The sequence below is a fragment of the Oryctolagus cuniculus genome, chromosome 11 (assembly GCF_051225735.1).
Source record: "Oryctolagus cuniculus isolate XC-2025 breed Fujian yellow rabbit chromosome 11, ASM5122573v1, whole genome shotgun sequence".
Lineage (NCBI taxonomy): Eukaryota > Metazoa > Chordata > Mammalia > Lagomorpha > Leporidae > Oryctolagus > Oryctolagus cuniculus.
This window is the reverse complement of record NC_142877.1, coordinates 11,093,792-11,218,707: the sequence shown is the minus strand read 5'-3', so window position 1 is coordinate 11,218,707 and position 124,916 is coordinate 11,093,792. Positions and strand designations below refer to the sequence as shown.

The window sequence follows — 124,916 nt, the reverse complement described above, 5'->3', positions numbered from 1 at the left end:
GTCCCTGAGGGTTCATCCAGCTCAGCACTTTGGGGGCCGGCAGCCTCATAGCTGCACAGAGCCGTGCCATGGCTCAGGAATGCGCGGCCTCCACCAGCCCTGGGGTTGAACCTGGGACCTGTCCCTGACCGTCCCCCAGGGACAGCCTGTGGTGGTGGGAGGGCGGGGCGTCCCGCGTGCTGCACATCCCTGGCATTCTCCCGCTAAACTTGGCTCTGAACGAGATGATCTCATCCCTGCTCTGGGGAGAAGGGGCGGGCCGGCTTGGGGGGAGCTCGCCGGCAGCCTTGGATAGAATCCGTGACTACCCCACTTCCCTCCGGGAGCCCACCAGGGCCCAGCACCCCCCCACCCCAGACACAATGCGAAAGTTTGAAAACCCAGGTCTTGGGGAAGAGTCGGCGGCCCTGGCTCCCCGGAGGCCCCGGCACCTCTCCAGGTATCTCCCGCCAGCCACGCACCTGCGCCACTAATATCTCCCAGATTCTCACATCAAACCCAGTCCCCGCAGCGGGGGGCCCGAGTTCTGCGGCTGACTGGAGTCCTTTAAATGCCCATACATTAATCTCCAAAGTCGAGCTCCTAATCAACTTTTACAAAGCTTGTCACCGCACCATCTGCTTGGCGCTGTCACTACTGCATTACATAAGAGGAAAGGCGCGTCTCCAGAACGCGGCTACATTTAGTAATTGGATCGCCGGGGCGGATGGCACTGTGATTCAGAAATGCCACGGGGCCCCCTCCGGGGCGCGGCGGCCTCCCCAGATTCCACGGGTCCCGGCAGGGAACGGGGCCTGGGGTGGCTTCTCCCCTCTGCCTCGCGCTGCCGGCACCCCGGCTGCCCGTCTGACCTTCGGGGCGTTCATTCGCTCACCGGGAGCCTGGCGTGCGGCGGGGCCTTCGTGGGCATGCGCTATCTCGTATGCGGCCGCGGGTTAAGCCGCCCCTTGCAATGCTGCCTTCCCATATCAGACCCAGAGGGAGTCCCGGCTCCTCTGCTTCCAACCCGGCTCGCTGCTAACGCATGTGGGGGGCAACGAATAATGGCTCAAATGCTTGGGGCCCTGCCACCCACGTGGGAGACCCAGACGGAGTTCCTGGCTCCTGGCGTGGCCTGGCCCAGCCCTGGCTGTGCAGGGCACGTGAGGAATGAACCAGCGGGTGGACACTCTCCCTGCTTTCCAAGTAGATGCGAATAAATAATAAAAGGACGAAGCTGTGACTGACGCCTGGCAGGTGCCAGATATGCGTTCATTGGCCTCCTCTCCCCTTCTGTTCAGGTCAAGTTTTTAGGAAGTGCCCACGCTGTGGGGAGAGGTGGCCTCACGCCCCTAAAACCCGCGCCTTTGCACAGGGCCCCGTGCTCCGGGCCCAGCACTGGTTCTGCTGGCGCTGGCCTGCAGTGAACAGGTGTCTGAGCAGCAGCCCCGGGCTTGCGTCTCGCACTGGGGCCGGCAGTCATGCAGCTGGTCCCACCGAGAGGTCTCGAACGGGGCTACACTTTACTTGACTGCTTGCTGTTGAGAATGATGATCAATGTTTTGTTTTATTTTATTTTTTTTTTAGATTTATTTATTTTATTTGAAAGGAAAAGTTTCAGAGAGAGAGAGAGAGAGGTCTTCCATCCGCTGGTTCACTCCCCAAATGACTGCAACAGCCAGAGCTGCGCTGATCCGAAGCCAGGAGCCAGGAGCTTCTCTGGGTCTCCCACGTGGGTGCAGGGGCCCAAGGACTTGGGCCATCTTCTACTGCTTTCCCAGGCCACAGCAGAGAGCTGGATCGGAAGTGGAGCAGCCAGGAATCGAACTGGCGCCCATATGGGATGCCGGTGCTGCAGGCGGCAGCTTTCCTTGCTACACCACAGCACCGGCCCCCACTATCAATGTTTTAACAAGAGGAGAGAGAGGTCATTTGAGAGCCTAGCTTATTTTGGAAAATGAACACGTATTGCCACTGTGTGACCCGTGCTGTCACCGCATGACCCGTGCTGTCACAATGGGCCAGAGCCGGTCCCTCGACGCAGGGCACTTCCGCCACTGTCCCCAGCACCCCTGGGCTGTTCACCCACACGGCCTCCAGCATGGAGACACTGATAGTAACAGCGGCCTCTCCCTGAGGGTGGTGAGGCTTAACCTAGGTTACAGACGGGACGCATCTAGAACACGTCGTATCCTTGCTGCTCTTCGGCCGTCTCCTGGGGCAGAGGCTCAGATGTCAAGTCTGAGAGCTGTCCCTCCAGGGGCTGGAAGCTGACCTGTGAGGTCACCTCCTGCCTTCTCAAGCATCATCCTTGCCATCGCTCACTTTCTCTCCCTCCACCTGCCATCGCTCACTTTCTGTCTCTTAAATAAGCCGAGCCACCCCTGCCACAGGGCCTTTGCACACGCTACACTTGCACATACCCTGCACGGCTTTCTTTTCATTCTGACCTAAGCTCAAATGTTACCTCCTCAGAGAGGCCTTCCCTGGCCATCCCTGGACAGCCCCTGTCCTGTTCCCCTCATCGGACATCCTCACTTGTATGATTTCCTTCCCAGAATTTGTTTTCTGTCTCCCAGAGCGCCTGGTTGGCTTGGTCACTGCGTAGCCCCAGCACCTAGACGGTTGCCTGGCACACGGACAGTGGTTGATAATCGTTCGTTGAAGGTGGGGAGGTGGGGGGAGGAGAGAGCTCATTCCCTCCTCGTGACCAAGAGGCCTGAGTCACAGAGACGGGAAGGGACTGGTGATGGTCACACGGCCAGGAAAGGCCGGAGGGGAGGTGGGGACCCGGCGCACGGGTTCCAGGCCTCCTGTGACCCTCGTGGCTAGACGTTTGGGCCTGTAGGTCACCCACCAGCCAGAAGCAGTCCAGCCTGGACGCAGGCCCGGGAGCAGCTTCTGAGGGTGGGAGGAGTGAGGCAGCCAGGCAAGATAGTTTACAGGGGCTGGCGGCCGTCACCACGGCAACCGGGCAGCCTACGGCTTCCTGCGTCACCAGGGACACGGGTCTGTGCCTGGCTGGGATGCACTGAGGACAACGCGCGGGGGGGGGGGAGGGGGGCACACTGGCGGGAGGGGCCCCCAAACACGCAGTGCTGGCAGGGCGGGAGCTCTCGGTGAAAGTTGCTTAAGGGCTGTGCAGGCCTGGCCTGGAGATGCTGCCTGTGTGTGCATGCGTGTGCGTGTGTGTGCGTGTGTGTGCATGCGTGTGCGTGCGTGTGCATGCGTGTGCGTGCGTGTGCGTGCGTGTGTGTGCGTGTGCGTGCGTGTGTGTGCGTGTGCGTGCGTGCGTGTGCGTGTGCGTGCCTGTGTGTGCGTGTGCATGCGTGTGTGTATTCTGGGCCAGGCAGAGGCAGTCTGCCTGGGTTTGAACTCTGCCTTTGCTGCTTCTGTGCTGGGCCGTGCTGGCCAAGTGGCTTGGGCTCTCCGCGCCTTCAATCCTGCCTATGTACCCTGGGAACGGGCGATCCTACCTAGCGGTGGTGTGATGGCGAGGGGATGAGATGACACTTGGCTGCCGTGGTGATGTAGTGGGCTGAGCCGCTGCTTGTCTCATAGACCAGCATCCCGGGTCGGAGCACTGGTTCAAGCCCCGGCTGCTCCACTTCCTATCCAGCTTCCTGCTAATGCGCCTGGGAAAGCAGCAGCAGGTGGCCTGAGTGCTGGGGCCCTGCCATCATGGGGTTGTGGGCTCCTTCCTTTGGCCAGACTTGGCTGTCGTGGCCAATCAGAGAGTGAACCAGCAGATGGACTCTCTCTCTCTCTCTCTCTCTCTCTCTCTCTCTTTTCCTTTCAAATGGATAAATAAATCTTTTTAAAAAATGAAATGATGCTCTCGTGGCTTACCTTGGGTTGTTTCTTAGCTTTTTTTTTTTTTTTTTTTTTTTGACAGGCAGAGTGGACAGTGGGAGAGAGAGACAGAGAGAAAGGTCTTCCTTTGCCATTGGTTCACCCTCCAATGGCCGCCGTTGCCGGCGCACTGCGCTGATCCGATGGCAGGAGCCAGGTGCTTCTCCTGGTCTCCCATGGGGTACAGGGCCCAAGCACTTGGGCCATCCTCCACTGCACTCCCTGGCCACAGCAGAGAGCTGGCCTGGAAGAGGGGCAACCGGGACAGAATCCGGCGCCCCGACCGGGACTAGAACCCGGTGTGCCGGCGCCGCAAGGCAGAGGATTAGCCTAGTGAGCCGCAGCGCCAGCTTGTTTCTTAGCTCTTGAAGTCAACTTACGAGTGATGCGAGGTTCCACCGTGCTGGGGGAGTGAGAAGCTTGTTCTTAGTCAGTCTCAGGAATTCACACATCCTGGTTTTTTCATTCATTCAATGAACATTTACTGAGCACCTGCTATGTGCCGGGCACTGTTCGAGACCCGGGGGACACAGCAGTGAACAAAGCAGAGGTGGATCCCTGCCGAGACAGGCACTGAATGTGAGGAAAGAGCCGGGGGATACCCACGGTGGGGGAGGGTGCTGGACCGTGGAAAGTGGGGAGGGGTCAGTGTGTTGGGAGGGCGGCCCTGAATACGTGAAATCTGAGCACAACCTGGAGGAGGTGGATGAGGGAGTTCAAGGTCACTGGAGGTACCAGCACTGCATGCAGAGGGAATAGCATCAAGGGCAAAGGCCTCGAGGCAGGAATTTCAGCACATATGTGATGAAATCATAGTTATCTCTCTCTCCTCTCTCTCTCTCCCTTTCTCTAAGATTTATTTATTTATTATTTGAAAGCCAGAGTTACAGAGAGGCAGAGGCAGGGAGAGAGGTCTTCCATCCGCTGGTTCACTCCCTAGATGGCCGCAATGGCTGGAGCTGCACCGATCCGGAGCCAGGAGCCAGGAGCTTCTTCCAGGTCTCCCACGCGGGTGCAGGGGCCCAAGATGTGGGCCATCTTCCACTGCTTTCCCAGGCCACAGCAGAGGGCTGGATCGGAAGCGGAGCAGCCAGGACTTGGACCAGTGCCCATATGGGATGCCGTCTTTACCTGCTATGCTACAGCACTGCCTCCCCACCCCTTTAAATATTTTTATCTATTTGAAGGCAGGAGAGAGAGAGAGATCAGTCTTATATCTGCTGGTTCATTCCCCACAACAGCTAAGGCTGGAGCGGGCTGAAGCCAGGAGCTCAGAGCCCAATCTGGGTCTCCCACGAGGGAGGCGGGGCCTCAGGCCGAGCTGAAATCTACTGCCTCCCAGGCTGTGCGCTGGCAGGGAGCTGAAACTGAAGCTGAATGGGGCCGGCGCTGCGGCTCACTAGGCTGATCCTCCACCTGCGGCGCCAGCACACGGGGTTCTAGTCCTGGTCGGGGCGCCGGATTTTGTCCTGGTTGCCCCTCTTCCAGGCCAGCTCTCTGCTGTGGCCAGGGAGTGCAGTGGAGGATGGCCCAAGTGCTTGGACCAGGGGAAGCACCTGGCTCCTGCCATCAGATCAGCGTGGTGCGCCGGCCGCGGCGGCCATTGGAGGGTGAACCAACAGCAAAGGAAGACCTTTCTCTCTGTCTCTCTCTCACTGTCCACTCTGCCTGTCAAAAAAAAAAAAAAAAAAAAAAAAAAAAGAGAGAGAGGGGAAAAAAAAGAGAGAGAGAAAAGAGAAGCTGAATGGGATGGGGGGGGGTCCCAGGCAGCATCTCACCCGCCGTGCCCAGTGCCCGCCCCGACAGCTGTGTCTCTTGGCATGTCTGCCTGTGCGATGTGTGGCACACACCTTGGGGGCTATGGGCAGTCACGTGTCTCCATGTGGGCGGCCATGAGCGTGTGCGTGTGTGTGTGTGTGTGTGTGGCCCCAGCACGGCACCTGCACACGGACCAGTGTAGTGGGACCTCCTGCGGTTGTGCTGGGGGAGGGGGCGCTGTCCCTATTCATAAGGAGGCGTGTCTGTAGCAAACGCCCCTACACGTGCACGTGCACATGTGGCTGGGAGCGAGGGGCCAGTCGGCATATACAGATGTCTTATTTAAAACGCTGACGCTTTCTTCATCACAGATCGAAATCTATTTCGTTAAAATCTCGCGTCTCTTGATTGTGCAGGAGGCGAGTGCCCCCCCTGCCCCGGCCCCGGCCCTGGCCCCGGCGAGAACAGTGAACCGGGGAAGGCCTGGTGGTGCCTCAGAAGCCCTTCCCCTGGGGCTCCTGCCGGCTTCGTGCTCATCAGCACCCGCCTGGAACCCGACCCGATTTGAGCACATCTTGTCCCTTTAAGGCAAGACTCGCGGGATGCTGACTGCGTGCCACGGACACTGCATGCGGGACTACCTTTTGCCCTTCACGGCCAGCTCTGCGGGTGGCCACCAGGTCATCGGAGTGGTGTTCACTGCGGACCTACTGTGTGCAGGCCCAGCATCGGGTGTCTGCTGGCCTCGAGCCCGTTCCCTATGCTGCCCCTAGTTGCACCCCAGTTTTCCTAAGGGCACCTACTCGCCCTGTCACCGTCTAGCTGGTCCAGACTCCTCTGATTCCTGGACCCTCGCCCAGGCTCCAGGGGTGGACAGGCGGCCCAGGCGGCCCAATGTGCACAGGCCAGTGTGCGGCGTTAGCGGTGTGTTGTGGGGTGAGCGTGCGACCAGGTTGGTCCCTGGCCGCCCTGTCGGGAAAAAGAGCTGCAGTAAGATGAGGTAGACCTGGGGTTCCTAGTGAGGGCTGCTCCCTGCCCCGAGAGAGAGAGAGAGAGAGAGAGAGAGAGAGAGAGAGAGAGAGGCTGAGTTCTATTGCAGCTTTAGACCCTCCTGGATCTGGCCGTATCCGATGTCAGTTAACTTAAGTTCTGTGAGCTTACGATGCATTTCATAAAGATTCATTTATTTTATTTGAAAGGCAGAGCAGCGGAGAGACAGAAAGCGATCTTCCATCTGCTGGTTCACTCTCCAAATGGCTGCAATGGCCAGGGCTGGGCCAGGCTGAAGCCAGGAGCCAGGAACTCCATCCCAGTCTCCCACGTGGGTGCAGGGGCCCATGCACTTGAGCTGTCCTCCACTGCCTTCCCAGGCGCATTAGCAGGGAGCTGGATGGGAAGTGGAGCGGCCAGGACTTGAACTGCTGCTTGGATGCGGGCTGTCGGAGTTGCGGGAGGTGGCTGCGCTCCGGCCCCCCTTGTAGACCCCTTTGAGGGGGCGGTTGAAGACCAGAGCTTGGCATCTTGGTACTCGATCTCCTTTCCTTCGAGAAGAATCCAGAGAGAAGGCACCGTGGTTACAAAGGAGTCAGTCCTCGTCCCAGCTCACGGGGCAGGGCAGCCGCTGGGGCTTGGACTCGAAGCCCCGAGCCTTGCCGCTGGCACACGTCGCCTGGGCTCTGGACAAGAGGCCGTGGGGATCACAGTGAAACAGCCCGAGGCCCTCGTGACCACTCCTTTGCTGTGCGGCCTTGATCGACTCATTTTCCCACGTGGAACCTAATGAGAGAAGCAGTGGTGGCCGCTCCACCGCGTGGGGGTGCGGGTTAGGCGCGCATTCTAGAAGCGAGGCGCGCAGAGCTGTGGTTATCTCAGCTCTTTCTGTGGGGGAAGGAGGGGGTCTGGGATGCCCCCCCCCCCACCTTGCTTCCTGCCTCCCTGCTGGTCCCAGGCCCCCAGCCGGCCTGGCGGCCCCCTTAGGCATCTCCCGCCAGCCACACCAAGCTGGGTCGCTTCCCCAGGGAAGCAGGCACTTGAGGGAAGTTGCTTCCCCAGTTTCTCTTTTAATTTTCATTACACAAACTTCACATTTCCTGGAATAGAGACCATGAGCGTCTGGACTCACTTGGAAATTGAGTCAGCGCAAGGCCTCATTGATACTAACGCGGCCGTGAGCCCGACTCGAGGGGAGCCTGAGACAAGGATGGATGGCCATGGCGCCCAACCCGGGCTTCTCCGGCGGAGCTGGATGCTGCCCGGCGAGCAGGCACCTCACCATCTGGGCTGGGATTTTTCTTATGCGGGGGTGGCAGGGGGGCTCCTGGGTGCAAGGACGACGCAGCTCTTAGGCTTAACCCCGCAACCGCTGCTCACTGCTCCCAGGATGAGCTCCGGGCTGGTCACTCGGCTTGACCAGGTGCTGTGGGATGGGCCCCGCTGACCACCACTCTCACCCCTCTCCAGCCATGCTGGCCTCCTGAGCGCACTCCTGCCTCAGGGCCTTTGCACTTGCTGTGCCCTCTGATGCGAATGCAGATCTCCCAGCTCGCTCCATGGGCAGCTCCTGCCTGTCAATCAGGTCTTGTTCCATAGTTACCACCTCAAGGAGGCCCTCCCTGATTGCCCATCTGAAGTAACACTCTCCAGTTCCTGTGTGTCCACTTCCTTTTCTCCATAGCACTGAGCAGTAGCTTATGTGTCCTTTCCAAAATATTGCTTTTATATTCTTTTTTAAAGATTTATTTATTTGAAAGTCAGAGTTACATAGAGAGAGAACGACAGGCAGAGAGAGAGAGAGAGAGAGAGAGAGAGAGAGACAGGTAGAGAGAGAGAGAGAGGTCCTCCATTTGCTGGTTCATACCCTAGACGGCCGCAATGGCCAGAGCTGGGCTGATCTGAAGCCAGGAGCCAAGAGCTTCTTCTGAGTCTCCCATGTGGGTGCAGGGCCCAAGGACTTGGGCCATCTTCTACTGCTTTCCCAGGCCATAGCAGAGAGCTGGATCGGAAGTGGAGCAGCTGGGACTTGAACCAGTGCCCATATGGGATGCTGGCACTACAGGTGGCGGCTTTACCCGCTATACCACTGCGTCGGCGCCAGCTTATATATATTCAATATTTTTATTTGAACTGGAGGGAAGGAGGGAAAAAGACACAGAGTATTCCCAGCCACCGGTTTACTTCTCAAATGCCTGCAGCAGCCAGGGCTGGGCCGGGCCGAAGCCGGGAGCCAGGAGCTGCCTCTGGGCCTCCCACGTGGGTGGCAGGGACTCCAGTACTTGAGCCGTCACTGCTGTCCTAGGTGTCTGTAGAAGCAGGAGCCGGGCATGGGGACTGAACCCAGGCCTTCCAGGATGGGGTGTGGCGGTCTTACCTGGTGCCCACGCTCTCTGTTGACTTATTTGCCTGCTTATTTGTTGGGCATCTCCCCCAGGAGAGCACACAGGCCACACCCTTTGCCTCTCGGGGATCTGGTCCAGAGAAGATGCTCATGAAATATCCCGGGCTCTGTGCTGGCTGCTTGGAACACAGGGAGGAAAAAGTCAAGACCGTTGCCTGCACGGAGCTCACAGCCTGGCTCTGCGAGGGCCGAGCCGCAGTAACTAACATTTGTTGGGTGTGACAAGGATTGGGCGGGAGGCTCCACACACACGGGATCCTAACTGCGGCCCTCAGAACCAGCTGTTCGTGATGATGCTCAGAGAGGTGACATAACTTCCCCAAGGCCACACAGCTGGGAAATACAGGCTTCAGGATTTGAACCTGGGTAATTCCCCGCCTCACCCCCACCCTGCCCTGCTTCTGCTGGGTGCAGCAGCTCAGGGAGTCCAGGAAGTGAGAGCCTGGGGCCGTGAGGGTGTGGGAGAGCACCTGCCCTAGCCGTGATGGGGGGAGGGATGAGCAAGCCTTCTAGAAGCTGTGTGCCTTTGGTTGTGCCCAGAGTTGGCTTTTGCCTTACACTGAGGCTTAGGCATTTGTAGAGCTCCACTGCTCCGACGCTTCCATCTGAGCCGGGCAGGTGCGCGGCGCAGGCCGCCGGCTCCTAGGGCTGCAGGGACCAGCTCTGGAACTCGGGCCGGGCTGGAGTGTTTAAGAGCTCCTGGCTTTGGGGCTGGCGCTGTGGCGTAACGAGTTAAAATGCCGCCTGTGAAGCCAGCAACCCATATGGGAACCAGGTTTGAGTCCCCGCCGCTCCACTTCCGATCCAGCTCCCTGCTAATGCGCCTGGGAAAGCAGCAGAAGACGGCCCAAGTGTGTGTGCCCCTGCACCCACGTGGGAGACCTGGAGGAAGCTCCTGGCTCCTGGCTTCAGCTTGGCCCAGCTCCAGCCACTGTGGCCATTTGGGGAGTGAACCAGCGGATAGGAGACCTCTCTCTCTCTCTCTCTCTCTCTGCCTCTCCTTCTCTTTCTGTGTAACTCTGCCTTTCAAATAAATAAATAAATCTTTTTTGAAAACCAAAAGAGCTCCTGGCTTCACATCACATCTCCTCCCCTTGCTTGAGTCCAAGGGTCCCACAAGCCAGGGACAGGGCCACCCACGTGGGCGGGTCCCAGGTGGCCAGGGGGTCCTGCCCCTCTCCTTGCCTGCCTCCCTGCCACGGGAGACCCAGGCCCCTGAGCCCGTGCTCGCAAGGGGCCTCAGGTCCCTGGAAGTCAGGTTGTTCTTTCCGCATTCCTGGTTGTGGACTGGGCTCCGCACCACGTTCCTGTTCTCTTTGCCTCAGCATGGTGGGACGTTGCGCTTACCTTCCCTGCCCTGCACCCTGGGAAACTGAGGCCGGGAGGGGCGGGGCCTCCCCACCTCCTGGCCAGGGAGGCTCTGCCCCCACCAGGCCTGGCTTCTTCACCTGCCCGCTGAAGTGCACATGGGTGGGAATCCTGGGCCCCCACCCAACCCTCCCCTCCCATTTTCTCCTCCTCTGTGGGAGCCCCTCCACGTGAGCTGAGCTGTGTGGCTCTTTGAGAAGTGACAGCGTGTCTGCCTCGAGGAAGGTCGCTGCAGCCCGCTGGGCCACTCGGCAGCGCTCGGTGAACCGAGCCAGCCACAAAACCCAGACACGGAGGCCCCGCCTGCCTGCCAGAGGAACCCGACACTCAAGTCCCCGCAGAGCATCCCATGGTGAGCGCCGCCTCCGCGGGCCGCCCACACGGGGGCGCTGTCGGGGCAGGGCCTCAGAGGACCTGGGCCGGGCTGACGTCATCACGGCCAAGGGCTTAGAGACCCTGACCCAGAAGGCTCGGGCTAGGCCGCTGGACCAGGCGTTATTTGTGCCTGTCTCCTCGGGTCTCTCGGACAGCCTTGCAAGATGGCTGGCCTCCCTCAGCGTGATGAGCCAGGAGGAAGACAGAAGCCCGGGTTTTCACCGTTCTGAAAGAAAACGCAAAATCTACCATCCTAACCATTCTCAAGCCCCTGGTCCCGTGACCTTGTCGGGCAGCCATCACCCCACCCAGCTCCAGAACGTTCCATCACCCCCAACCTAACCTCCATCTCCATCAACCGCTGACTCCCTGCCCCTTCCCGCTCCGTGCCTGGCAACCCCCATCCTGCTTCCTGCCCCTAGGATCTTGGGTGCCCCCTGCAGGTGGGATCTCACAGTGTCTGGGTTGTTGTAATGCATGCCTGCTGTGGTTTCAAGCCCCCGGGCTGGGAGCTCTGGGTTGTCAGCGACCACGGAAAACTCAGGGCCTCATCTGGAAAGCCAGGCTGAGGAGTGCCCAGGACGGTGATCCCCTGGGCTGTTTCCCGTGGTCGTGGCTGAGAATTAATTAGCAAATAAATGCCTTGAGGTGCTGGAGCGGTTTCTGGCACACAGTAAATGCTCAATAAATGTTACCCAGTGCGACTTCCTGTTCTCTGGGATTTCTGGCACTGTGAGGTGCTCGGTGGGACGCAGGGAGCCCCACGATGGGACAGCACTAGCGCCAGGCTGCGGTAGGAGCAGTGAGAATGGCAGCAATGACATCGAGAGCTGCCGTAATTGAGCACTTACTGAATGCCTGCTTCTGGGCTAAGCACTTTGTATCCTGCCAGCCACTTGAAATAGATGCTATCGTTCCCCCATCTTACAGCTTAAAACACCAAAGACCAGAGAGAGAAACGGCTTGCTGTCGGTCACACAGCAAGGAAGCGGTGCAGCCGCGATTTGAACTTCAGATGCCAACGTTTCTGCTCTGAACCACTGGGCTGGGCGCCATCCTGAGCGCCCGCCTCCCCAAGCCGTTCTTTGTTGGCAGCTCCCGGCGTCCTAGCCCAGGGCTGATCATGCCCCGTGGGACAAGGGACACGCTGGTTCTGTCACCTCCCCCGCATGGACCATCAGACTCCTTTCCAGGCAGGACACTGGGGAGTAGGTTCTCACAGAAGTTTGCTTTTTATGATTCCGTAGCCAGGGCTGGTGCACATGCGCACAGAACACCTGCCAGGCCCCACGTCCCTAGAGCGCCTCCCCGGAGGCCGTTAATGAGCCCCAAGCCTTTGCAGGCCGACACTTCCAGACATGCTGCCAGCTGGCTTTGCACAAACATTTCTCCTAATATTTGCTGTGGGGCCGCGTGCCATGGGAGCAGCAAGTCCCCGCGCAGGCCATGAGCTCAGGACGTGGGCATCGGCGCACCTGCTGCTCGGCACGGCTGCACAGCCACTGACAACATGGTCTTTTTTGAGCTCGGGTCTCATGTGCATTCTCGAGTGGGGGCCAGGAGCGCAGAGCGCAGCACGAAGGTGCTTGCGGACGCCTGCCCCGAGGCAGGGCCTCAGTGGGGCCAGCCTCTCCCACGCTCTCGATTCTTAAGTGTTTTTGAGTTGTCTGAAGAGGTGTATTTTGTGTCATGACCTAGAGGTCACACACACACACACGTGTGCAGGCACACGCACAGATCTGTAATGAAAGGTTCATCACGGGACTGTTCTTGCCTTTGTGTGAGCAGTGCACCCTGACCTGTCTCCTGTTTAAAAAGCGTGAGTCATGACCCAAGAGATCGATTTCAAAATCTCCTGACGCACAAGTTCACCATCTGCTTCTACGACTTGGGTGAGACCAAACTCTATCTTTTTTTTTTTTTAAAGACTTATTTATTTATTTGAAAGGCCAAGCAAGAGAGAGAGAGAGAGAGAGGAGAGAGGAAGAGAGAGAGAGAGGAAGAGAGAGAATTTTTCCTCTCCCTCCCTGGTTCATTCCCTAAAGAATGTCCCATGGCTGGGACAGGCTTAAGCCAGGAATCAGGAACTCCATCTGGGTCTCCCACGTAGGTACAGGGGTCCAAGCACCTGGGCCATCCTCTGCTGCTTTCCCAGGTGCATTAGCAGGGAGCTGGATGGGAAGCGGAGCAGCCGGGACTGGAACCGGCGCGCTGATACGGGATGCTGGGGTCACAGGCAGCAGCTTAACCTGCTGTGCCGCAAACTCTGTCTCTGTGTCACTGAGCTCAGCTGAGCTACAGCCCAAACCCAGCGGTATTAGCATTTCCGGTGACATTGTCACTAAAAAAAAGCCCCGCGGAATATTTTGTATCTCACGATGCCTGTTGCAGATGTCATGGAGTAGCAGGTACACGCGGCGCCACGCCAAGCCTGTGCCCGCGTCTGACGCACCGCTAGATCTGCCTATTTACGTAGCACTGTGCCGCAGAACCGCCTCTCAAAGGTGTCCTCTGTAAGTCTGTGCTCTCTATTGCGTGCACGTCAAAGTGTTATTCTGAGAAGGAGTCTGTGGGCTTCTTGGGGGCTTCCCAGGGGACCCAGGGCACCCGAAGCTTAAGAACCCCGGGGCGAGTGTGTGGCCTAGCGGTGGACACTGGCTTTGAAACCAGCTAAGCTCCCGGCTCCGCTCCCGGCTCCAGCTTCCGGCTGCTGCAGGCCCTGGGAGGCAGCAGGTGGTGGCTCAGGGAACTGAGTTCTTGCACCCACATGGGAGATCTGAACGCAGGTCCTGGGTCCTGGCTTTGGCCTGGCCCAGGCCTGGCTATTGTGGGCATGGGCATTTGCCCAGTGGATGGGAGCTCCCCTCCCCAAATAAATAAACAAAAAATTTAAAAATGAGATCCCTTGCCACAGGGACACCCCCCACGCAGCTTACAGAACACTGTCTCAAGCTGGCAGCACCCGGAGGGCAGAGCTGGGGGGTCTGTAGCCCCAGAGGTGCCCTGTGCCAGCATGGAGGTCAAGTTCAAGGCTGGTGTGTGCATGGCAGCCTCTGCGCCAGACCTCGACCGGAATCGGTTCTTTTCCTCTTTGCACCGACCCTTGCGGGGTGGGTGCAGTTTCTGGCCCTGGTTCTCTCCTCTTTGCCCTGCCCCGTTTCCTTTCTTAGCGCTGGAAGCTCCCCTCTTTTGGTCTGTTTATGGGCAGGGACCGCCACGAGGATGCTTCCCTTGAAGCAGGGATTTGCTCTGCTCAGTGCTGTGTCCCCAGAATATCAAAATTTGCAAGATTTAAGGGGGTGCCAAAAACTCAGTCATCGGGAGGAAGAATATTTTACTGCACTATTTTAAAAAATAAAACCTAATGCCAAAAATCCCACGATGAACAAGATCTCAGGATTTCAAAGCAAGACGGGATCCAAACCAGAGCTTGGACAACCCGCCCCCGAGGGGCTTTAACAAACCTCACCGTGGTTTCCGGGCATCGGCCTCGGAGACGAGAGCGTTTCCTGAGGCCAGCAGGCAGGGAGGCAGCAGAGGAAGCCCCCAAGCCCTGCAGCCGCAGCCGAGGAACATTGGTGTCACGTGGTGGGAGTTAAGCTCCCAGCTGTGCCCCTTGCGGGCCAGCTGACCTCGTTCAAGCCATCTCAGCCTCTGGCTTCAGCTCCTGCAGCTGCAAACTGCCGGCGACACTGATGTCCTCTGAGCTGGGTTTCCTGACACTGAGAAGGAAGTACTGGGCGAAGCACCTCCTGGCAGGCAGAGATCGGAGATTGGAGATCGGAGATCGGAGATCGCCGGCCCGACCACACTCCCCGCCTGGCAGGCACCTGGTGTGTGCGTGTGTGTGGTGGTCTGAAGCCCCTTGTCTGGGTGTGGGTGAGTGAGTGAGGTTTCCTGCCTTATGATGTTACCCCCGTGAGGGCTGGGGCTCAGCCCAGTTCACCTAGGTATCCCAGCACCAGGCAGAGCAGGTGCCTATGCGGGCGACCCTTGTCGGAACGCTGGTTCTGGAGTCTGGGTTGCTCTGCTTCTGATCCAGCTTCCTGCCAATCCGGCTTAATGCTAATGCCGTCCAGAGAAGGCAGCGGAAGATGGCCCAGGTGCTTGGGCCCCTGCCACCCACGTGTGAGACCCGGATGGAGCTCCTGGCTCCTGGCTTCAGCCAGAGCCCTGGTTGTTGTGGCCACTTGGGGGAGTAAACCAGTGGATAGAAGATTCTCTCTCTCTCTCTCTCTCTCTCTCTCTCTCTCTCCTGCTCTGCCTTTCAAATAAGTAAATAAATAGCTTAAAAAATATGAATGGCAGACAGGGCATGAATGGGAATGATAAGGAAAAAGAAGACAGAAAGAGAAGGTCTTATTTATCTCAGAGTTGCAGTGCTCACCTGAGCTGGCGAGTGTGTTCGTGGAGTGAACAGGCGCCTGCACACGACCGGAGGGCTCTGGGAGGCAGCAGTGGAGCACTCTGTTGTGTGCATCCCTCAAAGTTTCCCGGGTGGCCTTCTGCCTCATGGGGTCGTAAAACAAATGCTCGGTGAACCTGGCGAAGGGGCTCTGGCCCTGGCTCAGCTGCAAACACGCAGGGCCATTGGCAAGTCCTGTGAACCCGGATCTCAGTGTGTGAATCTGTGTAATGGGACCAGCACTGCTCTCAGGGCACTTGTGAGTAACAGATATGCACAGAGGGGATCCTAGGATGCCAACCCCAAATGCTGTCAGCCTCCCGTGTCGATTCCACCGTGGCAGGAAGTGGGAAAGACGAGGATCACACAGGAGGTTTGCACGAAGGGATTTCCACCGAGCAGCCGGCTCGCCAAACGCCCCTCCCCCTGCTGGCGCTACTAAATGTACACGGCAAATAGCCAGTCACCTCAAAGGCAGGTGCCTTTGGTGTGAGAGCTTTCAAAATTACTGAAAGCTTGCAAGCCCTTCACCCAGGAACTTGATTTCTGAGGCTACGACTTAAAGGAAGCCCACGCCCGTGAAGTCCACACAAACAGATCCTGGTTATTTCTTTAACTTCCGACAGATGGTTATCGAGCACCTGTGTGCCTGCTTGCACACTTCTCCATCCTGGAGACACAGCAGTGAGCAGGACAGAGAGAAATCCGTGCACGAGTGGAATTTATGTTCTGTTGGAGGGAAGTAAACAACAAACAAATAAATCTATAGAATGCAGTGGGTTGGGAGTGACGAGCGTTCCGGAGAAAAGTAAAGCAGAGGTGGGGGCTGGTGCGGGAGTGTGTGGTTGCCCCTGGGAGCCTGGCTGTCAGAGACAGGGGTGAGGAGAAGGTGATGAGGGAGGGAGTGAGCCCTGGGGCTGGCCCAAGGATGCGGTCTGACAGGAGGAGGAGCCACCGTGGAGGCCCTGGGGTGGCTGTGTGCTGTGGGTGCAGGAAAGCTGATAGGGGCCAGGGCGACTGGAGGTAAGTGAGGGAGGGGCAAGGTGAGCGAGGGCAGCAGGGGTCCCTCACCCCTACACTGTGAGATCGGGAGGAGGAGGGGCGTCTTTGGGTGAGGGCAGGGAGACAGAGGCCGGTGGTGTACAGCCTTGCACACCACGCCAAGGACTCTGGGTTTTAGTCAACACGGGACGGGAAGTTCATGGCCAGGTGACATGATCAGACCGATAGCTTGACAGGGCCCCTCTGGCCCCTGTGCAGGGAGGAGCCCAAAGGAGAGGCTGCTGCAATAATGCGGCCACAGACAATGGAGGCGTGGCCTGAGTGCTGGCTGTGTGAGAGACGCAGATTCCAGGTCCGTTCTGAAGGCAGAGACTGGAGGAACCCGACAGGCCATTCTGTACCTCGGAAGCAACCTTGGAGCTTGGCAGTGGGAGACCTGCAATTAGCATGGAAAACAGGCCCTGCCACGGGCTTACAAAGGAACGAGGTGGCTCTCGGTACCCACGTCCAGGTGCGTGAGGAAAGCAAGGTGCACAGCACTGTCCACCGTGTGTTTACCAAACAAAGCAACACAGGCACACACATGCACACACATGCACTTCCACATGTTTGTGTGTGTGTCTGCAAAAATTACCTCTGTGTGTGGCGCTGCAGCACAGGGGCTTAAGCCACCACTTGCAATGCCGAATGGTATCCCAGGTCGCAGTACAGGTTCTCACCCCGGCTGCTCTGCTTCTGATCCTGCTCCCTGTTGACCTGCCTGGGAGGCAGCAGATGATGGCCCAAGTGCATCCCTGCCACCCACATGGGGGACCTGGAGGGAAATCCTGGCTCCTGGTTTCGTCCTGGCCATTTGGGCAGTGAACAAGAAGATGGAAAGTCTCTCTCTCTCTCCCTCTCTCTCCCTTTGTATGTTGCTCTTTCAAACCAACTCTAATCAACTACACTCCCTGATGGCACAGGGGCACTGGGGTCCAGAGGTGTGGGGGCAAATGCCACTTTTCTTGCACCTTGTGGATTTTGTGCCTCTTCCAGTGGTTCTCGACTGCAGGTGATCTTGCTCCCTAGGGGACATCTTGCCCTGAATGGAGACCCCTTTGGTTGTGGTGCCTGGGGGGAGGTGCTACTGGCATGGTGAACAGAGGCTGGGGTGCCGCTCAAACCTCACACAAGGCAAGGTGGCCCCCCAAGAGTGACCCGGATCTAAAATGGCAGGAGCGCTGAGGATGGAGAAGCACGCAGCTACCAAAAATCATGATGAGAGTCTTGTTTTCTCAGCTTTTTTTTTTCTTTTATTCTGAGCTGATATATTTCGGGGACTTGAAACATCCTGCGTACGCAGTACACGCAGTTACTTTTTTGACAGCGTTATTTGGCAAAATGAAATGCCAGCAAGGCGTCTGCACTTCCGCCATCGGAATCGGAAATGTTACTGGGCTATGGAATTCTGAAGTCCAGAAAGTAAGCTTTGCACTAAATAAAAGTTCCAAGGTAGCTGTCCTGGGGATGGCATTTGCTGACATCCCATAATGGTCCTGGGGCCAGCTGGGATGCCCACATCCCATAACAGAGAGCCCGGGCTTGAGCCCCGGCCCTGCTTTTGTTTCCAACTTCGTGTTGAAATTCCATCCTCTGGTTCACTCCTCAAATGCCTGTGACAGCCTGGAGCTCCATCCGGGTCTCCCATGTGGATGACAGGGACCCAAATACTTGAGTCATCGTCGCTGCTACCCGGAATGCACATCGGAAGCAGAGTAGGGACTGGAACCCTGGCACTTGAACCTGACATGGGATGTGGGTGTCCCAAGCAGCGTGTAGACCGCTGTGCCAAACACTCGCCCTGGTTTCTGCTTTCTGAGACAAGGTCACACGCGCACTGACGTTTCTTCCTTGCTCTCTCTTCAGCCTGTCACTCTGGGGGACAGGACAGTCAAGTCCGTGCTGGCAGGACAGTCAAGAGCTCTAAAGGGAGGTCACACGGTAAGCAAGTGAGGCTCAGCCAATGGCTGGCAAGGACCTGAGGCCATCCAGCCCCAGGCTTGCAGAGGGCTACAGCTGCTGTCTCCATGGCAACCTCATGGGAGGCCCCCCCCCCTCCATACCCCAGCCAGCACCACCCAGCGGAAGGTGATCCTGAGTTCTGGAGCCACAAGACAATGGGATAGTAAATGCTTCCATTTGGCTTTGCGTGACTTGTTCCCCAGTTCTGGAAACTTAGCCCTACTGGTCAAGGCAGAGATCCCGAGAGGGGGCCTGGCCTGCACTCTGTCCGCGGATGTGTTTCATCCGACTAGCACAGGACTAACAGACACTAGGAGCTAGCAGTTAAAAATTGGGACATTTCCATCTAAAACTTAGATTTCTGATTTTTCTTGAAAAGATGTGCATTGGTGGATCTGCCTGTCTACGGAGTGCCAACAGCTGGAGAGAAACAGTGTTCACCCCTTTAGACAGCACACGTGTTCTCCAGTTTGCCGCACTCACCACCACTCCCTTATCTCTCTTAGCTGGGTTGCCTCATTCATTTAGGCTACCCGCTCGGCCCCTGTAGGCATCTGAGTGTATACTCTCTGTTGCGAGATGTTTTTATGCAAGATGGAGACCGGGCATAGCTAACACGAGAGCCAAATGATCAGAGCTGGGGCTTTGAGCCAGCATGGGGTGGGTTACTGTTGGCTTGAATAGTGGGGTGATAGCCACATGGTCATGCCCTGCCTCTTCAGAGTAGAGAGAGAGAGAGAGAGAGAGAGAGAGAGAGAGGCAGCACCACCCCTCCAGCTCCACAGGCTCCCAGATTCGGCTTCTCTGAGAGATCTTTCCACCTCTGCCTCCCTGTGCCCTCCAGCAAATAAAACAAGTGCCACCAAGCGTGTTTGCTTCATACCTTTTATTGAACTCTGCAGACTTCATTAAGGGACTATTTACTTGGAAATTCTTGGACATTCGGACGTATTTTACAAGACAGGACAGCAGCTGGAGGTCATGGGGATCACAGTTTCATCTCACCACAGGCATAAAAAGACAGGGGTGTGTGGGTGTGGTTTCCCCGTGTGTGTGTGTGCATGTGTGAGTGTGTGCACGTGTGTGCAAGTGGGTGTGCACTCATTTTCACCTTTACAGGAAGGACCAGACACGGCAACCCACGCGAGATGAACGGGACCCATGGACGCGAGCCCGAGAGCACGGGGCTGAGGACATTGGTCGTTTATGGCTGCTGTGGTTGGTTTGGCTCCCATCAAAAGTGGGGTGATCAGATGGCTTAGCTGGCAGGAAAGCCCCCACCTCACATCACGGGTTCTCGGGACAATTGGAGGGGCTCCGCAGAGGGGCCCTGGGCCCGTGCTAACCCAGTGGCCTCTGGGGCTAGATGGGCCCTAAAGCTGGGAGCCAGGCTGGCTCAGGGAACATGGTTCCATCTCCAGACGTCGGCTGCCATGTCCCTGCCCCCAACAAGTTGCCACCCGAGAAAGGCCACTTTGCACCCCTGGCTCAGCCCATTGGGAAACCACTCGGATCTCTGTGTGAGCCATGGCCCCCATAGGCTTGGGGCCCAGCAGAGTCGAATGCACCTGCTGTCTTTAGCCCAGGTAGAATCAAAGAGCAGATGAGGAGGGGCCATTTTGGGGCTTCAATGGGTTGGGCCCACTTCTCCTTCCTTCCTGGCTGGGCAATGCCTCAAGCCAGGTAGGACTTGTTTAACTCCCTCTGCGCCCACACATCTGCCCAGCCACTCATTCACTCCGAGAGCAACGCTTCACACACTCGCTCACTCAGAAAAACATGGGTAGGATGACAGCCCCGTGACAAGGGCACGCACTGTGTGTTGGGGGGGGTGGGTAACCCTGAGTTCCCAGTGCAGAAGATGGGGCTCCCAGCCCTCGATCTTGAGTTGAACTCAAGCTAGGTCTGGAGCCTAGAGGCCAAGTGGCCCCGGGTCGTGGCTGCTGCCCTCCTCAGTCCCACATCCTCAAACATACCCGCCTCCTCTCTCATCTCAGAGTGTGTCCCAAACCCTGGTGAGCCCAGGAGACTGGGAGCAGGGCCAAGCGACAGCTGGAAGTTCTCAGGCATTTTCCTTGTGCGTCCCCCTGGTTTGACACCTGGTTTGCTCAGGAGTGCGGGTGAGCATCCTGAGGGCAGAGTGAGGAGTCCCCCCACCCCTCTTCTCTCTGCTCTGTCATTGCAGCCTTGTGTTGTTGTGACTTAAGCCGCTCCTGCAGGGCAGAGCCTCCGACTGGGTAGTGGTCTGTGTCTTATTTTGGGTTTGGAGGAAGCAGCTGCTCGGCCCATTTATCCAATGATACCATGCTGCCTCGTCTCCCGGAACCTAAGACCACCTGGTCTTGAGTTGGACCTGAGCTTGAAGTCCCACCTCCACGCCCCCATTCACACTCGAGTTCATGCCTGTGGGGCAGAGAGAATGAAGAAAACGCTCCTGTCAAATGCCGCTCTGGGAGGACGCGTGTTGAGACGGACCACGGAAGGCAGCCGCTGGCGCGGGGGAGTGTGGGCACCCTGTCTCGTTCTGCTGTCAGATTGCGTTATGGCTGCCTCTCTCTTTTGGCCCTTCTGGGTTGACTTCCCGGGTGGAGATTTTCCGAGTTCTAGAATGGTGTCTCCGGCTTTATTCGCCAGAGCCGGGGAGAGAGCCCTTTTGCTATTGTCTGGGCAGTTGTTTGCTAGGTGGCAGGGTGGCGGGCAGAAGTGGTTGTGTCTCTTGTCCAGGCAGCCTCAGGCTCATGAGGGCACAGAGTCTGGGCAGAAGGGCCAAAGCACCGAGAAACAGCCAGCCGGAGATGGGGACGTGGGGGTGGCTCCTTGGCTGGCCTGGGGAGGGGTGTAGCACAAGGCTCAGCCCAGTGTGGTGCCTGCTGGGCTACTGGGAGGGGTGGGATGCGTGAGTGATTGACAGGCCACGGAAACTGCCCCATGCAAGACGGGAAGGAAGCAGGGTCTCTTCTTTGGCATTGCCCCCAGCAGCTGTAAATAAATCCTACAATCTGAGTTTCTGCTGATGGTGTTCCAGGACTTTGCCTCAGTGGCTTGATTGAACTTGTGCCCAGAATGCACAAACCACCTCCACACACACACACACACACACGCACACGCACACACGCACGCACACGCCAAAGACACAAAGAGGATTGCCATATTGCTCAGTCCAGTTTCCACGTGATGCTAGGGCTCCCTTGCCAACATCCATTTTGCACATGGTCTGGCCTCCCTCTAAACTGTGACGTAAGGTCGCTCACCCCCAATGTGGCAGAGGGCTCCAGGGTCAGACAACCCCGCCTGTCAGAAGGGCTCCCTTAACTGGGGTTGGAGCTGACCGCCTGTTCCTCCCGTACAGGAGACGCGCAGGCGGCCCTGTGCTGCTGGCTGGCTCCCTGTCCGCTGAGCTCTCTCACTCCAGCCATCCGTTAGCTCTTTTCCTGACCTCTGCAGGGAGGGATGGGGAGTTAGGGCTAGAGGCGAGGAGGAGGGTGGGCTTTGTCACAGGAGCCCCTTCCAAGTTCCACTTCTTCCAGTTGGCATTTTGGGAAGTCTGGGAGAGATTCCAGGTCAAGACAGCATCAGGAACAGCGGCTGGAGATCCAAACCACCAACCTCTTTCCTGATGAGGACAGCCACGAACAAGGAGATTTGCTGAACTGGGCAGCACCACCGAGAGAAAATATTTTCCTTTATTGTTCTTGTGCAAACTTCACAAATAATCTTGTCTTATTTGGCTCTGGTTAAAAGCAATTGACCAGGAATTTTAGGGGTGGGAAAACTCTGATTAGGGTCATAGTTCAGACTAATAAACTTGGATCTGGGTTGATTTCTCCTTGGGGAGATGTGATGGAAATGGCCCACTGCACCTAGGGGTCCTGGTTTGGCCGAGCCCAGAGCCCGGTGCTGCCAGTGAGGCTGTGGGATGCCAGAAGCTAAATGAATGTCAGCTGGAGACCTCCTGGCTTTTCTCCATCTTCCTGTGTGCACTGACGGCCGGGGAATCACTTCCTGCCCAGACCCTGCTCAGAGAAATGACCTCTGCGCACGTGAGGCTGGAAACCGCCCCAGGGGAGCAGTGACAGGACAGCCCCCCAGATTCCTCAAGGTGTGGACAGGTGGAAGCTGGAAAAACACCACTGCCCTGGCTCTGAGGGGCCAGGTGGCCAGAGAGGGGAGGGACATCTCTTCTCAGGGTTTGGCTGCAAAGCTGCCTGGCCACTGTTTCTCAGTGAGGCTGGGAGAAACGGGGTGGAAAGAGTGACTGATTTTAATTAAAAAAAAAAAAAAAAAGAAAGAAAGGCGATGAGAGCAGAGGCCCAGCATGTTCCTCTGATGGTCACAAGGACCTGGATGTGTCCGGGACCTCCGATCCGACTGATGCTTCAGGGAACCCAGCACGGGACAGGGGACCTGCCCGGCCGAGGGGGACTTGGCTGTGGTCTGGACCTCAGAAACGCTAGCAGCTAGTCTGCTTGCATGAGATTGCTTGTTCCAAGATCTCTGGGGGGCGAGAAAACCCAGTCCCTCCAGATCCATGCTGGGGTGGGTGGGTGTGGGGGATGCCCGTGGCCAGCCCACGTCCCACTGTGAGAGCGAGGGCCCCCCACAGCCCTGCTGCCCCTGGCCTTACCCCTGCATTTGTGCCTTTGAGTCTTAAGAACAACAAATAGAACAGACACACGGACAGAATGAGGAGAGTGACAGCGACAACAGACTCGGGGCCTGGTGGCAGGAAATGCCTACACAGGAAGTCAGAATCCAGAGTTTTTCTCTACCCCCGGAAAGTCAGAATCCAATGGGAAAAACAGCTCAAAGGATGACAGAAAGAAATGGAAAAGACCAGAAAATACCAGCTAGGATACCGACCAAAGATAAAACGCCCAGGATATTATTCTGTGTTACAAAAGAAGAAATTAGACTCAATTGCCCTATTATAAATTTGCTAAAAATACATTTATATATCTTTTTTTTATCTGAACAGAAAAATAGACTACTCTGAGATGCATGGACATCCTAAGACGCAGTAGTGCATCCGATCCTTTTAGAGCCAGAAAACGTGGCCAAGGAAAACGCAGAGGTAAGTCTCATTTCTGGGTGTGGCCAGGGCTGGACTGGGGGGTCCTGGCTGAGCATGGTGAAAGCAGGTGGGCGCTGCCAGGTGAGCAGGCAGAGGCGAGCGAGGCCGGTGTGTGCTGGCAGCTTTCCGGCATCCTGCACGGGGCACCAGGGGCAGCCCCCTTTCTCAGCCAACTCCGTGGCCACAGAACAAGTCTTTTCCCAAAGAGACATGCCGGCAGGTTTCTCGCCACGCCCTCCTCTGGATTCAAGGCTGAGAAGCCTGGGGTTGGATTATTTGGGAGACTAATTGGCAGAGAAATCAGGAAAGGAGAGGGACTGAGACCTGGCTTTCGTGACCGCTGTCCATGGTGAATTTTAAATCTCCCCTTGTTCACAGACTAGACACCCCAGCCGAGACTGGAGCCCGAAGGAAATGTACAATAGTTACAAATATCAACAATACGTTACAGTTTTACAGAAGAGAATCCTGTTTTGTTTGTTTCTCCTTCGAAACATGGATGTTGTTAGGAGATAAGGGTGGAGAGAGGCTACAGTTACCAGCACGTGGAGGGGAGGTGGGGTCAGTTTGCAGGAGCTCGGGTCACCAGCAGTTGTCAGCCACAAGCTGAATGCGTTGGAAGGAAGTGGCCTTCTCTGGGTTTTGTGGTTTCTCTTTCTCTCCACGCTTCTAGAAAAAGGGGCTTCCTCGGAACCAGCGTTCCCTCCTCCTTCTTCCTTCCCTTCCAGTGTGCTTAAGATAGGATTCCTGAAGAAGGCACTGAGAAGTCTGCTGCACAAAGTTCCGTGGTTTTCCTGTACCCAAGGACGAAGAGGTGACTATGCGGTGTCCCCCAACGCCTGCCCGCCTCCTCGGGACTGAGACACACAGCTGCGCTGATCCCTAGCCCTTTCTGAGAGAGGCAGAAGCTGGAACCCAAGTTCAGCTGAGTTTCGCTGGATTCGCCAAAGGGACCTGGCCTCCAGCTGCCGCCAGCCCCAGCTGCGTTAATGTGGGTCCACTCGCTTCTTCCGGCTCTCCGTGGGTCCAGAGCGCGCGGGGATGGATCACCAAGTTCAAGTCGTCCTTGCGTCCACATCACTACTTTCCCCGTCCCTCTCAAGGCCTGTCTGTCGAGTTTGGCTTCTCAGTGGAGACCCGCGGGTGGATTTCTCAGTGCAGGTACACACAGGTACGCGTTGAGTGTACACCTGTTAAAAACAATTCTGAATCTGTTTGTTTTTGGCGGGTGGGGGCTGGGAAGACTTAAGACTCCCTATGGGAAGAGATCAGAGGGAAAATCTAGATTCCCACAATATATACACACACAGGTAAAGGGGGAAAAAAAAAGAAAGAAACCAAAGCAAACGGAACACTTTCTAAGCATAGTATATGCTGTATTTTAACGATTCTGTTTCTATAAGAACTCTATAGGACTCTGGTTAGGAAGCCTGGAAAGGTAGGTTCGCATGATACCTCTGAATTCCTCCTTCAAAAGTGACTCGGTACAATGCTGCATTCAGATCAAGGTATACGAGGAAGGTCCCACACGACACAAGGCAGAAAGGGCCTTTGGTTACAAGGAGAGTTGCACCGACTGGTTATCAGATTTTTTTTTAAAGAAATCATAATTTCTAATCTTTACACTTCACATCTGCTTCTATCAACAAATGAAATGCCTTGGTTTGAAGAAGGGGTACTCAGTTCCTTCTCGTGATATATGGCTATATTGAGACACGGTCACTTTCCTGATATGTAAAATAGACTCTATTATTAGTATTCATGTTACAGATAGCATCAGCTCTAAAAACATCTGAATCGGAAATCACAACTATTTACTTTTATCAAAAAGCATTTGTTTGTTTTCCCTGAAGTTTCACAGTTGTGCTGATGGTGGACATACACGGTGAGGAAAACAAAGAGACGAGTCGGATGCCGGCGGAGAGCCATCCCATGGTCGCTGCTCCTCCGGCGGCCCCCAGCCTGGACGCCGAGCTAGGCAGCGCCGCCGCTTCCTCTCCGTGGTGCGCCAGCCCACTCCCTGCCCCGAGCTAAGTCCCCCTTGTGGGGCTCTCTGGGTACTCTGCAGGTACTCGGCGAGAGTCAAGTTCTCCTTTTCCTTGATAACACAGCAAGTAACAGGGCTGCACCGTGCTCGGGGCAGCCACAGTCCCTGGAGGTGCTGAGAAGTGGTATGCACTGGTGATGTAATGACCTCACGTTGTCACACCCGTGACAGGTGGCCCAACCTCAGGCCATTGTGCGGGGGGCAGGCAGAACAGCTCCATGGTACTTGTGTACTAACAGGCGGATCATGCCCTGGTGCTAACAGGCTGGCCAGCAACAGATTCTCTGCAGAACAGGCAAACCAGTACCGCGTCTTTGCTCCACACCTGTCACTGAACCCGGCGACAGGCCGCTGCACAGCACTGTACTTGGGACATCACCAGTCAATGTTACAACAGGAGAGCAGCATTGTTCCAGCGTGCTACAGGCAGGCAGACCAGTACCAGGTTCTCTTCACTGACAGGCACCAACCCCATCGCCTTTGTCATCGGCAGTTCAACCCCATGTCGCCGTATGGAGGAATGGCCGACACCACCATGCCACGGGACTCAAAGCAGGCAGGACAATGCCAGGTCATCAAACTAGACAGGAAGACCAACACCAAGAAATACAGCAGAAGCACTCACAGTGCACACGATGCTTATTGCTTGTGTCTGTACTGGCTGCCGTGACGCTGCAGGGGCGAGGCCGGGGCTTGTAGCACACACAGTGACACTGAAAACACACCAAGGGCTGGTGGACAGGAAAGAACAGTAAAACACGCAATGCCCAAGTGCCGCTGCGTCTCGGACGGGTGACTCTGTGAGGAGCCCCACCCACGGGCCGAGGACCCCTGCCACCCCGTGAGAGCTAAGCGGAAGCTTCCCAGGGCCAGGGGAGGAGCCTGCAGACTGGCAGGGCAGACGGCGATACCAGCACTATCTCCCCGCCCGTGGCCGGCAACAGGCACGTAGCAACAACCCAACAACAGTCCCAACAAGCGGCCCACGGGAAATAGTGCTTATTTTAAAGTGCAAGATGTTGACACTGTCCCTGGTAGAATCTATTTTTGAAAAACATAAAGTGCTTTTTATTAACTTTTTTTTTAGCTTGAATACCACAGGAAACAAAAAAAATTTCTATTGTAGTAGGTGATGTACCTACCGCAGCAGGAAGTATTCAAAAGTCTGAACTGGGTATTTGAATTAGGGGTGGATTTTTTTTTCTTTCATTTTTGCAGGTTAAAAAAAAATCAGATTTTTATGCTGTTCTTCAGTAACACACAGTCTCTTTGAATAAGCTGTTTCTTTTGCATATTTGACACTTGCATATCTTTTGAGTCCACACTAGCGACGTCAGGAAGTGTTTTCCTGTCAGCATCCGAAAGCAACACTCCGAGTTCAACCTGTTGGCTGAGTGCCCGCCTTCTGATTCCTTCCCAGACCGCAGGAGGATGGCAGAATTGAGTACAGGTTGAGTACAGTGGTGCAACTCCCCCTAATGACATCTTGCAACGAGACCTCAGGCGCTATGGGGAGATGGAAGCCAGCGAGACAATTGAGTATCGGTTTTGCGCTGGGATGGTGGTTTATGGCGCAGATTTCCCCATGCCACAAGAGTTCCCTGGAGCCTTGTAACAGCAGGATCCATCCAGGAGCTCACAGACAGGTGTTCCCAGAGCTGGCTGGGCAAACCCGGTGCCGCAGTGGCCAACAACACCAACCCCAGCCCCTCGTTCCAGCGTTCTTCTCCGGCGGAAGCCAGGAGGGTGGGAACCTGATGAAAAGGCAGGAGAGAAGGCTGGGGAGTCGGTGGCCTTGGTCGCGAATGGTGGTGGTGGTGGCTGTGAGTTCCACGCATGTCGTCCCCCTTTGGGGGCAGTGGAGTTGTGTGACAAGGAGGTGCTACACCCCATGGCTTGGCCGACTTCATGCCCACGCACCTGCCACGGCTCTCAAGGTCCCAGCAGGTGTCTCGGGAGGCTCCTCTCTTCTCTCTGGGGGCTCTGCAGGGCTTTTCTGCGTCAGAGTTCAAGCAGAAAAGCTCTATGGCAGGTCAGAGGAACAGCCCCCCCCCTCTGGGCCGCGGCCACAGTCTCCCCTCCACGGCGGGTGGGAGGGGGCGTGGTTCAGATGCTCTGATCCCGAGTGCTCCCGTGAGCTCCTCCCCCTGGCAACACGCGGACGTCGGGGGAGATGTGGTTCCCGAGTTTGCACTTTTCCTGGCCGCTGAGGCTTTTTCCAGTCAACCCTTCCGTGGAGTAAATACAGTTCTGCCTCAAGAATTTCGGGGAGGTGGGTAAGGGGGCACTTTCAAAGTGGTTCTTTTCTGACCTCGCCCCGATGCTGCACTTGGGACTGGCGCCCCCGTGGAGGCTCTTGGGAGGGCTGGAGTCTACACTGTAGAGCAGCTGGCCCTCGTCATCTGTGTCGGCATCAATGTACTGGTGGACGCCTGCCTCGAAATTGAATGCTATTGCTGTGGGCTTCTCGGGCGACCGGGGGGGTGTCCTCGCACTCGCTGTGGTGTAGATGGAGGACTCTGGGCTCAGCACAGGCTTGTCCAAGAGTGTGGCGCACTCCAGGCCGGCGACAGCAGCCGCAGCACCCCCCCGGGTCCTCAGAGGGTCATGGTACATCCCCAGGACGGGGAGGAGTGGACCGGGCTCGCCGGCCATAAAGTTGACTTTGAGTGCTCGGAGCTTCAAGGGGTTGTTGGTCTTCATGGAACTCTTGGGGCTCTCGATGAAGAAACCGGAGCCGTGGCTGGCATCCGGGGTGGGGTTGGCCTCCACGAGCCGGCCCCCGCTGGCACCCAGGGCTCCCCGCCAGCCCAGCTCTGGGGCCGCGCCGCCCCCAGCCTTGGTGGGGAGGGAAGCCAAGGGGCTGTGGGAGAACCTGGTGGCTTCGGGGAAGTCCGTGGCACAGCTGATAAAGCTGTCAATGCTTGACATACTTCGCATGTCGATGACCCCCTCGGTGCGAGTGGGCAGAGGGGCCACGGGGCTTGGGATGCTCTCCATTTCCAGTTCTTCCTTCGGCTTGCTCTGTGCCGCTGCCTCCTTGGTGTTGAGGACGGGCTGCGACTGGGTCTTGGCCATCTTGTTGTACATGTCTTCCAGCTGCTGCACGTTCAGGTGCTGGGGACTCGACGAGGATCTGGCTTTCTCAGGGGAGCCCTGCTCCTTCGTCTCAAAGGACTTACTTGAGCTGGTTTCGGACAGGGTCCTCTTTGTCCACTTCCACTTGTTGGGAGACAAGTGGTTATCTTGTACTTTTTCCTTCTTCGCCAAATTCTCCCCGTTCTTCTCCACCACGATGTCCATCATCTCGACACTCCGGGCGAAAGCGTCCTTCATGTTCATGGATACGATGCTGCCATTCCTCTTGGCTCTCTCCAGAGCCTCTCTGCGCTTGATCGCTTTCTCCTGCCTCTTTTGCTCCTTGTAGAACTCGGAGAAGTTGTTGACGATGATGGGGATGGGAAGAGCAATCACCAGGACCCCGGCGATACAGCAGAGCCCCCCTACAATTTTCCCCAGGAGAGTCTTGGGGTAGATGTCTCCATACCCCACAGTCGTCATGGTGATGGTGGCCCACCAGAAAGAGGCCGGGATGCTTTTGAACTTGGTGTCGTCCTCATCCTTCTCGGCAAAGAAGACGAGGCTGGAGAAGATCATGATGCCCATGGCGAGGAAGAGGATGAGCAAGCCCAGCTCGTTGTAGCTCCTCCGCAGGGTGAAGCCCAGGGACTGGAGGCCGGTGGAGTGCCGCGCCAGCTTCAGGATGCGCAGGATGCGCATGATGCGGAAGATCTGGACCACGCGCCGCACGTTCTGGAACTGCAGCACGCTCTTGTTGGACTCGGTGAGGAAGATGGTGACGTAGTAGGGCAGGATGGCCAGCAGGTCGATGGCGTTGAGCGGGCCCTTGAAGAACTTCCACTTCTTGGGCGAGGAGAGGAAGCGCAGCAGGTACTCCATGGTGAACCACGCGATGCACACGGCCTCCACGTGGGCCAGCTGGGGGTTGTCCGTGGTCTGGCCGAACTCGTCGAGGCTCTGCAGCTCGGGCAGCGTGTTGAGGGACAGGGCGATGGTGGAGAGGACGATGAACATGATGGAGATGATGGCCAGGATCTGCGGGCAGAAAAGAGGGGCTCAGTTACTAACCGCCAACAGGACGGGCCCCCCGACACCCGGGGTCTGCAGGGACTCCTGGCGTTCAAGAGCACGTCTCGTAGTCAGTCAATGACCAAACGGTGAGCAGAAAAGGTAGTTTCTTCCAGTCTGTTGGTTGTGCCAATGAGAAAACTGAGGCCCAGAGAAACCAAGTTCAAGTTGCTCAACAAGCCCAGACACCGGCAGACTTTCTCTAGCAGGGGCCACATAGTGACTGGGTTTGGCTCTGGAGCCTGTGTATTCTCCGTTGCAACTATCCCACCCTGCAGCTGTAGCACAAACGTGGTTATGGATAACACATAAGAGAATGGGCATAGCTGTGTGTCAATAAAACTTTATTTACAAAAACAGTGGGCTGAATTTGACCTATAGACCATAGTCTGCCTCCTGCTGGAGAGCAGTGGTTCCTAATAGTTATGGGGTGCAGAACCGCTTTCATGACAATGTTCTGATGATGAGCTTATTTCATTCTGACATCGATCCCACTAAAGAATCAGCAATCTTAGCTCCACTGGACAGAGGAAGCTCTGACTTCCACTGCTACTAAGTGGCAGAGCCAGGATTTTAACGTAGGTCTACCTGACCCTTGAACATAGACTCTGAAGGATGTATTAAAAATCAGATGAGGGGCTGGCCTGTGGCACAGTAGGTTGATCCTCCACCTGTGGTGCTAGCATCCTATGTGGGTACCGGTTCCGGTCCTGGCTACTCCATTTCCAATCCAGCTCTCTGCTATGGTCTGGGAGAGCAGCAGAAGATGGCCCAGGTCCCTGGGCCCCTGCACCCGTGTGGGAGCCCTGTTAGAAGCTCCTGGCTCCTGGCTTTGGATCGGCTCAGCTCCGGCTGTTGCAGCCAATTGGGGAGTGAACCAGCGGAGGGAAGACCTTTCCTTCTCTCCCTCTCACTATATGTAACTCTACCTCTCAAATAAATAAATAAAATCTTTAAAAAAATCAGAGGCAAGCTAATGACCTTTTTCTAGAAAAATGCTCAGAAACGTAAGATTTTGCAGGTAGCTTCTGGGGAGGCAGACATCCTGGATCCACCTTACTAACTCCCGATGGGAACTATGAACTTTTGGGGGCCAAAGGCCTCGGCTTAGCCACCTCTGAGTCCCCTGGACCAAGAAGGGGGCTGGGTACAGAGTCAGGTGTTGATGGATGTCCGTTGACGTGAGTGGAATCCAGACAATCTGAAGACTTACACGGAAGGGCAAGCAGGTGTAATAAATCGCTCTGAGGGTCTCTCTTCCAAAACGCAAGCCCACTCACATTATTCTCTGTGTAATAAATCTCCAGACCCCTCAGGCCAAGAACCCAAACCTTAGAACCACGTCCCTGTTGGGTCGCCCAACACTCCTCCATTTTCAGAAAATTTCCCCTTTCCTACCTTGCCCCTGTCCCGCAGCATGGGCCTGGCTGCCGTGTGTGTTCCATGTGACCCCGGCTGGCACTGACTGGCCCGGGGGGCAGGAGCAGAAAACCCAGGATGAGCCCTGTTCTTTGGGAATTTGAGGCCAGGGATTCAGGGGGTGAGTGGATTATGGGAAGGTGAGCCCTGGAATTAAAGGGTCAGCAGAATCCAGGCTTGGACCGGCCCAGCCCTGAGCAAGTGTCCCCAGGTTGTAGGGGAGAGAAAAGCATTGAACAGAAGCTTCTAGAGAGAAGCTGGAGAATAAGGGAAGGAGGCAGGACCCTGGAGTCACGGGCAGCAGTGCAGAGCCTGGGCTGCTTGGGGTTCAAGCCCCAGCTCTGCCACTCTCTTACCTTGAGCAAAGCTATTTAATCTCCCTTGGCCTCAGTTTCCCCATCTGCAAGATGGGATGATAATAACAGGATCTATCTTAGAGAGCTGGCATGAAGACAAGACGTGTTGACACACGCGGAGCCTAGCACCACTGCAGCAGTACACAGTGGGCATCTAATAAATGCTGGCCATCATCACAACAAAAATCTCAGCCCTACACCGTCTCTTCAGCCCAGACCACTCAGCCTCCACGCACACGCACCCATGTGCCCAGTGCTGGGGGCGGGGCTGGTGCTGAGACTCAGCTCTGTCCCCCAGCACTAGCCTGGGGTGTGACACCTGAGAGGCACCGCTGTTTGGTGTCACTCCTTCATGGGTCTGTGTGTGGAAGGGCTGGCACCAAAATTCAGTGCTTGATTTGGCAAACCGGCATTGGCCGTCTCTCACGTGCGAGGCACTGGGGACAGCACAGACACAATGGGAGCCCCGGTGCCCTTCTGGGCCAACTCTCTGCTTCCTGGACCTCAGCCGCTCTTGACGTTTACGGTCATGGCCAATATGCCCAGGTTTTAAAAACAAACAGCTTGGAGCCGGCGCTGTGGCTCACTTGGTTAATCCTCTGCCTGCGGTGCCAGCATCCCATATGGGCACCAGTTCTAGTTCCAGCTGCTCCTCTTCCAGTCCAGCTCTCTGCTGTGGCCCGGGAAGGCAGTGGAGGATGGCCCGGGTGCATGGGAGACCAGGAAGAAGCACCTGGCTCCTGGCTTTGGATCGGCGTAGCTCCGGCCTAAGCGGGCATTTGTGGGGTGAACTAACGGAGGGAGGACCTTTCTGTCTCTCTCTTTCTCTGTCTAATTCTGTCAAACAAACAAACAAACAAACAAACAAAAAAAACCAGTTTTTAGGTCTTCACGTCTTGGTCTGCGTTCGCGGAGAAGGGAGGTTCTGTAACCACGTTCTAACGTGAGATCGCTGATTCGTACAAGAGACCTGGGTTAGACATCGCTGACGCACATAAGCAGAGGAACACCTGTGAGCTGCCGCTCACGGTCAGGGGCGGGGCAGGTAGCAAGGACACAGGGGCTTCCTGGGGGTCCTTCCCTCCCCACGGAGTCGCGCCAGGTAGAGTGTGCTCCTTGTACCTTTGCTTTTCTGTGTCATTTGCCACACGAATGTGTGTGTCCCCAAACCGATCACCACTGTCTCGACATCATGCTGGACGACCCTGGCTCTCAGATTCGGCTCTTCCGGATGGTAGAACTGCCCCCGCCCCCGCCCCCGCTCGCTTCTATTTTAGTCTTATCCTGGGAAATAATACGATGTATGGATGAAATAGTTACCAACATAAATGTGTGATTGTTGGAATAAAATGTCTTGGCAGCTCACTATTCGGAAAAATTTTTTAAAGATTTATTTATTTATTTGAAAGTCAGAGTTACATAGAGAAAGAAGGACAGGCGGAGAGAGAAAAAGAGAGAGAGAGAGAGAGAGAGAGAGAGAGAGATGTCTTCCATCTGCTGGTTCACTCCCCAAATGGCCACAATGGCCAGAACTGGCCGATCTGAAGTCAGGAGCCAGGAACTTCATCTGGGTCTCCCATACAGGCGCAGGGGCCCAAGGACCTGGGCCATCTTCTACTGCTTTCCCAGGCTGTAGCAGAGAGCTGGATCAGAAGTGGAGCAGCCGGGACTCGAACTGGTGCCCTTATGGGATGCTGCAGGCGGTGGCTTTACCAGCTACGCCACAGCGCTGGCCCTGGAAAATTTTCTTTCTAAAGGTTTTGCTCAAAGTCTTTTGACCTGTGTGGTTTGTTTTGTTTTGTTTCAATTAATTAATTATTTATCTTTCTTGTATTTGAAAGGCAGAGAGACAGATAAGGATGTTCTGTCCAAAAGCCCGCAATGGCCAGAACTGGGTCAGGGCAAAGCCAGCAGCCTGGAATTCAGTCCAGGTCTCCCTTGTGGGTGGCTTGAGTCTCCCAAGGCATGCATTGGTAGGAAGCTGGAAGGGGAAGTGGAGCCGGCACTTGAACTCGGCACTCCTGTGTGGGATGTGGGCATCCCGAGTGGCGTATTAGCCACTGCACAAAACACCCCCAGGAACTTCCACACTGGGTTAGGGGTGTGGGCGCTGGGCTTGGAATCTCAGCTCCGATCCTCAGTTTCTTTATTTGGGACATCAGGATACACCCATGCTTCTGCACTGGGGGTGGTTTTTTTTTTTTTTTTTTAAGATTTATTTATTTTGTTATTTGAAACACGGCATTACAGAGAGATAGGGAGATCTTCCATCTGCTGGTTCATTCCCCTGCTAGCCTTATGACTGGCTGAAGCCAGGAGCCTGGAACTCCATCCGGGTCTCCCGCACGGATGCAGGGGCCCGAGGACTTGGGTCACCTTCTGCTGCTTTCCCAGGCGCATTAGCAGGGAGCTGGATGGGAAGTGCAACAGCTGGGACTCAAACAGGCACTCATAAGGGATGCAGGCGGTGGGTTAATCCCCTGTGCCACAGCGCCAGCCCCCACCCCCACCCCGGGGAGGCAGTTCTGGCCACAGCAGACACCAGGCCATTTCTGCAGGACGGGGCCAGGCGTGCTGTTCAACATCCTCCAACCCCCCCGCCCCCCGAGAAAGACCATGGCCGAATGTCACCAGCACCGAGGCTGCGGGATTCTAGGATGTGCCAGTAGGCAGCCCCTCGCCGGTTAAGGTGGGGGAGCTGCGTAGCTGTGGGTCTCTGGCTGAGCCCCGTGGGTCTCAGGCTCCCGGCAGGAGGACGTCTGCGCCCCAGGGAGAAGACTCCCCGGGAGGAGTCTGTCTCTTTAAGAGCTGGGAGCTCCCGTTTCCCCCAGAGGCCGGCAGGGGAAGCCTGCTCCAGTTTCTAACCCCAGACAACTGCGGGGAAGGCCGCATAATTGATGTTCTGCCGACAGATGCATGAATTATGCACACAGCTATTGGACGGTCCTTGGGGCCTGTTATTCCAAGGCAGGCACCCCCTTTGTACCTGAGAGTGTGCCCTCCCCCTGCCGCCCCTCAGCCTGAGGGGACAAGTGGGGGAGCCCCTGCGGGTCCTGGGGGAGGTGTACCGGCTGCTGACGCTGGGTGGGAGGATACAGAGTGCCAGGCCTCCCTCTCGGTGGGCGGAACAACAGCATGGATGCTCCCCGCCCCGCCCCTCCCGGTCCCCTCTGCAAGACCGCTTTTTCTTCCAGACCCACGGAAGCCCTTGGGGTCAGGGCCGTATTTCCTGCCTGCAGAACTTGCAAGCGTGCCTCAGTGTCCCCGCCCGGAGGACTGCAGCGAGGCTTCAAGGACATCCTGGGCCCTAAGAGCAGTCGGGGGCACAGGAACCCTGGCCTTGCTTTGCTCGCACGACTCCACGGCATTGTGTTTATTTATAAGCTGGTTTTGGACTTGAACTTGAGCCCAGCGCTATTCGTCCCCAGCTGTGTGGCCTTGGACGAGTCGCTCCCCCGTTCTGAGCCTCCATCTCCGTATCTCTCGAATGGAGATGAAGGCAAGTGAGCCACCAACTGGATACTGTACTGCAGTGGCATGCAGCTGGCAGCGTCTGCCCACCCACAACCCCTGGGCTGCTGCGAGGCCGGCAGTGGTCTGCGGACCCCAGTGTCTGCCTAAGGCAGCAGGTGGCCTGTAAACAGCCCTTGGGCCTGGGTGGACTCTCTTGATCTGGTCTCTGGGATGAGCTCCAGATCCAAGCCATCACCCAGGAGTCCTCCCAGCCCCAGCTCAGGCCCTGACAGGGCCTCTGCTTTCCTGGGATCCGAGCCCAATTGGATTTAGGCAGGACTCCAGGAACCCGGGAAGTCGAGTCAGGAGCCAGGATCTGGGACTGGGAGTCTGTCCTCAAATTCCCTCCCTGGGAGTAGGCGCTGGGTCCTGGAGCCCACCTGTCTGCAGCAATGGTCAGGGGGTTCTGGTCCCCTGGAGAAGTGGGGGGCAGGTGGAGGAGCCCAGGGCGGTGTTCAGGAGCCGGCGCCCCCATCCTGGGGTCAGCAGTGGTTGTGGATCCCAGGGACACCCAGGACTGTTGCCACCACGGCTGCACATTGCCCTGCCTCTTGTCACTCCAGACGCTGGGGGAAGCTGAGAGCCGCACCTGGTGTTTAGGGCTTGCAAAGTGCTTCTCAGACCACGTGTGCGTGCACAGCAACAAGACAAGAGCAGCCACGGAGCGGAAGCCACCCCAGTGTCCATCAGCTGGCGGCTACACTCACAATCTGGTGTGTGCGTGCAGTGGGATGTCATTCACTCGGGACCGACCCGTGTCACGGCACGGGCGAGCCGCGAACACGCCGCACCCGGTGAAAGAAGCCAGACTCTCAAGGCCACCCATTATCTGATTCCATTTAGATGAAACATCTAGATAAACCGATCCGTGGAGACAGAAAGTAGCTTAGTGCTTGCCAGGGTGGGGATAGGGATTAGCAGTTAATGGCCATGAGGGATGTCATCGGGATCATGAAAAATGTTCTAGAACTGGTTTAGGATGATGGTTGCACAACGTAGTAAATCAACTAAAAACCTTTCAAATACGCTGGCGTTGAACGAACTCTATGGTATGTAGAAGCCTCAGTCAAGTTACGTGAGAGTTGCTTTCCACCAACAGCGCCCCAGTGTTCAGGTCACAGGGGAGCAGCAGGGCTCTGGGCAGGACACGGCTCTGCTGCGAACCCGGCCACGGCTCCCCACGCTCACAGAGGCTCCCGTGCCTTTGCATCTAGTTGGCCTGTGTGTACTGAGCGCGTACTAAGTGCTGTGCTGGTTCCGCGGCTGCAGCGTGAACAGGGAAGAGAATGTCCCGGCCTCTTAGAACGAGCAGGGAGAGCAGGCAAGAAGCATACAATCCAGGACAGGAGCAGGGTGATGTCGGGGGTGCCACGTGCTGTCTGTCCCCAGAAAAACAAGCCAGGGGCCAGCAGAACAGCCCTGGGGGTGTCCGTGTGAGGTGGGGTGGTCAGGGCAGGCCTCTCTCGGGAGGTGGCTGGCTGCTCACACTTACGGATGAGACTATCTGAATGGTCTAGCAGCAGGCAGAACATGTACAAAGGCCCTGTGGCAGGGATGAGCTTGGCATATCACACAACAGAAAAGAACTTACAGTTCCCAAGCTGCACCACCTGGCTGCTCACCCACCTTCACCCCACCTTCCTCTGCCCCTGACCACTGCTCCTGGCTGGTTTCTGCTCCCTGTTCAGGCCTCAGCTTAGGAGTCGCTTGCTCCAGGGGTCTCCTCTGACTGTGCGGTCTGGGTTGGGTCCGCCCATTCTCCGGGCTCCCACGGCTCTGCAGTGTCTCACATCACAGCACCAACCTCGCTGAGTTGGAATCGCTTCCTTGTCTCTGTCCCACAGGAGAAGGCCAGCTCCATGGGGGCCAGGGCTGGGTCTAGCTCGTTCTCCCTGGTGTTCCAGCGCCTAGTACAGCATGGGCACTCCCTATGTGGCTGGTGAATGCATGAGCTCAGAGAGGGGAGTGGGGTCCCCAGGGCTGTGGCTGCCCCGGGCTACTCTCAAGGACACAGGCATCACTCCCTGCACTCCTTTTATGGTGTTTCCGCTTCCCCCAGCTTTGCGGGGAGATGGGAGATGACAGCCGGGGAGTTTTAATTAGAAGGGTCACTGGCGCAGATCCGATTAAGGGGATTGGGAGCAGGCTGAGGGTTTGTCCGCCTCCCCTCCAGGCGGGGGTGGGGGGACACTGGTGGTGGGGTGTAGGTGAGAAATAGGAGGCAGGAGCCTGCAGGGGGCGCTCGTGGGCACAAAGGGACAGGAATCCCTTGCTCTTGGATAACAGAGGAAGGCAGAGTGTTTCAGATGAGAAGAAAATCGGCATGGAGGAGGAAAGGGGGGTGCGAGGGCGCTCCCGAGGGCCCCAACGATTATAACCCGGGATTCCCAGGGCCAAGAAATGTCCTGGTGTTTAGCTCGTTAATCAGGAGTTTGCCACGTAAACACCCACGTTTTGATATTCTCTTGGAAAATCAGATGCTGTCTCCACTCACTAGCATTCTCCAGGGCAGTGACAGGCCGCAGGCGGGCAGCGCGGGCTCCCCAGGCTGCAGAGCCCCATCCTCTTCCTTAACTGTCGGTCTCGGCGGGCAGCGGGGTTTGCCAACCCGGACCTGCCTGATGCCATCATGAGGCATCGGCCACTTGCCGACCTGCTACAAGGTGGGAGGACCTCCCTAGCCAAGCTGTGGGTCTCGCTGCACAAGATGGGGGTCTGACTCCCCACACCGCTCCCCACCCTTAGCCCCTGTGTCTGATCCACAGTCAAATCCTGCCAGTTCTCATTCACACGCATCTCTGCATCGGCTCCGTTCTCTCCACCTGCATCACCACCACCACCAATCCCCACGTCACCAGCAGCTCCCAATAGGGCCGCTGCTAACAGACGGCTTCCTGCTGGCCCCAGAGCCAGCTGGCCCACCACGGCAACTATGGCAAAGGTCACTAGAGAGACCCTAGAGCGACTCATCCCTTCCTACACCGCCGCGGTGCTCGGTGGGATGCAGGGCTAGCCATGATGAAGACTACGTTTCCCAGCTTCCCTTGCAGGTAGATGCGGCCGTGTGATTAAGTTTGGCCAGTGGAGGTCCTTTGCTGGCTGGGGTTGGGGTGGGAGCAGATGGGATGGGCGGAGCAGGAGATCTGAGATGGACGCTAACCCAGCCCTAGGCTGGCCATTGACAGAACACATTTGCTGAGCCCTGTCTTGTTCTGTGTATTCTGGGGTGTCACCATGGCAGCAGCTTAGGCCCCACACTGTCTGCGGCTGCGGCCTCACCTTCTTCTCCCTCGCTCTCTGCTTTCTTGTCTCAGACACATTGGCCTTTCTTTAGCCCCCACAGGTGCCAGCCGCCAGCATCCTTCGTGCCACAGGGCCTTTGCCCGTGCTGTTCCCTCTGCCTGGAGTGCTTTTCCCCTCTCTCTGCCTGGTTGATTCCAATTCACCCATCTTAGCTCGGCTCAAGCATCGCTTTTCCAGGAAGGCTGTCCCTCTCCTTCCCGACCAGCTCAACTGCCCAACCGCTGACTCCTGGTATCACAGCCTTCTCGTCACCGCACCGTGCAAGCTGCGATTCTGCTGGGGAGAAGCCAGGACAGTCTGCGAAGCAAGGTGGCCGGGCGGCTCCCAGAAGCCAGCCCTGGGGTGGCAGGATTGGGCCCGCCTCCGGCCCGAGTCGGCATGGCGGCTCTCAGAGTGGCCGTCCCTGACAAGAGCCAGAGCTCCGGTTCCTGGCCAAGGCCCATCGACAGAGAGGCGCTCGCGCGTGGCTCAACAGCAGGGCCCTGCCACTCCACAGCCGGGTCTCTTGAGACTCACAGGAGGGCCGGGGGCCCCGGGGGCGGTCAGGAGACCTGCTCTCTAGCTTGGGCTGGGCACCCTCAGGCAGGTGTGGCCACATCTCTGGTCATTCTCAGGCAACATCCACAGCAGGTGTGGATATTCCGAGTGTGACTCAGGAGCCTAGCACCTCTGCCATGTCCACGTGTGGGCTCCACGCACAGGCGGTCACTTGCTCTCAAATGCCTGCACCCGGGAGTCCTACAAATTGCTCCTCCCTCGACAGCCGGTCTCTGATCCACACCCGCCTCCCCCGCGGGGACACAGGTAGGGCTTTGAAACCCGGAAAATGTCTCACAACAGGCCAAGGCGACGCTCCCCAGCGTGGAGGCGGGCAGGACACAGTACACTGGGGTGCACGGAGCAATCACTGGCGTTTCTACCGTCTAATGCAAAAAGAAGACGATCAAGCAACCCTGGTGTTTGGTCCGCAGGTCAGGGCGGGCGCACTGTGCCCTGTGAGCATCAGACAGCCGGGGGGGACGTGGGGGAGCCCCGGGCAGCGGGGCTTGGGGGGAGCCGCCCTTCTTTGTGGACCGCGGCACTGCAGGGCTCCCGCTCTGCGTGGAGAGGAGACTTCCAGCGTTCCTGCGCGGGGCTCTCCCTCCTGGGCCCCTGCAGGAGCCCGCTTCCTCCAGGCAGTCAGGAGGAGCTGCGTGACTCATTCTGCCCGTGGGCTCTGGGTGGAGGCAACGTGGGTTCCCGCGGGGGGCGGCGTGGGCTCAGGGGGCTCTAGGGCTCCCAGTGGGGACGGCGTGGGCTCAAGGGGTTTGGGGGTTTGGGAGAAGCCTAGATGGGGGCAGCATGGGCTCGGTAGGGGGGGGGGCTCTGGATGGGGGCGGCGGCACCACTTTCAGAGACACACTGAAGAGTGGCTGGGAGTTCTGCAAAGTCAGCTTGGTTTGTTACTTAGCATCAGCGCGCGGATTCCCAGGTTTCCACCCGGCTGAGTCAGAGGACAGATTTTGGTTTCTAGGTTTAGGCTCCCCAGTCCTCCCGGACTAGGACAGTGGCTGACGGAGACCCAGCCGGGGCCCACCGGCCTGGAGGAGGCGGCAGCCAGGCGAGCGCAGGAGAGCATCGAGGCAGCGGCTGAACCTGACTCCTCCTGGCAGGACCGCCTCTGACAGCCACACCCAAGGTTAAGAGCAATGAAGCTGCCATCAGATCGACGCGAAGTTGGCCAAGAAAGACCGCAATGATCAGGAAGACTCTTGGTGATACGACTGCTATTCACCCTCTTTTACAATGAAGTTGACGTCTAACACAGGAAAGAGGAAGAATAAATGAAATTTAAAAGTGAATGTGGCGGGGCTGGCGCTGTGGTGTAGCAGGTGAGGACACAGCCTGCGGTGCCGGCATCCCATGTGGGCACTGGTTCGAGACCCGGCTGCTCCACTTCCGATCCCGCTCTCTGCTGTGGCCTGGGAAAGCAGTGGAGGATGACCCAAGTGCTTGGGCCCCTGCACCCACATGGGAGGCCTGGAAGAAGCTCCTAGCTTTGGATCAGCACAGCTCTGACCATTGCAGCCATCTGGGGAGTGAACCAGCAGATGGAAAACCTCTCTCTCTCTCTCTCTCTGCCTCTGCCTCTCTGTAACGCTGCCTTTCAAGTAAATAAATAAGTATTTAAAAAAAAAAAAGAAGAAAGAAAAAGCGAATGGGGTGCAGTGAGGTCGGGGATTAAGATGCTGGTTAAGGCCCTGCGCCCCACAGTGGAGGCCTGGGCTTGATTCCCGGCTCCCAGCTGCCTGCTAAAGCAACACCTGGGAGGCAGCAGTGGTGGCCCAGGTGATCAGGTCCCTGGCCTGCGGGGGGCCTGGGTTGTGTTCTTGCTGCAGATGTCAGCCCTGGCTGGGCCCTGAGTGTTGAATGCATCTGGGGAGTGAATTAGCGGATGTGAGCTCCAGTTTGTCTCCCCCCCGCCAAACATTCATTTATTTATTTGAAAGTCAGAGCAGAGTTACACACAGAGAGAAGGAGAGACAGAGAGAGAGAGAGACGTCTTGCATCCACTGGTTCACTCCCCAGTTGGCCACAACAGCTAGAGCCGTGCTGATCTAAAGCCAGGAGCCAGGGGCTTCCTCTGGGTCTCCCACGTGGGTGCAGGGGCCCAAGGACTTGGGCCATCTTCTACTGCTTTCCCAGGCCACAGCAGAGAGCTAGATCAGAAGTGGAGCAGCCGGGACTCAAACCGGCGCCCGTATGGGATCCTGGCACTGCAGGCGGTAGCTTTACCTGCTATGCCACAGCGCCGACCCCTCTAGTTTGTCTTTCTGTCCGCCCATCTCTCTCTCTCTTTCTCTCTATGTCTCAAATAAAAAATAGAAACAATACAAAGACTAATGAGCAGACCCAGCAGGAGGGAGGTGCTAGAATATGTTGGTTAAAAGCCTAGACCTGCATTTTAATTCCCGCGGCCCGGTTTTCCAGCTCTGATCCCTTGGACAAGTTTCTTAACTTCTCCGAGCCTCGGTTTGCTCGTCTGTGCAATGGGGATGGCCAGCGCCCCGACCTTGCTGGGTTGTCAGACGGGAATTCAGTTGAGACGGCGCACATGGAGCCACCACGCAGAAAGGGCTCGGGGGTGCCAGCTGTTTGTTTACCACGGGAGGAAGACTCCAGCTCACTAGGACAAGGCCTTTCTAGTGGAGGGAGCTGTCACAGTGAGCTACTAGCAGTAGTAGTATTCCCTGGAGGGAGGCCGATAGGAGGGTGGGAGCAACGAGACCCAGGTTCGAATCCTGCCCTGGATGTTTACACAAGAAACGTCATCTCTCTGGGCCTCAGTTTCTTCATCTTTAAAATGGGGATGGTACCACCGGCATGATCAGCCTCTTATAAAGGTTTACTTCATTCATTCATTCATCCAGTGATGTGCCCTGCTCTTTCGGGTCCTGGGGATACGGCAGTGAACAATCCAGGAAAACCCCAGTCTGTGCAAAGCTGTCCCAAGATCGGTCTTCTCGCCAGGCGCAGAGCGGAGCTTAGCCCAGGGACCCTGCGTCACAGAGAGCATGACTTACACATGGGACCGCTGCTGACCCATTTGACTGACATTAACACTGAGGCAGAAGGAAACTGGTTCTCGAGTTACCCAGAAATGGATTCGGATTAAGCTGTTCGGAAACCGGCTCCACTCCACAGATCCCGAGGGGCTCTTGGGCCCCCAGCCAGCACCACCTTCCCCCTGGTCGGGTCCCCGGGAGCCTCTGCTTTTCCCGCCAGAGGAGGGCAGGGAGGGGAGAGCCCAGTGCCTTCTCATCGCTGCTGCCTGGGCCTGGCCTGGGGAGACCGCCCCGGCCCACCCCCGCCCGCCCCCAGTTCGCTTTCTGACTTCTTTTAGGGCTCAGTAGACACATCGCCTCCCCAGCCAGGCTGCGCCAACTTTCCTAAGACTGAAATGACGGCCTCTCTGATGCGTACTCGGGACTTTGTTTGTCGCTGTCACAGCCGTCTTGTCACCCTCCTTGGAGCAGCTTCTGGCCGCACTCCGTGCGAGGCCCAGGCTCCGGGACCGCGGCTCTGCCCTGCCCACACCATCACTCTCCTCTGGCCGCACTGGCTGCCTTCATGGGGGCTTCAAAAAGTTCATGGGATTAAAAGATAAGTTTATCCTGGTGTAAGCAACTTTTGAAATCGTTGCGTAGTTTTTTCATAACAAGCATTTTCCATGAACTTCGTGAAGACCCTGGTGCCTGCTCCTCTATGTGCCAAACTCCCCCCTGCCCCAGGACCTTTGCCCTTACTGTTTCTCTGCCTGGAGCGTCCTCCTCCCAGATTTTCCTAGGAAAGGATCCTTCCTGTCCCTGATATCCCATCCTCAGGGCGCTGTCCCCGGCCACTTGATTCAAATTAGCTGTCTCCCCAGTCACATCCTTGCTATGCCATTTTACGTCCTTGGTGACTTGTCACAGCCTACAGTCATCTTGTCGATTCATTTCTCCACTTGCTTACTGTCTGCTTCCCCACTGATCTGGATTAGCACTGATGAGAGGGAGAACTGTATCCAAGGCTGGATCCCTACTGCCCAGCACAGAGACCAGGGTGGGGTTCAGACTCAATAAAACTGGTGCAGTAAATGAATGAACAGACAGATGGATGAATGGTGGGCTGGTTGGCCAGTGGGATAGATACATGGATGGATGGATGGATGGATGGGTGGATACATGGATGGATGGATGGAGACATGGATGTATGGGTGGATACATGGATGGATGGATGGATGGATGGATGGGAAGATGGAGACATGGATGGATGGGTAGGTGGTGGATGGATAGATGGATAGATAGATACATGGATGGATGGAGACCTGGATGGATGGATGGGTGGTGGATAGACAGCTGGATGTATGCACATATGGATTTAGAAGCCATGACACCTACCAGACCACCCAAATGCAATATGCTTATTGAGAATGCACCCTGTGCAAGGCCCTACAGGAAAAACAAGCTTGAATTAGCAGCTAAATGTCTGGAAATAATGCTACAATAATAGCAGCTAATATTTATTGATTTATCACTATGTCAGGCACTGTGCCAACTGCTTTACATAACCAACCTATTTATTGCTTCTATATTCCAACTACTTTGCAGTTCAGAAAGCTGAGGTACCAAGGAATGGAGGCTTCTTGCAGAGGAATTGTCTGGGCTTGGGCTCGGAGGCTGAGACGGCTCCTGCAGGACAGAAGGGAGGAGGTGATGTTCTGGGCCAAGGTGAGCGCCTGTGGTGGTGGGGAGGACTGTCGACCCTGTGGGGCCGGGCCAGGCACGCATGCAGAGAGAAGGCTGGCGAGAGTGGAAGCCACCATTTACTGAGTGCCTACTGTTTGCTAGCTCCCCAAGCACTGACTCACAGCCACCGCAGGAGGGGGCTTCTCTGAGCCCCTCCGTATTTCAGAGGATGAATCCAAGGCTTGGAGCAGCTGCATCATTCGCCCAGGCAGGGGTGGGAGACAACTGGCCCATGGGCCCTACAAGGCCGGCGAGATCCTCTGGTCTGGCCCTGCTTCGGCAACCTCAGGAGGGACTCAAAATTCGGCAAATGGGGGCCGGCGCTGTGGCGTAGCAGGTAAAGCTGCCGCCTGGAGTGCCAGCGTCCCATACAGGCGCCAGTTCAAGTCCTGGCTGCTCCACTTCCGATCCAGCTCTCTGCTGAGGCCTGGGAAAGCAGTAGAAGATGGCCCAAGGCCCCTGCACCCACGTGGGAGACCCAGAAGAAGCTCCTGGCTCCTGGCTTTGGATCAGCACAGCTCTAGCTGTTGTGGCCAATTGAGGAGTGAACCAGGGGATGGAAGACCTCTCTCTCTCTCTCTGCCTCTGCCTCTCTGTAACTGTGTCTTTCAAATAAATAAATCTTTAAGAAAAATATTTTTTAAAGATTTATTTATTTATTTGAAAATCAGAGTTACACAGAGAGATCACCCCACCTCTCCCATGTCTCGGGTCACACTGACCCTTGGTTCTAGGGAGTGAGAACGAGACCCAAGTTCACCCGGTAGGACACTGTCCCCCAGCCGTGCTGTTTGGTTCGGCATGTGGGCAATGGCTCAAGGAGCCAACTGGAGTTCATCCTGAGGCACTCAAGAAACCACTGGGAAAGGGATGCTCTTTCCTAGGGGCTGTCGTCAACTGGGGTATGAGCCTGTAGGGGCTGGAGGGCCCCCTCTGGGCTTCGGGACAGACTCTGCCCCAGAACGCCCACAGCGCTGACGCGGAGGGTCTGTGCCTGGAGCAGAGGCGGCTTCCCGACGGCTCTGCGTGGACACCTGAGCACAGCCGTTCCTGAAGCCAGCCGCTTTGGACTTTCCAGTGATGGGCCCTGCGAATGCCCCCTTGTTTTCACGAGGCCGGCCTGGGCTGGGGTTTGGAGCCTTGCAAAGAAGTGGCCAGGCTGCCGTCATCTTTAGTCTTACAGACGAGCCAGCTCAGGCACGGCGGAACAGAGACTTGCCTCACCTCCCACGGCCAGGAAGTGGCCGACTCCCACTGTGGAGCCGTAGGAAGGTGTCTGGCACATAGTAGGCCCTCCACAAATGCCAGTTCCCTTCATCCACAGACCAAGGAATGAGGAGAGAAGGACCGGACAAGAAATGCCAGCTGGCAGAACCCCTGCGAGCCCCAGGCTGCTGGTCAGATTCTGGATTCCTGCTGGAATCCTGCAAGCCTGACTCTCCCGGCCTGGGGCCCACCAGGGGGCCCAGGGGAGGGCCCAGCGTCCCAGCACTTCCTCGGGATCTGCGCTTAGTGGGAGCTTGCACAGGTGGTGCCCTCCGCAGCACCACAGATTCCGTGTTCACCGAATTTCTCAAGGCTCTGTCACAGAGATTACGAATGCGCCTGCAAACTCGGATGGGGGACAAAGTCGGCTTCCGGTCCTGGCGCTTGCCAGCGGGAGCCCCAGACAGTGGCTCGACCTCCCTGAGCCTTGGTCACCCCCACGTGAAATGGGCAGGGTTGGACGGGGATGTCAGACCCAGCAGGTGCAGGCTCGCACACAGAGTTCGGAGCCACTTCAGCTTTTGGGCAAGCAAATGAGTTCCTGACGGAAGGCGAACCCAGTGTGTCTGCCGGTGTTCTCCCTGAGCCTCAGTCTTCCCCTCTGTACATGGGGGCTAGGGCACGCCTCACAAACGGGGCAGGCTGCAGTGAGATCCGGCACAGGAAGAACGCACCCCCCCCCCACCGGCTCGGCTGCTGATGCCCGGGGAAGGGCGTGGGGTGCGACGGTGTGAGCCGCAGGGCTCCCTCCACCCACAGGCAGGGAGTGGAGCCCATGCCGGGAACCCACGGCCGACGTCTAGTTTCCCTGCAAATTCAGCCCGCAGTTTCTCCAGATACGCCGGGGCCGTGCTCCCGGGTGGCAACCCCGAGGCTTGCGCCTAGCCCGAGCGTGACGGAGGCGAGGCCCGTGTGGCCGCTGCAGGGATCTGGGCTCGGGAGCCCAGGAATAAATCATCGGCAGTGTGGCCAGCGATGAGGCAACAGATTAGACCATGACAGGCAAACAGCCGCTGGCTCTGGAGGCTGAGAACCAGGGACTTGGGGACGCAAACTCCACCGGCCTGACCCCTCGCCTGACCTCCCAGAGCCTGCTTCTCCTGGCCTGCAGCGACCTGTGTGGCTGCTCCCTCAGGGCCCCTGGCTGCGTTTTCTCCCCCTTCTCTCCTGCTTCTGGAGGGCTCTGTAGCCCCTGCCTAGTCTCCAGCAGCTGCCGTGCCAAGCTTCAATAAAACAGTTATGAGATTAAAAAAACAACAGGGAGGGGAGGAGTGACTGCTTCGGCACAAGTGGGAGGGCCTCTCTGGGGAGGAGATGTGGGCGTGGAGATCAAGGAACGCAAAAGAGCCAGGCATGTGAAGATGTGGGGAAGGGTGATCCAGGAAGCAGTGACAGCAGGTGCAAAGGTCCTGAGGCAGGGAATAGCTGGACATACAGGACCTGGAACCAGGGATGAGGGGGAAGAGCAGCCGACAGGAGTGAGGCAGGCCCCAGGAGACCTGATTTTTTTACTCTGAGAACCACAGAGGGCTTCATGGCAGCTGTAGTTGGCTGCAGGTTTTGGAACCTCTAGCTGCGTGTTGGAACAGCCTGTAGGGGTGGGGAGAGAGGCAGCAATCAAAGTGGGGAGGCCATGCGAGCGTCCAGGCAAGATACAGGGCTGTCGGGACAGAGAAGACGAGCTCACGCGTATCCTGGAGGCAAAACCAGCCACATCTCCGACGGCTGGGGCGTGTGTGGTGAGGGGCCCGAGAGGCAGGTTTTGTCCTGGGTGACTGATGGGGAGGAGACAGAGAGAGCCGTAAGGAGCACCAGGGACTGGGAGCCCTGGCTGCACGGTCTGGACAAGAGCCTGTACGCCAGGGGGAGCTACGGGAGGCCTATGAGAACATTCAGTCACTCAACAAACGTTTCTGGGGAGAGACAGTCTCCATGGTCTTCTCTCTCTCTCTCTCTCTCTCTCTTTTTCCCAAGTAGAAGGCTTCCCAGCAGCCAATTCCAGGGCTGGGCACCTCCTCCTGGGAGGAGGCTCGGGTTTCCTTCCCACCCGCTCCGTCCCCTGAGCAGGGAGCTGCAGGTGCATTTTCAAAGTGGGCACGAACTCAAGGATGTCCCCGAATGCAGGGCTCAGCTTTGCGCCTTCTCTATCCCCCCTGGCTTGACCCGTGCCTGGCACGTGACAGGGGCTCTGCCACTATGGAGGCACTGAATTTTAGAAAGCGATGCGCCCTGCTGTGCCGCTCTGAGGGACTGAGTGAGAGACCACAGCGCTCAAGGCCCGGCACACAGCAGACAAATGTGAGTAAATACGGCCGCACCGTCCTGTGGCTTCCCCAGGGGCAGGAGGGCCCGAGGAGCAGCAGGGAGAGAGGTGGCCTGGGACCCACCCTCCCGGGGCCTCGTCTCGGGCGTGGGCCGCGGCCGTGGCTATGGCGTCTGTATTAATCCTGGCTAAGCAGCAGAGGTTAATCCGGGGCCTGGCCGTCCTACCTGCTGGCTTTAGCCTGACCTTGGCTTGGACGATGCTCCCGTGTGGGCCAGGGCCGCTCAAGCTGAGACCCCCAGGAGCTGACCTCTGGAGCAGGGCGGGCAGCCTCCCCCCACCTCCCCACGCCAACCTGGAGGGTGCACTGCTGCCCCAGAGTCCTGATACGGCCAGAAGACATGGGCAGCCATTCATTTATTCACTCTGCAAACGCTGACGGGGCCCAAACCCCGTGCCAGATGCGGGAGCCGAGAGCTCGGCGCTGCCTTCTCTTGCAGCCTCAGCCGAACGGAGTGGGATTTCTGTCCCCTGCAACTGGCATCGGACCTGTCCTCTGCCTTCCCTCCGTCCCCAGCTAGCGTGACCATCACAGCAGCGTGACTGCTTCCACGAGGCTCTGTCTCCTCCCCGCACTTGCTACCGCGGCCATTACCGCCTCCGTGCCTGCTGCTGTCACCGCTATGCCTCCCCTTTCCACCCGTAAGCCTTTCCGCACTTCACCCCTCGCCAGCCTGCCTCGGTCCCTAATGAACCCCCCGTGGCCCCACGCCGCAGGCAAGCGGGTGCCCCGAGTGCCCTCGCAGTGGTGGGAAACGCGGAAGCCGCCTGTGAGCAGACTGGCCCCCTACTCGTCGGAGGGTTGAGGAAATGGTGCACCCAGGGACCTGAGACCTCGCAGGGAGCCCAGGCAGAGCAGAAGGGAGGGACTGCCCCGGACTTTGCTGTCCACCTGAACCCCCGGACAGCTGACTCAACCTCTGAGGCGCCCAGCCAGGCAGGGACCTCCTGCAGGGGAGGGGCCATCCCGCAGCGCCTGGCCTGGGGCTGGGTGCAGAGTAATTGTGGGCACTGCCTGGGGGCAGAGCTGGGCCTACTTCCCTCTCCGCTTCTACCTGGCCTTCCATCCGTCCATTTACCTATCATCTGTTCACTTCCTTCCTGTCTTCTTTCTATCCATCCACCCATCCACCTATGCATCCATCTGTCCACCCATCCACTTACACACCCATCTGTCCACCCACCCATCCACCTATCCACCCATCTGTTCACCCATCCATCCACTTACCCGCCATCTGTCCATCCACCAATCCACCTACCCACCCATCTGTCCCTCCATCCATTTTCCCACCATGACTCTGCCTGGTGTCCTCTTTCTAGCCATCACCTATCCACCCATCTCCTCACCCGTCCACTCAGCCATTTACCTAACATCTATCACCTCCCTTCCTTTTTTCCATCCATCCACCAATCTATGAATGCATCCATCCATCCACCTGTCCATCCATCCACCCACCCATCCACCCATCCATCCACCCATCCACCCACCCGTTTCCCTGCCTGGCTTCCTCCGCTCTATCCACTCATCCATCCACTCACCTTTCCACTCATCCATTTGTCTGACATCTGTCCATTACCCTTCTTCCTTCTTTCCATCCGTCCGCCATTCTCAGATTCATCCAGTGATCATCTATCCATGCATCCGTTCACTCAACTGTCTCCCCATCCGTCTGTCCGTCCGTCCATCCAACATCCCATCTTCCTACCCTCCTCTCCCCTTCCTTTCTTCTACCACACATCCATCCACTGACCTTTCCATCCACGCATTTCCTCCCTCCCTCCCTCCTTCCACCCATCCTCCCCCCCCATCCATCTCCTGTCTTCCCACCCCATCCCCTCTCCCTTCCTCTCCTGTGTTCAACTTTCTTCCATAGGCCCTTGTCAGCTGCCACGGATAAAGTGACCTTGGTGTGGCCTTTTCCTCGGTGGGAGCCCCAGCCCAGGGGCTGCTCGGGACCAGGATTCCTCCAGCCGGTTAACGTCTCCGCGGCCCTGCAAGGGACCCCAGCTCTCGACTGGGTGTGCCAAGCTCTTCCCAGCAATTCCTTTTCTTTGAGAGAGAGAGACAGAGAGAAAGGTCTTCCTTTGCCGTTGGTTCACCCTCCAATGGCCGCCGCAGCCAGCGCACCACGCTGATCAGAAGGCAGGAGCCAGGAGCCAGGTGCTTTTCCTGGTCTCCCCTGCGGGTGCAGGGCCCAAGCACTTGGGCCATCCTCCACTGCACTCCCTGGCCACAGCAGAGAGCTGGCCTGGAAGAGGGGCAACCGGGACAGAATCCGGTGCCCCGACCGGGACTAGAACCCGGGGTGCCGGTGCCACAAGGCGGAGGATTAGCCTAGTGAGCCGCGGCGCCGGCCAGCAATCCCTTTTCTTGCCCACATCTGATCCGCACCCTGAGAATTCACCTACAGCCCAGGCGGAGGCCTGGAGCTGTCTCCAACCCCTGCTGCTGGCCAAAGGGCTGCGCGGTTCTGTGATGACAGTAACAGTCCTGCTTGAGCACCTATTGTATACTAGCATAATGGGGGAAGTGACGGAAAAGATGACTCCTGTGGGGAGCAACTGGGAGCAACTCGGACTAGACTAAGTTACTGGAATTAAGACTTATTCTATGCATCTGCTCTCCCACAATATGGCGCTGAGAAGGGAAACAGCTTCTACACAGCTGCCTTCAGTTCAACCAATAAACTGTAGGACCTGCTCCTGATTGGAGGAGAGCAGCGTACTCGGCGTGTGGGTAGCAGAGTTGGGATTGGTGGAAGAGGACTATAAAGGAGGAGAGAGACAACATGCACCAGGAACATCTAAGGGGAACACCTGTGCAGCCCCCAAGAGAGCTGGCCGGCGGTGTGCCGCTCCCCCGAGGAAGTGGGGAATGTGGCTAGGGGGAACCGCCCTTCCACGGAGGTGGAAGGGATGGTAGCCAACCCGGGAAGGACCAGCAGCCAACCCGGGAAGGACCAGCAGCAAACCCGGGGAGGGCCGAGCAGACGAAAGAACAGCGCAGGGTCCTGTGTCGTTCCTCCACGAAGACGGGGAGCGACATAATGGTGCCGTGACTCGGATAGGAAACCTAGGCAGGGTCCTGTGTTGCTCCTCCGTGAAGAGGGGGAGCGACAACTCCTGCCTGGTACAACCTTTTGCTTTTGTCCATTCCCAGGCCACAGGCTGGAGGCAGCTCAGAGGGGAGTGACTAAGCGAGGGGGCTCGGCGGGTCTGCGGCAGAGCCTGGCCCGGATCTGTGGTCCCCTGACCTGGTGCCCATCCCTGACCTCACTCGGCTCCTGCCCTGGACTCCGGGTGGCAGTGAAGAACAGCTCCGGTCTCCGGGTTTTGGCTGCTGCTGGGCCTCCTCCCTAGCAAGTTTTCATTTTCCAGGCTCTGAGCGATTTGCAAGGAGCTTTCCAGATTAAATAAACAGAAAGCTCCGCTCTGTCAGCCAAGTTGGAGGCTGCGAATTCCTGCAGGACCTCGGTCTTGTCCCCCACCCTCCACCAGCGCCCCCCCACAATCCCAGGTTTCCTTTCAAAGCTCTTCCTTCCGGTTCTGTGCAGAGGGTGCCGTCTCCTCCCCACCAGGGCCAGCCTGCGGCCAGGCGGGAAGTGCCACTCCAGGAAGCCGTGCCAAGGCGGCCGCAGCCAGCTCCGTGAGCAAAGGCCTCATTTCCCAAATTGTCAGTAGAAACAACCCAGCGAAAACCTAGATTTTGGGGGTGAACCCTGCCAATTTCTTAATGCTGGCAACTAATTAAAATATGTGAATGCAGTTCAGTTCAAACAAGAGATGTTACCAGGTAGTCCTGCCTTCCCTCCCCACTGCCTCCTTGGGTCACCGACTCCCTCGCACCCGGAATTGCATGCCTTGAATACAACATCACAACAATGACAACGCAGTGGCGACAAAAGGAGCATCCATGCACCTGAGGTGATGCTGTTGTCCTGGCTTTATAAGTGAAAGAAACACGAGACTCAGAGAGGTTAAGGAACTGGCCCAAGGGCACACAGCTAAATGACAACCTAGATTTAACCCAAGCCTGTGTGACCTTGGGGGAGGGCAGGCATTTTGGAAGTGTGGGGGAGGGCAGGCATTTCTGGTTGTCATGGTGATGGGGTGGGAGGTGATCCTGGCTTTTAGCCGGGCAGCCAGGGATCAGGAACGTCCTGCAATGCACAAACGGTTCAGCGCCGTGAAGTCTTATCCTGTCCCCAGTGCCAAGAGTACTTCCGTTTTCTCTTTCCACACATCACAGCCATTATTGAGTACCGTGCTCTGAGGACACTTCCAAGGGTTCATGGGAAGTGCATGTCATGGAGAGTACTGCGCATGGATTTCACGGCGCTTTTTTTTTTCTTTTCATCTTATTTGTCCACCAATTTTCTGAAGTGCCCTCATAGTAATATCCCCATTTTACAGAGGGGAAAACTTGAGCCACTCAATGGCAGCGGGGCTGGGGCCAGAGTGAGAATATTTAAGGGTGCACAGTGTAAGAGGGCGTCAGAGAGCTCGGGAACCCGGATGTCTGGCACGCTCCTGGCTACTACGGGGCCAGGCCAGGCTGAAGCTGGGAGCCAGGGAGCCCGCTGGGTATCCCACATGGGCCACGTCAGGAACCAGGCCCCGGGGCCATTATCTGCTAAACCCATTGCTCAGGTGACAATATCGCAGGTGGAACCGCCCTGAGGAGCTACCACAGCACGGCGGGGTCTCTGCTGCTCTCCCGGGGGCTGCCTGGGAGCGGGGCTGCTGCTGCCCTGTGTGCCATGAGCCCAGGCGACGACCCGGATTCACAGCTCAAACTACGGTTTCTACAGAATGCATAGCGCTTTGTTTTTTAAAGTAGAGAAGACTTTATTCTAGGGGGGAACAGCGTGGGGAGAGGTAGAGAGAGTGGGGGTTGAGCCTGCCCAGACAGAGGGCAGGGGTTGAAAACTCGGCCTCATTCCCTGCACATCGCTAAAAATTGTTTATGTATTTTAACCTACTTGAAAGGCAGAGAGAGTGAGAAAGAGAGAGAGAGAGGTCTTCCATCTGCTGGTTCACTCCCCAAATGGCCACAACAGCTGGGCCAGGCTGAAGCCAGGAGCCAGGAACTCCATCCGGGTTCCCCAGGTGCGTGGCAGTGACCAAGTGCTTGGGCACCATCTGCTGCCTCCCAGACGCATTGGCAGAAAGCTGGGTTGGCAGCACGGAGTGGTTAAGATTCGAACCAGGTGCTCTGATATAGGGGCGGCCATCCCAAGTTCCGCCTGACCCCTGAGCCACAGTGGCCACCCCTGCATATTACTTTTGAACCACTGTAAAGTTGAAACATTACTAACTCAGACCCTCGCAAGTCTGGTTCTCTTGTAACATTTGAATTCAGTATTTTTTTTAAATCAAACTTAACGCCAAAATATCCATGATGAACAAAATATGTCATTTTTAAAGGAATTATTTATTTATTTGAAAGGCAGAGTTACAGACACACACACACACGCACATGCACACATACACAGAGCGCACGCGTGCGAGAGATCTCATGGAGTAAACCAACAAATGGCTGCGATGACCAGGCCTGGGCCAGGACAAAGCCAGCAGCCAGGGGTCAGGAGCTTCATCCATGTCTCCCACATGTGCAACAAGGGCCCAATCACTTGAGCCATCTTCCACTGCTTTCCCAGGCACATTAGCAGGGAACTGGATTGGAAGTGGAGCAGCTAAGACTTGAACCCGTGGCCATATGGGATCTGGCATTGCAGGCATTGGCTTAACCTGCTGTACCACAACACTGACCCAAAATGTTTAGTTTTAAAAATATAGCTTTGTCAATACTTCTTTTTTTAAAATTTTATTTATTTTACTTAAGAGACAGAAGAAATACAGACAGAAGACAGACAGAGTTATTCCGTCCACTGGTTCACTCCCCAAACGCCTGCAAGAGCTGAGGTTGGTCTGAGGCCAAAGCCAGGAGCTGGGAACTCATTCCAAGTCTCACGTTGGGTGGCAGGGACCCAACTACTTGAGCCACTGCCTCTGCCTCCCAGGGTGTGTGTTGTTAGCGAGAAGCTACACTTGGGTGATGAGCCAGAACCTGAACTCAGGAGTGCTCCCAGCAGCACCTTAACGGTTGAGCCGAACGCCCACTCCAGTATACATTTTTTTTTTTATTTTTTTTGACAGGCAGAGTGGACAGTGAGAGAGAGAGAGACAGAGAGAAAGGTCTTCCTTTGCCGTTGGTTCACCCTCCAATGGCCGCCGCGGCTGGTACGCTGCGGCCAGCGCACCGCGCTGATCCGATGGCAGGAGCCAGGAGCCAGGTGCTTTTCCTGGTCTCCCATGGGGTGCAGGGCCCAAGCACCTGGGCCATCCTCCACTGCACTCCCTGGCCACAGCAGAGGGCTGGCCTGGAAGAGGGGCAACCGGGACAGAATCCGGCGCCCCGACCGGGACTAGAACCCGGTGTGCCGGCGCCGCTAGGCGGAGGATTAGCCTAGTGAGCCGCGGCGCCGGCCTCCAGTATACATTTGAGTATAGATGGGATCAGGGAGCGTGCTGTGCTGAGCCACCTGGGGTCCAAGGGGAGAAGGCACAGCCAATGACACGGAGCTTGGCGTCGCGCACTCACGGCGTCTCCCACTTGCCTGGGTCGTCCCAGCCCTGCCGTGCAGAGTCTGGGTGTGACCCCAAGGCCAGTCTCTGCCTCATTAGCCTTGATGAGACCGGGGGGGGGGGGGGGGGGGGGGTGCTCCACCCCCAACTCACCAGGCCCCCAGATGCGATTGGTTCCATCACAGGCCCCAGAAAGCGGTGATGTGGGAAGCAGAAGGCAGGGGCGGGCCTTGCCTTAGCGCCAGCAAGCAGGTGGGCGGCTGCCCGATACCCACTTCCCTAATGAACGCTGTGTTTATGCGCTGCTGCTTCATCACACATACCCTCCAGGCGTCCTAGGAAACCTGGCCACAGGGCAGCAGGTAAACAGCTATTTTTACCCAGAGAAATGGAAAATGGCCCTGCGGCAGGGAGACGGCCACATGGGTGGGCTCTGGGCGCAGCAGGGCGGGGACGACCCCCAGCCCTGTCCCTGATCTCCCTGAGCCTCGGTGGAGTGCCCCCACAGGGAGGGTTAGAGGCACGCCCCGCCCCTTGCGGTTCCGCCCCCGGGAAATCTGCCAAAGAGGAAGGTTCCTCATCGCCTCTAGTTATCCATCGAACCACCTCCTCCCGCAAGATATGCTCCCGGTTGATCTCACCCTGGGCCCCAGTCACTGCTCTCCCACTCTCCCAACAAGCGCCTCCTCTCATGGTCTTGGAGCAGACGCCACCCGTCTCCATCTCACACCCGAGCTCGTCCCTGGGAGCCAGGACCCAGCCTCGTCTTGGGCTCTGTTTTCCCAGCGGACTTTCTGTAAGGCTTTGCACATAGTTGGTGCTCAGACAAATATTTGCTAGAAAATTGTTGGCACTGTGGCAGGGCGGGAAGCCATTTTTGCTTTTCAAAATGTTTTTATGGGTTTTGGTTTTGAAAAACAGAATTAAAGAACTTTGAGGAGGGGAAATTAACAGCAGAGAAGCAGGCAGTGGTTAAAAAGCTGCCAGTGGGTTAAAGCCCTGGGCTGAAGCACTGGCATCCCATATGGGTGCCAGTTCGAGTCCTGGCTGCTCCTTTTTTTTTTTTTCTTTCTTTTTTACAGGCAGAGTGGACAGTGTGAGAGAGACAGGGAGAAAGGTCTTCCTTTTACCATTGGTTCACCCTCCAATGGCCTGGAAGAGGGGCAACCGGGACAGAATCCGGTGCCTCGAACGGGACTAGAACCCGGGGTGCTGGCGCTGCAGGTGGAGATTAGCCTATTGAGCTGCAGCGCCAGCCCCCAGCTGCTCCTTTTCCAATCCAGCTCTCTGCTATGGCCTGGGAAAGCAGTAGAAGATGGCCCAAGTCCTTGGGACCCTACACCCATGAGGGAGGCCCGGAAGAAGCTCCTGGCTCCTGGGTTTGGATAGGCGCAGCTCCGGCCATTGCGGCTATCTGGGGAGCAAACCAGTGGATGGAAGACATCTCTCTTTGTCTCTACCTCTCTCTGTAACTCTGTCTTTCAAATAAATAAAATAAATCTTAAAAAGAAGAAGAAGAAGCTGCCAGCGACACCTGCGTCCCACACTGGAGTCCTTGGGTTCAAGTCAGCCGTGCTCCTGATCCGGCGTCTGGCTGACATGCACCCTGGGGGCAGCAGCTGCTGGTTCAAGTACCTGAGTTCCTGTTATCCATGTGATTGTCCTGAGCTGAGTTCCAGGCTCGGGGCTTCATCTTGGCCCAACCCTGGCTGTTGTGGGCATGTGGGAAGTAAGTAATGAAGATCAAGTTTAAAATGTTGAAAAGTTATTGATAGTTCTTTGCTCGAGGGCTCTTTCTTTTTTGTTGTTGCTACACAAGTTATCCATGGGCATTGTGGAAAAAAAAAAGAATATAAAGAATGAGGGGCCGGCGCTGTGGCATAGTGGGTAAAGCCACTGCCTGCAGTGCCAGCATCCCACATGGGCACCAGTTCAAGTCCCGGCTGCTCCACTTCTGATCCAGCTCTCTGCTGTGGCCTGGGAAAGCAGTAGAAGATGGCCCAAGTCCTTGGGCCCCTGCACCTGCGTGGGAGACCCAGAGGAAGCTCCTGGCTCCTGGCCTCAGATTGGTGTAGCTCCAGCCATTTTGGCCAATTGGGGAGTGAACCAGCAGATGGAAGACCTCTCTATCTCTCTCTCACTCTCACTCTCGCTCTCTCTCTCTGCCTCTCCTTCTCTCTCTCTGTGGCTCTGACTTTCAAATAAATAAATAAATCTTAAAAATATATATATATATAAAGAATTCGGCTGGCGCCGCGGCTCACTTGGCTAATCCTCCACCTGCAGCACCGGCACACCGGGTTCTAGTCCCGGTTGGGGCACCGGATTCTGTCCTGGTTGCCCCTCTTCCAGGCCAGCTCTCTGCTATGGCCAGGGAGTGCAGTGGAGGATGGCCCAAGTGCTTGGGCCCTGCACCGCAGGGGAGACCAGGAGAAGCACCTGGCTCCTGGCCTCAGATCGGCGCAGTGTCGGATGTAGCGGCCATTTGCAGGGTGAACCAATGGAAGGAAGACCTTTCTTGCTGTCTCTCTCTCTCTCATTGTCTAACTCTGCCTGTCAATTAAAAAGAAAATTAAAAGCGAAAAAAACAGATCACAATATCACCCTTCAGAGAGAATCACCATAAGATATTTCGTTTATATCCTTTAAGCTATTTTTCCATGTATACTATAAATACATAGATACATTAATGATTCATTCTATGTACAGTTCCCCTAATTAACAATATCTGACGTCTCTCACATAAATATTGATTTTTGATTACTTTTCGGGCTGATCTGGCAAGGATGCATCACTCATCTGTCCAATCTGCTCAGATCTGACGTTGAGAATATTTCTAATTTCTCAATTTAAAGATAACATGGTGAATGACACGCTTCAGAAAGGCCTGGCAGCCAGATCCCTGGGCTGCAGGCTTCTGCTGCATGGCCCAGAGATTCCGAACCTTCAGCAGCTTCCTCCAGGCTGCACCCCGCCTGCCAGCAGGGGCACCTGCATGCCCCCCCCGCCCCCGGGCGCCTGCCTGAGTGCACCGATCTCGGTCGGCTTCGTCTGCCTGCTATCCTAAAACAGAATCGCAGGGCTACGTTCATTCGCATCTCATAGGCCAGGGCTTGTAGCTCCCTCCTTGCCCATCCTGGCTTCTGCAAGCTGCCCACTTCGCCCTTGCCCCGTCCCTGCTGACGGCCGTCCTGTTCATTGCTTGGAACGCCCCACCACGGGGAGCCAGGGTTTGCCCACGCGTGGAAGTCTGCGTGTGAGCGCGTCAGCCAGTCTTTTCCGTTACGGCTCCGTGTTTGGAAATAGGCACAGAAACTGCTTCGTCGCCTGCGCGTCTCCGCGTCCTGCTGTGATTCCGCCTTTTGAAAATTTAATACATGGGTCCATTTTGATATAAAATAGCATCTACTTTTACAAAATGTGCGTGATCATCGCCAGTCCTGGGACTAGGAGGGACCACAGCGTTTTCAGCACCAGGAGCCAGCCCAGGCTGAGGCCCCACAGGCCTCCCCACCCACGGGGGCGGGTTCCAGGACCTCCAGGGCCTGCCTCGGGCCACAGGGGGCTCCAAGGCCTATACAGACACTCCTGTTTTCCCCCAGACCAAAGGACCTATCATGAGGCGTGGTGTGGTGTGTGAGTCAGGCCCAGCAAGGCTCGAGCAGCAAGAACTGATAATAAAATGCAGCCTGGGACAGAGGGCCTGGGATCAAGTCCTGCCTCCGCCTCTGCTTCCAATCCACTTCCTGCCAATGCGCCTGGCAGGCAGTGGGTACCGGCCCAGGCACACGGGCTCCTGCCACACACCCCGAAGACCTGGATGGAGCTCCTGGCTCCTGGCTTTGACTTTGCCCAGCGCTGGTCCTTGTAGCCATCTGTGAACCAGCGGATGGAAGATCTCTCGCCTCTCTCTCTCTCTCTATCTCTCTCTCTCTCACTGTAACGCTGACTTTCAAATAAATAAATCTTTTTAAAAAAGATGTAGCTTGAGATGGCCTCACTCCAAATTAGAGGACTTGGTTCAGGCCCTGGCTCTACTTCAATTCCAGCTTCTAGCTAACACGCTCCCTGGGAGGCAGCAGTGATGGTTCAGGCACTTGGGCCCCTGCCGCCCATGTGGGAGACCAGCACTGAGTGCCAGGGTCCTGACTTTGGACCGGTCCTTCCCTGGACATTAGGAGAGATTGGGGAATGAATCAGTGGCTGAAAGATCTCTCCCTATCTGTCTCTCTGCCTTTCCAATAAAATGATAATAATAAAAAAAAATTTAAACAAATTGTCATTTCTTGTTGGAAATGCGTACTTGTAAATGGTGAGGCTCTGAAACCTGGAAGCTCCAAGGCAATGATGGCCTTGTCTTTGAGGCAGGAAGGTCCAGGCTAACCCAGGAGGGGGTGAGGGGTGGGTGGGCACCAGCGAGGGGGGTGACGGGGCGGGGGAGAGGAAGGGACTGTTCCCAGCGCTCGTCAATCAAAGACTTGGAGAAGCAAAGTCCGTGATGACTCAGGGGCTGCAGCCTCACAGGGGAGCTGGCCAGTGTCCACAAGTTGGTCATGGTGGATTCAGCCAGGGGCTGCTGGCTTCCTGGGAAGCACTTATCTGCCCTGTGTTGCCTCCTTGGCTTGAGAGAATAATTACCGAGAAGGTACACACAGTGGAGAAAAAGACAAGCCCAGGGCCCTGATAGTGGCTGTGTAAATAAACAAACAATTAGGTTAGAAATGGAAGCTCAACAATGGCATTAACAGCTCCGAGAGAGCCGAAGCTGCAGCCAAGAGTTCTCGGTGGGCCGCCTGAACTTGGACTGGCTGCCCCGGGACGCCAGATCAGTACTGCCCACGGGTGTCACAAGGGTGGGCGTGGAGGCCGGGGCTGGCGGTCCTGCCCCCTGGGGAGCTTGCCTTTGCCCTGTCCAGCCTGACGCTGGGACATCCTGGTGGACACTCCAGAAGGGGGGCAACTTGCTGGGAAGGTCCCAGCACCCGCTGCTGCCTCTCTGCTTGGCCCTCCTACCGCATTGGGGATTGGCCCCTGAACTGTTTTGTCACCAGCTCTGTCCCCACCTCTGAGAGCCTCTGGGTTTCTTTGTCTACACAATGGGAGTGTTGTAAAGGAGATGACGGATACATCACCCAGACATAGTATACAACTGGTGCTTAATAAGTGCTCTGATCCTCACAGCGGCTTCCGCAGGGCCCGAGGGAGGATTTGGCACACACCGAGCCTCGCTGGGCACCAGGCAATGCCCTCTGGACAGGGCCTGCAAGCTCTTTCTGTTAGGGCCAGACAGGAGGGACCCTAGCCTTTGAGGGTGGGCGGTCTCCGCAGTGAAGGGGCGTGGCCACCACACAACACAGCTGCGCATCGTATGTCTCTTGCACAGGTCACAGAGTAATTTCTTCCTGTCTTTCAACCACCTGAAAATGTCACCACCAGATGACCCGGGCCCTGGGTGCTTCCCTGAGACCCTGACGAGATGGGTGCGCTATGGCCCATTTCTCAGAAGAGGAGATGGAGGCTCAGAGAGACTAAGATTCTTGTGCAAGGTCTCACAGCAGTCACAGTGGCTATTTTCACCCACGTGGACTCTGGCCTTTGTTAGAAGAGAAAGCCGTGAGCTGTGAACTTGGGCAGGGGTCGGGAGCCGGGTTAGGGACCACTGTGCCACATGGCCTTGTGAAGCTGCCCAGGGCTCACGTGTACACAGCTGTCCCTCGCGGCCTTCCAATGCTCAAACCCATGATACAAAAAGGTGTAGGATTTACATCTGAGCCACACAATCCTCCCATATACGTCACTGATTTTATTTATTTGAGATGCAGAATGGGGGGAGAGAGGGAGAAAGAGAGAGGGGGGAGAGGGAGAGAGAGAGAGAGAGAAAGTTTCCATCGGCTGGTTCATTCTGCAAATGCCTGCAGTGGTTGAGGGCTGGGCTGGGCCAGAGCCATTAGTGGGAGAGCCACCCAGGGCTCCCACAGGAGTAGCAGGAACCCAATGACACGAGAGCCACCGTGCTGCCTCCCAGGGCCTGCAGTAGCAGGAAGCTGAACTCAGAAGGCCAAGCTGGGACTAGAAGCCAGGCGGTCTGATGGGCGACACGGGCACCTTAGCTGCCTCTGCTTCTCCACGCGCTGAAGATCATCTCTAGACGACTTATAACATCTAACGCAATGGAAACACCTTGCAAAGAGTTGTTGCACTGTTTAGGGAATAACGACAAGAATAAAAGTCTGTACATCTCAGTGCAGATACAATTTTTTCCCAAATATTCACTTATTTGTTTGAGAGGTAAAGAGATACAAGACACAGACGGCGCTTATGCCTTGGCTGTCTTCCCCAGTGTGGTGATGGCTTAAAGCTGGGAGCTGGGAACTGCATCCAGGCGTCCCAGCTGGGTGCCAGGGATCGACCCCTTGATCTGTCACCTGCTGCCTCCCAGGGTGCAGGAAGGGAGTCAAGCGCAGAGACGTGACTCAAACCCAGGCAGAGTGGGAAGCAGGCGCCCAAAAGTGGTATCTTTTTTTTTTTTTTTAAGATTTATTTGTTTATTTGAAAGGCAGAGTTACAGAGAGGCAGAGAGAGAGAGAGAGAGAGAGGTTGGTCTTCCATCCACTGGTTCACTCCCCAGATGACCACAACAGCTGGAGCTGAGCTGATCCAAAGCCAGGAGCCAGGAGCTTCTTCCAGGTCTCCCATGCAGGTGCAGGGGCTTGGGCCATCTTCTGCTTTCCCAGGCCATAGCAGAGAGCTGGATTGGAAGTGGAGCAGCTGGGACTCGAACTGGTGCCCATATGGGATGCTGGCACCACAGGCGGCGACTTTACCTGCTATGCCACAGTGCTGGCCTCCAAAGTGGCTTCATAACTACTGTGCCAAACGTTCATTCCACTCCAAACATTTCTGATCTGCAGTTGACTGAGTCTGTGAATGTGGAATCCATGGAGTGGAGTCCACAGACCCAGAGGTCAGCTGTATAGCACATTTCAAGAGCCAGTGGACTTGGGACCGGCGCTGAAAGCAGTAGAAGGTGGCCTTGGTTCTTGGGCCCCTGCACCCACATGGGAGACCCGGAAGAAGCTCCCGGCTCCTGGCTTCATATTGGTCCAGCTTTGGCCATTGCAGCCACTTGGGGAGTGAACCAAGGGATGGAAGACTTCTCTCTCTGTCTCTGTCTCTCTCTCTGTAACTCCACCTCTCAAATAAATAAATAAATCTTAAAAAAAAAAAAAAAAAAAAGCCATGGCCTCATCTCTAATACCAGACTGTGGTGCCTCCTATGAGCCTAGCTCAGGCAGGAGAGATGATCTCTGGGCCCAGAAGGTGGAGGGGGCTTCTGGGCCCCATCAGCCCCCTCGAAGCTCCCCTGAGCCACGCCCTGGTGCCCTGTGCAGTCCTGGTCCCGACTTGCTCAGGGTAAGCACGCCCTAGCGATTCGGTCGGACTGCTGCCAGCTACCTGAGCCGCAGAGCTCGCCTCTCCTTATCCGTGTTTAGCATTTTACTGCATTATTTTGACATGACAGTCCCCAAATGACATTCAGCTAACTCGTATTTTTCTAGAATAGGAACTCGCGGCCTCAGCAGCACAGCATCTGCGATGACAGCCACATGTTTGTCATCTCCCTTGGGGCGCACTCGGATGTTGACAAAAATAATCTGAAAAAAACGTGGCGCGGAAGGAAGAAGCGCAAGTTGGGTGCGTGCGCGCACGCACTCGCGTTCATTCATTTGTTCTGCCGGGGGTGCGGTGCTGGACGCGACAGTCAAGGTTCCAACCTCGCAGAGCTCACCTCCACAGTGGGCAGACAGACAGCACACAAGTCCATGAGACAGACCAGACCGTGGTCAGTGCTAGGGAGGAAAAGTACTGGGCGTGGGAGCGAGTCGGGCGGAGTGCCTCCCCCGAGCCCCACTCTCTCCTTCTGTCGTGGCTGGAGAGAGCCCCTGACGGTCAGCGGGACACGTGGCTGCGTCCCAGCCTCGCAGCTACACTGGCCGTGGGACTGCGCTCTGGCCAATGCGCTATGAATAGAAGGGAGTGGCTCCCCGTGTGATTTCTGCTTGCCTGTCCTTCTCTCCCCGGCTGTGAACCCTCTCTCATCCTCTCTCTTTTCCCCCTCTGACCATCCATGCAATTATCCACTCTGTCTGTATATCCGTCCGTCACCTGTTCATCCACTCACTTGTTCATCTGTCATTCATCTATGTACCATCCATGTGTCCATCTGTCCACCTATCCACCATCATCCATTCATCCACCCTTCCATCCACACATCCACCACCCATCCTTTTACCTATCCATACATCCATCCATTATAAATCCACCCACCCTCTTATATAGCCAGCCATCCAACGATATACTCACCCACCCACCCATTCGTCCACCTATGTATCCATCCATCCATCCACCCACTTACAAATCCATCCACCCACCTATATACCCATCCATGCATTCTCCATCCAACTATCTGACAAGCACTGGTGGGGAGAGAGAGGGAGAGAGAGAGGGAGAGAGGGAGAGAGAGGGAGAGAGGGAGAGAGGGAGAGAGGGAGAGAGGGGAGAGTTAGTTTAGGGTCCACTGGGCCCGTGGAAGGGACCCTTCATTTCCTTCCTGCATACTTTGGCAGCAGGGTGCAGAGACGGGGGTGGGCAGACCGGCTCAGAAGGAGGCGGACCTGTGTCCAGGTGACCCGGAAGGCCCCAGGCAGCCAGAGCAGGGCCGTGGGCTCACTCTCTGCCACGGGTGGGCCCACCTGACAGCTCCGCCCAGGTCTGGCTGGGTCTGACACTGGGGTGTCCCGCGGGCTTCCCCAGCGGAGCAAGGCCAAGCTGAGCTCTGCAAGCCCTGCCACCTGCTTCCTTTTGGGATTCCCCTGCTCAGGCAATGGCGTCTCCATCCTCCCGGACTCCAGGCCGCAGCCAGGAGCCCTGCCCAGCTCCTCTCTGTCCACCGGCACACGCTGTGGGCTCCACCTCCAGGACAGACCCGGAGTCTCACACGTCTCGCCGCCCTCACCGCCCTGGTCCATCCACTGAGCAATCCCACAAGGACTTGCATCCTTCCTCCAGGCTCTTAGTCCATTCTCCGCTTGGAAGGATCTTCTAGAAACATACCTGCATCCTGCCACTGCCCTGCCTATATGGATAAAGCCAGTGACCTCACCACGGCCTTCAAGGCCCTGGGGCCTCTCAGCTCAGCCCCGCCCTGAGCTCAGCCTGTTTCAGCCTCACCGGCCTCCTTGGGGCTCCTCCAATACTCACACTGGTTCCTGCCTCAGGGCCTTTGCAGTTCTGCCAGGTAGGATCCTCCCTTGGGTCTCCATAGATCTCAGATCAAGTGTCCCCGCCCCCTGCCCCAGGTCCGTGCCGCCCTGGAAGGACCCTTCCCCCCATCTGCGAGCCCCGGTCCTCCGCCTGGGGTTTCAAGGCCTTCAGTCACTTCTTTTTGTTCACTGTCTCTGGATGGATTTGGGGACCCCAATTTCAGAGGCACCACGTTAGTCACTCTCAGCCCTTGGCAAACCCGGCCAGGGCAGAAGGGTCGGTACCCCATGCTGCAGACCAGGGAGCAGCACCCATGGGTGAGCAGGGGGCCCAGCAGCCCTCAGGCCCCTTTAAGCGCGGGGCCCGGCCCTCTCCACGGTCCCCTGGCAACTCCTCTTTTGGTTTCCCTAAGCAAGATGTCAAGTTCATAAAACACATCCCAGAGTTTCATTAAAATAATGAGTGGTGCCTAGGGAAGGGCGCCAGGGCAGCGGAGTCGGGGAGATGGATGAGAGGTGCACTCAGGGGGCGGGGGAAGTGGGAGAGAGGGGGAGGGGAGGAGGGGGGAGGAGGGAGAGGAAAGGGGAGGGGAAGGGGAGGAGGGAGAGAAGGAGTGGGAGGGGAGATGGATGAGAGGTGCGCTCAGGGGGTGGGGGAAGTGGGAGAGAGGGGGAGAGGGGAGGGGGGAGGAGGAAGGAGGGGAAAGGAGGGGAGGGGGAGGGGAGGGGGAGGAGAGAGGAAGGGGAGGGGAGGAGGAGGGGAGATGGATGAGAGGTGCTCTCAGGGGGTGGGGGAAGTGGGAGAGAGGGGGAGGGGAAAGGGAGGAGGGAGAGGAAAGGGGAGGGAAAGGGGAAGGAGGGGGAGAGAAGATGGATGAGAGGTGCTCTCAGGGGGTGGGGGAAGTGGGAGAGAGGGGGAGGGGAGGAGAGGGGGGAGGAGGGAGAGGATAGGGGAGGAGAAGGGGAGGAGGGAGAGAAGGAGGGGGAGGGAAGATGGACGAGAGGTGCGCTCAGGGGGCGGGGGAGAGTGGGAGGGGGAGGGGAGGGGGAGTGGGGAGTGGGGACTAGGAGAGCTGGAGAGAGAGGTGTGGAGATGGGGAGGGGGAAGAGAGGTGCATTCAGGGGGCAGAGGAGAGTGGGAGGGAGGGAGAAGGGAGGGGGAGGGGGAAGATGGATGAGAGGTGTGCTCAGGGAGTGGGGGAGAGCAGGAGAGAGGAGGGGGAGGGGAGGGGGAGAGGAAGGGAGGGGAGAGGGAGAGGGGGGAAGTGCGCTCAGGGAGTGGGGGAGAGCAGGAGAGAGGAGGGGGAGGGGAGGGGAGAGCAGGAGAGAGGAGGTGGGGGAGGGGGAGAGCAGGAGAGAGGAGGGGGAGGGGAGGGGGGAAGGGAGAGAGGAGGGGGAGACAGGCCGAGTGTTGAGCCCGGTGTTGGAGATGTGGTGGCGGTGCCTGAGTGTTGAGCCCGGTGTTGGAGATGTGGTCGGGATGCCTGAGCCCCACCAGGAGGGCCTGGTGCAGCTCCGGCTCTGGGCCTGACTCCAGCTTCCTCTACTGCAGAGCCCGAGAAGCAGCGGCAGTGGCTGAAGCAGTTGGGTTCCTGCCACCCACGGGGAGACTTGATTGAGTTCCCGGCTTCTGGGTTTGCCCCTCGCCCAACCCTGGCCTTTGCGGGCATTTGAGAGTGAACCAGAAGATGGGAGCACTCTCTCTCTCTCTCGTTCTCTCTCGTTCTCACTCTTGCTTTCTCACTCTGTCTCCCTGTCACTCAATGAATAAGATAATAAGAAGTTCAGAGACAAGCCCCAGGGGACAGTCAGGTCGACAGCAGGCCATCTGCATGATGGAATACTACACAGCTGCGAACAAGACTGGAGGTGGCTCCATCTGCATAGGGAGGTCACACTCCCTAGGTGTGCTGTTCCCAAGCCAGGCAAGGGGGCGACAATGTGGGGAAGAAGCTTCCATTTCAACAACCCAGAGGAAAAAGCATGTGCGCCCTGTGGGTCTCCTGAATTCCTGTGGGAATTCAGACTTTTTGGAAGGAATCACAAGAAATCAGTCGCCGTGGTTGCCTTTGGGAAGGGGCCTGGGTGGCCGGGGGACCAGACGGGGAAGGCTTTTCACTGGGTATCTTTTTGAACACTCTGACTTTCATACCAGGAAAATATATTACCTATTCAAAAAAAGCCAGTATTTTTAGCACGCTGGCCTTATCTCTAAGTGGGTTATGTACACAAACAGCGACAGAGTGACGGCAGCGAGAAGAGACTGCATTCATCAACCACACTGCCTGTGCCTGCCTCACCGAATCGCTCCGTGACTTGAACAAATAAAGCTTCAAGAAACGGCCTCGGCCCTGGGGCCACCTGTGGGCCTCCCACTCTGGGCCCTTGTCATTCGGTGCCCATAGAGGAAGAGCCTGAACCTGCTGCACTTGATTGTTTTCCAATGTGCTACATCTTGAAAGCTGTTTTCTTTTTCATTTGTTTGTTTCCCTAAATTAATATTCCAGGAGTCTGAAAAAAAAAAAAAAAAAAAACCACCGGAAGGCTCCCAGGCTTCTTTCGGCCTGAGGGACCCTGTTCCAGTTCTCCTAGGACAGGGGGAGAGACGTGGGGGCTCCAAGAACGGGGACCGGGAGTCTGACTTCTCGGGAAGACTGGAGCCCACGGTCCCTGGAGACAGGGAAAAAGTGCATGGGGCACAGGGCCTGGCCTGCCCCTGGGAACGCGGCCGAGCGGAGCCCCCACCTGCAGGGCCGCACCCGTCGCTCTGTAGCTGCCCTGTCCAGCAACAACACATCCCAGGGCCGAGCTGGGAGCCCTCCCCAGTCCTGGCTGACACGAGCCCACGCTTCTCAGCCACTGTACCTGAGTGACAGATGTTGACTTAGCCATGGCCGTGGACTGAGCTCAATCAAGGTCAAGGCTTCCCAAAAGCCCCCGGGTCGGCAGAAATGACAAAACGATCCCCTTGATGACGTGCATGGAGCCAGCCTGTTCGTCAGCGTCTCCCGTCACTGCTGTCACAGCTCGCGCCCAAGCCCGATGGCCCCTGGTTCGCACAGCCACCCTGGGGATGTGCACTTTCCTCATTCCCACTCACAGACAGGGAGGCTGCAGCCAAGTGGGGAGGGGTCACAAAGCTGGGGGGTGTCCCACACGGGGAGGGGCTCCTGCCTGGGGAAGCCAGGGTGGCCCTAGCCTGGGCGTGGAGGGGAGACACCTTCTCCCTAGGTGGGCAGCAGCCAGTGGACCGCAGGCTGAGGATCCTGGTGACAGGGGAGCCATGCAGGGGTTCTCAGAATGTCTGACGCATCAGCAAGACCTGGGGTCTGGCTTCAGGAGGTACCTGGGACGTGTCCACCCCTCCCCGCCCCACCGCCTGTCCTGGGCTAGGTCACCGTCCACGCGGCAGCTGCTCTTCACTGTCTTCCTGCTTCTGGCCTGCCCCACTCCATTCCCATCCGGGGATCCCAGCAGGACCCACGCTAGGTCCACTCATTCTACTGGGCTCAAAGCACCCTGTGCATTCCAGCGTACCCGCGACAAACGCCACAGTCCTTCGTCCGGCCACACGGCCTTGCGTGGCCCAGCCCCTCAGGTCCCTCCACTCTCCTCTCGCTTGCTCCCCTGCCATCACACTGGCCACCTGGCTGCCCCTGGACCGCATCAACTGTGCCGCAGCCTCAGCGCCTTTGCCCCTGTGTTCTGTGTGCCTCCCACACTCCACCCTCAGACACAGGCCAGCCTCTTTCCCTCGCTTCTTTTAGATCTCGGCTCCTATATCATGGCCCCAGAATGGCTCTCTCTAACTGCTTTCTCTCTCTCTCTCTCTCTTTTAAATATTTATTTGAAAGTCAGAGTTACACAGATAGAAGGGGGGGGGGGTCTTCCATCTGATGGTTCACTTCCCAGATGGCTGTAATGGCCGGAGCTGAGCTGATCTGAAGCCAGGAGCCAGGAGCTTCTCCCAGGTCTCCCACGTGGGTGCAGGGGCCCAAGGACTTGAGCCATCTTCCACTGCTTTCCCAGGCCATAGCAGAGAGCTGGATCAGAAGTGAAGCAGCCGGGACTTGAACTCGTGCCCGTATGGGATGCCAGCACTGCAGGCAGCGGCTTTACCCGCTATGCCACCCTGACTGCTCTCTTTCAAACGCCTGCGGCGTGAATCCTAACACGTTTGTCTACAGGGAGATAGTAAATGTCTCATGGGATCTTATTTGTGCATCGTTCTTGCCTTCTAGAATGCGTACTTCCCGAACAGAGAGAGTCTTTGTCCCACCTCCAAACTGCTGTGTCCTCGGTGCCTAGCAAGGGGCTGGTGTACAGCAGGTACTCAACAAAGAGTTGTTGGAAGAACACATGGAGGGATTCTAGGTCTGCAGCCTCCTCGGGACTCTGAGCAGGCCAGAGGGCTCAGAAACTCTGTCTCCAAGAAATGCAACCCCAGCCTCCACTGCAGCGGGAGAGCTGGCCGCCTGCACGTCCGGGAGACTGCAGCGACAATACCGTTTGTCAGTGCATCTCAATCTGCTTCCACAAGGCTGTCAGACACACAGAGCAAGAATGTCTGGAGCGCAGAGGGGAGTCTGTAGAGGGACCCGGAAACTCTGATCTTTTCACTCCGAACTCAGCGGAAAGATCCCCGCTGGACAGTGGCACTCACTGCTCGTAGCTAAGATGCCCACCAGCCAGGGTCCAGAAACAAGGCCTCTGGGTCAACCGAGAACAAAGGTGGCTGGCCAGGGGTCAGCTTGAGGGCAGGACTCACTGTCCATGTGTTCCTGGGAGCCATCCAGAGAGCGCTGGCCCTTTTCTCGTAAAAGCTTTGGCATAAGTGAGGGAGATGTGTTTGCAAACGTCCTCGGCCTTCTACTGGTGCACCTGCCCCAGGGCCCGGGCGCAGCGCCGTGCGCAGGGCCCTGCTGAGTCACTCTGGGGTCTGCTCGGATCTGAGAAGGCGTATGGCGAGGCTGGCAAGAAGGCCTAGGTTTCCAAGGACACAGCCCCTTGGGGGACAAGGCCGGGACTCTGGCCTGGGAGCAGGAGACAGACAGGCTACGGACCTGCTTCACATCTGGCCCAAGAGAGAAATGACAAAGCGGCTGTGACCACCATGAAGTTCCACTGTGTTCCGAGACAAGCCTTTAGGGCTTGACAGTCGCTTGGCATTTTTCTCCCACACCTGCTGAGCCCCTTCCACGCCATGAACTCGCCAGCTACGTGAGTCTCGCACTCTCCCTCCCATGGGGCCAGCGAAGGGCCTAGCAGCTAAGATGATGGTTGGGACACTGAATCCCAGTTTGGAAGCTCTGGGTTCGAGTCCCGGCTCCGCTCCTGACTCCGGGCAGAGCTGGAGATGGCAGATGAGGCAGCCGATTGAGGTGACTGCCAGGTGAGTTCCTGCCAGCCACATGGGAGACACCTGGATGGGGTTCTGGGCTCTGGTCGGCAGTCCTGACCGTTGCAGATGTTGGAGGAGTGAACCAGCCTATGGGAGTGCGTGTTCTCTCTCTCCCTCTCTTTCTCTCCTTATGCCTCTCAAATAAATAAACAAATAAAAACGGAGGAGATCACTCCCATGTCCTTTGGCACTCCAATAAGAGGTGAGGCTTACAGCTCTTCTTGGCTCTGGATTCGGCAATGACTTGTTGCATAGAATGTGGCGGAATGGACGCAGCGCTAGCGTCGGGTCAGCCTCTCTCACCGCCCGTCTCTTGTTCCCATCGCTCTTCCAACTCCCATGCCAGGCCGGGAGCAGACTCAGACCACTCCCAGACAGGGACCCTCTCCAGTCATGCAAGGGAGCCCCTGTGGAGCCCCACCCCCACCCCGCTGACGCCACCTGTCCACTCTGCAGATTCTCTGACACAGGGCGGGGATTGCACAGAGACGGAACACCTTCCCGATTCGGAAGGAAGTCTCCGAGCCTCTGCAGGGACCCGCGGACCACAGGCAGGGCAGGAGTATGTGAAGGAGGGCCAGGAAACCAGGAAGGCCCCCAGGCCGGCACCCCCCTCCCCGTCTCTCCAGCTCCTCTAGCCAGAATGGTTGAGACTGTCTCCAGTGCCTCCCTGCTCCTGAACCCAAGAAACCGCCAGGTCCCCCACAGCCAGGGCCACGTGAGGCTGGAGGAGGGAGGTCCTCCCATCACTTGGCCTGGGGATGCCTTCCAGCTGTCGTCCTCCTGGACTCTCAGAGGAAAGAAGGGCCCTGTGCAGAAAGGTTCCAGAACCTTCTCCTTCGCTCTGCTTCCCCTTTATTATTTTTATTTACTTATTTTTTGACAGGCAGAGTGGACAGTGAGAGAGAGAGACAGAAAGGTCTTCCTTTTGCCGTTGGTTCACCCTCAAATGGCCACCGCGGCTGGCGCGCTGCGGCCAGCGCACCACGCTGATCCGATGGCAGGAGCCAGGTACTTCTCCTGGTCTCCCATGGGGTGCAGGGCCCAAGCACTTGGGCCATCCTTCACTGCACTCCCTGGCCACAGCAGAGAGCTGGCCTGGAAGAGGGGCAACCGGGACAGAATCCGGCGCCCTGACTGGGACTAGAACCCGGGACTAGAATCCTCCGCAAGGCGGAGGATTAGCCTAGTGAGCCGCGCGCCGGCCTCGCTCTGCTTCCCCTTTATTTATGGAGTGGGCTGCCATGGAGATGGCGCTGGGGGGAGGCAGGAGGGTCCGCCCCGGAAGTCTGGGCGACGCCCCTTTTCTTGGACGGGGCTCCGGCTGGCTCCTCGCCTGCTTTCCAGGCAAGTGGGTTTCTCATGTGATTTTTTTTTTTTTTTTTTTTTTTTTTTTGACAGGCAGAGTGGACAGTGAGAGAGAGAGAGAGAGACAGAGAGAAAGGTCTTCCTTTGCCGTTGGTTCACCCTCCAATGGCCGCCGCGGCCAGCGCGCTGCAGCCGGCGCACCGCGCTGATCCGATGGCAGGAGCCAGGAGCCAGGTGCTTTTCCTGGTCTCCCATGGGGTGCAGGGCCCAAGCACCTGGGCCATCCTCCACTGCACTCCCTGGCCACAGCAGAGGGCTGGCCTGGAAGAGGGGCAACCGGGACAGAATCCGGCGCCCCGACCGGGACTAGAACCCGGTGTGCCGGCGCCGCTAGGCGGAGGATTAGCCTAGTGAGCCGCGGCGCCGGCTTCTCATGTGATTTTTAAAGCCTCCAAAGCTCTTCCTGCCAAACTGTCCCTCTCTCTTATTTTAGATTAGCGAGAATGCCCCACAGGGCCCCGAGGACAGGGAGAGGCACTCCGCTGGCCCAGGGCGCGCCGAGGGAGCCGGCCGAGCGGTGCCAATCAACGCCGGTCCATGCCGTCCGCACTTGAGGGTGCACGAGGCTTTCCCGGGCGCTTCTCCTGGGACCTGGCGGCGCAGGAAGGCAGCTGCATTAAAGCGTGCGAGTGGTGGAGCAGCACTCAGCCAGGAAGCGGAGCGGACTCCTTCGCTGGACCTCAGAACCGGGGAGCTCAGGGCAGCCAGACCCGGGTGGCCAGTGCTGTGTCCCACTCTGCTTCTCTGGAAAGCCCAGGAAAGGCGAATCCACAGAGAAAGGAGAGCGGTTGACTGGGCCTGGGTGGAGGGGAGGGAGGTGGGTGCAGATTGTTCTGAGACTGGACGGTGGTGTTTTTGGCTGCACACCTCTGCATGGTGTTGTACCATCCTCCTAAAATGAATTCATGGTGTGGCACATTTCTCTGTAAAGCTTTTTTTTTTTTTTTTTATAAAGAGGGAAGTCAGGCCGGTGCCGCAGCTCACTAGGCTAATCCTCTGCCTGCGGCACTGGCACCCCGGGTTTTAGTCCCTGTTGGGGCGCCGGATTCTGTCCTGGTTGCTCCTCTTCCAGGCCAGCTCTCTGCTGTGGCCTGGGAAGGCAGTGGAGGATGGCCCAAGTCCTTGGGCCCTACACCCACATGGGAGACCAGGAGGAAGCAACTGGCTTCTGGCTTCGAATCAGCACAGCGCCGGCCGTAGCGGCCATTTGAGGGGTGAACCAATGGAAGGAAGACCTTTCTCTCTGTCTCTCTCTCAATGTCTAACTCTGCCTGTCAAAAAAAAAAAAAAAAAAAGAGGGAAGTCAGAGGGAGGAGACAAGGGGTTGTGCAGTGCATACGTCATGGGGCAAAGGGCGCACGCTGGTCAAAAAGAAGAGGTGCCATGGGTATTCTTAGCTAACTGGGCAAATTCTAGAACAGGAGGTCTCTGATATTCTATGATTGGGAGAGGGATGAAAGCTTAGAACAGCAATGACAGCTGCTAACACTTAGGAGCTGCCTATTCCACGCTGGGCGCTGGGCAAAGCCCCCGACCTGTGCACGGTTGCCGGCTCCTCCCAGCGGCGTTAGGAAGGCGTGGGGCAGACAGTTCTCCACGGGTCTCGCAAAGCCTGTGTGTCTTCTTTTGCTTTTTTATTTCATTTTTTATTGAGCAAGACAGAGACAGACAGACAGATCTCCTATCTACTGGTTCACTCCCCAAATGCCTGAAACAGCTAGGGCTGGGCCAGGCTGAGGATGGGAGCTTGGAGCTCCATCCAGGTCCCGTGTGGGCTGTCCATCAGCTGCCACCAGGGTGTGCATTAGCAGGAAGCTGGACTCAGCCCTTGGCACTCCAATGTGGGATGCTGGCAGCCCACCCAAGCAGAGCCTCAACCGGTGTGCCCCATGTCCCCCACCCCGGCCATGTCTTCTGAGCGAGGGACTCTGAGCACCTGGTTCTGGCTGACCTTTCCCAGGGTGTCTGCAAGCAAACAGTCTGCGAAGGTAGAGAAAGCAGACGGGCGAGCTACAGCTGCTCCCCGGCCAGCATAAGCAAGACAGCGCCTCCCCCTGGGGCAGACTGGAAGTTCCTAAGCTCCAGGGTCCTCAGCCATGTCACAGATCTGCACCTAGCTTGCCTCGCGTTGCTGGTTTGGCCCTTGGCGGGGGGTGGGGGCAAGGAAAGCCGACGGCTGCCTGCCGTGCTGGGAGTGAGAGGTCCTCTGCCTCTGACACAGGGATCGCATGTCTCCCGCCAGCCCGCAGGAGACTGTGGCGGCCTGAGTTGCGGGCTTGCAGGCTGGGTGAAACCTCAGACTCCTCTCAGTTCTTGACGGTCGGTGCTCACACCAGACCCATTTTGCGGATGAGGACGCTGAGGCTTCCAACCCAAAGCTTGCGCAAGGTCACACAGCTAGCAAGTGACAGGGCCAGGACAGAAACTCACCCCGACTGGGGAAGGCGGGAGGAACAGGTAGGAGACTGGGGCAGTGCCCACACGCCCTGAGGCTCCCTGTCCCCGCATCCGGCTGCTGGAGCTGAGCAGCCAATTTGGGACGCCCATGATATATTTAACGGTGAGTCACGCTCTCGCACGGCAATCAGCGGCGGCAGGCCCAGGAGGAGGCAGGAGCATCTCTGGGAATCCATGCCGGAGGGTCGCCATGGCAACCCCACCCGAGTCGCTTGCCAGCAGCTGGGACGCCAGCGCCTGAACCAAGGCAGAAAACCGGCGGAGGACACGATGCAGGCCTGGGGCCCGGCCACCTGTGCTGGGGTCACCAGGGGCTGGCGGAGGTTGGAAGGTTTGCAGACAGGACGTCTCATGGGCTCATGCGGGTCGCAGCCCTCTACAGAGGCCTGGGGCCCTGGGGAGCCGAGAGGAGCACTCCCGACCTGATAGGCACTCTGGGGAGCGCCACGTGTTTCTGCCTTCGTTCTCAGGTGGTCTCTCGCACCTTTACCCGCTCTCACGGAGACCCCCTCCCCAGCACACGACAACATCGACAGTGACTTGGGAATGTCAGCCACAGATCACCTCCAGGAATGATTCCGGAGACTTCAGAACCCGGCCTGAATCAGCTACACCCACAGCAAATATGAACACGCCAGCGAGGGCGGTGTGGGATTCATCCTTCATCCATTCACAAATTCATTCATTTATCAATTGTCCTCTCAGTTGTCCATTCCGCATTAATAGCAGGGCTCTCAGGCCCTGTACAGAACCGGACTTGGTTGTCCGTCCTCATCCCTTCCATGCCCTTCCCCCCAATGGCTGCTGCGGCCGGTGCACCGCACTGATCCGTAGCCAGAAGCCATGTGCTTCTCCTGGTCTCCCATGGGGTGCAGGGCCCAAGCATTTGGGCTATCCTCCACTGCACTCCCGGGCCACAGCAGAGAGCTGGTCTGGAAGAGGAGCAACCGGGACAGAATCTGGCACCCTGACTGGGACTAGAACCCGGTGTGCTGGCACCGCAGGCGGAGGATTGGCATATTGAGCTGCGGCGCCGGCCAAAGTCCCAATTTTCAAGTTATCTTGAAACATGGGAAGACCCAAGCTGCACCTCGCTGGCTGGGTGCCCAAGGCCTCCCCTGGCCCTCTTCACTCCCCAGGGACCACGTCCAGCCCCCGAGAATCTCCAAGCCTGCAACCCAGCTCTCCAGTCTCGGAGGAGGCAGTGTGGCCCAGCAGTTAGTCACTCTTGCTTCAGGCCCCCGTGGGACGCAGACTCCAGTGGAGTCAGGTGCACAGCGACACCCTGCTTCCCAGCTGGCCTGGCAAGCAGGACGCAGAGCAGTGGGAGGCGCCGAGGTGGCACACCCAGCCTCTGGCCCTGGCGGACAGTCCACCCTTTGGGCTGACCACCAGTCTCTCCACTAGGAAACTGTGCTGTGGCACAGCAGGTTAATCCTCCACCTGTGGTGCCGACATCCCATATGGGTGCCGGTTCAAGTCCCGGGTGCTCCTCTTCCAAACCAGCTCTCAGCTATGGTCTGGGAAAGCAGTAGAAGATGGCCAAGTGCTTGGGCCCCTGCACCCACATGGGAGACCAGGAAGAAGCTCCTGGCTCCTGGCTTTGGATCAGTGCAGCTCTGGCCATTGCAGCTATTGGGGAGTGAACCAACAGAAGGAACTCTGTTTCTCCCTCTCACTGTCTGTAACTCTACCTCTCAAATAAATAAATAAATAAATAAGTGAAATCTTAAAAAAAAAAAAAGGCAGCCTTGCATAACGCTTCACGCGCAGTTTTCTTCTTTTACAGATTTATTTATTTACTTGAGAGGCAGAGAGAGGGAGAGACGGAGAGAGAAAGGGGTCTTCCATCCGCTGGTTCACTGCCCAAAAGGCTGCAACAGCCAGAGCTGTGCCAATCTGAAGCCAGGAGCTTCTTCCAGGTCTCCCATGTAGGTGCAGGGGCCCAAGCACTTGGGACATCCTCCACAGCTTTCCCAGGCATTAAGCAGGGAGCTGGATCAGAAGTGGAGCTGCCGGGACTAGAACCGACACCCATACGGGATGCCAGCATCACAGGTGGATGCTTAACCCTCTGTGCCACAGCGCCAGCCCCGAGGGTCAAGGTTTTTATTTCGCAGGTGACTAATGGTGACTAACCCGTCACCCCCAGGACATTTGTGGCCTGGTGAGATCTGCTTCCGGTTGGCATTGCCTGAGTGTAGACAGAGGCTCTGGGAGTCATTGCAGACACCGGGTTCTCACCGTCCACACACGTTGTATTTGCAGCAGCGCCCTGAAAACCATCCTTCCTCTGGTCCCCAGGAAATGGCTCCAGGTGGGGCACGCGGCCCACACCCGGCCCGATAGAGTGTCGCGTTCACGACCGCGGTAAGTGGTCCAGGTGAGCAGCCGGCACAGTCCAGGCCCAGGGATGTCAGTCCCAGGGCTCTTCGAGTAAAACCGACGCGCCCCTGGGGGGCTGCTCTGTGGCTTGGACGTCAGCCTGGGGCTGCCGGCAGCCTTCTCTGCCTCCACTCGGGGGATTCAGGGGGGGCACAGCCAACACAAAGGGAGAAGGTCCAGAGACGGAGGGAACTGGGAACCTCACAACGCAGTGTGAGCACCTGGATTCAGCCATGCCTGAGGCTGTGAGTCCCGAGTCTTCAGGTTACATGAGCCAGTCAACCTCCCTCCACCCCTTAAAAAAGACTTACTTATTTGAAGGGCAGAATGACACACAGAGAGACAGGGAGTGACACAGCTTCCATGTGCTGGTTCACTCCATAAATGCCCCCAAGCAGCCAGGACTGGACCAGGCTAAAGCCAGGAGCCAAGAACGCCATCCAGGTCTCCTACGTGGGTGGCAGGAAAATCCAAGTGCTTGGGGCATCTTCTGCCGCCTCCCAGGTGCATTGGCGGGAGCTGGATCAGAAGCAGAGCTGGACCTTGAACCAGGCACTCTGATACGGGGGGCGGGGGGGCGTCTCAAGTGCTGCACCACAATGCCCCTCCCCCAGCCCCCTTTTCTTGGGGCAATCAGAGTTGAGGTTTTGGACCAACCCGGCTGCTCTAGTTGAAGGCTCTGGGTAAGCAAAGGCCTAAAAGTGTGAAAATGCAGGGCCAGTCCTGGGGTGCTGATAAGTAGTGTGGGGTGGGAAGAGGCCAGCCAGAGCCATTTGGGGTCTGAGTCTGGAGGGGCTGCAGGCCTCGCTAATCTACTCCGACTACGTGGAGGGTAGTGGGGAGCCACGGAAGGCTCTGGAGGAAGGGCAGAGACATGATCAGAGTCAGTAGTGGTGGGAAGGCAGGAGGGAGAATCATCCTTGACCTGAAGCCTGACTCGGGTTCTCTGGGGGTCGCACCCCAGGCTGGGGTCACAGAGGGGCGGGAGCGGGGAGCCTTCGGCCAGCCGTTCCAACACTCTGCAGTGCGGACAGAGCTTCCTGGGCATTCACCCTTCGGGAGGAAACAAGAGCTGGGCTCCCTCTGTGTATTTTCAGCCCCTGCCTCCATCTTTGTTCTCCCCGGGGGGCCCAGCAGCCAGATCTGCACCCCAGGCTGGGTTCCCCTGGGGTCAGCACGCGGATGAGGAGGTGAGGAAGACGAGGAAGGCAGCTCCTCCCAGGCCGCTCGGCCAGCCCAGAGGGCCAGGCCCCTCCTCCGAGCAGCTGGGAGGCGCGCACCCTCTTAGGCCCTGGAAATGGGAACCTTAGGAGACTCCACGGCGCCCAGGTGGATCCAGGCCACCCACCTGACAGGTGGTAAAACTGAGGCTTGAAGAGGAAGCTCGGGGGCCGGCGTTGTGGCAGAGCAGGTAAAACTCCCGCCTGCAGTGCTGGCATCCCATATGGGCGCTGGTTCAAGTCCCGGCTGCTCCACTTCTGATCCAGCTCTCTGCTGTGGCCTGGGATAGCAGCAGAAGATGGCCCAAGTGCTTGGGCCCCTGCACCCGCGTGGGAGACCTGGAAGAAGCTCCTGGCTCCTGGCTTCAGATCAGCGCAGTCCCACCATGGCGGCCAACTGGGAAGCGAACCAGAGGATGGAAGACCTCTCTCTCTCTCTCTCTCTCTCTCTCTGCCTCTCCTTCTCTTTCTGTGTAACTCTTTCAAGTAAATAAATAAATCTCTAAAAAAACAGAGGAAGCATGGTTAGCTCGGATGCTAGAGCATCTGCCGCAGTCTCTGATGGAAAACGGTAGTGGGCGTGTCCCATGTCTCCCGCCGGCTCCACTGTGTCCCAGCACCTAGCTCAGTGCCCGGCAAACAGGCGAAGGAATCCTTCTGTGCTGTGTTCCGGCTTTGACAGAGTCCTCATGCCCACTGCCTCCTCGCTGGTCACGGTCACGGTTCTCCTCTCAGCCTCGCCCTGTCCTGGTGGTTGCGGGGCAGTGGGGGAGCAGAGATTCAGAGAGGAGGTGCTGCCTGCCTGAGCTCACCTGGCCTGGAAGGGTGGGGGCAGGGCTGCAGGCCCCACCGTCCCGTTGCAGGTGGGGGCTTCCCAAGACTCTTCTGGAAAGCCGCAAGCCAATTCTGACCTTGGTAGGCGAGAGATGGAGGCCACGAGAGCGGTCTGGGGCCGGCGCTGTGGACAGCAGGTTAAGCTGCTGCCTACAACACTGGCATCCCATGTCACAGCACTGGTTCGAGTCCTGGCTGCTCCACCTCCCATCCAGCTCCCTGCTAATGCACCTGGGGAAGCAACGGAAAACGGCCCAGCTGCTTGGGCTCCTGCCACCCACGTGGGAGACCTGGATGGAGTTCCTGGCTCTTGGCTTCAGCCTGGCCAGGGCATTTGGGGAGTGAACCAAAGGATGCAAGATCTCTCTCTCTACCTTTCAAACAAATAAAATAAACCTTAAAAAAAGAGAGAGAGAGCAATTCTTTGAAATGTTAAGCGACACCACTTGTAGGTGCATCCCCACGAGAACTGAACCAAGCCACCCGTGCAACAACGGATGAGCAGATAATGGAACGCGGTGTGGCCAGGGAGGGGAGGGCCGCGCCGCGGACACGGTGCCCCGCGGGGAGCCTTGAGGTCACGCTCAGTCACAAAGGTCACATAGCGCGTGACCCCATTACAGGGAACGACCAGCACCAGACCGACGAGGGGCTACAGCAGGGGGATGGGAGTGGCGCTAACGGGCACGGGATTTCTTCTCGGGATGGGGCAAGCGTTCTAAAATGAGAAAGAGAAAGCGGCGAGTCACGTGACTCTGAATTCACTCAAAACCACCGAGCTACACACTCCGGAGTGCGGTGAATTGTACGGCATGTGCATCCTATCCCAACCCAACCGCTTTTTAAGAGGGCCGAGAGAAGTGTTTCCATGGCAATGGGGTTGTAGACAGGGGACTGTCACACATGCTGTCTCCCTGGGCGCCCCGTGGAGAATGCCTCAGCCCCTGGAAGTTTGGGGATTCTGTGGGACGCCTCCTCCAGGTAGGCCTCCAATAAACCCTAGTGAAAGACAAGAAAAGGAACCACTCACGATCTCACTGACACCGGGAGGCTCAGAGAGGTGCAGTGACTTGTCCAAGGGCACACAGCTCTCAGGGCTCCAGCTCCGTCAGAGAAGGAGGAACACCCGCAGGCCCTCCCAGCTCCTGGGATGGGCGGCGCTGCAGGCCGACCCCCTGCTCAACAACAGCAAAACCATGGGGCTGCCATGATTGCCTCTGACCAGCAGGTGTGGTTTTTATTTGTTAACATTTATTTTATTTATTCAAAAAGCAGGGTTACGGAGAGAGAGCGTCCACCCTCTGGATTACTCCCTAAATGGCTGCAGTGGCCAGGACTGGGCCAGGCTGGAGCCAGGAGCCAGGAACTCCCTCTGTGTCTCCCATGCGGGTGCAGGGCCCGAGGACTTGAGCCGTCCTCCACTGCTTTCCCAGGTGCATTAGCAGGGAGCTGGATCGGAAGTGGAGCAGCCGGGACTCGAACTGGAGCTCACAGGTGATGGCTTAAGCCCGTCAGACCAACGGTTCCAACTGGGGGTGATTTTGCAAGGCACACAGCAGCCCCCTCCACTGCCCACAAGAGAGTTATGCAGATGACGACGGTGCCAAGGTTGAGAAATCCTGCCTTAGACCAATCAGTGCCAAGGCCTGACTCACTGGGGCAGCAGGTGGCGGGGGGGGGGGGGTGGGCAGGGGAGGTTATGGGGGGAGGGGCGTGCTACTCAGCTAACTTGTGCAGGATGGACCCTGGCCAAGCTGCCAGGCACACAGCCACGCCACCTGGAAACTCAGGAGCCCTCCATCCCTCCTGCCTCTTCCAGGGGGCAGGGACCTCACCTGTCCTGCTCGCTTTTTCATTCCTGTCCCCACAGTGCCCAACACACTGTCGTTAAAGAAGAGACGGCAGCCTGCTCTGGACAATAAAATCCTAACTCCAGAAATTCCTGGGAGCCTGAGTGACTGCCGGGGACAGTGATCGGGAAGCAGGCACAGGACTGTGACAGCGCTAGACCCCAGAGAGTGGCTCGGTCCTCGCCTTGTGAGGATGGGGAGCCTGTGGCACAGAGAGGGTGTGTGGTGCCAGGTCAGCCGCTCAGCGAGCTGGGGGCAGGCGCAGGCCGACTCCACGTGCTCCTGTCCTAGGCTGTGTCAACCCGGGAACCAGCCGAGCCCGGCTTCTCCCCGGCTCCGAGCCTATTTTGGGAACTGGGCACTTCTCACCTCCCACCTCCTTTCCGAGCTGTCTCTGTTTGCCCCAGCAGCCCAGGAGGACGCCGAGTGGGGCTGCCCCTCCGAGAGTGGGGAGTGACGTGCCCACACACACGGCCGGCCCCTGGGGAGGTGTGGCCACCCCGTTGCCGGATGATTTGCATTCTTTGCCCACCTCGCAAATCACCGGCACAGAAACAAGTCAAACGCTCGGCCATCTCGTGCCCATTTCCTGGCATGGCGACCTCGACTGCTGCTGGGTGGCGCCTGTTTCCTCCCCAGGACCGAGGGCCCCGTCTCACCCCAGTGCCCTCCTAGCACGTCTCTCACGTACAAGGCCTGCCTGGCCCTGAGCGCCATCACAGCCCCGGCTGCCGGGGTACCGTGTGAGTGGGCAAGAGCCCCAGGGACTACAGGCAGGACACTGCCCCCTCCCTGGGAAACAAGCGCCTTGGTTCCCATGGCAACAGCATCCTCCACCTGAAATACCTCCTTCTGGGCCCAGACAGCCTGGACTCCAGGCACCCCCAAAGCCAGGAAGTGCAGTGGGACCTGTCTCCTCCAAGCAGGGCCCCGAAAGCAGATGCCCCACACTCCCCTGGGTGCTGGGTTAGATTCCATCTGATATAAAAAGGCCAGAGCGCTTGGACTGCAGCCAGAGGAAGGCGTGGGCGTGCGCACCAGGGCCCTGTCTCTGGGCTCACACACACATCCCTGCAAGCCTCCCTTCTCCACTTCCTCTGGGCAGAAGCACGGCCCCTCCTCGCAGCCTGTGCAGCCGGGACCCCAGCCCTTCTCCCAGCCACCCCCCGCAGCCCTGTACCCACGCACCACGCATGCATGGGCCTGCTTACAGAATCAGCAGGCAAGAAAGGACCGAAGCGAGAGAATCAGCCCGAAAGAAGCAGAGGCCCGGGGCGGGCGGGCGCGTTCCTCTTTGAAGCCTAGAGCAGCCGCAGGAGATCAGAAGCCTCGATGAGAAAAGAGGCACAGAGAGGAAGGCCAATTAGCACCCAGGCCCCCTCCTGGGAGAGCCAACCCATAAATATTAATGGCCATAATCACCTGATATTGCTTATAAAGCCTTGCAAATTAAGGGTCAATTTCCTTGGAGTACATAGCAGCAAAAGGTCCCAGCCGCCAGCTGCACGCCAGGCGTGGCCCCCAAGGGGATGAGATAAAGCAGAAAGGACAGGTCCAGGGGACAGGGGGTGGCGGGCCATGGGCACAGCACAGTCGTCTCCTGGTGATAGTGACGGACGAAGCCTCCTGGTCCTGGGCATGGCGGGGAGTGGGGAAGCGAGGCCGGGGGCGCAGCCGGAGACAGCACGAAGTTCAAGTGCTTGGTGCCCCTCACCCTTCATCATCGTAGATCTCGACAGCTCTGGGTGGGGAAGCAGCCTCTTCCCTCCTCCTCCTCCTCCTCCCCCCCCCTCCTCCTCTTCCTCTCCCTACTGCCCGCCAGCTTTTTAATCTATAAAATATCACTTCGTGGTTGTCACAGAGGAAGACAAAAGTGCCCAGGGCCTGAGAACCTGCTTCCTGCCCCCTCCCCAGCCCCCTTCCCCACCCCCCAGTCTTAGGACCTCAAACACCCGCCGCTGCCTTCCACCACCTTGCACAGAGACTGTGCGTCCCCAGGGACAGCTTGGGACACACAGCGGCGCTCCGGGAGCAGGACCTGCCTGCCTCCTGCCCTAGGGGATGTTTTTGCTGGGTTCCTCGAAGGGTAGATGCTGTCCTCGGCCTCGGGGCATTTGCTTACAGGACAGATCAAACAGCAAGAAAGCAGCAAGGGCGGGGCCTGCCCGCTCCCTGTCAGCCGGGACCTGACGCAGAACTCAGCATCAAAGGAAAAGGCACTGGGCTGGGTGCAAAAAAAAGGGGGGGGGGCTCTGAATTCCGTCATAGTGCACAGGGGCACCCCCAAGGCAATGCCCGGCGCCGGCCCGGGGGCAGGAGGGCAGGGACAGGGAGCCTGCCTCAGCTGGATTCTCCCTGATTCCACTTTCGCAGGCACACGGCAGGTGGCCAACAAGCGAATCCATGCTCTGGGCCAATGACGTCAGCGGGGCTCTGTCCCCCGTGATGGGGTGGGGGTGGGGGATGGATACCGAACACTGGGCCAGGCTTGCTGCTTGGTCAGAGCCCAACACTCCTTACCAGGGGGCTGGGCCCCAGGCCTCTTTCTCTCCTCCCTTCTCCGGCTGCCTCCAGACAGACCCATTCCCGCCTGCAGGCAACGCTGGCCTTGGCGGTCCCACCTGCAACCGTAGGCCAGGACCCACAGATAAACTGAACACATGATAGCAAAGCAGCAGCCAGGTGGGGTCTCAGCCCTGACCCCTCCCAGGTGGACGAGGAGCGGGTGGAAGCCATTTTCCAAGGGCACCCAACCCGCAAGCAGGCAGCGCTGGGACGAGAGGAGGGGTGGGGGAGAGGTGTCACGTGTCGCATGGACCCCTGAGGGATGCGACCTGGGAATGAGTCAGCGAGCAGCACAGAGAGAAAGAAGCGGACCCCCGGGAGCACTGGGCTGTGGTCCTGAGATGGATTTTGGAACCTGGCCTCTGCCACTGCCCGTGTGAGCTGGAGGGGCCGAGCCTCGGATCCCCACCCGCACCTGCTAAACCCTGCCCTCCCCTCGCCCACTCCACACGACCACCCTGGCTTCCTAGGATCTACCCAGTGCACTCCCACCCCAGGACCTTTGCACTGGCTGCTTTCCCTTCTGCAGCAGCCCCTGCAGCTTTCACAGGACTCCTCGTTTTCCTCGAATTCAAGGACCAAGAAGCGTGGGTGGGGTAGGGTAGCGTGATCTGCCTTCCGGGTTGCCCCTCCCTCCTCTGTATGCCACACGCTTCCCACGGTACCTGACCCTTAGCAAACACTACAATAGCAACTGCTGCTGCAATTGCTGGCGTCTGGATGTGCACGCCCTCCGCCCGTCACTCAGCTCCCCTTTCCTGCTTCTACCCCATCCCCCACCCGATGGTGAGCTCCCTGGGGGCGGCAGGGACTCTGTCCCAGGCCCCGCGGGCCTCCAGAGTTAGCTCCGGCCCTGCGCATGGCAGACTCTCACTTGGATTTGTAGGATGAACACGGACTTCCACAAGGTGGGCAATGACGCTAGGCGGCCCAGGCCCAGGAAGTCGCCTCTTTGAGCCTCCCAGCCCTCCCCGGGAGCTCCTGCAGAGGCAGAGGAGTGGGTGGGGAGAGGCATCGGCCACAACTGCTTGGTTCCTGCTGCGTGGCCTGCAAGCCGACTGCAGCTGCCAACTGCTGGCCAGCCTGGGCTGTCTGACGTGGTGCCCACTGGCGCTTTCCTGCCCAGAGGGCCACCAGCCACCCACACCCGCACAGAGGCCTGGCCTGGCCGTCTGGCCCCACCTGCGAGGCTGCCCAGCCTTGAGGACATCCCGGGGGGCCCAGCCTGGCCGGCCGCTGAGGGGGCTTCAGCCACACAGACCCCTCACCTGCCAGCACCTCATTCGATGTGCTCCCTCACACAATCCTTGTGATCAGCCATCAGACCAAAACCGCAGTGAGACCCACCTCCCACTCACCAGGAGGGCTGCGGTGAAGAGACGGAGAGACCACCAAGTGCTGGCGAGGGCGGAGAGGAGCCGCCCCCCTCCCGCTGCCTGGGAGCACGCCTCGCCTCCGCTTCTGACCCAGCTTCCTGCTAACACGCACCCCGGAAGGCCACGAGTGACGCTCAGCTGCCCGGGTTCCTGACCCGCAGGGGAGACTGGGAGGTGGCGCCCGGCTCCTGGCTTCAGCCTGGTCCAGCCCTGGCCGTTGTGGGCATTTAGGGTGTATGACCAGTGGTTAAATAAAAATAAATAAATAAACTTTAAAAATGAAAGTGCAGGGGCCAGTGCTGTGGCACAGCGGGTAAAGCTGCCGCCTGCAGTGCCGGCATCCCATGTGGGCGCCGGTTCGAGTTCCGGCTGCTCCACTTTTGATCCAGCTCTTTGCTATGGCCTGGGAAAGCAGTGGAGGATGGCCTAAGTCCTTGGGTCCCTGCACCTCCGTGGGAGACCCGGAAGAAGCTCCTGGCTTCAGATAGGCCCAGCTCCGGCTATAGTGGCCATTTGGGGAGTGAACCAGTGGATAGAAGACCTCTTTCTCTCCCTGCCTCTGTTTCTCTATAACCCTGCCTTTCAAATAAATAAACAAATAAATAAATCTTTAAAAAAAAAATGGGGGCTGGCGCTGTGGTGTAGTGGGTAAAGCTGCCACCTGCAGCACCGGCATCCCATATGGCTGCTGGTTTGAGTACTGGCTGATCCACTTCTGATCCAGCTCTCTGCTAAGGCCTGGGAAAGCAGCAGAAGATGGCACAAGTCCTTGGACCCCTGCACCTGCTTGGGAGACCCAGAAAAATCTCCTGGCTTCAGATAGGCCCAGCTCTGGCTGCTGCAGCCATTTAGAGAGTGAAACAGCAGATGGAAGACCTTTCTCTCTCTCTCTCTCTCTCTCTCTCTCTCTCTCTCTCTCTCTCTCTCTCCCCCTCCCTCTTTGTAACTCTGCCTTTCAAATAAAAAAAAATCTTTAAAAAGCGAAAGTGTAATTTTACTGATGGCGATATAAAATAAGGCTGGCGGGGGGTAGGGCTGGACAGGGCTGGACAGGGCTGGAGCTGCGTGAGGAGGTGGGGGAGAGGCTTTGTGGTCTGGGACGGCCACTCTGAGGAGGTGACATTTGAAAAGAGGTGGGAGCAACAAGCCAGTGCGGCGGACGCAAAAGGAACCAGAGGGAGGGTGGCAGGCGGTGAGGCCTGGGGAGCCATGGTGGGAGCCGTGGTGGAGCCGTGGCTCCCACAGGTGCAGAGCGAGGGAGAGCCATGCAGGGCTTTGAGCAGAAGAGGATCGACCTCTGGGTTTCAACGGGCAGAACCCTGGTGGCTGTGAGTGATGTACAGAGGTGTGGGGGCAGGGATGAGACCCAGGCAAGCGCTGTAACAGGTCCCACCTAAGCCTCCCCGAGCTTCCCCACAGCCTTGCGCCCTGCAGGGAGTCTCAGCCCCGTCTGACTTGACCCAGATGTCAGCTGGGGGCGGGGGTAGGGGCTTCCTATCTAATTCATAGTCTGTTCAGAAAAACGTTTGATTTATTTTCATCTACTTGAAAGGCAGGGTGACAGAAGGAGAGTGAGAGAGAGCGCACGAGCGAGCCAGCGAGTTCTTTCATCTGCTGCTTCTCTCCCCAACCACACACAGGAGCCAGGGCTGGGCCTGGTGCCTGAGCCACACCTGCTGCCTTCCTGGATGTACTGGCAGGAAGCTGGGTGGCCAATGGGGTAGCTGGGACTTGAACTCATCGGAAATGGATGTGGGTGTCCCGTGTCCCAGGTGCGTTGAATGAACCGTCTTTGAACCCCCGATGATCTCCAACTACAAACCCCAACCCACAGCTCCCCAGCAGCTCCACAAACGCCCGGGACTTGCAGGCTCAGGGTCCGAGCTGCTTCCGGCCCCTCATCCAAACGTCCTGACCCCGTCTGGACTTCAGCTCAGCCTCCACCAGCAATTTCCAAGAGAAAGTCAGCCCCCCCAAACATGTCCTCCTGGTACCATCAACTGAAGACTCGGTTTGCCGGTCTGTAAAATGGGGATGGAGTAGACACCGTGTTAACGTTCTTCCTGTGCATGTGAAAGTGCCTTGAACGGTGCCTGGCACAGGCTGGCGCCGCTGCCTTATGATTGACAGGAAGGGGGGGGGGCTGTGGGAGGTCACTCCCTTTCCGGGAAGCCCTGGCCCCACCCACCCACACACCACAGGGCTCCTCCATTTCAAAGGGTCTTAAGAAGCCATCTCTGGGGCTCCTTGTAGCTCAGCTGGTTAAGCTGCTGCTTGAACACAGGCATCCTGTACGGAGCCCCAGTTCCAGTCCCGGCCGCTCTGCTTCCAACCCAGCTCCCTGCTAATGCACCTGGGAAGGCAGTGGAGGACGGCCCCAGTGCACGGGTCCCTGCACCCACCTGGGAGACCTGGATGGAGTTCCTGACTCTTGGCTTTGGCCTGGCAGAGCCCTAGCTGTTGCAGCCATTTGGGGAGTGAACCCACAGATGGAAGAGCCCCCACCCCGTCACTCTGCCTTTCAAATACAGCCATCGCCTCCATCACACGGGTCCTTGGGAGGAACCCTCCTGGCAGCCGCCAGAACAGGGTTTGTCTGCATCCCATCACACTCCCGGAAGGAACTGGAGACAGAAAGGCGAAGAGCTTTGCCCAAGGTCACACGACGTAGCTGGAGCACCGGAGAATTCCCACACGAGGCAGAGCCAGCTTTGTCGAGCGCGTCTTATGTTCCAGGCACGTTGTATGCATTGCTTTTTTAAAAACTGCACTGTGGCATAAATTATGTTATTTTTAAAAGGGTAATACATGCATAGAGTTTGAAAATCGAAGAAGCACAGAAGGGCACATGGTTAAAACGGGGCTCTCCCTCCTGCGCCATCTCCTGTCACTCGGCTCGCCCCTGCTCCCAGGTTCCTGTGGGTCCTGCCAGCGCCGGGCTCTCATTGGGAGACTGCTGGGTCCCTGCCCAACAGCCAGCCCCCGCCTCCTCCTCCTAACAGAACTCCACTTTGGTTCAGGTGGCAAGGTGCCCAGATCAGAACACTCCCAGGCCCACACTCCGTGGCAGCGAGCAACAGCCAGGTGACTCAGTCTTGTGAGATGAGATACAGGTGCAACGCTGGGGAGGAAATTCTTCTCCGCGCCACCCAAAAAGTCAAAGGCTTAGAAGAGAACACTTGTGTGTCTTTTTACTTTTCTTTTTGTCCTTTTCCCTTTGTGTTTCCTCCTGGCCAGAATGTAGACATGATGGCCGGAGGCAGAACAGCCACCTTGAGACCATGAGGATCCCAGCCACATACTCTGAATGGGGCAGCAGGAAGAAGCAAGATGCCCAAGCTCTTTAGCAGGTGCACCAGTGCTGGGTGTACTTAGTGATCTCTCTTGGGGCTTCTTACTCGTGCTGCCCCGAACTTGCAAGAACGAGTCCGAGACCTTGGACACGGCCCCCTGGGCCCTCAGCCAGTCTCTTCCCGGAATACATCAGGGTAGTCCTGAGCTGCATGCTGTTGCAAACACAACTGCTCTGACCAGCCGGGTCTCTCTTTCTTTTCCCGTGTGGGCGGAGCAGCTACAGAAGGGGAAGGGCTGGACGTAAGGGCAGGTGCCGTCCATGCTCTCAAACTGCACTACTGACCTCTGGCCGATGCACAGGCCAGCAGCCGCGTGTGTGTGGACCCACCCCTGCCGCCAAGCCCCGCGACACCAGGACTGGACGCTGGCCGTTGTGCCGAGGCTGCGGGTCAAGGTCCCACGCTCACAGGTACCTGGAGGGAGGAGGATTTGCGTCAGGGTCTGTCTGGCTGCTGTCGGAGCTGTGCTTGTGGCTGCCTGCTTGATGTCGCTTCCCAGGCGGGGGCTGGACTGCGGAGATGCAGCCCCGCCCTGCCCCCCCCCCCCAGTCCAGCCCGGGGCGGAGCTGGCGTCCAGCTCAGAGCTGTCGCTCTCCTGCTGTGTGAGCCGGTCCTGCTCCCTGCCCCCTCTCCAGCCCCAGGCTTCCCTGTCTGCTGAATGACAGCTTAGGGGGGCTGCTCTGAGCCTCTTGAAATTCCAGGTGTCTGAGTTTGTCCTGGGAACTGGTTTTCAGATCCCGAAAGGAAACCGGCTCCTGCGAGGTTCTTCCTCCCTGCCAGGGCAGGCAGAGGCCAGCAGAGTCCCGGGGGTTGATGTCCATCTGTGTCCCACGGTCGCACTCCCTGGGGGGAGGCTGGGCAGGTGCCCTGTGGTCACCGCTCCCTGATACCCAGGCTCAAGATGGAAGATTCCAACCTTGGACTTCTCTCGGGCACTTCCCAAAGGGCTTGACACACACAGACACACACACACACACACACGTCTCGGGGAAGCAGCCTGTTCTCCCCATCTCCCAGACGAGGAGGAGAGGCACAGAGAGGTTGAACAACTCACCCTTGGCCACTCAGCCAGCAAGCAGCAGGCGGGGACCAGGCCGCCAGGGTCTGCACCCTGAACCCAGTGTTTCTCTTCCCTGCCCCCAGTGACCTTCTGGGCTGGGCCACTCGGCTGGGGGAGGTGGTCCTGTGCCCTGTGGGGTTAGCAGCATCCCAGGCTCCCATCCTGTAGATGCCAATGTCACCCCTGGGGTGCACCAGCCAACAATGTCCCGGTCATCGCCAAGTGTCCTCTGGGGGTCAAACCCCACCCCCCACCAGCCAAGAAGCACCCGACCTAACATGGCCCTGGAGGAATGGACGCCGGGTCTATCTGGGGCCTCTTTCCAACCCTCTCAAACCCAGCCCAGGTTCCAGCGAGACAGATCAGGGCCCAGAGGACCAGAGCCACACCCTGTGCCTCTGAGGCCAGCAAGAGGCAAACTCAGCGAAGGAAAAGCAGAGGGTGGAGAAGCCAGTTTGGAGGTCGGCTGTGCGACCTTGGGCACGCGTCCTGACTTCTCTGAGATGCGATCCTTTCAGCCAAAACAAGAGGGCACCCCTGCAGAGCTGAGGCGGGAATCCCGGGTGAGGCGGCAGCACTGCGGGTGGAGAGCAATGCTTACTAGGAATGACCCCGGAGCAGCTCACGCAGCGTGGCCCGCCCACGGCACGGAGGACGAGGCGGCCACTAAGACGGAGGGAGCAGGCCTGCTTTTGCAGATGTGGAAGAATCGCTAGGGTTTATTCACTTAGCACCAGCTGCCAAGGGAGGTGCAGAACACAACCACCCTGGTGTCAGGGACGGAGTTCAACTCCCAGCACCTCCTCGTAGGGCAGCTCCCGCCTGCAGGCGCCCTGCTCAGCAGTGGGCATAGATACAATGGACAGCAGAGGGGATACGGCAGTGGGGACATTAAGTCCTATTTCCACAAGCTGCTGGGACAGGCACAGGAATCTGCCAACACGGGAGGACTCCGCCAAGACGCCCCACAGCCTGGAGCCACGGAGTGAGCTCTCCTGCTCCCGTTCGACACCCTGTGGAACTGTTGGTATCTGACTCAGCGTGTGCAGGCATTCATCGTCATGACTGAGTTTGAAGACTGAATCAAGAAAAGGAGAAAGGGGACCAGGCCCATGGGCTAGCGGCTAACACGCCCCCACTCCACATTGAGGTGCCGGGGCCCACGTCCCGGCTCCGCTCGGACTCCAGCTGCCCACCGTGGTGACAGCGCGAACACCTGCGCTCCTGGGTTGTGATTCTCACTCCTGCCTCTGGGCCCGGCATTTGGGGAATGAACCAGAGGATAGGAGCTCTGTCTCTCTGCTTCTCGAATAAAACAATCCATGTTATTTAAAAATGAGAGAGAAGGGGCCGGGTGTTGTCACAGGGTGTTCAGTCGCCATTCGCAATGCCAGCATCCCACATGGGTGCTGATTCAAGTGCCGGGTACTCCACTTCTGATCCAGCTCCCTGCTAACATGCATGGAAGGCAGCAGAAGGTGGCCTACGTGCTTGGGCCCCTGCACCCACGTGGGAGACCTGGATGGAGCTGCAGGCTCCTGGCTTCGGCCTGGCCCAGCCCTGGCCATCAGTCGTTCCACTGGCCTGAGCAGGGGTTGTCCAGCCTGCCACCCCCAGTGACCATCGTGGGGACCCACAGAGGCAGAGGAGAGACCAGGAAGGCGTGAGTTAGGCAGAGCAAATTCCGGGGCGGCCCCTTCCCACTCAGAGGCTGCCACACACTTCCAAATGCTCCCCCCTTCTCCTTCTCTCTCATCCTCCAATGGCATCCCCCTCCCCCCTCCCACCGCAGTGGTCTCTGGGGGCAGGGGGCGCAGCCTGCCAGCAGCCGGCAGAATTCTGTCACCCAGAGGCAGAGCCGCGGCGGGAACGGCCAGGCCCCCTGCCTTGGCGCGCTGCTCGCTCCGAGGTCCAGCCTCCTTCTGCAGGCTGGGGAGGAGGGTGCTGACTCTGAGCCAGTGTCCCAGTGGCAGGGCGTGGAGACTGTGTAACTGTCGCCCCAGGGCCTGATGGATGGCGGGGCCTGGCTGGGTCCCTCTCACCAGGACAGGGGCCTGTGGCCTCTTGGGGGAAGGATGCTGCCCTTTGAAAATGGGCTGCTCCTCCCTCACCCACGAGTACAAGCGCCTGTACCCACCTAAGCTGTGGTGTGGAGACAGGTAGAGGCTGGCAGCCTAGGCTGGGCACAGGCGCCCCTGGTGGGCGTCCTTTGTGCCCCTCCCTCCACCCAAGACAGTCTGTGAGTTGTGACCTGGCTTGGGGGAGTCACAGATCAGACCGCAGCGGGCTTGGCCGGCCTGTCCGCCATCTTGTCCGGCAGCCAGAGACAGGCACATAGGTAGACAGAGGGGGCGATGGATGGACAGAGCTTTCCTGGTCACGGAGCAGTCAGTCATCTCGTCCGTCAGCTATGGTGACAGCTCAGCTGTCGCTCAATCAGACGGGGGACAGGAAGCCTTAGTCACCGCTCCAACTACAAGCGGCCAAACACCCTGGACAACAGACAGACAGACCAGAGACAGGAGGGTAGGACACCCAGGCAGGCGGCGAGATGCTCAGAAGGCCACAGGACAAGGAGATGGGCAGAAAAGCAACGTGCTGGGGACTACTAGTGCCAGGTGGACGGACAGGCAGACAACAGGTCGGCCCCCCACAGTCGGACGTCCACCCGGGCAGGCAGGGAAGCAGCCAGCCAGCCAGCCTGGAAGTGGACAATTCACATGGTCGCACAGTGGCAGCTGGTGGACCCTGCCTGCCCCGCCACGGTCATCGCGACGGACACCCAGACAGGGTAGAGCTGGGAACCGGCGCAGGTGTACCTGAGCACCCAGCAACCCTCCCAGTGCCCAGACCCCAGCCCTCAGCCATCAGGGAAGCACCAGGGGGAGGCGGGACAGTGCCCAGCAAAGCATGCGGGGGAGGGGGCGGCTGCCCATCCCCCAGCGGGAGCTGGGCCACCCCCTCCGAAACCCGGCCCCCCATGCACTCGCCCCAGGGCCACCCCCTCCACCCTCTAAAGCGCCTGGCCTCCCTCTGCAGGCCGCAGGATCCGAGAAGGGGCCCTGTGTGCGCGTATGTTTTGGGGGTGGGGGGTGGAGTTGTTTGCTTAGGCCCCCTCGTGTCTCCCAGCTCTGCCAAGTTCTCCCTTCCTCCCTCCTCCATGGCAGTGGGGGCGGGGAGGCCCTCCCAGGCCACTTCCCATTTTGGGAATTGGGTTGAGAACTATGCAGGAGACAGAAATAATTCCTTTTTCGAGCCTGGCCAGGGCTGTAGCAGCCCAAACATTGGCACAAAACCAGTTCTGGGGAGGGGCCTGAGAAGGGGCAGCTGGGGGTGGGACCGAGCCCTGAGGCCCAGGGAGACACAGGCCGGGAGTCTGCAGAACGGACCTCCTCATCCAGGCCCAGGGCTGGGTACCAGGGACCTGGAAGGTTCCAGGCTGCCAGTGTGGAGGTGCCAGGCCAGAAAATGCCCGAGGCGGGGGAGGGGAGCAGGTTGCGGAGAGAAAGAGCAAAGGAGAAGTCACAGAGGCCCTGGCAGCAAGGGTGGCCTGGGAGACAGACCCTTCCCGCTGGCCAGGGAGGTGTCCCAGACTCCCCCTGAACAGCCCCCCCGCGGGCAGAGCCAAGGCCCCTCAAGGAAGAGACGGCAGCGGGGTGAGCACTTAGCACACAGTAGGTGCACACTGAATGCAGGTGTCCTTCTGATGGGAACCCAGAGCCAGCTCTGCGCGCCCACTGTACTGCTTCCGGGCGGTGGTCCTGGGCAAGCCACCGGGGCTCTCTCCGCCTTACCTCTCCCATCTGAAAAATGGGAACAGTGGCAGAACTCACTTTCCAGGTGGACGTGATGGGAAAGTGGAGCCCGCAGTAGGAGTGCAATGCGTGCTTGTCCTTTCTCCTAACAGCATTAGTATTACCTTCCCCAGGCCTTAGAGAGACCCAGGCCAGGGTGGATTTCAGTTCAGCTTCAGGGCGACACCCACGTGGAACCAGCCCCCTCTCCCTGCACGGCAGCGCCCTCCTAGATGGCACCCCCGAGAGCCCTGAGTGTCAGCATCACGGTCTCGCTCCCCAGACCATAACCACCACTCCCAGCATGCACTTTCCCTCCCCATCCTCTGCTGGGGGCTCCCTGGGGCTCTGAGGAAGCCCACCCTGGCCCCTGCCCCCGCCCCGTGCCTCTGCCAGCTGCGGGGCTGCTCCTGTGACTTGCGCTACGCCAGCTCGCTGACTCCAGAGACGGAGGCTGGGAATGCGGAGAGCCCTCTTTCCCTGGCTGGCGGGGCATCCAGGTGTGGAGTCAGACCTGCGCCACCTGTGTCCAGGGCGAGACGGACCCTCGGGGGAGGACGAGGCAGAGGAAGCCACGGACACTGCGAGGACATCAGGACCCTGACGCCCGCCCTGCCTCGCCCAGACTCTTCGGTTATGTCACCCAATAAAGGCCCTGGGTGGCCTCTGCCAGTCCGATCTGGCCGTCTTGCTCCCCACAGACCCTCTGGCAGCTGTGAACCCCACTGGGATCCTTCTTGGCAGTTCCTATGTTCTCCCCACGTCTCAGGGCTGGGACGCGTCCCACGCTCTCGTCATCAGGCTCCCTAACTTGCCGTGTCCTCACCCTCCTCTGGGCCAGCGCCAGGCGCCCACAGCAGCAGCCACGAGCCCACGGCAGCAGCCACCCCACTGACCCCAGCTTCACAGTGGCAGAGCCTGGCCGACGCTCTGAGGACCAGATCCGGGAAGGGACACAGGGAACAGGAGGCAGACCGGAAGCCAGGCTGGGGACAGCAGGAGGAGATGGCTCCTGCAGGGGCAGGGTAACAAACCCTGGTAACAAACTCACTTCCAAGCCTTCTGGTTCAGGTGAGGCTGGCCCCGCCTCTGGCTCCAGGACTGGCCAATCAGAACTATGCCTTCTTTTGGAAGCAACCATTGGCTCAGTCTGGGCATATGACCCAAATCAGGCCAATCAGAGTGAACCCTGGCACTCTCCCAGGGACTGCAGGGAGACAGGTGCTCTCCCATGCTAGTGGCTCTGTGTCTTGGGATGGGGCGGGGGAGGGTCTCCCACATGGGTGGCAGGGACTCAACAACTTGAGCCATCACCTGCCACCTCCCAGGCTGAGCATGAGCAGGAATTGGGATCAGAGCTGGGACTTGAACCTGGGCCCTCTGATACAAGATACAGGCATCTTAATAGCCAGGCCAAATGCCCTCCTGCCATCCTCATGGAGAGTTCCATCCACAAACCACCCCAGTCCCAGGCCCAGGCAGCAGGGACGGCTGATCACCCTACCTCAGTTTATGGGTACCCAACCCTGGTTTTCCATTAATGGTGGTTCCTTTGAAAAATAAACATTTAAATCTAAAAAGTAAATCATTTAAAGGGAAAATACTAAGAAATAATAATACCTTTGGTAAAAGGAAATGGCAAAAAACATCATGAGAGCTCTTTGTGAGGGGGCCAGGGCTATGGTGCAACAGGTTAAGCCACTGCCTGCAGCACCGGCATCCCACAGGGGCACTGGTTCAGGTCCCGGCTGCTCCACTTCTGATCCAGCTCCCTGCTAATGCACCTGGGAAAGCAGTGGGAGATGGCCCAAGTGCTTGAGCCCCTGCATCCACATGGAAAGCCCAGATGAAGCTCCAGGCTCCTGGCTTCTGCCTGGCTCAGCCTTGGCTGTTGCAGCCATCTGGGGAGTGAACCAACAGATGGAAGCTTTCTCTAGCTCGCTTTCTCTCTCTCTCTCTGTCTTTAAAATAAATCAATCTTGTGAATGACTGATGGTATCGGGAGACACACAATGCCTACAAGATCAGAAACCCAAACCCCATTCCTGGGTCGGTGCCCAACCGGCTGTTTGGCCTGGACAAGTCACTCACCCTCTCTGAGCCTCCACGTCCAGCCCAGCTCCCAAGGCCAACCCTGCTCAGAGGGAGCAGATGAGACAGAGCAGGGCCGGCGTGGGCTGAATGACAGTCACTCTCTTTAAAGTGTGAGCTCCTCCAGGGCAGGGCCCAGAGCCAAGAGCCGCTCCGACTCCCAGCTCCTCGGGGGGCTCCTCCTTCCGAGCTCCGTGACTGCCGCACTTGGCGGATGCGGCCATGCCTGCAAATCAGTGGTAGTCGTTCAGCCAAGACTCCCTTTGGCGATGCTAATTGCCCGGTGCCAGTGCGGCCGCTCCCCTCCCTGGCCCACAATCCCAGCTATTACTTCCTGATAACAGTGCTTGCTTCTTCTGCACACACCAGGGCCCTGCGTGCTCGCCGTGGGCATCTGACTGCCAGCCAGCACAGTGCGGGGAGCTCGGCGCATGCGTGCTCCGGGGGAAAGCGCACGGGTACCGGCGGGCAGCTCCTCCCAAGGGCGTACCGTGGACGCACGTGCACTCCCCAGAGAAACTGCTTAGGCCCCCAGGTGGAGGAAAATCAGTGCGCACGTGCGCACCCCCCCATCAGCCTGCTCAGCAGCAGCGCCAGACACGTACACACGGGACTGGGTGCACGCGTGTATGCACAGCCACATGGCACGGGGCCCTGTGAGGAGGAACCACAGCGCACCCGCAGGGCGCGGCGCAGTGGCCGGCGTGTGGTTAGGCTGCCTTCAGGAAATGACGTCTCTTACTGATCACTCGTTGCTGGTGCCGCTTTATTTACTGAGGCATGAGTTACACACGGTGAGACGCACAAGCTTGAAGTGCTCAGTGTGCACAGACGAAACCTTTAGATCCGTGGACTCACACCTGTGTGGCCACCGCCTCAGGGAGGGCACAGGACGTCCTATCCCCTGCACGGCCCCTCGGGCCCCCTGGAGTCCACAGCTCTAGAGGCAACGGCTGCTCTGACTTCTCTCACTTTAGCCGTGCCCCTTCTTGAAGCTCAGAGAAATGGAGCCCTTCTCCGGATACACCTGCCCCGAGGGGTGCACCAGGCACGGGCAGCCACACGGTGCACACAGGTGCATGGACGCTGTCACACACACTCAGAAATGTTTTTTTTTTTTCTCAGGGTGGGCACGGGTGCGGCGGTTAAGGCGCTGTATGCCTGGGACACCACAGCCTAGTCCAGAGAGCACGGGTTCGAGCCCCGGCTCTGCTCCTGACTAGCTTCCGCTGATGTGCGTCCCTGGGGGCAGCAGGTGCCTGCGTCTCTGGCACCTGCTTGGGAAACCTGGACTGAGCGAGTGGCTCCTGCTTGGGCCTGGTTCCGCCTCAGCTATGGCAGGTATTTGGGATGGAAGATCTCTCTCCGTCTCTGTCTCTGACTCTCTCTACCTTTCAAATAAAACAAAGGCAACTTTTTTTTTTTTTTTTTTTTTTTTTTTTTAAGAAAAGGGTATTTCTATGCTGTGAATCCCCTGGCCTGGGTGTGCGGTTCGGCCCAGCCTCTCCAGGTGCAGGTGGCTAATGGGGGTGCAGGCGGCTCATTCCACTTCCCTTCAGCTCCCCTTGCGGCAGGTCCTGGCTGACCTCAGGCAGGAGTTGCTCCCCCGTGAAATGGGATGAGTGCAGCCCTTGTCACGATAACGCCTCTGCCTCGGGCGCCTGCTGTGGGGCAGGCACTGTTCCGAGGGCTGTGCAAGTCCCAGCCTATGCTGTCCTCCCAGCGACCCTGCAAACGGGGGGCGGTCAGCTCCCCTCACATGAGGAAGAAGCCTGGGCACACGGCGACCCAGCAGCTCGTCCAGGCCATGCAGTTAGGCGGTGGCAGGGCAAACAGCTGGGATCTGAATCCAGCGAGGCTCATCGTCCTCCCTCACGGAGAGACCAGCCATACAGTGGGTGCATAATAAGTGGTAGATGTTTCTACTACCAAGAATGGTGGGGCTGGCACTGTGGTATAGTGGGTTAAGCCTCCACCTGCAGTGTCAGCATCCCATATGGGCGCCGGTTTGAGTCCCGGCTGCTCCACTTCTGATCCAGCTCTCAGCTATGGCCTGGGAAAGCAGTGGAAGATGGCTCAACCCAGAAGAAGCCCCTGGCTCCTGGCTTCGGATCAGCCCAGCTCTGCCATTGTGACCATCTGGGGAGTGAAACAGCAGATGGAAGACCTCTTGCTCTCTGTCTCTCCCTCCCTATGACTGTAACTCTCTCAAGTAAAAAAAGAAAGAGAGAGAGAGAGAGAGAGAGAGAATGTTGACAAAGTCTTACTGATGCCTCAAACACCACGTTTCCAGACGAGGAGACGGAGGTCCCCAAGTCAACAGCCGCTTCACTCTAGTTAGAGAGGCTATTGTCTAAAAGACAAACGTGTTGGCAAGGATGTGGGTGGGGAAAGGGGAGCCCTTTGGGCTGGCGCCGTGGCGCTGTGGGGTAAGCCTCAATGCTGCCATCCCATGTGGGTGCCAGTTCAAGTCCCAGCTGCTTCCCTTCCAATCTGGTTTGCTGCTAATGTGTCTGGAACAGCAGCAGGTGATGGCCCAAGTACTTGGGTCCCTGCCACCTACGTGGGAGACCCCCATGGGGTTTCTGACTCCTGGCCCAGCCCCAGCTGTTATGGCCATCTGGGGAGTAAACCAGCTCGCTCGCTTGCTCTCTCTCTCTCTCTTTCTTTCCTTTCAAATAAATAAATCTTTTAAAAAAAGAACCCTTCCTCCCCGCTGGTGGGAATGTCATTTAGTAAAACCATTGTGGAGCACGGTACGGAGATGCCTTAAAAACTTAAACATGGATCTACCCTACAATCCAGCCGTCCCACTGCTGGGTGGATACCAATCTGCCCAGGAGACATCTGCACTCCAGCACCGTTCACAGTCGCCAAGAAGTGGGAACAACTAAGTGTCTGTCAACGGATGAGCGGACCAAGGAAGGCTACACGCGCAATGGGCGCTCTCCAGCGTTTCAGACCATCGCAGTCACATGGAGAACTTCGAGGATGGGGTGTCACGTGAAGTAAACTAGGCACTCAGACAGAAATGCCACAAGAGCCCGCCCGGTTGTTCTGAACATGGCCACCTGCGCGTGGGGAGGGCAGGCCAGCAGGTGCGAAGGCACAGAGAGACAAGAGCAACCGTTCCGCCCTTGTACTGCACTGTGGGGGAGGACACTGAGTGTCCTCACCAGAGAGGCAGTGAACGCTTGAGGGGACAGGGATGTAAACTATCCTGATGTGGCTACCACACGGGGTGCACGTGCGTCACAACATCACGCTCTGCCCCGTGCGCATCTGCAGTTACTGTGAGCCAGTGAAAGACAAGCAAACCCCAGGTCAGGGAACAACTCCCCGCCTCCCGTGAATCCAGATCCCGCGTTCCTTCTCTTCCCCCAATGGGACATTCTATTCCCCAGGCAGCAGCTTCTCGGTTTTGCTTACCGCTGAGGCCCCGGCACCTGGAAGAGCGCCTGGCACACGCTGGGCACTCAGCAAGTGTTTTCCCAGTGAATGGGCAGAGCAGGGAGCTGGGAGGGACCAAGACGCGGAGAGGGAGAGTGACTTGTCCAAGGTCACATGGCGTCCTAGCGCCGATGGGGCTTCCATCGTCTCCCCTTCCCGGATCGCTCTCTCTGCCTCCCGACCTGAGCAGCACCGGACGCGCTCTCAAAGCCCACGCTAATGGGGAGCTGGCACGGAGTCCCTCTCAACTTCATTAAACCATCCAAGGTCAGCGCGGAAGGCTGCCAAGCTAAACCTCGGGCAGCGGCTGCCAGGGCTTTCACACTGGGCACGGGGAGCGCGCCAGCCAGCGAGGCAGGCAGCGGGGCAGGGCCGGGCCGGGTTTAAAAGCCCTTTGTGAACAAATGTTCAGCCTGTAGCCGTCTCTGGCCCTCGTCCCCACCAAGGAAGCCCGACCCCTCAGTCCAGCAAGGGCAATGGAAGAGGCCTGGGGTCTCCGCCTATGGGGACAGGGTGGAGATGGGGGGAGGCCCTGAGCCCGGGCACACGGGCATGGCTGTCAGTTTTAAGTATGCCGCTCAGGACGGCAACCGGTCTCACGCACGGGATGCATTGAGGAAGTGCCTCCAGGAGCCAGGGAGAGCGGGAGGCAGGACAGGGCAGTGAGGATGCCGACGTGGCTGGAGCCTGGCTGAGGCCGGATCCCCCAGGGGCCCTAGAGTATGGTCTGTGCTTTGGAGTTGCTCCCACCTAAGGGTCCATGCCCCTAACTCAGTGGGCCACTGGCTACAGGCTGCCTGTGATGGTTGGGAGGCTGCCACGGGCTGTTCCCCTCTGGGCAGTTGTAGGCAGGGGCAGGCGGCGGGTCTCAGCGGTGCTGGTGGGGTGCACCTGCTGGTCCGTGGGGTACAGGAGAGGCTCCTCCAGTGTCCACCACAATGGCTGCATTAATTCAACACTTCCTACACCTCCCCGACTGCAGGCAATCCCAGAAGGAAGGGGAAAGACAGGGGAGCCAACACTAAGTTTCCGCCCGCTCCATGGCAGCACTGAATAAAGAAGAAGAAAAGACACTGCTCACTGCTCCGGCTCGGCTCGAAGCCTGCAGGTCGTACTCATTACATCTGCAGGCAGCTGGAGCTGCAAGGCCCCGAGGGTGGAGTTCAGAATCATAGCTTCCAGGCAGACGGGCCCCTGGGAAGGTAGAGCGGCGGGCTCGAGGGCCGAGCTGGGCATATGAAGTTACAAGGTGAAGAAAGACGAGGCGTTCTCCCGGGCCTCCCAGGGGGCCCAGGGCGGGCTGTGGAGGATGCTGACACTTGATCTGGGGAGAAGGGGAGGCGGGGGACCAGGGACTGAAGACGGGTCCTTGGGGAAGGCGAGGGCCTGGCGTGCAGCCCCCAGCTCCGCTGCAAAAGGCACTGGGCCCTCCAGGCCTGAGCAATGCCAAGGGGAGGTCGCACTTCAACTTCACCCACGCCACGCTGCAACCCCCTCCTCTGGGCGCCGCACTCCACAGTGGGCAGAAAAGCTGGTCAACTCGGCATTTTCGGGTGGGTGAGTCTGCACACGGGAACCAAGATCTGGGGCGGAGCAGTGACTCCTGTCATTACCAAGTGTCCATGAAGCTCCCTTGGGTGCCAGGCACCGGGCTACTTCAGCAAACAAGTGACTTCACAGTTTTGAATGGTTCTTTTTTAAGATTTATTTTATTCATTTGAAAGAAACAGAGTTACAGGAAGAGGTAGAGACAGAGACTTCTGTCTTCTATCTGCTGGTTCACTCCCCAGATGGCTGCAATGGACGGAGCTGAGCTGGGCTGATCCGAAGCCAGGAGCCAGGAGCTTCTTCTTCCAGGTCTCCCACGTGGGTGCAGGGGCCCAAGCACGTGGGCCATCCTCCACTGCTTTCCCAGGTGCATTAGCCAGGAGCTGCACTTGAAGTGGAACAGCCGGAACTTGAACCAACACCCATAGAGTATGCTAGAGCTGCAGGCTGGGTCTTTAACCCACTGCGCCACAATGCCGGCCCCTGAGTGGTTATTTTCTAAATGATGATGATGCCTGCCAACTTCAATTGTTTACGCTCTGGCCCTTTAAGACAAAGGGATGGGGCCACCATTGTGGCGTGGCTGGTAAAGCCAACGCCTGTGACACTGGCATCCCATATGCGCACCAGTTCCCGGATGTTCCACTTCCGATCCAGCTCCCTGCTTGTCACCTGGGAAAGCAGTGGAAGATGGCCCAAGTGCTTGGGCCCCTGCACCCATGTGGGAGACCTGGAGGAAGCTCCCAGCTCCTGGGTTTGGCCTGGCCCAGTACTGGTGGCTGTAGCCACCTGGGGAGTGAACCAGCGGATGGAGGATCTCTCTCACTCTCTCTTCTCTCTAATAAATAAATAAATATTAAAATCTTAAAGAAATAAAAAAGGACAAAGGGGCAGAGGGCTGTGGTGCATAGGGGTAAGCTGCCTATGTGATGCCAGCATCCCATACAAGTTCAAGTCCTGGCTGCTCCACTTCTGATCCTACAAATGCATCTGCGAAAGCAACGGAGGATGGCCCAAGTGCTTGGGCCGCTGTAGCCATGTGGGAGACCCAGATGGAGTTCCAGGCTGTTGGCTTCGGCCTAGCCCAGCCCTGGCCCTTGTGGCCATTTGGAGAGTGAACCAACAGATGGAAGATCTCTCCCCCTCCCCCGCCCCCGTAATGCTGCCTTTCAAATAAATAAATAAATCTTAACAGATCAAATGAACGCACGAGGGGCCAACCCGGGTCAGGCGTGTTCCCGGGGGGCGACGAGAAGCTGGAGTGTGTGCACGCTTTGGAAGCAGGGCCCCGGGGTTTGCACAGAGATCCAGCGGGGAGAGGATGGGCGGACAGGAGAGGCGGGAATGGCTCCCAGATGTCGAGACAGGGGAAATGGGCGGGTGCTAAGATTCCCACGGGCAGGCAAGCCTGGGGTCCCGTGCAGGGCCGGACCCAGTGAACGGGAAGGCTCGGCTCGCTCCAGTCCTCCAACCTGTTTGTCCCAGAACAAAGCTAACAGGACTGGAGCACTTCCCTAACACTGGCAAGACAGCAGTGTCGGGCATCCACCTGGAATTTTACAGCGTGATTTACGGCAAATGGTACCATTGCCGCAGGGTCGCAAATCTCCACTGGAAACAGCTTGAGTGAAGTAAAATAAATGAATTATTTTGAAGAAGATTAAACAAATCCTCTTTCAGGTGTCTCCCTTGGACTGCATCGCAGCCTGGGACCCAAGCTGTTGCCCTGGCCCCGCCCCCGACCTCAGGGATAGGTTAGAAAGGATCAGCGGGTCAGGGTTGTGGCGTAGGAGGTAAAGCCGCGGCCTGCGATGCCAGCGTCCCATATGGACATTGGTTCGAGTCCTGGCTGCTCCACTTCCGATCCAGCTCTCTGTAAATGGCCCGGGAAGGAAGTGGATGGTGGCCCAAGTGTTTGGGCTCCCCCTGCCACCATGTGCGAAACCCAGAAGCTCCTGGCTCCTGGCTTTGGCCTGGCCCAGCTCTGACCATTTGGAGAGTGGATCGGCGGATGGAAGACCTCTCTCTGTATTTCTGTAACTCTGCCTTTCAAATAAATAAATCTTAAAAAAAAAAAAAAAAAAAAAGAGGAAGGATTACATGACCTGAGAGTGTCCAACTCGCTGACGTGGGGCTTTGGCTGGCAGGGCTGGGCAGGGGGGCCTCCAGCGGATGGCGGTTTGGAGGAGACGTCGCTGAGAGGGGGCGACCGATCTGAGGCCGCAGGCACCAGGCCGCAGCTGGGATCTGAGTCACGCTCAGCTGCCCCCAAAGGCGGCGCAGCTCCCAAGGAAGCCGGATTTCGGGAGAATTTGCTGGAATCCCTCATTTATAAGCCTCCCTCAGAACTTCTGTTTCCTGAGCTTGGAGTCTTCATCTGTGGGGTTTGCTTCGGGAAAGCTCACTGGCACCCCATAAAATCGGATCCACGCAGGCAGCTTTGCAGAGCTGACGGGAGGCGTCAGCCACCATCACACCCGGAGTCCGGCCAAGAGCCCAGGGCCCTGCGTGCCCAGTGGATGGCAAGCCCCTCAGGCCCTCTCGCCCCCTCCAACCCAGACACTCTGACGTTCGCTTTCCGCCAACTTTGCCAAGCGTCTGAATTCATTAACTCGTCCATTTGTGCACAGAATTCCACGGCGGGTTGACAGGGTGTGGGGAGACACAGGGAGGCGGGTGCCACTGGACAACAGCGGGCACCTCTGTGAAATTACAAAAGGAACCAAGGGCATCTAAGAGAGGCACATGGAACCCTGAAAGCCCACCCCTGGGGAATCTGATCTATCTGGAGAGTGGGGACGGCTTCCCGGAGGAGGTGACGTTTGACCTGGGAGCTTCAGGATGAGGAAGACAATAGCTGCGTGGAGAAGAGAGGAAAAGGCCGAGCGAGTGGCGTGTGCAGAGGCCCACGGCAGGAAGGAGTAGAGGAGTGTGAGACCCACGTGGCTGGAGATGGCGGCAGGAGACGAGGGCCTGGCCTCACGGAGCCCTGGGGGCCACAGTGAGAGTCACCCCCCACCCTGTTCTGCAGACCCCCACACTTCCCTGCCTCCCCCTCCCTTACCAAGACTGCCCTTGGGGTTTTGCAGCCTGGAAAGGACAACAAAACGTCCCCACAAGTGGGGGTCTTTCTGCCTCGGGGGTTGGGGTTACTGAGCAGAATAGGGAGAGGCAGGGGGGAGGGGGCGGGAAGGAAGACGGGCAGGGGAGGCAGGAGAGGTGCGGGGGAACAGTGCCCTGCCACCTCCTAGCTGCCCCTTGCATGTGCTGCTTCACCTCTCTGGGGCTCAGTTTCCTTGTCTGTAAAATGGGATCATACAGGGTGGGGTGAGAGCCCCATGAGTTAACGTCTGTAAGGCTCAGCCTGAACTGTGGAGGGCTCCAGGTAACTGAGGGCACAGGGGACAGAACTTCTCCCACCCCAAGCTAGGACAGCTGGCTTCTGGGAGAAGGAGCCAATGTCTGGGTTTTTCTGAGCGAAAGGGAAGGGGCTCCGGCCACGCCCCTTGTCAGGCACCCCAGTTCAGGGACGGTTGCGCCAGGGTGATGAAGTCTGGAACCAAACAGCAGTGACCATGGGAGTCTCCCAAGAAGCACAGGGCCCAGCAGGGAGGGAGTGGCATCTCATCTGGGTGGTCAGGGGGGCGCTGGGCAGGCAGGGCTCTAAAGGGTGGGTTTGGGAGGCCGAGGGGGCCGGGAGAGAGGCGGCAAGATGCCCTAGTCCAGTTGGGGCCCCGGCTGCTCCACTTCCAATCCAGCTCCCTGCTAATGCACCCGGGGAAGCAGTGGAGGGTGGCCCACGTGCTTGGGTCCCTGCCATTCATGTGGGAGACCAGGAGGAAGCTCCTGGCTCCTGGCTTCAGCCTGGCCCAGCCTTGGCCGTTGCAGCCATTTGGGGAGTGAACCATTGGATGGAAGATGTCTCCTCTGTCTGTTTCTATAACTGCTTTTTAAGTAAATAAATAAATCTTTAAAAAAAAAAAAGAGTTGGGACTCTGAACACCAGCGCTCAGGACGTGTCGGCCAGCACCCCACTGTGACTGCTGCCCAAGTGTCCTGACCGTGGCCCTCGGAATTCCGGCTTTGTACATGCTCCAGCCTGGATCGCCAGCATTCTGACCTTGCCTGCCACAGCCTCAGTCAGACTCCAGCCACAAACTCCTCGGGTCCAGTAACAGAGCTCAGGATTCTGACTGCAGACGGCGCCTTCCGACCCTGAACCCCACAGCTGAGACCTCGCACGATGGTCTGAACCCCAGAATCTGGGCACCCTAAGCTCACCTGAGGACTGCGGCCAGCCAGCCCAGGCTCCCTGCAAGCATGTGTAGCTGAGTCTGACTCAAGGAGAATTTCCACGGGCCCACAGCCCCCCCCCCCCATCAGCCCCACGCCCAGGCGATGATGAAGACGAAGCGGCCAATAGTATGGGGCACCCTGCACACAGGCCCCTGGCTGAGGGCTCTACTGCTTTATCTCACTCCACTTTCGGGACCACCCAGGAAATTTATTTCCATTTCCCGGATGAGGAGCTGAGGCTTGGAGCCAGGCCAGTTTGATGACTCAGGACCTAGAGCCTTCGGCAGCCGTTCCCGCGGCTTTGCTTTCCGCTCTGGTTGGAACGCACCAGGTTTTACCTTGAATTTCCATAACTATGTGGACGTCCACAGGCACAAACTGCCTCGGTGGCTGGAACCAAGACCCACCTGGTGGGACAGTCATTCATGCAAGAAGAACTTGCTGCCCTGGGCACTGCCTGATGCCAGGAATTAGCATGGGGAGGCGGATGGGATGGGTGATTTCGTGTGCAAGGTGGCTGTGCCGGGGTGGCCGGTGATCCTTCTCTGGCCGTGGCTGTGGCTGGACAAGGTAGACCACAGTGGGTGGACGAAGCCCCCTCTGCTGAGGGGCTGAATGCACAGGTGGGGGTGGAGTCGTTTGTGGCCCTGCTGCCTGCGGAGCGGGCACATGGTCTCCTCCTGCTGGGGGCTGGGACGTCCACCACTGGGCCCCTGGTCCTCAGGGCTTCGGACTGGACTGAATTACATCACCGGCTTCCCTAGGTCTCCAGACTCAGGGACTTCTCGGCTTCTATAATCGTGTGACCCAACTCCTCGTTAAAAAAATCAGTCAACTCAGGCCAACATTTCGGTCCAGTGGATGAAGCCACCACCTGTGACTCTGACGTTCCCACATCAGAACGCTGGTTTGAGTCCCGGCTGCTCCACTTCCAATCCAGCTCCCTGCTAATGCGCCTGGGAACGCAGTGGAGGACGGCCCAAGTGCTTGGGCCCCTGCACCCACATATGAGACCAGGATGGAGTTGCTGGCTCCTGGCTTTGGCCTGGCCCAGCTCCAGCCATTGTGGCCATTTGGGGAGTGAACCAGTGGATGAATGATCTCTCTCTCCCTCTCTCTGTCACTCTGCCTTTCAAATAAATAAAATAAATCTTTAAAAAATCAACATCCATCTATCTGCCTATCATCTACCTCTATCTTACTGAGCCTGTTTCTCTGGGGAACCCTCGTACAGGACGCCTGTGGCTTCTGCCCTCTCCCCACTTGTGGGTGGGAGGGCCTCAGAGGCCAGACTGACTGCCATTCATAGTCATCTGAATCTGAATCAAAACCTGAACCCCTTGGGGCCAGCACTGTGGCATAGTGGGTAAATCCACTGCCTGCAGTGTCAGCATCCTCTGTGGACGCTGGTTCAAGTCCTGGCTGCTCCACTTCCAATCCAGTTCCCTGCTAATGCACCTGGGAAAGCAGCAAAGGATGGCCCAAGTGCTTGGGCTCCTGAACCCATGTAGGAGTCGTGGATGAAGCTCCTGGCTCCTGACTTTGGCCTGGTCCAGCCCTGGCCGTTGCAGCCATCTGGGGAGTGAACCAGCAGATGGAAGATCTATCTCTCTCCCTATAACTCTGCCTTTCAAATAAACTTAAAAAACAAATCAAAGACTGCATGTGTTCCCCAGACAGGTTCTGCTTGGCCCATCCAAGTGTTTCTAATGTTTTAAAATTATTTTCCAACATTGAAAAACTGAGAGGTCTCAGATGAAAACTAAGATTGCTGGCTGGGCCAGGAACTTTGACCGAGCGCCCCAGCTTCCGCAGGCCCCGCCCCTCCCTGCTGCTCTCCGTGAGGCCGAGGCCGGGAGCGAACGGGCTCCCACTGAGCTGCCTGCCGCCACTGCCCTTGCTGACCGCCTGCCTGGCCTCAGTGGCCCCCTGGCTCCGGCCCCCGCGTCCCTGGGCAGCAGCACAACGGGCACTTTTTCTCGGACAGACTCCCTGGCACCACAGAGTCACTGTGCCCAGGGCAGGGCTGGTCTCACGGCTGCATGCACAGAGGGACGCTTAGGAGGGCTCCACAGCCGGCTTAGCGCTTGGCTGCCACTATCTTCCTACTTCTGAACAAGGGGCTGCATTTTCCTCCTGCTTTGCACCCCACAACGTCTGCAGCTGGCCCTGCCAGGGCCCCAGCCCAACACACTGTGCCCCCAGTGACCCCCTCAACCAGTCTGGAAAACCTCCCTGTAGTTTTTTTTTTTTTTTAATTTTTTTTTTTGACAGGCAGAGTGGACAGTGAGAGAGAGACAGAGAGAAAGGTCTTCTTTTTCCGTTGGTTCACCTCCCAGTGGCCACTCTGGCGGCGCTCTGCGGCTGGCGCACTGCGCTGATCCGATGGCAGGAGCCAGGTGCTTCTCCTGGTCTCCCATGGGGTGCAGGGCCCAAGTACTTGGGCCATCCTCCACTGCACTCCCTGGCCACAGCAGAGAGCTGGCCTGGAAGAGGGGCAACCGGGACAGAATCCGGCTCCCCGACCGGGACTAGAACCCGGTGTGCCGGTGCCGCAGGTGGAGGATTAGCCTAGTGAGCCGCGGCGCCGGCCTCTCCCTGTAGTTTTGAGCACTTATTTGCTTAGTGTGAAAAGTGCTTTTATGGGGCGGGTGCCTGGTGCAATGATTACGATGCTGTTGGTGACATCCGCGCCCAGATCAGAGTGCTGGGCTGCTCCTGACCCCCACTTCTCCCTGACGCACATTCTGGGAGGCGGCAGGGGACGATCAGGTACTTGAGTCACTGCCGCCTGCATAGGAGACCGGGTTGAGTTAGTGGTCCCTGGCTTCGGGCAGGCCAGCCCTAGCTGTTGCAGACATTTGGGGAGTGGGCCAGCAGACGGGAGACCTCTCTCTCTCTCTCTCTCTCCTCCTATGAAGTGAAAATAACTCCATTTTTAAGAACATCAGTGCATTTAGCTCACTGCTGTGCCATGGGGGCTCAGCAGGGCGAAGACCACCACCTCCCACCCTGCCACCCCCCGGGCCGTGTGCAGACTGCTGTCCAGGAGGGCGCCCAGCCAGGCCCAGCACCTCCAGGGCCAGTGTCAGCCCTGGCGCAGGCAGGCTCTGGCCCAAAGACAGGTCCTGGAGTTGAGGGAGCAGCTGACAGCTGCAAAGACCCAGCTGCTTGCCTGATGATTGTGTGGGGAGGGGTGACATCCCTGGAGAAGCGGTTAATGGGCTCCTAGTCAATGGCCTTCCCCCATAAGGCTCAGCCCTCCGGCCACAGTATCGGCTTCCTCCACCTGAGAAGGACTATCGGGGGTCAGTGACTGAGCCCCAGGACGCTAAGACGCTTCCCGAGAACGTGACCTCTGCCCTACTTACTTTGCTCATTAAGTCTGTGGCCTCACCTCCCATGGCCAGTGCAGTCAATCAGGTCATCGTCCCTCCTCTGGCCGGGACCTTTCCCTGCCCACCCAGGGCTGACCGTGGGCCCCCGTGTCCAACCGTCCACCCTCCGGGATGCCGGCTGTGGCAGGTCTCGATCACACGGCCACCATGGGCTTCCCCTCCAGTGCCCTGGGTGCCAAATACACCAGCCCTCAGCCACGAGGCCAGCAAGGATCCCGACATTACAGCAGGGGATTGGCGGCAGCACCCTAGAGAGAAGCACCAGTGCCCATCAGAGAATGGGGGCGTGTGATGGAGATGGCGGGGGCAGGGTCTAACCCCTGGCTCCCCCAGCTCCTCCAGGGCACAGCCATCCTGGACAAGTCCGAGCCCGCACAGTCGCATCAGGGGCTGGGTTAAGGCGAGGTGTGGGGTGGGCTTTTCCGAGCAAAGGCAGGGGGAAGGAAAGAGCCATTGCGCTCAGCCTGGGGGCGTGGGCGCTGAAGCTCAGGTGAGTCCCCCGTCTTTCCAGCAGCCCTGCTGGGTGACACCATCATGCCCATTTGTCAGATGAGGATGCTGAGGCAAAGAGAGGAAGGGTCTGCCCAGGGTTCTGTGGTGCACGTGAGGCAGTGTCAGGATGACAAACGAAGCCAGAGTTCCTCCCCCTCCCAGCCCAGGAGGGGAGGGAGACGCTGGCGTAGAAGGGGGCAGCCTGAACTCAGACCACAGCAGAGAGGCATTGTATCGTGGACACAGCACAAACGCCACCCAGTCCGAGCAGGCCACTCAAGGCCAGGGAGGGCCCCCCTGAGGGGTGCTGGACGGCTGGGACCGGGAGCGTGATGGGGGAGCTGGCTGGCCCAGTCACACACGGCCCTGGCGGCCCCAGAGAGGTTCAGAGCCGTGCACAGGGTGCCTGGCTAGTGTCTCCCTTGCTCCTTCCCTGCCACCCATGGAGCCTGTCCCCTGCACCAAGCCTGAAGACGACCTCAGAACCCGGGTGGCGAAGGGCTGGACACCATGCGTGTTTTAAGCCTGGCGGCCACGTGTCTCCCAGCAGCTGTCCATGACAGGTAAAGGAATGGGCTGGGATGCGCTCCAGTAAAACCTTGTTAACAAATCACACAGCCCACCTGCCCTGTGTTAGGACGCAGGAATGAGCAAGACCCCGTCCCAGGCTTGGGGAGCGTCCAGCTTGGTCTGGGCCGATGATGAGGCGAGTTGAGAAGGAACTGGAACACAATGGGAGGGGCAGACAGAGCGCCTCGGCGGCTCAGGAGGACTCGGATCCAGAGAAGCCCGCCGCGGCCACAGCTTTGGCCATGCACCCTGCTTTGCCACACGGCGCATGTGCACACTCGCTGTGACTGTCCCTTCCGTTGGCTGAGAGCCTTTCTCCCTCCAGCAGGACAGAAACGTGGGGACGATTTCTCTCCTCCCCTCTCTTGGTGGTGGCGCACCCATGTTTCCTGGGAGAATCACTTCTCTGCCATTGTCCGTCCCACCCCGTTGACACGTGACCCAGGCCCTGCTGAGAGACCAGGGCGCGCAGGGGCCTGTGGGAAGCAGCCCGGATCCTGCTGAGCCTGAGACCTAAAGCCACGTTTATGTCCCTCGATCCCATCGGACCTGAAGCCGTATCTGACCCAGGGCTTTTCAGTTAGATTTTTGCTTAATCCCTTTGAGCCACACTTCGATCACTTGCAACCAAAAGAATCTGGACTAACAGATACACAGTGGCTTCTCCTGCACCCTGCACCACGCCTGGCTTAGAGTAACACGCACTACGTGTTCGTCCCAGGAACAACAAGCAGCCCTGGAACAGGTCCCTGAAGCAGGCACGCAAGCCCTCGTGAGGCTGGAAGGGCCAGAGACACCTAGAGAGGAAGCCACGTGGAAAACACTGTCCCAAGAACGGAAGGGACGGGCTGATTCAACTCGGCCACTAGCGCAGGGGACAAACGGGCACACACACAGCCACTGCCATAAAGGAGAGAGAGCAGCCGACCCCTTTAAGGGGATGGTGGTGACTGTCGACACGCAATGTGCATGAGGAAGGCTGGGGGGTGGCGCTGTGGCTTAGCGGGTAAAGCCTGCAACGCTGGCATCCCATATGGGCGCCAGTTCGAGACCCAGCTGCTCCACTTCTGATCCAGCTCTCTGCTGTAGTCTGGGAAAGCAGTGGAAGATGGCCCAAGTCCTTGAGCCTCTGCATCCATGTGGGAGACCCAGAAGAAGCTGCTGGCTCCCGGCTTCAGATTGGCACAGCTCTGGCCATTGCACCCATTTGGGGCATGAACCAGAGGATGGAAGACCTCTCTCTCTCTGTCTCTCCCTCTCCTCTCTCTGTCTATAATTCTGGCTTTCAAGTAAATAAATAAATCTTAAAGAAAAAAAAAAAGAGGAAGGCTGGCCCACCAGCCTCTGCTCCACCCTCATTCTGCTTCTCATCCGTCACTGCGGGGCCATCTCCAGCTCCCTCTTTGCTACAGCTGGGTCTACAGAGACTCCAAGAGGCTGCCCAAGGTCAAGGTCAAGACCCCCCCCCCCCAAGGAGCACCCGCCTTGAAACACTCAGGGATGGGCCGTGGGTTGCAATGAGTGAACCGTGACAGTCTCTTTTTAGGTTCGGTTTGATTCCAGGTCTGTTACCTGGCGGAGGCAATGACGGCGTAGACTCAGCCGAGGCAGCGTCACCCGCTCAGAGCCGGTGTCTGCCCCCAGCCCACGGTGAGCCATTACGGTAGACACCAGTCTCACCACAGAGCAAGAGTGGGGCGGTCGGGGTGGGAGGGGACATCTCACATGTCCAAGTTCATCGTTTCTCCCCTCTGTGAATGCAGCACAGACGGCGAGCGCTTAGGTAGCAGGTAGATGAGAGACAAAGAAAGTAGATGGAGGGGCTACACTCGGGAGGCTCCTCGGACCAAACGTCACAAGATCGTCCCGTGTGCTCATGTATTCACTCAGCAAACGTTTGCTAGAACAGAACTGCAAGAGTAACCTCACACAGAACTGTCACCGTATCTCCAGTTGTTGTGAGGCTCCCGAAATCACAGGCCTGTGAACTGAAGTCCCAGGGAAGTGAAGCCATTCCCCCAAAGGACACGCGGCTCCAAAGCGGCTGAGCTGGGCGCTGAACCAGGGAGGCGGGCCGAGCGCCTTCGTCTCTCCCTGTAGGCCAGGCCTGGCATCTGCAGAACAACTCACAACCTAATGTGCATGATTTGCCGTTGTTGTTCCAGGTCTGAATGTCAGGGTTCTGGAGCCCTGGGGAGGGAAGTGGGTGTGGGTGGTGGTGGCAGTCAAAGAAGGCTTCAGGGAGGAGGTGGCAGGTGGGAGAAAGTGGGTGCAGGACCAGGGAGGGCTGCAGAACCGGGTGGAAGGCAGAAAGGTGGGGGTGGTGGTCTCAGAGAAGGAGAGGAGCTGAACGTGGGTGGGGGAGGGTGGCTGGGGTCCTCAAGGCTGGGCTGAGCAGCTCAGCCCCTACCCCGGGGGGGCCAGAGCCACAGAAGTTTCTGGGAGCGGGTGATTGACAGGAGCTGATCACACCTGTGGGAAACGGCTCTGGGTGCCCTGCAGAGGGTGCTGGAGGCAGGGAGGCCAGGGTGGAGGCTCAGGGGCTCCAAGGAAAGACCAAGGCTTGCGAGTGGCCCACAGGGTCACCCCTCGGACCTCGCGTCCTCCCCGTCTCCCTTGGCCTCACTCCGTTCTGGCCACACCGGCCACCTGAACGCTCCTGGAGTCTGCCCCGGGGTCTCAGCACATGCGGCTCTCTCCCCACCGGCCATGTCCACACACCCCTCCCTGCAGGTCTCTGTGTGACTGGCACCTCTCCTGAGCACCCTGGTTAGCCCCGCCCCATGCACCGCCCCCTCCGCCGCCAACCCCGCCCAGCACCACCTGCCAGGCCCTGTCATTTCTCCCGCAGAGGCGTCCGTCTGCGTCTCTAAGAGTCAACGGCTCCAAAGCAAAGTCTTTCATCACTGCTCTGCTCCCTCACCTCCTGGATATCAGTGCCACGGGGCCGGGGTCTTTGCTTGGTCGTCTGCTGCCTCCCCAGCACCCAGGACAGAGCCGGGCCGCAGTCTCACTCGGAGACTGAGCACAGCCTGCCTGTTCCAGCTCTTACACGAGGGGTCTTCAAAAGGCTCAAAGGATGAATCCATGCATGGACTGCAAAGTTAGTTTGCACCCAAACCAGCTTATCTTTTGGTTCCATTTTCCACAAACTTTTTGAAATCTCCTGGTTTGTTTATTATTGTTCATTATGATCAGGGCTGGGATTAGACCCATTTTATAGATGAGGAAACTGAGCCACTTGACCCAAGAACTCACAGCTCAAAATCAGCCAGGGCCCAAGACCCATTAAACAGACTGGGCATCTGTGGCCACTGATGGAGGCTAGGGGTTTGTGGCTTCCCAGGGACTGCCCTGCCCCCATGGCACACACATCCCCCATCCAGCCACCCTCCTCTGACCCATCTACATCACCCACTTCCAAGCCGTCATCTCCCCTTGCCTGGAAAATGCAGCATCCCGGGCAGCCGGGCACCCCTAACTTCTCTGCCTCTCCAGGCACCAGGCAGTGCGTGGGGGCCAGGGTGCTGCTTGCCACCCTGCAGGGCACTGGACAGCACCCTTGCCACTGCCCTGCCACTAGCAAAGAGCCGTCTGTCCCCACTTATCACACACACTAAGGTCCACGGCCAGACTGGCCGGGCAACCAGGCACCTTCCTCACGGAGAGCGTGGCCAGGGTGGCGGCGAAGCATTGGATGTCCAGCAGTGCGACAGCGGGAGGCCCCGACTTTGTAAAGAAAATCCTTTCCCATCATCGTATCCTCGGACAACATCCTTCACTCACTCAACACACGTCTCCAGTGACTGCTCCACTGCACTGATCCAGGCCCTGAAACCACGACAGGGACCAGACAAAACCCCAGCGCTTTGAAGCTTCTGTCCGGTGGGGGAGAGACAGGATGACGTGACTGAGCAGCGCCATGCTGTGTGGGGCGGGGCCAGGGCTAAGGGCCAGGGCCAGCCTCGCTGAGAAGGCATTCGAGCTAAGACCTGGACAGAGCAGAGGAACAGCCGTGCAAAGGCCCTGGGCAGGAGGGAGCCCTGGGGGTCAGGGAGAGCCGTGCGGTCCTGCGGGCGGAGGCTGGTGGGATGGCGCTGGGGAGAGAAAGGAGATGCCGACCACAGGGCTGGGGAGCCAGGCTGGGGATTGGGGTTTTTCTCCGAGATGGGAGCCCCAGGAAGGCTTTGAGCAGGGTGGGGGGGAGTGGGGAGACCGCGGGGCAGGTGATGGGAGCAGCCGACAGGAGGTACCTCCCATGGGAGTCCCGGCAGCACAGGAGGGGCAGGGAGGTGGCAGGGAGGCGCTGAGAAGGGGTCCGGTTCTGGACGCGTCACTCGCGTGTGTCACTCCCTCGCACGTGTGGAAGAGGAAGGGTGGCACGCAGCTGGCTGTGCTGGGGCTGTCCACTGCTGCCAACAATGACAACCGTGGGTACAGCGGGTGCCAGCACCACGCACCACACAGCTCTGATCCTCAGAAACCCACGGCCGTCCTGCGTGGCTGGGCTCTCCAGGACTGCCCAGAACACTCAGACATCCCAGAACACTCAGGACAGCACAGTGTTGGGAAATGGGACAGCCACACGCCAAGAAAAGCAATTGGTCCCTTACCCCTCCCCCCGACCCTCCTCCACAGATCAAAAGGGAAGCTAGAAGCTCTGAAACTCTTAAAAGAACACAAGGGTAAAGCTGCCGCCTGCAGCGCCGGCATCCCATATGGGCACTGGTTCAAGTCCTGGCTGCTCCTCTTCCAATCCAGCTCTCTGCTGTGGCCTGGGAAAGCAGTAGAAGACGGGCCAAGTGCTTGGGCCCCTGCACCTGTGTGGGAGACCCGGAAGAAGCTCCTGGCTCCTGGCTTCGGATCGGTGCAGCTCTGGCTGTTGCAGCCAACTGGGGAGTGAACGAGCGGATGGAAGACCTCTCTCTCTGTCTCTACTTCTCTCTGTAACTTTGTCTTTCAAATAAATAAAAATAAATCTTAAAAAAAAAAAACACTAGACAGAGGCTTCATGACATGGATTTGGCAATGTGACACCAAACGCATCGATGACAGAAGAGAAAATGCACAAATCAGACTTCATCAAGATAAGACCCCTGTGCCTCGAAGGCCACCATCGACAGACTGAGAAGGGGACTTGGGGAGCAGGAGGAAATATTTGCAAATCTTGTATCTGACATGGGGGTCACGTTCCGAAAACAGAGAACCGACACAGACAGCACAGAGGCAGAAAAACCAAGTCACTCAGCTCGGAAATGGCTGTTCTCTGAAGCAGACAGACAGACGGCCAACAGGCATGGGGCCATCAGGGAAATGCAGATCACACCCCTGAAGATGGGCTTCCTGCAGCGCCGACTCAAATCCCGGCTGCTCCACTTTCAACCCAACTCCCTGCTAATGCGCCTGGGAAAGCAGCAGAAGATGGCCAAGTCCTTGGGCCCCTGCACCCACGTGGGAGACCCAGAAAAAGCTCCTGGCTCCCAGCTTCGGATCAGCCCAGCTCTGGCTGTTGTGGCCATTTCGGGAGTGAATCAGCAGATGGTGGACCTCTCTCTCTCTCTCTCTCTCTCTCTCTGTGTCTCTCCCTCTCTGTCTCTGTTAACTCTGCCTTTCAAATAAATACATACATCTTTTTTAAAAAATTAAAATTCTGTAGTGATGGTGTGTCTGCCATTTTGGAAATTAATTTCTAGAAAACAAAACAAACAAAAAAAACCGGGAGCAGGTGCTTGGTCAGTGGTTGAGACAACTGTTACGATGCCCAGGTGCCACATCAGGGTCCAGGGTTCAGTTCCCACCTGCAGCTCCTGACTCCGGCTTCCTGCTAACGTAGCCCTTTGGGAAGCAGGGGTGATGGCTTCTGCTGTGCACATGGGAGACCTGGACGGAGCTCCTGGCTCTCAGTCAGTCCCAGGCCCTGCCCAGCCCTGCCCATTGCAACCATTTGGGAACTGAACCAGCAGACGGGCATGCACTCTCTCTCTCTCTCAAGTAAATACATAAAAATTTAATGTGTATATATATATATATATTTATTTTAAAACCCCAAATAGAAAATAATAAATATTGACAAGGCTGTGGAGAAATTGGAACCCTAATACGCTGTTGACGGGAACACAAAATAACACAGCCCCTAGGGAAAACGGCAGGGAGTTCCTCCAAAAAATTAAAAATAGAACGCCCCTGTTCCGTGTCAGGGCGCACAGTCAGAGCACTGACGGCAATGGCTTGAAGGGACGCTTGCACACGCATGTTCACAGCATCATCGCTCACAACAGCCCGAAGGAAGAAGCAATCGAGTGCCCATCGACGGATGGACGGGTGAACCGTACGCGGCCTCTGCATAGCCTTTGAAAAGGAGGGAAATTCTGACACACGCTACAACACGGGTGAACCCTGAGGACACGACACTGAGATGAGCTGGTAACAAAAGGTCACAAAAGGGCTGTGATTCCACTCACAGAAGAGTCAAGTTCACAGACAGAAAGCAGAAGGCTGGACGACGAGGTTGGGGCAGGAACGGGCAGGTGTTTCGTGGGGGGACGGAGTTTCCATTTTGCAAGGTGGAAAGTTCTGGAATTGGCGGCACGGCAGTGTGACTGTGCTTAACTCTCCTGAACCGGATGATGAGAGCAGTCGCGATGCTGACGTCTGGGTTGTGTGTATCTTACCCTAAGTTCTAGAAAATCTCCCAGGGGCTGTGTTTCAGCCGCGGGGCCCAGGCCTGGGCGTTTTCCAAGCGGAAGTGAGCCCAGTGCACAGCCAGGGCTGGGAGCCCCTCCCTGTGAGGTCTCAGCGAGGAGGGGGAGCCTCGGGGGCCACACAGCCAGGAAGCAGCGAAGGCGCGGCTTGAGCCCTGACCACACCCGGGTACGAGAGACGTCTCACAAGTCAACACTATGTCTCCCCTGCTATCTGGGGGGCATATAAGGAAAATTGTCACCCTGGATGTTAACGCTCCAACCCCTGCATCCCACAGATGGGGGCTAGGGTGTTCCTCCTGGCCCCAGCCCTACCTGGTCATGTCCACTTCATGAACACCAAGAGTGCCCCACCTTAAGGAGAATGTAGACCTCAAGCATTTAGTTGTTCTATGAAAATCCTGCCCGGTGCTAAGCTTGCGTCTCTAAGAGCCCCATCCAGCAGCCTCTCGGGGCAAAGTCAGGCTGGATTGGGAGCCAGGGACAGATGTGTCACCTCTCCACACTTCCCCAGTCCTGGGGACGGCGTCCTGGACCTCACTCCACACTTCCTGGAGGCCAAAGTCATGGACTCGGCAGTTAGGGAATCCTGGGTGGCAACCGTCTCGCCTTCCTGTTTGCTGTGTGACCCTGGGCCAACCACTTCCCCTCTCTGGGCCTCAACCGTGAGATGAGGATAATGATGCCTCCTTAACAGGGAGACCATGGAAATCCGACGTGGCAATGCACTGAACACCCTTCGCACGGTGCCAGCTGTGGATTGGTGCTCAGAGGGGAGCTGTCGCTGTGGCGTTGATGGCACCAGCCAGCCAGACCCAGCATTTCCTGTCTGAAGGCAATCCCCCTGCAGGGACTTGGCAGTAAGACTCCTTCTTAGCTTCACCGCAACACCGGAATCAGCTGGTGAAATGAAGTTTTGCACAGCTCTTTGGTAGGTTTTTCCAGGGCCAGATCCTTGGACAAGGATCTGAGTACAAGTGGTTTGTGTGGGAAGTCATCCCAGAAACCCCTGGTGGGAGAGGAGACACGTGAGACAGGGAAAAGAAGGAGGAGCCGCAGTACGTCTACACCTTCCCCTCGCCCCGGCCAGGGGGGCGGGGCGGGGCGCGAGCTCCCTGCCTCCACGGGACTCTCCTGGCTGGAGATGGCCGCTAGGCTCATGCCACGCAGGCCTCGCGTGATAAGAACAATCATTCCTTGCAAAGGAGCCTATGTGATGACAATTACAAAACAGAAAACAACTGGACAGTGGCTGAGGGCTTTCTGCACCCGGCCCAGTTCTAAGTGCTCACGTGGCAGAAGAGGTGCTGCTGCCGCCCAGGACTGCTGTTGGCTCAAGGAACCAGGGCCCAGGAAGCCGCAATGGGTGGCCCCAAACCACACAGTGAGCGGATGATCCGGCTCTAAGATCAGGGTGCCCGTCCACAACGCTGTCGATGATGGGGAGTGCACAAAGTGCTGGTTATCAAGTTGGTGCCTAATGCGTGCTTCTCTTCCAGTTAATTAAGCTTTGGCCAAACTGCTCCTTTTTGGCCAGCGTTTTTCCTGCCTAAGCATTTTCTCCTTCTCCAGCCCATCAAAGCCTTTCAAAACCCCGGAGAGACCAGCTGGCAAGATATGATCACGGTCGATTCTCCCAGAGCAAGAAAAAGATCCCTGAGCCTGGATGGAGGCAGGGGGTGGGGTCAGAAGTCCTGGGGCTGGTCCCTGATCTCTCACAGACAGGCAAGTCACGAAGTAGCCCCTGCTGTGGGCTGCCCTTTTTCAATGGGGCCCTGGGATTCAGCCCGACACGTGTGTTCCCCTATTGACCCCTTCCGACCACCCTGTGGGGTGGGTTTTATCCCCACCCTCACTTTCAGACTAGGAGGCCATGGCTGACACAGCTGCCTGTCCAAAGTTCTCAGCCAGGAAAAGAGATAGTGGGATTCAAACTCACATTCCTGTGACCCCACAGCCAGGACTCCGAATCATAGCCATGGGAAGGGGGCTCCACAAAGTTCAGAGGAAGTTAATTTTGCAAAAAAAAAAAAAAAAAAAAATTCAGACATCCATGCCTACGTCTTTCACAAGACACCTTTTCCATGAACTTCTGGAAGGTCCTCCTAGTATCTCCTTGGGCGAAAACAGGCACCTGGGTTGACAGATGTGTGGCCAGCCCAGAGCACTGACGGGGCCAGGGATTCCAAGTTGGTCCTTGTATTCCCCCAGCTCAGGAAGCAGAAGCCTCATCCCCCCAGAGACATGAAATCCCAAAGCACCATGGGGCAGTGAGCCTGTACTGCCGTCCATGCGGGTGGCCGGTGCTGTAGCCTTGCGAGGGGCTCAGCGATGCAGCCCCAGCCACACCACCATTTACGGGGTCACGTGCTCCTGCCAAGGACTCTTCCGCCACAGCCCTCCATGGCTGCCGGCACGATCAGTCCATTTCCCGGATAAGGAAGCCGAGACTCAGAGAGGAGCTTGCCCGAGGTCACGTTCCTGGCAGGCACTGATGAGCCAGGAAAGAACCCCTGGCAGCTGAGCTTCAGAGGTGACTCTTAAACGGATCTGTGTGGGCAGAAGCCTGACCACTGCCCCTAACAGTGGGCCGCCCCGCTTGGGACGCAGGAATAAAGAGCTACGGCAAGAACAATTCACCCACAGGAAAGTGCCTTCCCGGTGTAAGTCACGTTCACATCTGAAATCTCACCGAGTCGTCCAAACAGCCCCCGGGGCTGCGCGGCGGTTCTCACCGGCCGGGCAGATGAGCCCGCTGAGGCCCGGAGAGCCTGCTCACCCACCCGGAAGTCCAGGACCCAGAGGCACAAGCTTGGGAGCCACACAAGCCTGGGTTCAAACCCTGCCTCTGCCATTTCCGTTCCTTCAACAGTCGCTTCCTGAGCGGGGGCCGTGTGAGCGTGGGTCAGTGACGGCACCCGCGTCTCCACTCGTCTTGTGCAAAAACATCACAGAGCTCATCAAATCCACTCCCCAAATGCCAAACACTCGCCGTCCCGGGTTCCCCTGTGGCTAGAGCGTGAGGGTGTGGCCTGATGATTTTGGATTTAAAAAGAAGTCGGCTAGGGGCTCCTAGGAAAAGCTCTCCTCTTGGAAAAAGAACATGGCTCATTGGAGGGCATGTCCTGCTTCATGCACTGGACCTCATTGTGTCTACACTGGAGGCTGGAACCAGGCAGCCAACTTGTACCAGGAGGCAGCCAGCTTGAGAACCAAGCCAACTGCCGCAGTTGGAGGAGCTGAGGGATGGAAAGAGTCTAGAATCCTGATGGCATCATTGAACTCATTCAACCCGATCCAGCCACTTGAAGCCCCATGTTGTGGGAGGGGACGCGTCTCCCTCCTTTCTGAAGCTTATTTGAGTTTTCTCGTCTGTTACTTGCCGCCCAAAGCACTGTAAGCGGCACGCTGGTGAGGGGCTGCTGGAGGGATCTCGGTGAGGGAGCGGATCCCAACCACCACAGGTCGGGGCCAGGCTCACGGAAGAGCGGTTGTCTGGGGCTTTAACCCTGTGGCCTTTCCAGGGAAGGCAGCCACGCCGGGCCTTGGAAGTGACTTCTCCCGCTCAGAAAGGCTGTTGCGTTTTCCGAGAAAGCGGAAACCCAGTGGTGGCCCCGGCCGGCCGTCCTGCCACCCCATCGGGGCTGACCCCGTCCTCCAAACAAGAATCAATCACGCTGCCTTTTGCCTAATGGGTTTTGATTTTCGCTCCCCTGACGGTGAAACCCAGGGCCGGTGCTCTGGTCTGTCTCGCAGTCGCCAGAACGGCCCATCAATTATTCATGGGATCGGCTTGCCGCTATCAGAAAGAAAGGGCCTGTGGCCACTCAGCCCACCCAGCTTGGGGAAAAGGACTCCACTCCTTGGCGTCCATCCCAGTGAGCCCCGCCTGCGATGCGCTAGGCACTGAGCTACATTTTGACCGACAAGACCTCGGGATGACCTTGCAGGGGGGCTTCGCAACGCCATTTTGCAGGTGGGAGGCTGGGGCTGCAGAGGTGAACTGGGGGGGCGGCGGGCGAAGTAGGGGCCGGCGACACAGGGGTCTGGGTCGCAGGTGGACAGTGAGGAGGGAGTGACAGGTCCCCACGTGACTGACTCACGGCTGGGTCCATTCACCGTCACCACACGGAGTTAGGTGCAGTGCCTCTGTGCCATGGGTGCTGGGAACAGAGCAGTGACTGTAATTCCTGGTGCTTGCATTCTTGTGGGTGTGAACCAGAGAGACACAGGAAGCAAACAGCATTCCCAAAGGTGCTGAAGGCCTGTGCAGGAAAGACTCTGTGCAACAGGGGAAACTGGAGCAGGGACCTGTCCAGCGAGGAATGAGGACAAGGGGCAGCTGTGGGGACCATCTGGGAAAAGAAGAACCCAGGCAGCAGGGACAGCCAGTGCAAAGGCCCGGGGGTAGAACAACTTTGGCCAGTTTAGGGAACGGCAGAGGCCAATGGGGGCCAAACTGAGTGAACCAGGGGAGAGTGGAAGAGGTGAGCTCAGACGGGCCCTGGAGGCCAGATTCCACAGACCCTCGAGGGCCATGCCGAAGACTCTGCTTCCTTCTGGATATGACGGGAACCTCGGGGGATGCTAGGCAGGTGAATAATGTGGTCCAGTTCACACTGTGAAAAGCTCACTTCGGCTGCCGCTGCCGAGTGGGCAATGGATTGCAGGGGGCAAGAGTGGAAAGCAGGGGGGAGGAGGAGCAGCCTGTGGCAGTTCATCATCGCGGGAGGGAGAGCAGGGCACTGAGCTGCCTTTGTTGCCTGCTGTGTGACCTTAGGCAAGGTGTTTAGCCTCTCTGAGCCTCATCGTTTATGGAGATGTGTGTTATCACATCCTGTGCACCATAGGTGATCAGCGCCAGCCAGGATTTCAGCGCCCAGAGACAAAGAGCCTGCCTGCCTCCCCTTTTCAGCTCTGGCTGCAAAAAACCCTGGACGGTCCATCTGCCGGGAATGCGAGCTGACAGCCCCAGCCCGGGATCGCAGAGAGGTCACGGAGCTCGTCCCTGAGAGCGGATTAACCCAAGGGAGCAGGGCGGCTGCTTATTCCAGAACGGCGCCTCCGGAGAGCCCCAGCGCCTGGCTCTGCAGCCGGATGCCGACCCAAACACAGCCCCTCGCCTGCTTCTTCCCAGGGAGGGCGAGCCCCTCCTGCTCCCACGGCCCAGTCTCACGGCTGTGGGACAGAACGGGGAGGAGGCAGAGTCACGTTTGGGCCTAAGTGGGATGTGGAGTGGGGGAACCCGTGTCAGGGCTGGAAATAGCAAACTAAATCTGCTGATCTTAAGCCGGTTAAGGGTGAGTGGCTCGCTCTTAAGAAGGAGCGCAACCTGGGCAGGATTATGTCCCAACTGCAGCCCGTGGCCTCAGGGGAGGAAGCCACGCACAGGAAGTTCCGCATCCTCTTTAGGGTCAGTGGAGAAAAGAAACATAAGTGCTCCCCCCACCCCGCCAGGCCAGCCCCTCCCACAGCCCCTCCCAGGGGCCTCTCCTGGCTGGGAGGCCCCGCTGTGTCCCCTTGGGGTGTAACCTGCCGCAGGAGAAGCCCACTGAGCCCCGAGCCCCCACCACAAGGCCAGGCTGGACCCGAGCCAGCCTGGCTCACCTGCTGAGACTGCACGCGCACGCGTCCCCCACTTCGCCCCTTCCCCCATTTCGGGCCGCACTCTCAGAGAGCGAGTTCCGCCCCCAACTTAGTCTTTCTGGATTTCCACATCAATGCTCTTCTTTCCCGGGCCCTCCTTGGGCCTCACCTGGCCTCTGGGATAGCCCAGAATGCACTGTGCTGTCACTGGCTCGCTGTGTCCAGCACAATGGCCATGCGAAGACAGGGGCCCCGTCTCTCCCAGCACCCCTCAGCCCCCGCCTGACTCAGAGCTGTGGCTCCTCCCCCAGCGGCCTCCGGGAAGCCCCAGCCGCTGCCCTCCCCTGGCAGCCCACTCTGAATGGTCACTCTCCTCCCTCCCCTCCCTCTCCTCACTGCCTCATTTTTCTCTCCTACTAGGAAATCCACATCCTCTCCCAACAGTCAGAACCTCTGTACAAGCCTCACCAAGCCACTGTCAGAATAAGCTAACCAACAGGTGAATAAATCCAGACGGGGGTGACCCCCATCCGTGGGCATCCACTGGGGACGGCGTGCGACCGGCCTGGCCACACCCACCCAACAGAGTCCCTTTGCCTGGGTTCCCCCTTACCTTAAAACTACCTGCCAGCATTTCAACACCCAACAAGCACAATCCCAAGCTGCCTGCCTTCCCTCTGCGGGGCAACGCGGGGTCTTCACTGGAGAGATGCCTAGTAAAAACTCAGGGCGACCCACCCCAGCCTGGGGGTGGACATCACAGGGACCCGGGCGCTCCTCCATCCCAGAGAGCCTCCGTCCTCTCTCCGTGTGCCCCTTGGTTTCCACTGTGGCAGCTCTTCACCCATCCTCGAGCCACGTTCTCCAACGAAGCAGGGGTGTAACGCGCGGTGCGTTACGAGGAGGGGTGCGATGCCCTCCGGGACTCACCTCTGGGGACTCGGCCAGAGCCCCTCCCCCACTCCTGGTCCCGCCAGCAGCCCGCAGCCCCCAGACTCACCTTGGCGGCCACGGAGGAGTTGGGCTTCTCCAGCAGGTCCCACAGCTTCTTGCGCTTCTCGGCGCAGCACGTGTTGTCAAACTCCTCGCCCTCGCGCTCACGGAGCGTCTCGGCCTCGCGCTTAAGTTCCTCATTCATCTGCTCCTTCTTCTGGTGGTACCGCGCCTGGCAGCAGGACTCCAGGTAGATCTCGTCGATGCCCCAGTAGTCAAGCTCCTGGCTGAAGCTGAGCGCGCACATCTCCTCCATCATGTGCAGCCGCCCCGTGCGGTAGAAGTTGAGGATGGAGGTGAAGGCGCCCGGGTGCCGGTCGAAGAAGTACTCGTTGTCGTCCAGGCTGTAGTCGTCACACACCTCGAGCAGCGAGTCGTGTGTGTTGCAGTCGCGGAGCTTGCCCAGCCGCGTGCGGGGCAGGCGGTCCAGGGTGCGCCACAGCACCTCGTGCGCCAGGCCCCCGACGTTGAGGCGGACGCGCCGCGAGCACGCCTTGCTGCGCACGATCTCCATGGGCTCGGGCGGCAGCGAGCTGGCGGAGCGCGAGCCATGCTTCGTCATGCCCGCCGGCATCGCTGGTCCGGCCGCCCCCGCCCCCCCCGCCCCCCCAGGCCGCTGTCACTCGACGGCAAGGCCCGCTGCTGCGGCGGGCGAGGGGGGCAGGGAGCGCTGCGGGCCGCTGGCGTGCAGGCGGGGCGCGGGCGCGCGTCACGGCCGTCTTCTCACCTCCATCCCGACGGCTGCGAGGCACAAAGCGAAAGCGGACGCGGGTCAGCACACGGCGAGCGGGGCACGGCCCCTCCCCGCCTCTCCACCGGGGTCCCCGCCGGCCTTGACCTTCGAGGCGCTTAAGCGGCTCAGGGGGTGGATAGGGCGTCTGGGCGCTGTCCTTCCCGCCGGTGCTGAAGCCCGCCCCACTCCGTGCGCGCGGGGAGGGGCCGCCTTTGGGGGCGGGGAGAGAGCCCCAAGAGGTGCCCCTGGAGCCGGGGACGCCCCACCCCGGTTTCCGCAGCCCCGGCGCGACCCGGCCGCCCGGGGCGCTGTCCGCCCCTTCGAGTGCTGAAACTCGCTTCTCTGTGGGTCTCCCCAGCGGGCGTGTCCCGAACCTGGCCCCGCACTGGGGGGACAGGGACACTGCAGGAGAAACTTTCTTTTTTTAAACGAGTTCTCATTTCCACCACCCCCACCCCCCGCGCACACACCCCCATTCGAGATCATCACAATTTAGGGGGGGAGTGTAGGGAGATGGCAGAGAGCTTGCTTTTCCTAAATCATAAAGGATTTGGGGGAATCTTGGGGGTGTGCACCTGTCAGAGGTCACCACGGACGGGGTCTTCACTCAGCCCCTCTGTCCTGGGGCGACCCCTCTCCCCACACCGCCAGAGCCCCTCCCCCGAGGTTGCTCCGGAAACGAGGTGAGCGGTGAAGACGCACAGGCTCTGGCCTGGGTCCCTCCCCTCCCTCTGCGCCCCCTACTCTACCGCAGGATCCGCCTGCTCCGTCCTCCTCTGGCTCCTTCCCCGCCCCCTCCTCCCCTCCCCCCCTCCCTGCTCCTCCTCCTCCTCCTCCTCCTCCTCCTCCTCCTCGCTCCTCTCTGGTGATGGCTTTTTATAACTCCGGTTTCTGCGCCTTTCCTGGGGCTCGGAACGGAAGGGGTGGGGGGAGGTGGGAGGCGGGGAAATGAGCTCAATTTTCTGGCCTTTTCAAAATGCGCCCTCCTCCCGCCGGGCGCTGGTGATTTCGGGGGGTTCCCCCGAGCCCTCGGCGGTGTGGGGAACGCGCCCTCGCCCCAAAATGCGGACCGCGCGCCTCTCCAGGCCCCAGCCCTTGCCCGCCCCACCACCCCCCAGCCTGGAACCGCGGAGCCCAGGCAGACCAACAGGCCGAGCCGCGGCAGGCAAGCCCCCGGCCCGTGTCCCCCCCTCTACCACCACCACCAGGGCCCCCGCGGCGGGCCACCGCCCCAACACTCACCCCCAGGGCGGCCGCCTCCTGGGGCCAGGGGCCGCGCATCGTCCCGGCCTCCCGGGCGCCCCCGCCCGCGGGCAGCGGCGGTCCCGGGGCCGGGCTGGGTTCGGCCTACCCCGGCCGGGCAGGCAATGCGCCCGGGCTGCAGGCGCCGCGGGGCCGGGGCGCGCTCTCCGAGGCGAGGGGCGCGGACGGGCCCGGGGGGCGCGCGGAGCAGGACCGTGAGCGGGCGGCGCTTCCTTCACCGCCTCCTCCTCTGGCCCTCGCGGCGGCGGCGGCGGCTGCCTGGGCGAGATCAACAAGTCGGGGCTGAGCTCCGGCTCGGCGCTGCGATTCTGTCCCGCACTTCGGAGCGCCCGGAGTCGGGCACCGAGGCGGGACGGCGCCACCTGCGGGTCGGAAGCGCGCACGCCGCTTAACTCCTGCTTGCCCGGCGGGGCTGCGGGAGCGGCCAGGGCGCGCCGGCAGCTGGCGCGCACCGGGAGAAGCGCGGTCCCGCCCTCAGCACCTGGGCCGTAGCCGCAGCCCCGCCGCGGTCCCGCTGCCTCCGTCCAGTGCCCAGCCTAAGAACTACCGTGTGCAAGGCACCACGCAGGCGTCGGAGACGGGGCTGCGAGCAAAGACCCACGTCCTGCCCCTGCGAGCTGAGCTGCCCACAGGCGGCAGAAGTGACCAGAACGCGCTCTGGGGAAGTGAGGAAGCTGAAGAGGGGGCCGGAGAGCCGGGGGAAGGGCGGACGGCGGTTTTAAACAGCCCTTGCTTTCGTGGGCTTCCATTCTGGAGTCTAAAACCTGGCTCCAGAATGGAATTCTGGGTCCCAGAGTGGGGAGCTGGACAGTGGGCGTGATGGCAGCGAGGGTGAGGGAAGGGCAGTGAGGAGCCAGCGGGTTCACGCAGCCTAGTGATTGGTCCATTCACTCGTGGAAGGCGGGACAGGGGGTCATGCGGAGCTTCCTGGGTGCCAGGCCCTGCAGGCTCAGAGGAGGGCAGCTCTTCCCTGGGAGCACCTGTCTCCTGGGGGAGGTGGAAGTCGTGGAGTCACCCCATAAATGAATTACACCCTGAAAGTGGGCCCCGTGGTTGGCCCAGTGATCAAAAAGCTGCCTGGGAGGCCTGCATCCGGCATCAGAGGCCCCGAGTCCGAGTCCTGGCTCCACTCCCGATTCCAGCTCCCTGCTAACGGGCACCCTCGGGGGCGCCAGGGGTTGGCTCAAGTACTCGAGTTCCTGCCACCCACGGGGCAGACCTTGATGGATCTCCTGGCTCCTGGCTTGGCCCTGGCTATTGCAGGGCTATTGAAGCGCTCTCTCTCTCTCTCTCTCTCTCTCTCTCCCACCTTTCAAATAAAACGGGAAAGTAATAAAAAAAAAATAAAATGGGACGATTCCTCTGGAGAAGTGGGCAAGGCGTCCCCACGGAGGCCACAGTTGGGCCCTCTGTTACGCATCGTCTGTCTTTCCCCTGGGGCTGGGACACATCAGCGAGCCCCCTGCCCTGGAGGGGAGAAGCCACACAAGACTCGGCGCCCTCCCACGAGGCCTTTCCCTCTCTGGCTCTTTCCCTCCAATTCTAAAATAAAGCGATTTCATTTCCATCCAGTTGCACATACCATTATTGTCATTGTTAAAGGATTTATTTACTTTAAAGAGTAAGAGAGAGATTGATCTTCCGTCTGCTGGTTCACTCCTCAAATGGCCACACAGCCAGGACTGGACCAGGACCAAGGCAGGAGCCAGGAACTCCATCCGGGTCTCCCACATGCATGTCAGGGACTCGGGGGCTCAGGCCATCACCTGCTGTCTCTGAGGCACATTAAGAGGGAGCTGGATGGGTTGCAAGGTGACCAGCACTGGGATGTGGGAGGCTGGCATTCAGACAGAGGTTTAACCCACCACACCAAAACTCCAGCCCTGTTACAAAGTTTCACTCTGTCCACTTCACAATTCGTTGTTGCTCTCTTCATCCAAGGCACCATAGTCTTGTCTCTGCAGCCCCCTATCTGGCCTCGCTGTTCTCGATCTGCCTCCTATAGCTCATTCTCCCCACGGCCACCAGAACCATTGTCACATGTCATCCAGGGGGATCACATGTCTCGTCTCTTAAGCCTCCACAGGACTGTGCCTGGCTTTAGACTAAAACTTAGACCTGTGACCTGATGCCCTTGACCTTTGCCTGAGTCTTTTGGCCAGTGGAGGATGACAGGCAGCTGGTATAGCAAGCGTTCTTAATTTGAAAGCTTCAAATCAGGCAAGTGGTATAAAGGAAATGTGCATCCTGATGGGGTGCAGAGACCCTGATGCCAGCCGTACAACAGCATGGTCAGGGAGGCCCTCTCAGGGGAGGCAAACAGGGACTTGAAAGATAGGAAGACACCTGCCGTGGAGAGAATGAGGGAAGGAGTTCCAGGCAGAGGAAACAGCAGGTGCAAATGCCCTGGGGAGGAGAGAGGATGGGTTGTGCTTAAGGAACATCAGGACAAGCGGAGTGGCTGGCATGGAGGCACTGGAAGGATCGTGATTGGAGGGTGGGATTGTGCAGGCTCACGGGGGCGTGGCAAGGACTCAGGCTTTTCTTCTGAGTGAGGGTGATGGGAGCCCTTGGACGTCCTCAGCAGAGGCTGCCCTGGGTTAGATGGAGACCTCCCTCGGGAATGCTAGAGAGGAGGCTGGTGTCGTTTGTCAGGTGGCAGCTGAGGGCAGTGGAGCTCTGGGTGGCAGAGCAGAGGGGGAGGCGGGGCCAGGCTCTGCCCGCATTTCTAAGGTAGCCCTGTGGGGTTTTCCGGTGGTTTGGAGTTGGAGCATGAGAGACAGACGGCAGCTGGATTTCTTCTTGCTTCAGACTGGCATTCCTGCGGTCAGACGTGGCTCTCAGCCCACCCCTCCGCTGAGCTAAGCTTGGGAGATTGGAGCATTTCCACAAGAAGTCTCCTGATTAGGGGAACACCTAACTGTATGACTGGGAAACTCCTGGGCACGAGTGCAGAATATGGCCTTCTGGGTCTGTCTCAGAGAATGGCCAGAAGTGCTTTCCTTCCCCGCTCTGCTGAGCCAAGGAGCAGGGGACGGAGGTTGGCTGAGAACCCATTGCAAATAGCCCCTGAAGGTTCACGGCAGATGAGGGCACTCACGGATGAGGAAGCCCAAGCTCTGAGAGACAGAACCTGCCCAGCGTCTGGCTGGAGAGTGGTTGGCAGAGGCGGAATAGGAGCCTCTCGGCCCAGCCCGAAATCAAGCGGCCGCCCGCCGAGGTCAGAGCAGCCTCTGCAGTCCGCGGGGCCCTTCCAAATGTCTTTCCTTTTGTTTGTACCCTTTTATCCCTGCCTGCCTCCTACTACCCTCCCCTCCAGGGGGCTACAACTCGCACTGGCTGTGTGTTGTCTCATTTGTGTGAGTCCTTGGAAAACACTGTGGGGGCTGGGTGTGCATTTGTTTTTTTAAATAACCAACAAGTCTTTTAA

At 58.1% G+C, this 124,916-nt stretch overlaps 1 protein-coding gene across 2 annotated transcripts; it reads right to left on the bottom strand.

Moving 5' to 3' along the window:
- Positions 1–19,005: 19,005 nt before the first annotated feature.
- Positions 19,006–122,038, bottom strand: KCNB1 (potassium voltage-gated channel subfamily B member 1). Of its 2 annotated transcripts, XM_051844879.3 has the most exons (3): positions 121,466–122,038; positions 119,498–120,231; positions 19,006–29,368 (listed from the first exon to the last, which is right to left on the bottom strand). In XM_051844879.3, exons 2-3 carry the CDS (start codon positions 120,062–120,064, stop codon positions 27,359–27,361), a joined length of 2,577 nt encoding a protein of 858 aa, XP_051700839.1. In that variant the 5' UTR covers positions 120,065–120,231; positions 121,466–122,038; the 3' UTR covers positions 19,006–27,358.
- Positions 122,039–124,916: the final 2,878 nt, after the last annotated feature.

Bases quoted from the DNA above. Each gene is read 5' to 3' on its own strand.
- KCNB1 (XM_051844879.3), bottom strand. From the start codon at position 120,064: ATGCCGGCGGGCATGACGAAGCATGGCTCGCGCTCCGCCAGCTCGCTG. The intron at 29,369-119,497 runs GTGAGTCTGGGG...TTCTGCCCGCAG, and splicing joins ACTCCTCCGTGGCCGCCAAG to ATCCTGGCCATCATCTCCAT.